The following is a 108,552-nucleotide window of genomic DNA, read 5'->3' as shown; positions in this document are numbered from 1 at the left end:
TGTCCTGCACAGAGCCGTGACCTCAGCCCCCACTCAACAGCTCCGGAATGAACCAGAACATTGACATCAGCGCCCAACCATACTAATGCTGTTATTTTATAGCTGAATGAGTATAAATTCCCACAGACGTACTTCAAAATCCTGTGAGAAGCCTCTCCAGAAGAGCGGCTGCTGTTAGAGCTGATAAAATATCACACAGAGGTCACATCCTGCGTCTCTAGATGGCACCAAACCAACTACGACCCTCATCAGGACAAAGCAGAACAGACCATGAATAAATGAATCCTGCAATAATACTCACAGTGCCAAATCAGAGGGGCATACCCGGCTTCAATCACCATCTATTTGTAAAATAATTCTGGGTACTTTCCGTTTCATTGTACTGGTGTACAACCAGTTTCCAGATCCACTACGAACCTGACCAGCATGAAACCGTAAAAAATATTCGGACACCAAACATCCTGCGTATTCACTCAAGTCTTTTTATTTCAAACAGAATTTAACGTGTCCACATTGTGAAATTCAACAAATCAAATCCTCACTGATTCTGATCATCAGACGTCACACAAACTCAAACAAGTCTTATAAAAAACCCACAAAACTAAACCTTCTATTAAAAAAAATACAAATAAAAAATTTGATGATTCAGGACGCCTCACACTTCTGGTCCTTCACCGCCCGGGATTAACTGCAAAACAAATCATTAATATAATTAACAATTTTTATTAATCAACACATCAATCATCACATTTCTCAGTAAATCACATCGATATTTAGTAGGGATGTAACGATGCACCACAGGACAGTTAAAAATCGATATTCACTTTAAACAGCAGAGGGCGCTGGCGCTATTCACATCGCCTGGTTGACGTCACTACAGGGTTGCCAGGTTCGGAACTTTCCAGCCAAATGTATTTATGTGCGTGTTATTTATATAATGTGGGATTTGTTTCATTTCAGTTTTTATTTTACACAAAGAGGGACATGTGCAGCATTGCTTTTCATAGGTTGTACCTACCTCAGAAATAAAAGGGCATTTATTACTATTACACGGGGAGAACATGCAAACTCCACACAGAAAGGACCCGGGCCGTTCCACCTAGGGATCGAACCCAGGACCTTCTCGCTGTGAGGCGACGGTGCTACCCACCGAGCCACCGTGCCGTCACCGGAGATTTGAGACTCTAACTTGTTAGGATACCTAGTAAAGTCTGCCTTTGCTAATTGGGTTGTGGTTTGATTTTCTAGAAGGACAACAATCCAAAACAGCTTCAAGCCCACAGAGATGGTTGGATGAGCACAAAATCATGTTTGTTTTTAATCACGGTTGTTCCAGTCCAATAACCTGAGCCTTACTGAAAAGCTGATGAGAGAGTGAAACCTTGGAGCCTGGAAGATATAGTAACGATTCGGGATTGAACTGCGTCTCCAATCTCACCAGATATCGTAGGAGAAGACTCTGTTAGGATTGCACAAGTCCAAAATGCAGAAATAACGTTTACTTTCTCACCCTTCTCACTCAGTACTGACCGCGGGACACGAGTTAATAAAGCAGTCTGTGATTTGGGACACAGCCCTTGAGTAACACGTACCATGGTGATGTTGTTTCCATTGAGAAGAATCTGATCCAGTTTGGTTATTCGTCTCCCCTCAGGCGTGATCTCACTGTACAGACACGACAGAATTTAGATCTTCGACTAAAACCTTCAAACTGGTCATGAAGAAAACGATATTAAACGTGTTAAAGTGTACGTACAATTCCGTCACGTCCTCCAGCACCATGTCTGATTACACACGGGTCAAGGGCCTCAAAACATCAACAGTCCAGTCTGACATGTTAAATGAGGGGGTTCTATAGATTTAACGTAAACATATTTCCAACAATATCCAATCTAAATATCTTAAATAGCAAGTGGGTGTTTGGATGTTAACACCATGTTTATCACATATTTGTCTCATTTTATGGCACGGTCGGTATTGTGATCGTCTGCTTATTGTATGTATCTTTATATTTTGGGTCCATTTTATGTTTAAATTTTTATTTTTATGGCTGCGAGGTAGATTAAACTGTTCTAGTGTTATCTTGTGTAGGTTAAGAATTTATTTTATGGTTTCAGGCACGTCCTCATTCAGCTGCAATAGCTCTGAACAGTAACGTTACTGGAGGACGTGTAACTTACTGGAACTTAACTGGAGAAAGAAGCTGTAGCCAAAGTTCCTTCTTTTTTAATGTTGTTCTGAACACAGCCTTAAATGAAGCACTTTCTGTACTGTCTTCAGAGTTCAAAAAATGTGCAAAACTCTTTCTATATGACAGAGATGAAAGCTATTAAGACATTAAAAGAAAAAAAAAAAACATACACTAATGGTTCAGAGTACAAAAATAACCCAGTAGATTAATATACAGTGGTGCCTTATAACTCAATTTCTCCAAAACTAGAAATCTTTGAAACTTGACGCCCTTTGAGAAGAAATTTGTACCCTTAAACTCGACGTGTTCAGCCTTTTTTTTTTTTTTTTTTTTATATTTATTTAATTTGAAATTAACAATGAACAGCCGCTTTGTTCAGCTGAATGGAATACAATATTGCAAGATCAAGCATCTCCACCATTAAGAAGCGTTAGGAAACAATAAAGAAGTGAAGCTAAAGTGCAGCTTTTATTGTATTTTTATTGATTTTTAACTGTTTTTAATTGTATTTCAGTGTGTTTATATTATATTTGTGTTATTTTCAGTGTATAAGTGTCAAAAACAACCTCATTATTTTACTTTAGACTAAAATATCTGCAGCTCCACGGGACCATGGACACATTAACAGGTTTCCCAAACATCCTTATGGGGAAAAAACACCGTCAACTGACGTCCAGTTTCAAGGTACCGCTGTACTGTGTTAAATTCTATGCCTTGTCATGTAAAACTAATCATGAACATGAACTTGAGAAAGATCCACGACAACTGAGAAAAGCATGAACTGTTGATACTCACTCATACCTCAACAGGGAATCAGTTTAATAATTACCCATTAAGCAAAGTAAAGACCAGTGTTATCCTAAACTAAACCATTTCAAACTCAAACTTCACCACATCTATTGTATGTGCGATTGTTCTACTTCAATTCACAAGTAAAAATGTGTGACCTGATAAGCTGTCTAACCACTAGTAAAAGTAAACTGATATTTCCATTTAGTGCTGTAGCGTGGCTGAAAGGATACTGACAAAATCGTCGAAGCCCAGTAACGTTCCCACGATCTCTTTGTCATTTTTCATAACGATGTGAATTCTGGAGCCGATACATTTATCCACCAGCTCTGAAAATGAACACAAGAAAGCAAAGTGAATAATAAACCATAACGATGCAAATACGATGTATAACAACAATGTATATGAGTGGAATGGCAGGATGAGATTGCAGCGTCTGAATGGTCGAGATTGTCATTTCTCTGCCTCTTAAATCATCCACAGACTAGCAACCCCACCCCCCAAACATGTACAACCGTGTGGATTCTCACGAGGAGAATGAGGTTGTAAACGAGTGGTTGAGTAAGCCAATCTTCTCTGTTCCTCTGACCTCTTATCAACATCAACAAGGCGTTTCTGCCCACAGAACTGCCACTCACTGGACGTCTCTGGCAGCATTTTGTGCAAACCCTAGATATCATTGTGACTCTTCCTTCCTTTTTCTGTTACAATAAAAAAACAATCAATTTAATGTTTAGATAGATAGGACGTTATCCCTTATGAGAATTCACCGCTGGCTGGTGTAAAGAGGTCGCTGGTTGCACATGTTTGGGGGGTGGGTTATGGCTTGCGGCCCTCCTTGGCCAGTGTGCAGATGGTTTACATTTGTTGGAGGTTTTATTCCAAGTGTCTTGAGCGGAGGGTTAAGGACCTTGCTCAGGGGCCCTACAGTGGCAGTGGGGCTTAAACCAGCAACCTTCTGTATACTAGTCCAGTACCGAGCTACCACTGCTCAGGTAAACACACTGTAACAGGTAAACACATTCATGTGCTTTACATACTGATCCCACTACCTGGTTTCCCCCATGAGGTTGTAAACGAGTGGTTAGATAAGCCACTGACCTCTTACCAACATCAGCAAGGCGTTTCTGCCCACAGAACTGCCACTTACTGGACGTTTCTGGCAGCAATCTGTGCAAACCCTTGATATTACTGTGCTTAAACAGTTCAGGTGAGCAGTTTTTAAACATACACCTGTCAGTCAGGTACCTACAATCATAGCACAGTAAATCAGATCACACTGTGTTCAACATCAGCTCTAAATAAAGTGGACTGGGGGTTTTGAGCACATACTGGGAACAAAACCTAAATTAAAAAACACACACACACACACACATTACAAATTACATCTGATAAAAAATATAACTCAATATTTAGAAAATAATAACACAGTTAACCCATTTTATTTCACGTTACAGTGGCTCACTTTGGACCGCGCTAGTTTTAAGGCTGTGTTCCAAACAGCACACTAGTGCACTACATAGAGTTTGAGCTTCTAGACAGAAGCGTACTATGTAGGCACACTACAAAGTGTTCAAGTACGCAATTTAAGACACGGCTTCGACATTTTTCGAATTAAAACTGCTCGTTTAAACCAAACTATTAGAAAATAATATTTTTTATATAATTTTAGAAAGATTTGTACACATAAAAGTGCTGGCAGTGTGTGAAAAAATGAATATTAAAATGACAAAAATCTTACCGAGTGGTAATAACTGAGAAGGGTTTGAAGCCGGTGTAGCCGCCATTCTGCTAGCTGAATTGTGAAGCCGAAAATGACATTTCAGTAAATATATTAAGAGCAACGCATTTCAAAATAAAAGTGCCTAAAGGTTGCGTTTTTGAATCCCCCAAACAAGGGATTGTAGTTATATTATTTATTTATTTATTTGTTGAGACAAAAACTCCAACTAGTACTTTTTCTTTGACTAAATGATTTGACTTTTGTTGTTTGAATGTAAAAACTATAAATGAATGTAAACTATTTTACATTATCACTGTCTGACCACTTCTCTGTGACCATATAAACAGTGCTGAATTGACTGGGCACTCCTTCAAAAATAAACTCTCTTGCCAAATAGAAAAAAGGTCGTGCCGCTCAGGTGGCGCAGCGGTAAAAAGTACGCTAGCGCACCAGAGTTTGGGTTCCGAATACATCGTATCGAATCTCAGCTCTGCCTTTCCGACTGGGCTGGGCTGTTGTTCATAGGGGTAGAACGTCGGATCATAGGTGCTCATAACTGGTGCGACTGCGGCTCCTGCTGGCTGACTGATGGCGCCTGCACAGGGCTGAGGAATAATGCTGATGGGGGTGTGGCCCTCCGTACACAGTGCCCGTCGACTTGTGCAGGTGAAAAATGCAGTCTGTACTGCCTGTGCCGGAGGGGGCGTATGTCAGTCGAGAGGCGTCCTCAGTCAGCGGTGAAGGGTCGAATCAGTATAGAGGACGCAATCAGGGTACTTGGACACGACCAGATTAGAGGAGAAAATTGGGGGAGAAAAGAGGGGAAAAATAGAAAATTAAAAAGGTAAAAAAACTGTCCAGATAAGTGGAGCTCCTTATAAGAAAGAGTCGACTTAAATTAACAATGTATTTTAATATTATAAGAGTTCCTGGAGGAATACATGCAAAAATCAGGTCCCTGGGACCTTGGAGCTGAAAACAGTCGTAGGTAGTGTGGGTGGCACACAGCTTTAGAGACCCAGATTGACCTCTGTCTCCAGTAACTACACACAAGCTTATAAAAATGGTATGTATGGTATTTAATACATTTACTAATAAAATCAAACCTTACAGATGGTGAAATGATGTATTTTGTTGATTTCTAAAGTGGAAGGAAGTAAAGAACCTGCAAATTGTTCTACTATGCAGCAAAGTCTTACCTGCAACCTCATCAAAACTTAATGGCTTTGTTGTAGCTCAAGAAACAATGCAAAGATGCACTATACTGCCAAACGTATTCGCTCGTCTGCCTTCACACACATATGAACTTGAGTGACTCCCATTCTTAATCCACAGGGTTTAATATGATGTTGGCCACCCTTTGCAGCTATAACAGCTTCAACTCTTCTGGGAAGGTTTTCCACAAGGTTTAGGAGTGTGTTTATGGAAATTTTTGACCATTCTTCCAGAAGCTCTAATTCATCCCAAATGTGTTCTATCAGGTGCAGGCCAGTCAAGTTCTTCCACACCAAACTGGCTCATCCACGTCTTTATGGAGCTTGTGCTTTGTGCACTGGTGCGCAGGCATGTTGGAACAGGAAGGGGCCATCCCCAAACTGTTCCCACAAAGTTGGGAGCATGAAATTGTCCAAAATCTCTTGGTATGCTGAAGCATTAAGAGTTCCTTTCACTGGAACTAAGGGGCCGAGCCCGACTCCTGAAAAACAACCTCACACCATGATCCCCCCTCCACCACACTTTACACTCGGCACAATACAGTCAGACAGGTACCGTTCTCCTGGCAACCGCCAAACCCAGACTCGTCCATCTGATCGCCAGACGGAGAAGCGTGATTCGTGACTCTAGAGAACACGTCTCCACCGCTCTAGAGTCCAGTGGCGGCGTGCTTTACACCACCGCATCCGACGCTTTGCATTGCGCTTGGTGATGTGAGGCTTGGATGCAGCTGCTCGGCCATGGAAACCCGTTCCATGAAGCCCTACACGCTGTTCCTGAGCTCATCTGAAGGCCACATGAAGGTTGGAGGTCTGTAGTGATCGACTCTGCAGAAAGTTGGTGACCTCTGCGCACTATGTTCCTCAGCATCCGCTGACCCGCTCTGTCATTTTACGTGGTACCACTTGGTGGCTGAGTCGCTGTCGTTCCCAATCGCTTCCACTTTGTTATACCACCACTGACAGTCGACTGTGGAATATTTAGTAGTGAGGAAATTTCACCACTGGACTTGTTACACAGGTGGCATCACGGAACCACGCTGGAATTCACTGAGCTCCTGAGAGCGACCCGTTCTTTCACTAATGTGTGTAGAAGCAGTCTGCATGCCGAGGTGCTCGGTTTTATACACCTGTGGCCATGGAAGTGATTGGAACACCTGAATTCAATGATTTGAATGGGTGAGTGAATACTTTTGGCTATAAAATGTATATCGAGAGGAGGAACTGAAGGGAACAGAACAGAGCTCCGGTCTTTTGCCACAAATACTGTTTTTACTGAATACGCACCTATTTCATAAACAAACTCCAAAACTATGTGGAAAGCCCTTCAAGAAAAGTGAAGGCTGTTATAACTGCAGAGGGGTGAAACTCCACAGTAATGCCCATAGTTCACCTGTTTACCTTACTGCCTTCTGGACACCGTTTCAGGAGCATGAGGGTCCGCACTGCCAGACTGGCGATTGACCTTCTTAATCAGACCTCGGAAACTTCATTACAGCTGACAGTAACACCCTCCATTTACTCACAGGCACCATTATTACATCCTTGCATGCTCATATTATGGATAGTTTGTATAGAGTATGTGAATATAGTGTAATATATACTTAATATCATTCGCTATTGCACATTGCTCACATCGCTCATCTATTGCTGCTGTTTGAGTCGGTCATCTTCTAGACTTTCATCAGTGGTCACAGGACGCTGCCCACGGGGCGCTGTTGGCTGGATGTTTTTGGCTGATTGGTGTATATCATTTCCTAAGTAGAGCAAACTCAATCTCGTCGTACTTGTACAATGACAATACAGGTATTCATGTTCGTATTCGTATGGTTTTGCAATGGGATGTTCAACAACCTTATGGACCTGTGTCCACATACTTTGGCTGTTTGGTGTATAACTTCACACAGATGGGAAGATATATTGGGGGTATTTATTGGAACCAGAATAAAAATAGCATATATTGTTTTATTGTATTTTATTAAATCAAAAACACTGAACACACATCAAAAAGAAAAGCACGAGACAAACAGGACAAAACCAAAAGATCAGAACACAATGATGGGCTGTAAACACACAAAATACTCAAAAAACTAAACAGAAATTTAAACATTTATGGCTCACACAGGTACAGAAACAACCCAGCACACAGATATACAGTCTAGTGCAAAAGTCAACCGAATTCTGCTCATTTTAGTGCATCATTTCTATTTACTTCATTGTTTATTGTTTATTAATTGTTTAATTCTGGACGCATAGGAAATATCACTAACTATAACTAACTACAGCAGACCCTTGACTTACGAATTTAATTGGTTCCAAAGGTCTTAAGGTTCTTTAAAATGTTCGTTAGTTAAACCTATTTTTCCCATAAGAAATAATTTAAACAGAATTAATCTGTGCCAGACCTCCCAAACCCCCCCTTACCCCTAACCTCTCTAATGTCTTAAATGCTCTTTTTTGTTATAAATACAAGTATATTCTCCCTTAATCTTAAATTATAGAATAGACATTACTGTAATAAACAATAATAAACCACAATACACAGTAGTACTGTACATAAACACACACATCACATTTCAGTACAGTACGTGTGCTGTATTATACACCATAATACATTTCCTTCTTTTTATAAAATATATCTACCAGAAACAACAATAACTCTCATATTTCTCTATTATTTCCTTCTTTATTTTAAGTGTTGTATATTGTAGGTGTAACTGCACGAAAGAAAAAATACTTTACTGAGCCGATTTCCCTCTTCTCCCTCACTCACTGTCCCCTCTGTCTGATACACAGTGACACCTACTGGCAGGAGTAATTATACAACAACAAATTTTTTTCATTTCCTCACCACTACGCTTCCTCTGCAGCTTCTTTGTGGACATTTCGGACGTCCGCTGTCCGAATGTTTACTCACTGTATATATACAGTATATAGTATATATACAGTGTATCACAAAAGTGAGTACACCCCTCACATTTCTGCAGATATTTAAGTATATCTTTTCATGGGACAACACTGACAAAATGACACTTTGACACAATGAAAAGTAGTCTATGTGCAGCTTATATAACAGTGTAAATTTATTCTTCCCTCAAAATAACTCAATATACAGCCATTAATGTCTAAACCACTGGCAACAAAAGTGAGTACACCCCTTAGTGAAAGTTCCTGAAGTGTCAATATTTTGTGTGGCCACCATTATTTCCCAGAACTGCCTTAACTCTCCTGGGCATGGAGTTTACCAGAGCTTCACAGGTTGCCACTGGAATGCTTTTCCACTCCTCCATGACGACATCACGGAGCTGGCGGATATTCAAGACTTTGCGCTCCTCCACCTTCCGCTTGAGGATGCCCCAAAGATGTTCTATTGGGTTTAGGTCTGGAGACATGCTTGGCCAGTCCATCACCTTTACCCTCAGCCTCTTCAATAAAGCAGTGGTCGTCTTAGAGGTGTGTTTGGGGTCATTATCATGCTGGAACACTGCCCTGCGACCCAGTTTCCGGAGGGAGGGGATCATGCTCTGCTTCAGTATTTCACAGTACATATTGGAGTTCATGTGTCCCTCAATGAAATGTAACTCCCCAACACCTGCTGCACTCATGCAGCCCCAGACCATGGCATTCCCACCACCATGCTTGACTGTAGGCATGACACACTTATCTTTGTACTCCTCACCTGATTGCCTCCACACATGCTTGAGACCATCTGAACCAAACAAATTAATCTTGGTCTCATCAGACCATAGGACATGGTTCCAGTAATCCATGTCCTTTGTTGACATGTCTTCAGCAAACTGTTTGCGGGCTTTCTTGTGTAGAGACTTCAGAGGAGGCTTCCTTCTGGGGTGACAGCCATGCAGACCAATTTGATGTAGTGTGCGGCGTATGGTCTGAGCACTGACAGGCTGACCCCCCACCTTTTCAATCTCTGCAGCAATGCTGACAGCACTCCTGCGCCTATCTTTCAAAGACAGCAGTTGGATGTGACGCTGAGCACGTGCACTCAGCTTCTTTGGACGACCGACGCGAGGTCTGTTCTGAGTGGACCCTGCTCTTTTAAAACGCTGGATGATCTTGGCCACTGTGCTGCAGCTCAGTTTCAGGGTGTTGGCAATCTTCTTGTAGCCTTGGCCATCTTCATGTAGCGCAACAATTCGTCTTTTAAGATCCTCAGAGAGTTCTTTGCCATGAGGTGCCATGTTGGAACTTTCAGTGACCAGTATGAGAGTGTGAGAGCTGTACTACTAAATTGAACACACCTGCTCCCTATGCACACCTGAGACCTAGTAACACTAACAAATCACATGACATTTTGGAGGGAAAATGACAAGCAGTGCTCAATTTGGACATTTAGGGGTGTAGTCTCTTAGGGGTGTACTCACTTTTGTTGCCGGTGGTTTAGACATTAATGGCTGTATATCGAGTTATTTTGAGGGAAGAATAAATTTACACTGTTATATAAGCTGCACACAGACTACTTTTCATTGTGTCAAAGTGTCATTTTGTCAATGTTGTCCCATGAAAAGATATACTTAAATATCTGCAGAAATGTGAGGGGTGTACTCACTTTTGTGATACACTGTATATATATATATATAGAGAGAGAGAGAGAGAGAGAGAGAGAGAGAGAGAGAGAGAGAGAGAGAGAGACGCTCGGAGTCAACTTGTTCATGACGTCACGTGTTTCGCGAATTTCTGTTTGTAATCCGAAATTTGTTCGTACGTTAAGTTGAAAAAGATCGCTCGTAACCCGAAATGTTCGTATGGTAAACCGTTCGTAACTCAAGGGTCTGCTGTATATATTTACTAAAATACACACATGCATAGTGCATCACACATAGTGGAAAACACATTGAAGATGTTATTGATTAATATTCTAATGAAATAAAATATGCATTTTGCCTACGTGTCCAGACTTTAGGGACATCCCTGTATTTTATTATGTAATTAAACATTACAAGTAAAAAGTAGTTATTTACTGAAATGTCCAGAGGTTTTGTTTACTCTTTAAAATGAATAAAAATGGAAATTGAACGGTGTGTCCAAACTTTTGCACAACACTGTACAAGTCAACAACAAGCCACAGAAATAAATAAAAACAAATGAAACCTGATGTTCATTAAATTGTGTGCAGTCCTATTAAAATGATCCTTCACTGTTTATTTATTTATTTATTTTCACTAAGTGTTTGACCCTGGTCAGGGTGGTGGTGGGTCTGGCACCAGCCACAAACACTGAATAAAAAGCAGAAACACACTATGAACAGGGTGCCGCTCAACCTCAGGACAACACACTTACCCACACCTCACTTACTCATGTTTAGTTGTTTGGTAGTTGGATTTGAAGGTCATGTTTTCCACCTCCATTCATGACAGGACAGGTAGCTACAGGTTATGCCTGGTTCACACTACACGGTTTTTGCCCTGATTTTCGCTCGGCGACTGGTCGGCGCTAGATTTGCCGGCTCGGGAGCGACTCGGTGTTCGCTCAGCGATCGAAACTCGGCTCTCAATCGCTATGTGTGAACTATCCAACAACTCGATCTAAGCGGCTCACCGAGACCGAAGAGAGATATCTAGCTTGTCAGATATCTGGATATGAGTCGCCCAACTGGCAATGAGTGCTATGTCGAACAGCCAGTGAGAACGCAAGAGGGGAAACGCAGGAGAGGAGTGTAAAAAGGTGGTACAGGGGCGTAATATAGTTTATATCAGAATACATCAGCACACACACGCTTTACAGTATTTCTGACCTGATCGTTTTCTACAAAACATAATACCCACGCTGCATTGCAGAAATATTTATTAACCTCCAACTCACTATAGAACAATCCATGCTGTTCACGTTGCCAAATCCACTCGGATTCATTTATTTTTCCTCTTTGTTTTTACGCTGCACATCAGCACACAAACTTTGATCGCTCGCTACTTGTTGACGTGCATTTTTGGACGTGGTATCATTAAACCCCCTCGTCACTTCTCACGTTTGTATTTGTGACAAAACGTAGTTTGGGAGACCAGACAGACTCGTCTACAATTCCAGTTGGTGATAGATGGTGTAGTGTGTGACCCCGTATCACCGATCAGTCGTGTAATGTGAAATACACACCGACTTGAAAGACTCCCGATTACAAGAGATCCAGTCATGTAGTGTGAACTTGGCATTACCCATGATTTATCAGTTCAAGTTCAGTATCAAACACAGTCATGGACAATTTAGTATCTCCGGTTCACCTCACTTGCACGTCTTTGTACTGTGGGAGGAAACCGGAGCGCCTGGAGGAAACCCACGCGGACACACAGAAAGGACCTGAACTGCTTGACCTGGGAATTGTTTAGACAGTGCTTCCCCCTCACTCATGTACACCAAGACAACGACAATTAGATCAGCCAATCCACATACTGCATGTATCTTCGGTGGGTGGGTGGGAGGAAACCAGATCAGAGGTGAGGATCCGACCCTGGTCACCTGGACCCATGTTACTCGTCCCTGGTGGCTCACAGCAACGATAAGACGAACATAGAAGCAACTACTTCAAATGTCTACAGTTTCAATCCACCTAAACTCATTAAGTGTAGTTTGTTTTACCTCTTATATAACAGGGCAGGTGTAGCCCAGTGGTTGAGGTGCTGGACTAGTAATCAAAAGTTCACTAGTTCAAGCCCCACCACTGCCATGTTGTCACTGTTGGGCCCTTGAGCGAGGCTCTTAATCCTCAATCGCTCAGACTGTATACTAGGGATGTAATGACGCACCACAAGACGTGTAACGATTCAGATGAATCAATATTCACTTTAAACAGCAGAGGGCGCTGGCGCTATGCACCTCGCCTGGTTGACGTCACTACAGGGTTGCCAGGTTCCAGCCAAATTTATCTATGTGAGGATACTTTCTTTATTTGTATTATTCATTTATTTATTTAATGTGGGATTTATTTCATTTCAGTTTTTATTTTACACAAAAAGGGAAATGTGCAGCATTGTTCTGCATAGTTTGTAGCTACCTCATAAATAAAAGGACATTCGTTATTTAGATAAATAAAAGACAAGCACAAGTACAATATTTTATTTAAATTAAAAAGAGAAATAATAAAAGGAAACTTTCATAATTTGTCTTCAATTTCATTTTGTTTAAAAAATCGGAAGCCGCTCAGGTGGCGCAGCGGTAAAGTACGCTAGCGCACCAGAGTTGGGGTTTCGAATACATCGTATCGAATCTCAGCTCTGCCTTCCGACTAGGCTGGGCGGCAGCATGAACAACGATTGGCTGTTGTTCAGGGGGTGAAAAGTCGGATCATAGATCCTCATAACTGGTGCGACAGCAGCCCCTGCTGGCTGACTGATGGCGCCTGCACATGGCTGAGGAATAGCACAGTGCCCGTCTGTGTATGAACTCGACTCGTGCGGGTGAAAAATGCAGTCTGTACTGACTGTACGTGCCGGAGGGGGCGTATGTCAGTCGAGAGGCGTCCTCAGTCAGCGGTGAAGGGTGGAATCAGTATAGAGGACGCAATCAGGGTAATTGGACACGACCAGATTAGAGGAGAAAATTGGGGGGAAAAAGTGGAAAAAATGTATTAAAAAAAAAAATAATAAAAAAATTCAGTATCGTGAATTCAGTATCATGAATCGCATTGCATCATGGGTAGAGTGTATCGTCACATCCCTACTGTATACTGTCACAGTACTGTAAGTCACTTTGGATAAAAGCGTCTCCTAAATGCTGAAAATGCAGAAGACCAAGAACTAGAAATCTGAAGGTCTCTGGTTCAAGCCCCACCGCTACCTGGTTGCCACAGTTGACCAAGACACTTAGCCCTCACTTGCTTGGACTGTATATGGTCACAACTGTCTGCTAAATGCCAGAAACGTGAAGACAAAGTGCTGTTTACGCCAAATTCTGACCCTGCCCTTAATCTATGACTAAACGTCTGTTTGTGGACAGGGGATGGAGCTGATTGGCCATGCTGTCTGAGCGGCTGGAACAGAATTTGTGCCCCCAATTAATTATTAATTTGTTTAATTAAGTTCATGTGTGACAAGAATGTGCCATTAATTCCAAATTTCATGTTGTTTCATCCCTAAACTGTTTGTTTTCAGTAAGCTGGCGCCCGTTGTGGCCTCATATTTAAGTTCTTGGCTAAAGCGGTACGACAGAATGTGACCTTCCTCGATCGCTACCCATCTGCCTCAAGGTTTATTAACCAAACAAGGAAATCTGACCTGCAGAACTGCCACTCACTGGATGTTTTATTTTTATTTTGAGAAAACTTCAATTTTTTTTACCACATTATGATGTTTTCTTCTGACCGGTCACATGACCACACACACACACACACCATCAAGGCACTAAGTTCAGCATGTCGATTATAATAAATGGATTAAAATGCAGCATCTAGAAATAAAACATATCGACGTACGAGAGCCAGAAATATACAGACAGACGTGGATCGACAGATTTGAACACTATACGTCCAAAAGTACCAGCAGTCCTAGTAATAAACACTCACTCACTCACTTTCTTAACCCCTTATCCAATCAGGGTTGCTGGAGCCTATCCCAGCTTTTCAATGGGCGCAAGGCACACAGTAACACCCTGGACGGGGCGCCAGTCCATCGCATGGCAGACACACATACACGCACACACTCACCTACAGGGCAATTCAGTGTCTCCAATTAACCTGACTGCATGTTTTTGGACCCTGGGAGGAAACCCACGCAGACACGAGGAGAACATGCAAACTCCACACAGAAAGGACCCAGACCGCCCCGCCTGGGGATCGAACCCAGGACCTTCTTGCTGTGAGGCGGCAGTGATAAACATTTCTTCTAATAATTAGATTGAATTAATTACTTCAGGGGGTTTCAGTCACATCTGTAGCTATCAGGTGTATATAATCAATCATATTTTATGTCTTTAACTGTGTGGTAACACTTTGGGGAAGGGCTTTTCCTGCTCTAGCATGACATGCTCAAGCCACCCACATGTTGTCCATGAACACAACAATGCATCAAAATGAAAATAAACCTAATTAACAAAACCGGTGGCAATCTGGTCCCACTGTGGTTTACAAGGTGTAACGTAAAGCCTCCACAAGCAGGCGTTCATGTCGTTTATGTGCGACCCATTTTCTTGTCTAGACCTAGTCCTAAACCTAGACCCCAATGCAGAACTCTGGGTCTTAGTCTATGATGAGTCTTCACTTCACTAAATGGACACAAATTCCAACAGACATATTACAAAGTCCTGTGGGAAGCCTTGCCGTAACAGTGGAGGCTTATAGTATTAATTGGGGAACTCCAATAGGATGTATAACAAGCTCTCGATAAGGTGTCCAGATACTTTTGATCATATAGTGCATACAGGCGGTTAGAAAGGATGGACAGTCACACTGGACAGCAGAATCATATTTAATATATCTGATATATTTCTATACGTCTATATATTACACAACGAAAGGAAACCGAAGGATGCTGATTTCAGGTGAGCACACCCGGATCGGGGCGGGGCGGGGCGGGGCTGAATGCTGATTGGTCGGAGTGTAAAGTGTGACTCACTCTACACCGGACTGTAGTGTGTGTGTGATCTACAGGTAAGAGGACGATCGCGGACGGGACGACGATCACTGCTCGGCCGCTGTGGACTGAGGGTTGGACACCAGCGCCGGCTGAGAGATGGTAGAGAACCATGATGACATCACCGACTTGGCGCTGTTCAAGGCTCCGCCCACAGACTGACCTGAAACGAGAAGGAGAACGTACACCGGTCAGCCATAACATTAAAACCACCTACACTCACTGTCCATTTTATCAGCTCCACTTACCATATAGAAGCACTTTTAGTTCTACAATTACTGACTGTAGTCCATCTGTTTCTCTGCACGCTTTGTTAGCCCCCTTTCACCCTGTTCTTCAATGGTCAGGACCCCCACAGGACCCCCACAGGACCAGGTATTATTTAGGTGCTGGATCATTCTCAGCACTGCAGTGACACTGACATGGTGGTGGTGTGTTAGTGTGTGTTGTGCTGGTATGATGGAGGTTTTAAACACCTCACCGTCACTGCTGGACTGAGAATCATCCACAGAACAAAAATATCCAGCCGACAGCGCCCCGTGGGCAGCGTCCTGTGACCACTGATGAAGGTCTAGAAGATGACCGACTCAAACAGCAGCAATAGATGAGCGATCGTCTCTGACTTTACATCTACAAGGTGGACCGACTAGGTAGGAGAGTCTAATAGAGTGGACAGTGAGTGGACACGGTGTTTAAAAACTCCAGCAGCGCTGCTGTGTCTGATCCACTCATACCAGCACAACACACACTAACACACCACCACCATGTCAGTGTCACTGCAGTGCTGAGAATGATCCAGCACCTAAATAATACCTGCTCTGTGGGGGTCCTGTGGGGGTCCTGACCATTGAAGAACAGCATGAAAGGAGCTAACAAAGCATGCAGAGAAACAGATGGACTACAGTCAGTAATTGTAGAACTACAAAGTGCTTCTATATGGTAAGTGGAGCTGATAAAATGGACAGTGAGTGTAGAAACAAGGAGGTGGTTTTAATGTTATGGCTGATCAGACTGATACTTACCCACAGCTTTACCAGTCTGTACCACAGTCCTGCTGGTGCTCATCACGGCACTGCCCAGTCTCTTCCCTCTCTCACTGTTCTGCACCGAACTGGACACACAGACATAACAGAAGATGATACACCAAATACCCACCTCTTCACTAAGCTGAGCTTGAGCAGGGCACTTGATGTACATTGGTACAGTTGTACCTTGTAACTCGACGTCCCCTAAACTCAAAATCTCTGAAACTCGACGCCCTTCGTCGAGAAATTTGCTCCCTTAAACTCAACGTGTTCAGTTTGTTTTTTAAACATTTATGTATTTAATTTCAAATTAACAATGAACAGCCGCTTTGTTCAGCGCTCGAATATGAGACGAATCTGCAGTCTGAAGCTCCACGTGTTTCTGTGTTTATCTGGATTCTCCTCCCTGTTTCACTTTTAAACTTGTGTTACAGCTCCAGCTTCTGAGAAATGGTGAGAATCAGAATCAGCTTCTCCCAGAGTCTAAAACGCTTCTGGTTGAAAATAAAGCTTAACGTGGTTTAATGTAGTAAAAGAAGGAGACAGGAGCACTAAACTTCTCTTCATTATTACTGCTCATAAGTTCCTCCACTAATCACATTCCTCACTCGCTGTTTTACTACAATAAGTCGCCCTAAGTTTTGTGCACCGCCGTCACACTTCATAGGAAATAACGGCACAGCAGTCATTTCTCATGTGAATGCGCCGGTACTGAACAGAATACAGTATTCCAACAACAAAGAACTAAAGCTAAAGTGAAGCTTTTATTGTATTTTTATTCATTTTTAACTGTTTTTAATTGTATTTCAGTGTTTTTATATTATATTTGTGTTATTTTCAGTGTATAAGTGTCAAAAACAACCTCATTATTTTACATGAGCCTGAAATATACACCGATCAGGCATAACTTTATGACCACCTTTCTAATATTGTGTTGGTCCCCCTTTTCCTGCTCTGTGTATTCTGACACCTTTCTATCAGAACCAGCATGAACTTCTTCAGTAGTTTGAGAAACAGTAGCTCTTCGGTGCATCAATGAGCCTTGGCCGTCCATGACCCTGTCGCCGGTTTACCACTGTTCCTTCCTTGGACCACTTTTGATAGCTACTGACCACTGCAGACCGGGACACACCCCACAAGAGCTGCAGTTTTGGAGATGCACTGACCCAGTCGTCTAGCCGTCACGATTTGTCGCTCAGATCCTCACGTTCGTCCATTGTTCCTGCTTCCAACATCAACTTTGAGGATAAAATGTTCACTCGCTGCGTAATATACCCCCCCACTAACAGGTGCCGTGATGAAGAGTGTTATTCACTTCACCTGTCAGTGCTCATAATGTTATGCCTGGTCGTTGTCGTAAGTCCACGAGACCATGGAACATTGATACCTGGAAATTGATATAGAACCAATAGATGTTGAGCTACAAGGTACCAGTATACTGTCACAGTACTGTAGGTGGCTTTGGATAAAAGCGTCTGCTCACTGTGTGTTTAAATAAAAGAAAGAGGTCTGAAAGACTCACTGTGAGAGGCGCAGTTTCATGTCCGCTACGCTGTACTGACCCTGGAACGGGTGGCTGCAAAGAAATAAAGATGAATTTGAACTGGTACAGAAATCCAGACTCATTGCGATACGTTCTGTACGGTGATTTGGGACGTGCCCCTCGTTCTCACCCTGGAGTGATCTTGGTCATGGCCTGCTGGTGCGTGCTGGACCACACTCTGTAGTTGTGGGTGATTTTCCAGGCGGAGATGAAGGCGGGGCTGTAATCGGCCAGCAGCTTCTCACTGTCTGTTACATGAAACAAAGCATAACAAACCCCAGAGTCAGTCTGGTCTGATTATTAACACAGATCGTCTACATGTACACGACGTACACGGCCAAACGTATTCGCTCGCATATGAACTTGAGTGACTCCCATTCTTAATCCATAGGGTTTAATATGATGTCGCCACCCTTTGCAGCTATAACAGCTTCAAATCATTTGGGAAGGCTTTCCACAGGGTTTAGGAGTGTGTTTATGGGGATTTCTGACCATTCTTCCAGAAGCGCATTTGTGAGGTCAGATACTGATGTTGGACGAGAAGACCTGGCTCGCAGTCTCCGCTCTAATTCATCCCAAATGTGTTCTATCAGGTGCAGGCCGGTCAAGTTCTTCCACACCAAACTGGCTCATCCACGTCTTTATGGACCTTGTGCTTTGTGCACTGGTGCGCAGTCATGTTGGAACAGGAAGGGGCAATCCCCAAACTGTTCCCACAAAGTCGGGAGCATGAAATTGTCCAAAATCTCTTGGTGTGCTGAAGCATTAAGAGTTCCTTTCACTGGAACTAAGGGGCCGAGCCCGACTCCTGAAAAACACCCCCACACCATGATCCCCCCTCCACCACACTTTACACTCGGCACAATACAGTCAGACAGGTACCGTTCCCCCGGCAACCGCCAAACCCAGACTCGTCCATCGGATCGCCAGGTGGAGAAGCGTGATTCGTCACTCCAGAGAACACGTCTCCACCGCTCTAGAGTCCAGTGGCGGCGTGCTTTACACCACCGCATCCGACGCTTTGCATTGCGCTTGGTGATGTGAGGCTTGGATGCAGCTGCTCGGCCATGGAAACCCGTTCCATGAAGCTCTACACGCTGTTCCTGAGCTCATCTGAAGGCCACATGAAGGTTGGAGGTCTGTAGTGATCGACTCTGCAGAAAGTTGGTGACCTCTGTGCACTATGTTCCTCAGCATCCGCTGACCCGCCCTGTCATTTTACGTGGTAACACTCGGTGGCTGAGTTGCTGTCGTTCCCAATCACTTCAACTTTGTTATACCACCACTGACAGTCGACTGTGGAATATTTAATAGTGAGGAAATTTCACCACTGGACTTGTTGCACAGGTGGCATCACGGTAGAAGCAGTCTGCATGCCGAGGTGCTCGGTTTTATACACCTGTGGCCATGGAAGTGATTGGAACACCTGAATTCAATGATTTCGATGGGTGAGTGAATACTTTCGGCAATATAGTGTACATGGCCAAAAGTATGTGGACACCACCTATAATTATTGGGATCAGATATTTTGGCAAACCTTGTGCACTTAGGACAGTCCATACAGACACGGTCAGTTGTACTGGACTAGTAAGCAGAAGGTTGCTGGTTCAAACCCCACTACTTACAGCTTGACACTGTTGGGCCCTTGAGCAAGGCCCTTAATCCTCAACTGCTTAGACTGGACACTGTCACAGTACTGTAAGTCGCTTTGGATAAAAGCGTCTGCTAAATGCCTTAAATGTCAACGGTCAGACACATGTCAGTGGGATGAATTGGAACATCAACTGCAAGCCAGGTCTTGGTTTTGGAACAGGATGTCCAATAAGCTCATGGTCGGGTGTCCACAAACTTTTGACCATGTCCTGTTGAAACACCCAACCTCATGAGCCCATTTTCTGCAATACATGCTTGGCAGTAGGTACAGTATTGTTGGGTCCAAACGTATGGAAAAGTTCCTGGTCAAATGTCCACAGAACATGATATTTGATATTCACGCGTGTGTGTGTGTGTGTGTGTGTGTGTACCTTCATGCAGTGTCGATGCAAACAGCGTGTGTATGTAGAGGGTGAACTGAGCCCTGATCCACTCGTCCCCCCCCTCCCAGCCGGTCCCGTCCAGGAACACGTCCTCGGTGTTATCAGACACGCTCTTCAACAGGAAGTCGCAGAAACGCAGGTCGGCCGTGGTCAGACTGAGGACGCGTCGTAGCTCTGGGTCAGCAATGTGGATCATGGCGTCCTCCACCTGAACACAGCTGTACAGTAAATGTGCTGCTCTAACAGTCATTTCTGCTTGTGCTTATATTCGTGTAATTACAGTAAATGTCACTCACATCCACAATGGCGTCACTCAGGTGTTTCTGCTGACGAAACAGGATGTTGGTTGCCCCGGCAACAAAGCCCCGAACTCTGACATCACAGAGCAGGTGATGTTGCTGAAGGGCCATATACGGCAAACACAGGTAACCCTAAACACACACGTAGAGCACATACCATGCAGGATTTTACTGATACATGTTTCTTTGTTTAATAAACTGGGATCATGATTAACTATGACTGATTGACTTTTCTTTGGTCGGAATGACACCATAACACCATAATAAATGTCCAAAAGTAATCCCCTACATACATGTTATAAATTAGCTGCAGGAGCAGGGGGGTACTGTATATAGCAAAAAAACTTACAATTAAATTTACAATTAAACCTCTGACACCATGCCAGTGTACTGCTTGCTTGACTGTGGGCAGTGCAATCAGCTGTCCAAAAGCTTATTAATCATAGTTTAGACATAGTTTAGGAGTCCATCCAATCCTAAAACTATGAGCATTAATGTGGAGTTGTTTCTCCTCTGAAGCTATAACAGCCTCCTTCTAGATTTTTTTGAAGGATTCTTTGGGAATCTAAGCAAAGGTGTTCAATATGGTTAGGGTAGGGTTGGTTAAGGTAGGGTTGGGTAGGGTAAGGGTAGGGGTAATATAGGGTTGGGGTAGTGTTGGGGTAGTGTTGGGGGTAAGGTAGGGTAGGGTTAGGTAGTGTTGAGGTAAAGTAAGGTAGGGTAGGGTTAGGTAGTGTTGGGGTAAGATAGGGTTGAGGTAAAGTAAGGTAGGGTAGAGTATGGTAGGGTTAGGTAGGGTAAGAGTTGAGGTAGGGTATGATTGGGGTAGGGGTATGGTAGGGTTAGGTAGGGTTGAGGTAAAGTAAGGTAGGTAAGGTTGAGGTAGGGTATGATTGGGGTAGGGGTAGGGTAGGGTTAGGTAAGGTTGAGGTAAAGTAAGGTAGGGTATGGTAGGGTATGGGTAAGGTTGGGGTAGGGTTAGGTAGGATAAGGGTGGGGTAGGGTTAGGTAGGGTAAGGGTTGAGGTAGGGTATGATTGGGGTAGGGTTAGGTAAGGTTGAGGTAAAGTAAGGTATGGTTAGGTAGGGTAAGGGTTGAGGTAGGGTATGATTGGGGTAGGGTTAGGTAAGGTTGAGGTAAAGTAAGGTATGGTAGGGTATGGTAGGGTTGGGGTAGGGTAGGGTATGGTAGGGTTAGGTAGGGTTGGGGTAGGGTAGGGTATGGTAGGGTTGAGGTAGGGTATGATTGGGGTAGGGTTAGGTAAGGTTGAGGTAAAGTAAGGTAGGGTAGGGTATGGTAGGGTTGGGGTAGGGTAGAGTATGGTAGGGTTAGGTAGGGTTGGGGTAGGGTAGGGTATGGTAGGGTTGAGGTAGGGTATGATTGGGGTAGGGTTAGGTAAGGTTGAGGTAAAGTAAGGTAGGGTAGGGTATGGTAGGGTTGGGGTAGGGTAGAGTATGGTAGGGTTAGGTAGGGTAGGGTATGGTAGGGTTGAGGTAGGGTATGATTGGGGTAGGAGTAGGGTAGAGTATGGTAGGGTTGAGGTAGGGTATGATTGGGGTAGTGTTGGGGTAGGAGTAGGGTAGGGTTAGGTAGTGTTAGGTAAGGTTGGGTGGGTGTCTCCATACTTCTGGCAACATATTGTCAGGATTAAAATCAAACTGAATTGATTTTAAGTCAGTGTGTGTGTGTGTGTGTGTGTGTGTGTGTGTATGTGTGTGTGCGCGCGTGTGTGTACCTTGGTGAAGACGGCGGGCGGCAGGCCGAACTGATCCACCTCCTGCAGGGACGTGTGTGTGTGCGGGTGTGTGCCGTGTGTGTCGCTCTTCGCGTGTGTGTCTGTGTGTGTCTGAGCCGTTGTGGATTTGGGCTGAATGGTGATGGGAGCGCCCTCCTCCTTCGCTCTTCCTCCTCCCTCCTCCTCCTCCTCCTCCTCCAGCACACTCGGGTCCAGACTCTCCCACTCGCTGTCCAGCCAATCAGGAGAGCTCTGGTCGGACTGGGCGAGGCGCCGAGGGTCCGGCGTGGGGTCGGTTTGGGGTCTAGGATCAGCGCTGAAGACTTCGGCGTTCTCCGAGACGTCGGGGCTCTGAATGATGTCCGGGCTATCTGATTGGCTGCTTTTGGGACGGTAGTGGGAGGAGTCAGCCAGGCCGTGCTCGATCATTCCTACATAAAACACATTAAGTGGAGCATTTTGTATCAGGACTATGTACACGATACACCAAAAGTATGTGGACACCACTACTAACAGTTATTTAAAATGCATTATATGCTTCCAGTGGTAGCCTAGTGTATGGAGCTGAGAGTTACCAACTAGAAGGTTGTGGGTTCAAATACCGGCTCTGCCATGCATACTGTTGGGCTGTGACCCTCTTGGCTCCAGAGGTGACAAATATCCACCCTGAATTACCCCTAAATAAAGGGCCGGTTCCTTTTTATACACTGTGCCGCTGTGTATAATGCGACGTCCATAAACATACGGTTTGATAAGTTTGGTGTGGAGCATTTTGAGTAGGGATGCACCGATCCGATATTAAGATCGGACATCGGTCCCGATATTACCAAAATGAGATGGATCGGATATCGGATAATCAGGCCGATCCATGGGTCCGATACGTTCACTTTAGTTCGTTTGCGACGCGTGCTGAGCCCATACAGGACGCGCTGCTGACGTACGGCGTATAACACAAACAAAAAGAGCAACATGGAGCGAGCCGAAGAGTCAGCTGCATGGAGGTATTTCACGCTCGCTATGCTAACAAGTTCGATGGCAACATGTTTATTACTCATGTTTAGCTGCTATATTTTATTTTGAATTACTGTTTGCACTAAATATTTACGGATAAGTTTATTTAAGCTACTACTGTTTTTCTCATTGTCAGCAGCCACATTTTGGGTGTGTTCGAAAACCTAGTGAGCCGCCTCGCTGCCTTACTGCCTACATAAGCGGCTGCCTCAGTAGAGAGGATTCTAATAAGTCATCAACTCATAAATCAGGTTATTCGAACGCGCTACTTCCATCGGGTTTCGCATTTAGCATCTTGCCATTAAAAACAATGAACTGAGGTAGCACAGCGCTAACGCTAACGTCAATATAACATTTCCCTTCATGTACCGATAACGGTTACATTTCCTGACAAGCTCGAACTTGCAAATAAAAACACTCGGTACAAGTTTATACAGGTTAAAAATCTGTAATTTTATTTACGTTTGATAATAACTCCATTCGTTTCTCCAGCCCTTTCAGCTATGTTTAATTTCTGCAATGAATGCTGGGATTGATTTGGTCACCAAGGCAGCGTCGGATGCTCACTCGTTGAGTGACAATAACACTGAAATATTAAGATGCCTGTTTATTATTTTATTGACAGATAAATAGCAGTTCAGTACATTTATATCTGTGTTAATTATATTTTGTTTTGCAAACTTCGCAAACTTCCCACATGATAAAGTATACGGTTTATTAATTCAACAATGGTATCGGATCGGTATCGGGTATCGGCCGATATGCAAAGTATATGTATCGGATCGGTATCGGAACTGAAAAAGTTGGATCGGTGCATCCCTAATTTTGAGCAGCCTGCACCGAGCCCTGACGTCAACCCCACTGAACTTTTCTTTCCCTTATTTAGACACAGCCAGAGCCCATCTGGGCTCACGGCACCACCAAAACCCCGAACCCGAGACTCAAACTCGAGATAGATCGCGAGCCAGGCCTTCTTGTCCAACACCAGAGTCTGATTTGACAAATTCCTTTCTGACACAGACACAGTCTAAAATTTTGTGGAAGTGCTTCCCAGTAAAGTTTACGTATCTGATGGGATGGTGGTTCTCACCGGGGAACAGTGACAGGACGGTCATCAGGGTTCCAACCAATCTGTTGACAGGAGAGGTGTAGAACAGAACCTTCTTCTCCAGCAGGATCAGTTTGAACAGGATCAGAACCTGAAATGCGAAAAAGAACAATGAGTTTATCGCTGCTGGGGACCGAGATCACGTCTGAGACCGAGACTATTTGCCTGACACATGCTTTCTCTGACGCATGCGCAATCCAACGACCCCTTCTGATTCGCCCCTACACAGCATCAAAGACCCCGCCCACTTTTCAGTCCTGTGTTTTCCCACCCAGCAGACTACCGGCCAATTTTGTCTAGGGGGCGCCCAGCCGACCGGTAGCAGAGCTGAGATTCTATTTGCTGAATTAACATCTAAATAAAAATCCACTGTCTACACGTGTATGGTGTGAGGTATGTTTATCTAATGGCAAGACTTGGGATTTCAATGAGTTTTATTTTGCCAAAAGTATGTGGACACTTGCATCCTATTCCACAACCATGGACATTAATATACAGTAAGGTAGCTTCCGTCTTTTGCGGCTATAACAGCCTCCATTCTTCTAGGAAGGCTTTCCACAAGATGTGGAAGTGTGTCTGTGGGAATCTGTGCCCATTCAGTTAAAGGAAATTTCAATTTACCCTAAAAAAAATTCATGCTAAACAGGAATGAGAGTTTACTTCATTTAATTAACTTTTTATTTATTTTAGCAATGGGTGTGGCTAAATCACCCAAACTAAATCACTTTTGGCCTTCTAGTGTAGTTTTAATTTTAATTTTATTTTTTTAATTTTATTTTATTATAAATTTAGCACGTCCAATTTCGTCCCATCTATCATCCTCTCATTAGTGCGGATTCCTGCTCCTGATTGGGGCTGACGAGGCCGTTCCAAGCCTCCTCCGAAACGTGCACAGCCAATCGACCGTCTTATCACCCACACTTGACGAGTGTAGCGTGGCAGAGTACCGTGCACGGAGGATCACACACCAACCAGCCAGCAGAGGGCGCGACCGCCCCGTTCCTGAGAGAGCATCCCCTACGGTCTCGAGTCCCGCCCCCCACCCGGACAACAGGCCAATCGTTGTCCATAGCCGCCCAGCCTCGACCGTGAAGGCAGAGCTGGATTCGAAACGACGCTCCTTCGAAATCCAGCTCTGGTTGCAGCGCGTGTCTTTTACCGCTGCGCCACCTGAGCGGCTCTAGTGTAGTTTTAAACGTAATTTTTAAGACCATCTAAGCAGTAAAACCAGGATAAATAAAATCACTGTAGCAGGACAAACATCACTAACATTTAGACATAATAAAAGCATAATCAGATCGTTACCTTGTGTTTAAAGTGCAGTATTAAATCCCGCGCTGATAATCCTGCAAACATAGACAAAGAACAGAGTGGTTTATGAGTAAATGGCAAAACAGAGGATTAAACCAATATAAGACCTTTTTCAAAACCATGGGCATTTACATGGGTTGCCCCCCGCCTTGATGTTCACATATTTTTAACCATACAGTGTATGCCATGGAAGAGGGATTTACAATTACTTGCCAAGTATGTTTGTAAGTAAAAGGATTAGCTATTTAAACACAACAATGCTGCACCTTCTGTCAGGGATGTCCCGATCACGTTTTCTTGTTCCCGATCCCGATCTTTAATTTTGATCCCGATCCGATACCGATTCTCAAACCGATACTTGTATTTTCTAGATATTGTCTAGATAAGAACTAGATAATACTGTTCACACAGTGCACACTTCAGGTACATTACAGTTATTCAGATTAATCCAGTGTACATGTTTAACACCTGAATAGCTCTGCAGTGCTGTAGGAAAAAAATTGCATCTGCCTGCATCCAAACTATTGCTTAATGTTCTTTTACAAAATAAAAGTAAACAAACCTAGTGCAGCATTGTAGTAAAAATGAAGTGAGATAATTACAGTTTCACTTTGAACTTTATATTCAAAGAACATAATTCTGTTTAATGCAGTGACTAAAAATGAACAAAAATCTCCACTCACAAGTGGTGTAGCAGCTTAACTTGAATATAAAAAAACAAATAAGTTACTTAACAGCATTACAGTAAAACCTGAATACCAAAATAAAATGGAAAGTCACTCTTTTGTTATGAAGGAAAGCCAGTTGTTAAAGTGCTTGTATTGTGACGATGGTTTGATGGACGGGTCTACGCAAAGTGAGTGTGTTTTGACCCTTTGGGGCTTCCATAGTGCATGGGATAGCGTGCTCGGCTCAAGCTGTCCGCTATTCGGAACAGAAGAAGTTAATAAAGTGTTTTGCTCCCGACAATTAGTGAATATAGCGTGTATTTATTTCTTTATTAAGCGAGTGCATCACTACGACGCTCGGTTACATAACTAAGCCAATCGGAGAGCTTGATACTGAGACGTCGTTCAGTCTTGTAACACGTAAACTGGTAAAAGCTGTATGTTATGGTCCTGAAGTTTTCATACTGGGATTAAAAGTGATTGTTTTGTAAACCGGAGTGATCCTCGACTCACACACTCATATAAACAGTAAAATTCTACAGTAATGAACGCAGCTCTGCTCCCACCGCCTCGTGAAACGCTCACACTGCAGACATTACACCGCTGTTGGACTCGTTTCACTTTCCAGTTTAAAGTATTTCCACACAGCGGACATGCTGACGTAAAACAAAAGATCGGGTTATGATCGGCATTAGTAAAGCCGATTTCCGGTCAGTTAAAAATGCCTCGATCGGCCCCGATCCCGATCCCCCGATCCCGATCTGTGAGACCTTCTGTCAATCCTGGTGGTGGTGGTAACAGATTTCGAGGTTGTTTTGCTGTTTGTGGATTTACAAAGATGCTTCGAGCCTCTAAAATGCCATTAGCGGGCAAAAAATGTTGGAACCCCTGCTGTAGATGGAGAAGAGATTAATTTACCCAGATAGAGCTGAGATCCCTCCAGCGTTGTGAATCGTAACGAGCCGTTCATGTGATCGTACAGCTCCTGCACACGGAGAGAAACAATCAGTGACTGCTGCGGTCCTTAATAATAATAATAATAATAATAATAATAATAATAATAATAATTAAGCAATAGAACACGAGAGGGAGTGTGTTATCGCGAATAACATCACGGCCGAAGGCGAGTGCCGTAGATCATTACATCCGTGATGTTATTCGCGATAACACACGACCTCAAGTGTTCTATTGCTTTTATTTTTTTGAACTGATTTTTTTATTATTCATCACAGAACAATACATACAAATTTCCAACATGTATGAGATGCATTCATAATCACAAAGAAGAAAAAACAAAAGTGGTAAAAACATAAATAAAATAAATAAAGAAGAGGTAGTTACAGTTCTTGCATTTCAAGCATTATTGGTAACCATTTTTTGTTAAACGAATCTGATCTTAGCTGTAATCTTGCTGTAATTCTCTCCATAATAAAAACCTTTTTAACCATATCTCTCCACTGTACAATGCTGGGTGGTTGAGGTTTTAACCAACACACTGTAATCGCTTTCTTTGCTACCAGAAGCAAAATTCTTAATAAATATATCATGTCCCCGTCAGTCACATTGTCAGGTGGTATACCTAGTATATATAGTGCAGGGTCTAATGCAAATCTGATTCCTAAAATTTGAATAATCTCTTTTAGAACTCTTTTTCCAAAATTCCGATAATTTAGGGCAGTCCCAAAATGTATGAGTCAAGTCCCCCACTTGTCCACAGTTCCTCCAACATAGCTCAGATGTATTACTATATTTTGATGTAACAGAAGGTGTATTGAAGTATCTCATTTTTATTTTCCAGTCAAATTCCCTCCATGTTGGACTATTAGTTCGTTTATGGCCTGCTATGAATGTTTCCTCCCATTCGTCATCTGTTACTATAATATTTGCCTCTAACTCCCATTTTTCTTTAACCTCTATATTATTATCTTCAGAGTCCGCCTGTAATGCTTTATACAGTTTAAATATTATTCCTTTTTTAGTCTCTTCTTCTGCATATGTCATTAATAATTCCTCTATTTTTGATGATTCTTGGCAAATATTCTCCCATTCCCTGTTTCTGGAGGTAATGTCTTACTTTTTTTTGTCTTAGGTATTTATAAAAGTTGTGAGTTGGTAGTTCAAATTCTTGTCCAAGTTGTTCATATGACTTCATGTTTTGCCCACTGAACAGTTGTGCAATGTATATTAACCCATTGTTTGCCCACATTTTGTATCCTGCATCCATAGTGGATGGTACAAAATCTGGGTTTATTGCTATTTTAGTGGCTCTACAAATGGAATTGGATAATTTTAACTTCTTTCGCACCACTGTCCATATTTTCATTGTTCCCCTGATCCATTCATTTCCTATTTTTAATTTTCTCTGTGTTCTTTCTGTTAAAAATGGAAGTGACTCCAATGGTGTTCTATTGCTTTTATACAACAGTTTTTACAAAATAAAGAAAGAAAATAAATCAAAGACGCCCTGAATTTCATAATAAATATGATTTAATATTGACAATACCTTCCTCCAAAAAGTAGTTCCACAACGAATGAGTTGCTGCTATGCAATGGTAAAAATTCCTACCCTGCCTTAACACAGTAGGCTAAAAAAAACATATAGTTTAACACTACAAAGCAAATCCCAAGTTGCAAAAATTCATTTCAGGGAGGTAAGAAGAACGAGAAGAAAAAGGCAAGAACCTCCGAAGGGAAAAAAAAGAAATAAAAAAACTCTCGCACACAATAAAGGATTATGGGTGATAACAGAACTTTTAGGAGCTGCTAACTGGGCTATTAAGCGTTACAAACACATTAATGTTCCCTACATAGTGCACTAGATTGTGTATCAGATCACGGATTTATGTTCCCTACATAGTGCACTAAATTTCAAAGCTTTATTGTCATATGTACAGTAGGAAACGTGTTTCCCTGTACAATGAAATTCATATTTTGCTGTCCACACATGATGTAACAAAGTACAAAGATAATAATAAAATAAAATCAAATTAAGAAATAAAAGTTAGATATAGTAAAAAAAACACGCTGAGTATAAGTTATGTACATTGTGCAAGAAAAGAGCAGATATATTGCAATCAGACAATATAGTTACATGTGCAAAATGTAAAGACAGTAGTGTAAACATACAGTGTATCACAATAGTGAGTACACCCCTCACATTTCTGTAAATATTTCATTATATCTTTTCATGGGACAACACTATAGAAATGAAACTTGGATATAACTTAGAGTAGTCAGTGTACAGCTTGTATAGCAGTGTAGATTTACTGTCTTCTGAAAATAACTCAACACACAGCCATTAATGTCTAAATAGCTGGCAACATAAGTGAGTACACCCCACAGTGAACATGTCCAAATTGTGCCCAAATGTGTCGTTGTCCCTCCCTGGTGTCATGTGTCAAGGTCCCAGGTGTAAATGGGGAGCAGGGCTGTTAAATTTGGTGTTTTGGGTACAATTCTCTCATACTGGCCACTGGATATTCAACATGGCACCTCATGGCAAAGAACTCTCTGAGGATGTGAAAAATAGAATTGTTGCTCTCCACAAAGATGGCCTGGGCTATAAGAAGATTGCTAACACCCTGAAACTGAGCTACAGCATGGTGGCCAAGGTCATACAGCGGTTTTCCAGGACAGGTTCCACTCGGAACAGGCTTCGCCAGGGTCGACCAAAGAAGTTGAGTCCACGTGTTCGGCGTCATATCCAGAGGTTGGCTTTAAAAAATAGACACATGAGTGCTGCCAGCATTGCTGCAGAGGTTGAAGACGTGGGAGGTCAGCCTGTCAGTGCTCAGACCATACGCCGCACACTGCATCAACTCGGTCTGCATGGTCGTCATCCCAGAAGGAAGCTGACGCACAAAAAAAGCCAGCAAACAGTTTGCTGAAGACAAGCAGTCCAAGAACATGGATTACTGGAATGCCCTGTGGTCTGACGAGACCAAGATAAACTTGTTTGGCTCAGATGGTGTCCAGCATGTGTGGCGGCGCCCTGGTGAGAAGTACCAAGACAACTGTATCTTGCCTACAGTCAAGCATGGTGGTGGTAGCATCATGGTCTTGGGCTGCATGAGTGTTGCTGGCACTGGGGAGCTGCAGTTCATTGAGGGAAACATGAATTCCAACATGTACTGTGACATTCTGAAACAGAGCATGATCCCCTCCCTTCGAAAACTGGGCCTCATGGCAGTTTTCCAACAGGATAACGACCCCAAACACAACCTCCAAGATGACAACTGCCTTGCTGAGGAAGCTGAAGGTAAAGGTGATGGACTAAACCCAATTGAGCACCTGTGGCGCATCCTCAAGTGGAAGGTGGAGGAGTTCAAGGTGTCTAACATCCACCAGCTCCGTGATGTCATCATGGAGGAGTGGAAGAGGATTCCAGTAGCAACCTGTGCAGCTCTGGTGAATTCCATGCCCAGGAGGGTTAAGGCAGTGCTGGATAATAATGGTGGTCTCACAAAATATTGACACTTTGGGCACAATTTGGACATGTTCACTGTGGGGTGTACTCACTTATGTTGCCAGCCATTTAGACATTAATGGCTGTGTGTTGAGTTATTTTCAGAAGACAGTAAATCTACACTGCTATACAAGTTGTACACTGACTACTCTAAGTTATATCCAAGTTTCATGTCTATAGTGTTGTCCCATGAAAAGATATAATAAAATATTTGCAGAAATGTGAGGGGTGTACTCACTTTTGTGATACACTGTACATGTGCAGCTGTATGTAGACCTGTAAACAGTCATATGTGGTATAGTGCAAGTATTGTGTGCAAGTGTGATAGTGTCTATGAATAATCAGCTCAGCTGTTTAAGAGTCTGATAGCTGTGGGAAAGAAAGAGATCTTTAGTCTTGTTGTCCTGCATTTCACACTTCTGTATCTCCGGCCTGAGGGATTCACTAGATAGTGAATCAGACAATTGGCTATGTTCCCTACATAGTGCACTAGATTGTGTATCAGATAATGGATATATGTTCCCTACTTAGTGCACTAGACAGTGAATTAGACAATTGATTTATGTTCCCTACACAGTGCACTAGATTGTATATCAGATAACGGATTTAAAACGCGATCGGGGATAAAGTCTGTCGTTAATGGCAACGCGTCAGCGGAGTAATACAGTTGTGGTGTGAAAAGGCCGTGCTGTTATCACCAATATCAGCACGGTTAGAACGCTTCTCAACCAATCAGATTGTAAGGTCGGAACTAACTGTTGTATAATGGGAATTTAATCCCATTTATCAGTGACTGAGACCTAATTCAGATTCAGGGAGGATGTGTTTACCTTTAGGATGGATATCTGAGAGAAGTCCTTCTCCTCGAAGTAAGCGTGCGTGATCAGCTGCAGCTTTGCCGCGATCAGGCCGTACAGCGGCTAATCACAGAAACAAAATGTAGGGTCATGGGTTGTGTTCCAAACCACACGCTATATTCATACATGTAAACAATATCAACATCAAAGCTTCGTTACAGTATTGCACCGGTGTTACGGTTAGAGGAGCCAAACATTTAATGTCTCAGTAACTGTTCTACTCAATTAGCTTTCTAGTGCGTTCTTACTTTAGACTTAGTTTATATGGGCAGTTGTAGCCTAGTGGTTGTACGGTCACATGAACATACTGATGGTGAGGTCCACAGTCCTTAACCACTAGGTTACAACTTCGACTGCTAGTCCAGTACCTTAACCACTAGGTTAAAACTTCGACTGCTAGTCCAGTACCTTAACCACTAGATTACAACTTCGACTACTAGTCCAGTACCTTAACCATTAGGTTACAACCTCGACTGCTAGTCCAGTACCTTAACCACTAGGTTACAACTTCAACTACTAGTCCAGTATTACAACTTCAACTACTAGCCCAGTACCTTAACCACTGGGTTACAACTACTAGTCCAGTACCTTAACCACTAGGTTACAACTTAAACTACTAGTCCAGTACCTTAACCACTAGGCTACAACTTCGACTACTAGTCCAGTACCTTAACCACTAGGTTACAACTTAAACTACTAGCCCAGTACCTTAACCATTAGGTAACAACTTAAACTACTAGTCCAGTACCTTAACCACTAGGTTACAACTTAAACTACTAGTCCAGTACCTTAACCACTAGGCTACAACTTCGACTACTAGTCCAGTACCTTAACCACTAGGCTACAACTTTGACTGCTAGTTCAGTACCTTAACCACTAGGCTACAACTTCAACTACTAGTCCAGTACCTTAACCACTAGGCTACAACTTCGACTGCTAGTCCAGTACCTTAACCACTAGGTTAAAACTTCGACTGCTAGTCCAGTACCTTAACCACTAGATTACAACTTCGACTACTAGTCCAGTACCTTAACCATTAGGTTACAACCTCGACTGCTAGTCCAGTACCTTAACCACTAGGTTACAACTTCAACTACTAGTCCAGTATTACAACTTCAACTACTAGCCCAGTACCTTAACCACTGGGTTACAACTACTAGTCCAGTACCTTAACCACTAGGTTACAACTTAAACTACTAGTCCAGTACCTTAACCACTAGGCTACAACTTCGACTACTAGTCCAGTACCTTAACCACTAGGTTACAACTTAAACTACTAGCCCAGTACCTTAACCATTAGGTAACAACTTAAACTACTAGTCCAGTACCTTAACCACTAGGTTACAACTTAAACTACTAGTCCAGTACCTTAACCACTAGGCTACAACTTCAACTACTAGTCCAGTACCTTAACCACTAGGCTACAACTTTGACTGCTAGTTCAGTACCTTAACCACTAGGCTACAACTTCAACTACTAGTCCAGTACCTTAACCACTAGGCTACAACGTTGACTACTAGTCCAGTACCTTAACCACTAGGCTACAACTTCGACTACTAGTCCAGTACCTTAACCACTAGGTTACAACTTCGACTGCTAGTCCAGTACCTTAACCACTAGGCTACAACTTCGACTACTGGTCCAGTACCTTAACCACTAGGTTACAACTTCAATTACTAGTCCAGTACCTTAACCACTAGGTTACAACTTCAACTACTAGTCCAGTTCCTTAACCACTAGGTTACAACTTCAATTACTAGTCCAGTACCTTAACCACTAGGTTACAACTTCAATTACTAGTCCAGTTCCTTAACCACTAGGTTACAACTTCAATTACTAGTCCAGTTCCTTAACCACTAGGTTACAACTTCAATTACTAGTCCAGTTCTTTAACCACTAGGTTACAACTTAAACTACTAGTCCAGTACCTTAACCACTAGGTTAAAACTTCGACTACTAGTCCAGTACCTTAACCACTAGGCTACAACTTTGACTGCTAGTCCAGTACCTTAACCACTAGGCTACAACTTCAACTACTAGTCCAGTACCTTAACCACTAGGTTACAACTTAAACTACTAGTCCAGTACCTTAACCACTAGGCTACAACTTAAACTACTAGTCCAGTACCTTAACCACTAGGCTACAACTTCAACTACTAGTCCAGTACCTTAACCACTAGGTTACAACTCAAACTACTAGTCCAGTACCTTAACCACTAGGTTAAAACTTCGACTACTAGTCCAGTACCTTAACCACTAGGCTACAACTTTGACTGCTAGTCCAGTACCTTAACCACTAGGCTACAACTTAAACTACTAGTCCAGTACCTTAACCACTAGGTTACAACTTAAACTACTAGTCCAGTACCTTAACCACTAGGTTACAACTTAAACTACTAGTCCAGTACCTTAACCACTAGGTTACAACTTAAACTACTTGTCCAGTACCTTAACCACTAGGTTAAAACTTCGACTACTAGTCCAGTACCTTAACCACTAGGCTACAACTTTGACTGCTAGTCCAGTACCTTAACCACTAGGCTACAACTTCGACTACTAGTCCAGTACCTTAACCACTAGGCTACAACTTCGACTACTAGTCCAGTACCTTAACCACTAGGCTACAACTTCGACTACTAGTCCATTACCTTAACCACTAGGCTACAACTTCAACTACTAGTCCAGTACCTTAACCACTAGGCTACAACTTCGACTACTAGTCCAGTACCTTAACCACTAGGCTACAACTTCGACTACTAGTCCAGTACCTTAACCACTAGGCTACAACTTTGACTGCTAGTCCAGTACCTTAACCACTAGGCTACAACTTCGACTACTAGTCCAGTACCTTAACCACTAGGCTACAACTTCGACTACTAGTCCAGTACCTTAACCACTAGGCTACAACTTCGACTACTAGTCCAGTACCTTAACCACTAGGCTACAACTTCGACTACTAGTCCATTACCTTAACCACTAGGCTACAACTTCAACTACTAGTCCAGTACCTTAACCACTAGGCTACAACTTCAACTACTAGTCCAGTACCTTAACCACTAGGCTACAACTTCAACTACTAGTCCAGTACCTTAACCACTAGGCTACAACTTCAACTACTAGTCCAGTACCTTAACCACTAGGCTACAACTTCAACTACTAGTCCAGTACCTTAACCACTAGGCTACAACTTCAACTACTAGTCCAGTACCTTAACCACTATAATCCTATACTGACCTGGTCAGAATCCTAAAATAATCCTGTACTGACCTTATATTGGTCTGATACTGACCTGATTAGACCTCACCAACACCTTACAATACAGTTACAATGACGAGGGGTGTGAAGACTTCTGAAATCTGACTTTTATTTGAGATTAGACCGACACTCACCACCCTGCTGAGCACACACACACTCTTCTGCACCGTCTCTCTGGTCACGTCCGCCTGTCTCACCTTCAGGGCCTGAGAAAAGAAGAGACGGGCGTCTACCAGAGAACCGGATCGAAACATTCGAATTCTTTGTTAATAATTGTGACCCCATTTCCTCCCAATTTAGACATCTTTAACTCCCTATTACAATTCCTCTGCTGCTTGCACCACCCCCACATTGCACCCGTCCAAAAACTAATAGGTAATAATAGTTTTTCTCCACATGTTTACAGTTTCTGTATGATATTAGAACCGTGTGTAGTGCGCAGACCTTGGATTCGATCTGTCTGTAACAGGAGACGCCGTACACACACTTCAACTCCTCGCTCAGAGGCGGCAGGTGGAAATAAACCGTGTCTGCAAATACATTAAACAAAAACAATCAAGTTCAGGTGGATCGTTTCTCACCATCGTGAGAGTGACTTTTATCTAAGAAATAAGTCATGCATGAAAAAAATAACAGTATCGGTAATAAGATGAACTACAGCAGGGGACCATGGTCTCACCCCCTCATGGGTTTGGGATGCTTCCGGCTGCACCATAATTCCATGTGGCTAACACTGAAGAACTGTAAAAGATCCTATATTTATACTATAACTAGGGTCCTACTAAATTCACAGGAAAATGTGCTTAATTTCACAGACCTCGTTTTTCACAATTTTTTAAAGAAAAGTGTCACATTTCACGTCGGTCATTAAATTCCACTTATAAATTAAATGATAGAATTAACAGAAGCTACAATACACAATAATAGTTGAAAGACGTCTTTTTCACCACCCCCAGACCCCCCAATTGGTTGGGAGTTTTCCAAACTGAGTTACCCGCTTTACACTTCAACATGTTGGACGTTTTGACTGAAGCGATTGCGAGTGTAACCGAGCGTCTTCAGAGTTGCTGAGTTTATAAAGAAAGAAAGAAACTGTACATAGACAAACTATCGGGAGCAGAAAACTTTACTGGTTTGTTCTTTTGAGGCGCAGCACAGACTACAGAGATGATCACGTGTGTAGAGAAGTACACTTTTACATTGATTATGGAATCCACAAAGGGACAAAATGCCTCAATACCTAAACACATTCGTTTCACGATGCATCGCGATGCAAAAATGTAGCAATGTGCATCGTGGACATCTTCGCGATTGCACGTGCGTTCTGTAATTTATTAGTGATGGGTCGGTCGCAAACAATTCGGCTCTAAGAGTCGGCTCTGTGTAACGACGGGATCCGGCTCCTCATTGGGAGCCGATTCGCGTTTTTTTCCCGGTATTTTTTCTGTTAAAGCCGCACGTGATTTACACTGAGCAGGAGGGGAGGGGTTACAGACGAGAGAGAACTTGATTTACAGAGCGTAGTTTTACACAAAAAAGTTTTACAGAGCGCTTTACATAGCCAGACATTACACGCTGGAGAGGTGAGGAAAATGAGTGACAGGAAACAGTTCAGACCCACTTAGTGGTGGGAGACCAAGTGTTCAGTCTACCCACATCTTATACTGTACATGTCACTGTGTATTGTAGCAACATCTGTCCCCTCAGAGAGAATCTTTTCTAAAACAGGGCAGATCATAACAGAAAGGAGAAACAAGATCAACCCCTTAAAGATGAGCTCCTTGGTTTTTCTGAATGCCAATCTTCACTAAATACTTACAAATACTGTCACCTGGATGCTGCTTTTTGTTTTGCACATTTTCATTCATATTTTGTTGAGTGATGCTTCGTTGATGTTGTGTTGTTCCACTGTAGATGCAAATTTACAAATAATATACACAATCAGACCTTTTTGTCTAATTGAGATGGGTCTTTATTGTATTTTATAATTTATTGTTGTGGCACTCTGTTCCAAGTTAAGTATATAAATAAAGCCATTTAAATAATAAACATTTAATAAAATGTTTTTTACATTAGTATTTCATTATACATGTAATTTGGTAATAAATTAGTTTAAACAACAAAAAAAATCAGTTTAAAGACTCAGCTCAGCTCAGCTCAATGAGCATGTTTGATTACTTTGATTTTCTATTTAAGATGGCGATAAGTAATTTTAAATTTGGTAAACCTGTTAGTAGGTTACAGTAAAGTACTCTGTTCTTGGTAATTACCTTTAAATTGCTTAATTTTTGCTTAAAAATGTACAAGAAAATGTGCATTGTTTTGCACTGTTTACACTTCAGAAAAAATCGTGAGAAAATCGAATCGTGAGCAGAGTGTATCGTTACACCCCTAGTAAACACACACATCAAATATTGTCAGCACACGACACCACAGTCTGTTACACCAACGTAATTACTGTATGATTGCTAGGACGGCTCATATTTCATACGCTACACGAATAAAAAAACGTTAAATCACTAAACACAAACCTTACGTTTTGAATTTTACCGCAGATTGCACATTACACAGGAAACGGCTCATTTCACGGCTGTGACTTAGGTAGGACCTTACGTATACTGATCCTACACTGGTCCTGAACTTGTCTTTTACAAACCTTATCCTATACTGACCTGATATTGGTCTGATACCGACCTGATTAGAATCCTACAACCCCAAATCAGAAAAAGTTGGGACAGCATGGAGTTCCTTACATGAACCTGAGATGTTTATCCGCTCAACTTCATTTCATTTATTAATAAACATCCATTCCTGCATTTCAGGCCTGCAACACATTCCAAACAAAGTTGGGACGGTAAAGCATTTACCGCTTTGTAATGTTGCCGTTCCTTTTCATCACACTTAAAAGAGGTTTTGGCACCGAGGAGACCGAGTGATTTAGTGTTTCAGCTTTTATTTTGTCTCGTTCTTCCTGCAAACACAGCGCGGGGTCGTCGTTGTCACTTTTTTCCTTTCAAAATTCTCTACTGGGGGCAGGTCAGGACTGCAGGCAGGCCAGTCCAGTACCCGTACCCTCTTCAGCCTTTCCTGCATGCTGCTTTTGTACCAAACCATGATTACAATCGCCTGTTTGGAATCACATCATTATTTAGTTTTTTCACCTCATTACTAGCCCCGTCCCAACTTTTTTTGGAATGTGTCGCAGGTCTGAAATGCAGGAATGGATGTTTATTAATAAATGAAATGAAGTTGAGCAGATAAAAGATGAAATATCTCAGATTCATCCTGTCTGACATCAAATAAAAGTCAAAGTAAATGTAAGAAAAAATGTGTTTTTATTTAATCTGCATTTCCCATACTGTCCCAACTTTTTCTGATTCCGGGTTGTAAAATGATCCTATACTGGCCAGGATACTAATCTTACATCGATTCTAATTCTGACTCACTGATTATTTTCATTTCATTGCTAACGATGGGTAGAAAGATGAGACTCATCACAGCATTCTCTTACGTAAGTAAAGCTGACAAAAGTATGGACTACAGACCCCCCCCCCCCCCCCCCCCCCCCCCGCTCCCCCCATCCCATTTTTTTAAACTAGAAGCACTTTGTAAGTCCCTGCTTTCATCCAAATCATTTTAACCACTTAAACGTTTTCTTTTTGAGTTTTGGAGCAGTTAAGAGTAGAGAATGAATAATTAATAACGTTATATATGATTATTAATCTACAGTAGAGCGTGGATTTGTGTTTTACCTTCCTGATAATTGTGCGCTCCGTCTGGTAAAGCGAGGAACGGCAGGTACTTCCACTCATGAGGTAACACATTACTGTCATGGCCTTCATCACTGATAGGAGGGTAAGAGAACTCCACCTACACACACACACACACACACACACACACACACACACACACACACACACACACACAGAAGTACACTCTTATTACAGCGGACCTTCTGAATTATTTAATAAGCATTAAACATGTAGCGGTTTGTGAATAAGCATTTTCGGACCCTTAACATGAGCTTGTTCCACATTCCAGTCCAAAACCTTAAGACATCTGTAAAGCCCCTCCCTTTGCAGCTACAACAGCCTCCACTCTTTTGGAAGTGTGTGTCTGTGGTCGTTTGTTGTTATTCAGTCAAAAGAGCATCTGTAAGGTAAAGCCAGGATGTTGGGTGACGACGTTTTAATTGATACGGAACTGGATGTAGTTGACTGTATAGAATCAGTCTGGTAAACCTGTTAGCAACTGGTGTGGCTTGTGATCAACTGTGAGTGTCAGCTGATCCTGACAGCAAGCTAATACTGGCCTGCTAACCTGCTGACCCTCAGCAAGCAAATTCTATCATGCCAAACATCTTAATTGTGGGCATTTTCCAAAATCGTTACCCAAGATCTGGCCATCAACAGAGCGCGTGTCTGCGTGGGTTTCCTCCGGAAGCTCCGGTTTCCTCCCACAGTCCAAAGACGTTCAAGTGAGATGAACTGGAGATACAAAATCGTCCGTGACTACCGGTCCTGTCATGAATGTAACCAAAGTGTGTAAAACATGACGTTAAAACCCTAATAAATAATAGTAAATAGTAATATTGACCAAATACAATACAAGCAAATGAGGGCATCCATGTTGGGCAGTAGTAGCTCAGTGTTTAAGGTAATGGGATATTTATTGGAAGGTCACTGGTTCGACTCCCAACACTGCCAAAATTCCACTGTTGGACCCTTAAACAAGGTTCTTAACCATCCATTGCTTAAAATATATTTTGTCACTTTGGATAAAAGCTCTAACTTCTTATTGGGAGGTTCTTGGATTATATCTGATCTTAGAACCCAGAATTGAGGGTTAAGGGCCTTGTTTAAGGGCCCAACAGTGACAACCTGACAGCGGTGGGGCTTGAACCAGCGACCTTTCAATTACTAGTCCAGTATCTTAACCACTAGGCTACAACTGCCCTTGAAAAGACAAGTAATGGAATATTTATTGAAAGGTCACTGGTTCTAACCCCACCAATGGCAGAATTCCACAGTTGGACCCTTAAACAAGGCTGTTTAATGAGAAAATGTTCTAACTTCTAACTGGGTGGTTCTTGGACTATATCTGATCTTAGAACCCAAGGTTCTAAGGTTCTTGTTTTTTTCTGAATTAAGCTCCCTAAACTTTCCAAGTCCAGAGAACAGAGAAGTCACCAACACTAATCCTGATCAATAAGGAAATGAGGAAGCTATTGCACATAGTTTAGTGACATTATAGTACTTTATACACCACTAATGAATTATTTAATTTATAAAACATGACGTTAAACACTAATAAATAATATTAAATAGTAATATTGTCCAAATATAATACAAGCAAGTGAGGGTAAACCTTTCTGTACCGTGTTTAGTGCATCCATGTTGGGCAGTAGTAGTTCAGTGTTTTAGGTAATGAAATATTAATTGGAAGGTCACTGGTTCGAACCCCAACACTGCCAAAATTCCACTGTTTGACCCTTAAACAAGGTTCTCAACCATCCATTGCTTAAAATATATTTAGTCACTTTGGATAAAAGTTCTAACTTCTTATGGGAGGTTCTTGGATTATATCTGATCTTAGAACCCAATTTATTACATTTTTGGCATTTAAGAGACACTTTTACCCAAAGTGACCTACAGTACTGTGACAGTATAGTGTCTAAGCAATTGAGGGTTAAGGGCCTTGTTTAAGGGCCCAACAGTGACAACCTGACAGCGGTGGGGCTTGAACCAGCGACCTTTCAATTACTAGTCCAGTATCTTAACTACTAGGCTACAACTACCCTAGAAAAGACAAGTAATGGAATATTAATTGGAAGGTCACTGGTTCTAACCCCAACACTGCCAGAATTCCACAGCTGGACCCTTAAACAAGGTTCTTAACCATCCATTGCTTAAAATATATTTAGTCACTTTGGATAAAAGTTCTAACTTCTTATGGGAGGTTCTTGGATTATATCTGATCTTAGAACCCAATTTATTACATTTTTGGCATTTAAGAGACACTTTTACCCAAAGTGACCTACAGTACTGTGACAGTATAGTGTCTAAGCAATTGAGGGTTAAGGGCCTTGTTTAAGGGCCCAACAGTGACAACCTGACAGCGGTGGGGCTTGAACCAGCGACCTTTCAATTACTAGTCCAGTATCTTAACTACTAGGCTACAACTACCCTAGAAAAGACAAGTAATGGAATATTAATTGGAAGGTCACTGGTTCTAACCCCAACACTGCCAGAATTCCACAGCTGGACCCTTAAACAAGGTTCTTAACCATCCATTGCTTAAAATATATCTAGTCACTTTGGATAAAAGTTCTAACTTCTTATTGGAAGGTTCTTGAATTATATCTGATCTTAGAACCCACATTTTTACATTTACATTTTTGGCATTTAGCAGACAGTAGTGTAACAGTATCAGTGCGCTGCATATCCCGAGCTAATAACATCATCAGTGACCCCTCACATCCTCACTGTGGACTGTTTTCCCTGCTGGCCTCTGGAAAAAGGTTCCGGAGCATTCGGTGCAGGACCACCAGGTTCTGTAACAGTCTTTTCCCCCTGGCCATCAGACTGCTGAACTCGTTACACTTTTGGACAATTTCAAGGTTAAATACTGGACACCATGCCATTCTGTGGATTCATTTATCTACCTCTACAATAGATATGAACAATTTTTAACTCTACAGGTGCACTTATATTCATATGCCTTTACATTTTATTCCATGCTATTTTATGTACATATATATATATATATATATACCTTTAGATTTAATTCCGGCTACTTTTATTTTAATTCTGTGCTGCCACTTACATCACATACTTTATAGTTAAAATCTGTGCTGCTGTATATTTCATTTGATATACTTTCACATCTTAATCCTGTGATACTATGCATCAACGCTTTTTGTCGCCTACTTTTTAAAATTCCGTGCCAGCCAATTGCAACGAAACTTCTGCGTTCTGCGTACACTTGTGTATAATGAATGACAATAAAGTTCGTCTGAGTCTAAGCAATTGAGAAGTTAGTTAAGGGCCTTGTTTAAGGGCCCAACAGTGACAACCTGACAGTGGTGGGGGTTTTGAACCAGCGACCTTTCAATTACTAGTCCAGTATCTTAACCACTAGGCTACAACTGCCCTTGAAAAGACAAGTAATGGAATATTAATTGGAAGGTCACTGGTTCTAACCCCAACACTGCCAGAATTCCACAGCTGGACCCTTAAACAAGGTTCTTAACCATCCATTGCTTAAAATATATTTAGTCACTTTGGATAAAAGTTCTAACTTCTTATTTGAAGGTTCTTGGATTACATCTGATCTTTAGAACCCACGGTTTTTGGGAGGAGGAATGAATAATTGCTTGTTTTATCATCTGTACAGAGCTTCCTAGACTTTCCAGCTGAGTGAAGAGAACAGAGAAGTCACCAGCACTAATCCTGATCAATAAGGAAATGAGGAAGCAATAGCACATAGTTAATATTATAGACATTATAGTTCTTTATACACCATGTTCTGTTGATATTTAAAGCATATATAGTTTACAATGTTACACCTCCAGCTGTTGTTTATGTTCTGTACAGCAAGTTAGCATGTTAGCATTAGCTCACCTGACAGCCTCTCTTATGATGGAAAGCGACCACCACGATGTGCAGCACCGCTCCTTTACACCCCTCCTTACCCTCGATCTCCATTCTAAATACTCTAGTTTATCCTCTGATTACTAAAACACAACAAAATAAAACGATGCGTTCAGTTTAGATCATCTGCTACTGACACATTTACACACAAACTTCCGCTTTCGCCTGCCACATCGTGACGTCACTAAACGTCCCCGTCATTTCAACACGGTTTCCAATAGCAACAAAATATAAAAATCGGATTCATTGGAGCATCTTTCATCGTTTATCACTTTATCCTGGTCAGAACTGTCGTGGCTCCAGGAATAAACCACCACCGCGGACTTTTTCACTTCCTCTCTTACTTCCCAACATGAGATGGGGATCGAAACTGGGTCACTGGAGCTGAAGGGCATGAGAATACCAACCATCATACCATCACTCTTGTACACCTGGGGCAGTTAAGTACCCAAGTACCCAACACCTACAGGTGAAACCCAAGCAAACACAGATACAGCTCAGCAAACTACACCGATCAGTCATAACATTAAAAGCACCTCACTGTCCATTTTATCATCTCAACTTACCGTATAGATAGAAGCACTTTGTAGTTCTACAATTACTGACTGTAGTCCATCTGTTTCTCTGCATGCTTTGTTACCCCCTTTCACCCTGTTCTTCGATGGTCAGGACCCCCAAAGGACCACCACAGAGCAGGTATTATTTAGGTGGTAAATGATTCTCAGTGTTGGTGTGTGTTGTGCTGGTATGAGTGGATCAGACACAGCAGCGCTGCTGGAGTTTTTAAACACCGTGTCCACTCACTGTCCACTCTATTAGGCACTCCTACCTAGTCGGTCCACCTTGTAGATGTAACGTCAGAGACGATCGCTCATCTGTTGCTGCTGTTTCAGTCGGTCATCTTCTAGACCTTCATCGGTGGTCACAGGACGCTCCGCACGGGGCGCTGTCGGCTGGATATTTTTGGTTGGTGGACGATTCTCAGTCCAGCAGTGACAGTGAGCTGCTGTGTCTGATCCACTCATACCAGCACAACACACACTAACACACCACCACCATGTCAGTGTCACTGCAGTGCTGAGAATGATCCACCACCTAAATAATACCTGCTCTGTGGTGGTCCTGTGGGGGTCCTGACCATTGAAGAACAGCATGAAAGGGGGTAACAAAGCATGCAGAGAAACAGATGGACTACAGTCAGTAATTGTAGAACTACAAAGTGCTCCTATATGGTAAGTGGAGCTGATAAAATGGACAGTGATTGTAGAAACAAGGAGGTGGGATTGAGTCTGGGTCACTTTTATTCCTTGCACGTTTCCCCTTGGGGAAATCAACTTTTGGGGAAATTAACTTGGCGTATAAAGTACTATAATGTCATTTAACTATGTGCAATGGCTTCCTCATTTACCGCCCCAAACCAGGACACCATGTTTCACCGAACTCATTCTTCCATCTCTGTTCCAACTCTTACGGCCTTTCCCAAACCGTTCCCTCCTCACCAACACTCCACTACAGAGTCACACTCCATATGAAGTCACACTCTGTGCTGTGAAGGGTGCTTCAGATTAAGGGGAGGGTCTAAACTCAGGAGTCAACTCTGGGACGCCCTCTTTGCTTTCGAGCGGAAGAAGGAAGCTGTCGTCACCATGGCTACAGATAGATGCTTTTCTCACCTTGCTGTCATGTCTTGCGCTCCGTTATCATTTCAGCATCTCTAAGCAGGAATCTCCAAGCACCTGCTATTTTGTAACTAGTACAAATGTATAGTTACGTTTTAATTCTCCAAAAATGGTGTTAAATATGATAATAATGTTAGTGATAGTATTGTTGGGGTGAAATAATTTGGCCATTTATGAAGTTTAAGTTCACCAATCACATATTCTATTACTTTCTTTAAAAAGACTTATGAGGAAACCTAATATCATATTTTACTGAAAATGATGTCGGACCCTACATTTGTAAGCTGTTTCCTCCGTTCACCTTTCCTAGCTGCACTTCCGTGGAGTGTGGTGGTTGAGTGTGCTCTGGTGTACACTCGCTGTTGGAGGGGTGTATAGTGCACTCCCCCTCCGTCCTAATTACTTTGGGACGGCCCTTAATGTGGCGAGCACTCCACGTGAACGCGCAAACGGAGGCGGAGTGAGAAGGGAGCGGATTGGGATTGGGGGTCTTTCTCCCATATTGTAGACCCAAAAATTTTAAACTTGTATTTGTCACTTCATAATACTCTTTTCCACTGATCCCCATTCCAGTCTTTGAGATTCAGCATATCTTTGCCTTCTCACTCCGTTTCCCTTCCACAGAAGTGGTTTCTTGGCTGCTCTCCTCACAATAAACCAGTCCTGATCGAGCTTCTTTGGACTGTAGAAGGGTCTTGGCATCCTGATGAAGCTGTCAGATACTGAGCCAAGTTCTTGCTGGACTTTTAAAGTCTGACGAGAAGTTTTCTTGACCTCTCCTGATAATTCTTTTTTTTTTTAAATATCAGCTCCAATACCACATTTTGAGTACCCAGTGTGTGAGCCAACTTCCTCTCGAGAGCGGCCTTGCTGATGCAAAATTACGATTTTATGTCAAATTCTCAAATCTTTTGGCGTTTTGACTGAAATAATGTGGTTAAAAGTTGGTCTCATACATAAGAACTATCAATGAACAGCTTACACGAACCTGTAACAGACCTTTTTCACAGCAGTCATGCTGACATGAAATAGTAGAGCAAACACAGGAGCTAGCAATGACATGAATTAGAGTTTCCATTCCATTAATGTTTAGGAGAGTCAGTACAGTGTAGGTGGAGCCACTTTGTCTGCATTGTCACTTTAAATGTCTAGGTTTTTAATTTTGGGACCTCTATTTTTCAAGTGTTATATTTTAGTGCTATATTTTTCATACTTCTTGTGTATATATATTTGCACTTTAGTGTGTTTATTCTATTTTTATATTCTTCATATATTCTAGGTTTATGTTTTAATTAATGTTTAATGTTGCACCATGGGTCAGAGAGTAACGTCATTTCAATCCTCTGTATGTCCTGTACATATTGCAGTATTGACAATAAAGCAACTTTGACCCGACTTCTGCGCTCCTCCACTGCTGTGCAAGCGCCCTAGACAGCCAGGTTCCATTCACAGCCCCACCCCTCTGTTAAATCCGGTCATTTCCCACCCTAGCAGACCGGAGGCCGATTTGTCTGCTTAAGGTGTTAGCCAACTATACCTGCTAGAGGGCAGCTGACCGGTAGCAGAGCCGAGACTCGAACCTGGGAGTTCAGAATCTCGGCACCGGTGTGCTAGCGACTCATCACGCTGCACCACCTGAGTCTGTCTAAGCAATTGAGGGTTAAGAGTGGCGGCGGTGAGACTTTTGATTACTAGTCCAGGACCTTAACCGCTAGGCTCTAACTGCTCTAGGTCAATCTTGGGATTGTGAACTTGCACAAACATTGTACAAAAGATTGGACCCTGGATTTGCATGACTGAAAATACCTGTGGGTGTTGAGTAAACAAATGAGGCAGATTGAGTTCAAGTCTCACTAGATAATGTGACACAAAACCGAAATCTCATTGGGTGGGAAGGAGGTCATTGGTGTTTCTAAGCCGTAGGCCGACTGCTGTTTTCCTCGCTCCGTAAAACTCTTGCTACTAAAACAGGCAATGCAAATAAAGTTTGGGTTGACCAATCACGATCAGGTTTGTCCCCAGAAGGAAATTGCTCTTTGCTTTTGTTTGAAGTTGGAATTCCTATTTTTAGGGCAGGTCGCTGGCTGTAGTTATCACTTCCAAACACAATGTACTGTAGTACCGTCATGCTACATAGAAGCATTTTTAAATTCTTGATGCCACGGTGGCTCGGTGGGTAGCACTGTCGCCTCACAGCGAGGAGGTCCTGGGTTCGATCCCCAGGCGGGGCGGTCCGGGTCCTTTCTGTGTGGAGTTTGCACGTTCTCCCCGTGTCCGCGTGGGTTTCCTCCCACAGTCTAAAGACGTGCAAGTGAGGTGAACTGGAGACACTAAATTGTCCATGACTGTGTTCGATATAAACTTGTGAACTGATGAATCTTGTGTGATGAGTAACGACCGTTCCTGTCATGAATGTAAGTAAGTGTCAAACATGACGTTAAAATCCTAATAAACAAACAATTCTTGATGCAGCAGCATTTGCCTTTAAAACCTAACAAATAACCCTTAATTTATATGTCTAATAAATGTATATGCACAAATAATGTCTATAAACTGCATCTTTACTACTAGCATATAGTATCCACGAAAGACAATCCACCCTGCAAATAGTACTATTTGATTTGCAGATTTGCACATGGTGCTGTTTTATATGCACAGCTTATAATTGCAGAAATAATGTCTATAACTGCACCTTTTAGGCTCACCCCCTTTAGTTTTTTATCTTATTTTCGCATTACATTACTTTTAATGTATTTTTTAAAGCGTTTTCTGGCATTTTCTCCCGATTTTTTTACCCAATTGGTCATGCTTCCTCTCTACTGGAGCTGATCCCCACCCCTGATTGAGGAGAGCGAGACTAACCCACGCCCCCTCCGACACGTGGGCAGCAGCCGACTGCATCTTATCACCTACACTTTGTCTAGTGCAATGCGGACCAGCACTGTGTACGGAGAGACACACCCTGACAGCACTCTTTTCCCATCTCTGTGCAGGCGCCATCAATCAGCCAGCAGAGGTCGTAATTGCGTCAGTCATGAGAGAGAGACCCCGTCCGGCTTAGTCCCGCCCATATCTGAACAACAGGCCAATCGTTGTTCATGTGGCCGCTCAGCCTTAGCCGGCAGGCAGAGCTGAGACTCGATACCATGTATTTGAGATCCCAGCTCCGGTTCCAGCGCGTGTTTTAATTAGATTTTTCCCTGTACTACGCTGATATGTCGTTGTGTGATGCTTGTGATAATTGTGAACTGCTGCTGTTACACTGCAATTTCCCTTCGGGTATCAATAAAAAAAATCAATCAATCAATAAATCAATAAAAAGCAGTTGATGGAAAAGACAGTATGGTAGAAAAAAAGTATTTAGTTTGACACAGAGACAAATTACAGCGATGTTGGTGTGTGAATTCTTGTTTCAATGTGGTATAATCAGAGCTGACAGTTTAACTTAAAACAAATAATAATAATAATAATAATAATAATAATACAATGACCGAACCTGCAGTCACACTCGGCTTCTAAAAAAACAAGAACGAGCAGAAAGACGCCCCTGGCTCACCCGAAGTCGAGCTCCTGCACGCGCAGCCATGCTGTAAATCTAAACACAAGTGCATTACGATATTTATCATCAAGCCTTACATGAAACACTGAAAACCGCTACACAGAACGAAACACCGGAGACGGTACGGACGTCCGCCGAGGCTTAGCGATGCTTTACTTTACTTTTATTTCACACACAAGTCTGAGGGAAACAGGACCGGAGATGCAGGATCTTCATGTGTCCAGGGTAAAATCTTCAAGTTCTAATGGGAATCAGGTCGATGGAAATAAGAAAGCAAGCGATTTTACACAGTTCCTGGACGTTTCATTTCTACCGAAGGGTTCGACACAAAGGCTTTAAGTCTTAAGGTCTGATTTGGTATAAATCATGGGCATCTTTACCGGCTCTCGGTTCGTTTTATCCCTTTTCGCGACAAAGTCCAAAGTTTGCACGACCTTTTTTCATTCTGTTAAAAACAACATATACAGTAAAAGTCGAAATGGTTATTTTTATTCATTTTTTTTTCCTATTTCTGTTCGATCTTCAGTCCCTACTTGACATGAAGACAGACGTACAACTGGATAAACGAAACAAAAAAGACTAGAGACGGTTTACAAGCAGAAGAAAGCGCACGATTCAACATCGGATCCAGACCGAGCGGACGAGGGTCCCGTAAATGTCAATATAACATGAAACCGGCGATTACCGGTGTAAACCACATTTAACCACGTGAACTCTGGCGGATGGTTTAAACAGGCTGATATTTTACATATTTTTAAGGTGCCTGTTAAATGTCTTTTGGACACAGGAAGCTACTAATACGGGTAAAAAAAATAAATAAATAAATACAAACCTAACAGGGACGTTCGGGTTCAGCGGCACGGGCGGTGGAGGAATACGGAGAGCATAGTGGGTTCCTCCTTGCCATATTTGTGCATGCAACAGAGGATTGCGCAAAAAGAATAACAATGCAATACTAATCACCGATCAGCCATAACATTAAAACCACCTCTGTTTCTACACACAATCACCGACTGTAGTCCATCTGTTTCTCCGCATGCTTTGTTAGCCCCCTTTCACCCTGTTCTTCAATGGCAGGTATTATTTAGGTGGTGGATGATTCTCAGCACTGCAGTGACGCTGACATGGTGGTGGTGTGTTAGTGTGTGTTGTGCTGGTACGAGTGGATCAGACACAGCAGCGCTGCTCACTGCTGGACTGAGAATAGTCCACCAACCAAAAACATCCAACCAGCAGCAATAGATGAGCGCTCGTCTCTGACTTTACATCTACAAGGTGGACACGGTGACTGATCCACTCATACCAGCACAACACACACTAACACACCACCACCATGTCAGTGTCACTGCAGTGCTGAGAATCATCCACCACCTAAATAATACCTGCTCTGTGGGGGTCCTGACCATTGAAGAACAGCATGAAAGGGGGCTAACAAAGCATGTAGAGAAACAGATGGACTACAGTCAGTAATTGTAGAACTACAAAGGAGCTGATAAAGAAACAAGGAGGTGGTTTTAATGTTATGGCTGATCGGTGTATATCTGAATTGGCAGAGACGGTTTATGTAAACATTTGACCGCGTTAGCTCCGTGTATGATATGAAACATCCTTCAATGTCAGATTTTTCAGTTTATTAAGTACTTATATTTCAGTGCCTTATCTCTAGCTAACCGTCGTCTTCATTTAATAACCGCCAACTATCTTCCACTGGTTACACCCGTATGGAGCGCACGGTCCTCTAAAGGTCCGGCAGCTCTATAGGATCCGCGTCGGCGCTGAACACGTCCTCGTCGTCGGGGGGGAACGGGCACGCCGGCGGCTTCCACGGCGACTCGTCCAGACAGGACGGGTAGAGCTTGGCGACGGCGATGCGGCAGGAGTTGCCGAGGCGGCCGAGGGCGCGGTGCGGCACAGGCTGGGGTTGCTGCCAGCGCTCCCGCGGCGCGTCGTACCGTATTAACGCGTAGCCGCCGTGACTCTCGCGGGCCAACACGCAAACCGCGTCGAGCGACACGACCGCCCGGACGCACGCCTCCGAGGCGGACGCGGCGTCGCCGTCGGAGACCGGCAACGCCCCGGCGACGCGCCACTCGTCGCGCACGGCGTCGTAGATCTCCACGATTCCGCCGCCTTCCGCGTAGAAAATGAGGTCGCCCAGGACGGCGGCGGACGAGGAGCCGGAGAAGAACGACGCCGAGTCCGAACAGCTCCGACGTCTCGGGGTCAATATCTGCGTCCAGACGTCGTTGCGCGACGAGTAGCAAAACGTGGCGTCGTGGCTGATGACGTAAACGCGGTCGTTCACGGCGACCGCCGCCATGCTGTTCTGGCTCAGGGAGCTATTCGGGGGCATGGGGCACGCCGCGCTCCATTCGTCCCTTCTACGGTCGTAGCGCTCCATGGTGATGTCCTCGTCGTGCGCCGCGCCCACGCCGTCGTGCCCGCCCCCTCCTATGGCGTAAACGCACTCGTTGCAGTAGACGAGTAAAGGGCGCGCGCGTGCGCTCGACATGTCCGCCTTGGCGGTCCACGCGTTCTGCTGAGCGTCCAGCCAGTAGAAATTCGTGACCGCCTTGCATTTGTCGTCTTTGGCGGGATGTTCACCTCCGGCGACGAACACGTCGTTATCGGGCGTGACCAGGATGCCGAACCTCTGCAGGTCGTCCGGAGGGCTGGTGAGCTTGTAGACCTTTTCGGCTTGAGGGCTGTAGCACAGAATCGACCGAAGCGTTTCGTCGTTACTGCCGAGCAGGTGATTCAAATGTAAACCGTCGTCGTTGTTATTGCTAGGCGCGTGGCGCGAGTGCAGACTGTTCTGCTCGCCGGCGGCATCGGTGTCGACGAAAATGAGCATCTCCTCCTTCGTCATGCCCAGGCGCGGTTTGAAGAACTTGGGCATGGATTTGTACAGCCCCTGTATGACGATGGATTTGTGATTCTGGGGCAGGCCGCGGAACCAGGCCCGCTGCGTGATCTCGGCCAGCGCGTCGACGCGCACCAGGCCCAGGACCGCCGACAGGTGGCGCTCGCGGTGCGCCGCGTCGTGCTCCAGCCACAGCGCCGCCGCCTGACGCACCGTCTCCTCCCGCTCCACGTCCAGCGCGTCGCTGCCCAGGAGCTCCAGCAGCAGCGTGTGAGGGAGCTGCAGGAAGGCCTCGTCCCGACACACGTGCCGGAAGTTCAGCTCCACCAGGCGCTGGGCGCCGCGCTTCAGCTCGGCGCAGCCGAAGGCGTCGGCCAGGCTCAGCAGCCGCACGCAGTTCTCCACCGACAGGGAGCGCAGTAAGAAGTCGCGACAGGCGCACATGACACCGTCCACCTGAGAGACGGGAAACACAGACGATTAGAACCTAAATATATTGTTTATTATTTATTTATTAGGGTTTTAACGTCACGTTTTACACTTAGGTTACATTCACGACGGAACAGGGAGTTACTGATCACACAAGATTCATCAGATCAGGTTTAATATCAAACACACTCATGGACAATTTAGTATCTCCAATTCACCTCACTTGCACGTCTTTGGACTGTGGGAGGAAACCGGAGCACCCGGAGGAAACCCGGGGAGATTCTTGTTTGTTTGTTTTATTGTTTAATGTTAACACATTGGTTACATTCATGGCAAGAATTGACGTTTTTTTATTTATTTTTCCAAGTCATGGTCTTTCTTGTTTCATTTGTTTTGTTTATCTTCGTATGCGAGTCCTCAGTTTCATATTGGCGAATGGTTGACTGAGGGGTTTAACACCATGTCTACATGACGGTAATAATCGTGGCCGAGAGGTAATTCGTTAGATCTTATTTCTCTTATAATGTTTAGAGTTGAAAACTTCTATTATATTATTTGCGATTCCTAATCGTTTCCTTATTGTACTGTATTTGTGACATTCAATAATGACGTGTTTTATTGTTATGATGCTATGATATCACATGTTGGTGAGAGTCCTCCTCTCAATAGGTGTAAATTAAAGCAATAAGCCACGAGAGGCCGTGCGTTACTGTGATTTTAGCACGGGGACGACGTTTTTGACGCCTAAAACTTCTTTCCCCGTGCTAAAATCATAACAGTAACGTACGGTCTCCAGTGGCTTATTGCTTTTATAAAACGGCGGTCAACATAAAATATAATAAATACAACAATGTTTAATTCATAAATGTATTTATTGTGTATAAACTTACAATAAAGCGTTCTTCCGCGACGCAAAATAGTTCGATTAACGGTGTTGCTAGGCAACATGAGGGCGAAAATAACATTAACTTTTCCTATTCAGTGGCGTATTAATATTTACATTTTACATTTACATTTTCAGCATTTAGCAGACGCTTTTATCCAAAGCGACTTACAGGGCCTTGCTCAGGCAACTTGGTGGTGGCGGGGCTTGAACCGGCAACCTTCTGTTTACTAGTCCAGCACCTTAACCACTGAGCTATCACTGGCCCATAATATGGAATGATGTGAGGTGGTCCTAGGTGTGCGTTTATCGGGGATTTTACAACGGCTTCGAACGCGGCTCAGCCAATCAGATTTTAGGACCGGAACTATCCGTTTTATAAGAGTCAATTTGGTGTGTCCGATGCGGCATCTGGTCCATAACAGCTTGCTCCATTCTGTTTGTTGGCGTAGGTTTGTGGTGTGTGTTGATATTGGGGTAAATTTCATGAAGTTTATTATTGTGTTGCGATTCCCATTCAAGTTGCCATTTGTTTCTGACGAATTTTGATGATCTGTGGTCCGATATCCGATATTAATAGCCTATCTTTTGCTTGTTGCATGGTTGGAGGTTCACGTGCCAGCCTGTCCGCCTCGTCGTTTCCTCGGACGCCGACGTGCCCTGGGATCCAGCAAAATTCCATTTCATTTCAGTCAGTCTTTGGGTTTGATCTCAAATTGTATTTATCGTTGGATGGTCTTGAGAGAGAGTTTCCAGGGCTTGAAGACAAGATCTCGAATCTGTGTAGAGACACTGGAAAACATGCAAACTCTACTTCTACTCTGAGGCCACAGTGCTACCCACCCGTTGTCCAAAAATGCACCTCAGCAAGAAGCGAGAGATCAGAGTTGTTTGTGCGCTGATGTTGATGATGAGTTGGAGGTTAATGAAAATGTTTTGCAATGCAGCATGGGCGTTATGGTCTGGCATGGATGATAAGGTCACGGATACTGTAAGGCGCGTGTGTGTGTGTGTGCTGATGTATTCTGATAGAGACTATATTACGCCCCTGTCCCACGTTTTTACCCTCCTCCCCTGGGTTTCCCCTCACCCCGTGTCCTGCGTTCTCATTGGCTGTAGTTCGACGTAGCACTCGCAACACCTTTCGCACTAAAGGATTCTGAGTCGGCGGCTGGTCCAGATATTTGACATGCTAGATATTACAAATAGCTTACAAATACGATCGGCACATTACACTGGAAACACTGGCGGGACCTCGGTCATAACCTGCGCGTGCTTTACCTGTAAGAAGCAGGCCGTCTCATACAGCAGCTCCACCGTACTGTGGGTGATGTCCAGGATACCGGTGTAAGCGTACGCGATGATGGTCTGCAGCGTGACAGCATCCACATTCCTCAAGTGGACATGAGACTGCCTACTCTCGCTCAGTCCGCTCATAAACATCGCCCTACAACACACACACACCGATCAGCCATAACATTAAAACCACCTCCTTGTTTCTACACTCACTGTCCATTTTATCAGCTCCACTTACCATATAGAAGCACTTTGTAGTTCTACAATTACTGACTGTAGTACATCTGTTTCTCTACATGCTTTGTTACCCCCCTTTCATGCTGTTCTTCAATGGTCAGGACCCCCACAGAGCAGGTATTATTTAGGTGGTGGATCATTCTCAGCACTGCAGTGACACTGACATGGTGGTGCTGGTGTGTTAGTGTGTGTTGTGCTGGAGCGCTGATGGAGTTTTTAAACACCTCACTGTCACTGCTGGACTGAGAATAGTCCACCAACCAATAATATCCAGCCAACAGCGTCCCGTGACCACTGATGAAGGTCTAGAAGACGACCGACTCAAACAGCAGCAATAGATGAGCGATCGTCTCTGACTTTACATCTACAAGGTGGACCGACTAGGTAGGAGCGTCTAATAGAGTGGACAGTGAGTGGACACGGTGTTTAAAACCTCCAGCACAACACACACTAACACACCACCACCATGTCAGTGTCACTGCAGAGCTGAGAATCAGTCCTGACCATTGAAGAACAGCATGAAAGGGGGGTAACAAAGCATGCAGAGAAACAGATGGACTACAGTCAGTAATTGTAGAACTACAAAGTGCTCCTATATGGTAAGTGGAGCTGATAAAATGAACATTGAATTAAGACCGTACCTGAAGTACGAGCTGCAGGTAGCCAGGATAATTTTATGGCAGTGGAACTCGTGGTCCTCCACCAGCAGCGTGATGTCGGTTAACAGCTTCTCTTCATAAAACACTTTCAGCTGATCGAGAACAGAAACGGCAAACTGAGAGTTCACCGGGTGGCCTTCTCCTTCCTCCGACATCCTCGCATCCCGTCAGCCACAATCTCATTCGATAAAAGTAAGGACTGAAGCCTGGGAGTCTTGAGGGAGTCAGATTATCATGCTTTATAACAATTCTGATGTAAGAATGAGGGAATGAGGTTGCTCCTGAGTCTTCAGTAGATGAACGTAATTCGGCTGCAGAAGATAAAGCAGGTGGGTGAGGTAGAGGTGAGGCACTCGCTTACATCAGTGCTGTGTGAGGGCCAACGTATCTGTAAATAATATAAACACACGTACGGATTAATGTAATGAAAAGTAAATGATGTAAATACAAGTTACTTCAGCGGTACCATGCGTCTGTCCAAACCAAGTACGAGTAAAAAAAAAAAAAAGAAAAGTGGATCTCGAGCATATGAAATTTAACCCTGAATGGACATACAGGTATTTTTTTTATTAAACGGGCCATGGCGTTCTCTCATGTCTGCAGTGCTTGCGACCACATTGATCAGTTGGTGTCAGAAAGACGCTGCAGTATCTCCCACTGACCAGGGCTGAAACGATTCCTCGAGTAAATCGATTACTAAAAATCATCGATTCGGATTTTTTGCATCGAGGAATCGTTTAATCCGCACAACCATATACAGCTCGCGGTGTTTCACACGGACGACGTGAAGAATCTGAGGGCTGCGTCCCAAATCTCTCAAACATAAACAGAACTTAACAGGACTCGATCCGGGTTCTTTTTGCGGACAGTTTAATGAACACCGCGTATCTGGACACGTCCGCCGCTCCTGCGGACTGAACGTATCGGTTTAGGACGCGGCCGAGATTTGATAGCGCGGACTGCAAGATATAGGGAGAAAATAGCGAACAGGAGGAGACTGGACAGAGAAAACCACAGAAAGTTTGAGATCATTTTAAGCTGATGAAACTAAAACTCAGTAGAACATCCACACCATCAGAGCGTCGTGTTTACTTTACTCATGTTTACTGACTTTACTTCGTTTCAACCACCACAGGCTTTTATGAAGATTTAGGCAAACACACACACACACACACACACACACACACACACACACACCAGATCTACCTCATCTAGAGACACAATCCTGACAGATTTTTATCCCCCTACAAACACCACAAAACCTCCCAACAAAATATTAAAGCTTTATGTTCTGCGTGAGCTGTAGCTGAAACTTTGAGTTTTGAAAGTTGCACAAATTACAGGCTTATGTTCATGTATTTTTGTTTATTATTATTTATGACTTGATGACCTGATGTTTCAGGTTGCCTGTTTACATTTTAAAAGTAAATTGATTGATTTATTTTTGCATTTAAAAATTTTTAAACTGTGCTGTATGCAAGGAATACAAATGTACAGTTTGGTTTAAGAAACACGTCTTATTTAATCTAATATGTATTTGTTTTTGCTCTTTGTTAAAGCAAAAGTATTTCTTATCCGATGACTCGATTAATCGCTGGAATAATCGATAGAATACTCGATTACAAAAATAATCGATAGTTGCAGCCCTACCACTGACCAACACATTTCTTCTAACTACCTGATTTCATGTAACTGTATTTAGGGCTGGGCGATTTTCAAGATTAATTCTGTTAGTTAGAATGAACGTTTTCACATGATGTTAGAAATGTGACATACTTTATATTTTAATTAAAATGCCAACATGTCACGAGGCAGAAACTGAGCAGACGCTCGCGGAATATAAATCAGGGAAAGTTTAATATAAAATGGGCAAAAACAGGGTACAAAACCAGGTAGAGTCCAAAACCAGAGGATAAACAGACAGGCAGCAAACGGAAGACAACAAGGGTCATACACGGTACGCAAACACGATCGGCAAAACTTCACAACGAGACTCAAACAGAAGAGTTTAATTAAGATGCGCATGGAACCGAACACAACTGAAGTGAATCAGAACTCCGGAGACGGTGAGCGCGATCAGGATTGTAGTTGTAGTCCACACGGTTAGAAGCAGAACGTGCCCCCTCCATCCACCCCCCAGTCACAAGAGGACAAAATCAAAGCTGAGTGATTCCCCCCCCCAGAGTAGATACTGATACAGACTCACTTATATGGTGGAAACAGTAAACAGGCTCGAGTTCCTTTTAAAAAACCTGTAAAGAACTGTTTGTGGTTTTGCACTTTTCTTCTGCTGCACGTTATTTAAAGTGAGTTGTTTGTGAGTTTTTTTATATAAAGGATATAGCTAATTAAGATTTCGATTTTGTTTAAATTATTGTTCATTATTATTATATTGTTATGGTTATAAAGTTTGAGTTCCTTGAAAGGATAATTATCGGTGGTGCTGTTACTATTTTTGCACTAAAAAAAAATTCAAATCGTGACTCGATAATACATTTGAAAATAATCGAGATTATTATTTTTTTTTTCCAATATCACCCAGCCTGAACTGTATTACAAATTCACGTGGACAGGTCTGTAAAAATGAAATGTGTGGCCCTCTGTTTTAGGTGTTTATGTGAAATCGGCCCTTGGTAAAAAGAAGTTGTGCACCCCTGATATAAGCGTTCATATGATTCCCTCAGCACTACTCGCTGTGTGCAGGACCTCAGTCGTATCTGGTCCGGTCGCTGGTTGGCTGCATTAAGCGCAGTCTTAAAAAAACACCGTCTGCAGCCGTCAGAGGACGATTGTAGAGCTTTCAAATAAAAGCTCAAAGTTTTCCACGACCCAAATCATCCAAAGTTTGGTGATACTTTAAACTGGTACGAAACTAAAAGCTGGTTTGTTCTCTGTGCAGAGCTTTGATGGTACCACAGCAGCACCGGCGCCGTGTCGCACGTCTATATTGTTTCATTACGCTTCTTAATCGTGGCGATATTGGAATACCGTATTCCTTAGCGAGTTCAGTTAGACCGCCGCGCACTTTACTGAACTTTACTGAACCCGAACACTCACCACCGTGTTTACATGGTTTAGAATGTGCAGTAAGTGTTGAGTGAATGTGGAGGTTAGGATCGGGGCTCGTTCTGTCGTTACTGTACGCTGGACTTAATGAGACGTGGCTACATCTAACTTTTATTTCTGCTATAAGTTGAAGCACGTTGCTGTGTGTACAGAACAGCATGAACACGAGCTGCACTCTGTTTAATATGGAGCACTTGAGAATGTGATAATATGAACATAAACCCTGTTTATATTTAGTTCTGGGTTAGATTAATATGCCGTACAGTTTAGTGTTCAAATAAAGAAGTGTAAATAAGATTCTGAATTACATTTTTTTTGAGAAAAATGTATCGTTTAGATTAATCGACTAATCGATAGAAAAATAGTCATTAGTGGCCGCACTTTACACAGGATAGCCAAAAATATATGTACACCCACAGCCACACACAAAGCAAAGTCCATCAAGATATCGATTCATGAGTCTGATGTGAAGGACCTCCAGTGACTGTGGGCCAGGCCTTCGCATCCAACATCAGCGACTGACCTTCCAAATGTGGGTGGAGCTTTGGGCTATCAAGTGAACGATCTGCTACGCAGCCACTGTTGGCGCCGTATAATGGCTGACCCTGCACAGTATATACTGATCAGCCATAACATTAAAACCACCTCCTTGTTTCTACACGCACTGTCCATGTTATCAGCTCCACTTACCATATAGAAGCACTTTGTAGTTCTACAATTACTGACTGTAGTCCATCTGTTTCTCTACATGCTTTCACCCTGTTCTTCAATGGTCAGGACCCCCACAGAGCAGGTATTATTTAGGTGGTGGATGATTCTCAGCATTGCAGTGACACTGACATGGTGGTGGTGTGTTAGTGTGTGTTGTGCTGGTACGAGTGGATCCATGAGCGTGAGAATGAGAATTGTCCACCAACCAAAAATATCCACCCAACAGCGCCCCGTGGGCAGCATCCTGTGACCACTGATGAAGGTCTAGAAGATGACCGACTCAAACAGCAGCAATAGATGAGCGATCGTCTCTGACTTTACATCTACGAGGTGGACCGACTAGGTAGGAGTGTCTAAGAGTGGACAGTGAGTGGACACGGTATTTAAAAACTCCAGCAGCGCTGCTGTGTCTGATCCACTCATACCAGCACAACACACACTAACACACCACCACCATGTCAGTGTCACTGCAGTGCTGAGAATCATCCACCACCTAAATAATACCTGCTCTGTGGGGGTCCTGTGGGGGTCCTGACCATTGAAGAACAGCATGGAAGGGGGTAACATTAAAGCATGTAGAGAAACAGATGGACTACAGTCAGTAATTGTAGAACTACAAAGTGCTTCTATATGGTAAGTGGAGCTGATAACATGGACAGTGAGTGTAGAAACAAGGAGGTGGTTTTAATGTTATGGCTGATCAGTGTATATGACAAATAAAGGGGTGGCACGGTGGGTAGCGCTGTCGCCTCACAGCAAGAAGGTCCTGGGTTCGATTCCCAGCCGGAGCGCTCTGCGTGCTTTCCGTGTGCATGTTCTCCCCGTGTCTGTGTGGGTTTCCTCCGGGTGCTCCGGTTTCCTCCCACAGTCCAAAGACGTGCAAGTGACGTGAACTGGAGGTACAAAATTACCAGTAACTACCGTTCCTGTCATGAATGTAACCAAAGTGTAAAACATGACGTTATAATTCTAATAAATAAATAAATCAATAATATGTGCAGGACATTTACAACATTTATAACCACACATAGGAAAGAAAACATACCAATAGACCTAAATGTAAATAGAACTTCTTAATAAATATCAATATTTATCCACATGCCATTTAGATTTGTTATTATTATTAACTTTAACAAATATTAATGGGTCATATTGACTTGGGTTAGCAGGTGTTACCAGCTTGCATTTATTTAATAAGCCGGTTAGCTCTTAGATAGCAAAAAAACAAAGTATATCTTGTACAAAATAAACACAACAAAATTGCATAGCATAATAAATATGAATTATACTTCCAATAACAGTTTTTAATCTCATCTAGACGATTTAACAGTCGTAATAAATATAAGCGGGCTATTTCAGCGGTTAGCTTAGCATAGTTCAAACACAAATATAGAGATAAAAAGGTCAGCTTACCTTATTAAACTTATATTATTCCACACACGTCCAGATCAATGAAATAAAACTACTTTTATAAGCTAAACAAATACGTGAACTGAGCTGATCTGACTAGAACAGCTAACGCTAAGCCGTTAGCCTGTTAGCACTACGCGAACGCCTAACCGTTAAATGCTAACTACACACACACGGCAGCGCTATATGAGTCTGACCTAATACTAACAGTAATAATGTACATATATTCATATTGATAAACAGTAATTTATTCACACGAATGAAGCATATTTTATAAATGTGTTAATATCCTATCAGGAAGTGCTAGCACTAGCCGTGTGGCTAACAAACTCCCAAAACATGTAACCCAGAAGTCGATTCCTCTGTATTTATTAATTCCCGTCGCTACTAATTCTATTTGTATTCTAACATCACGAATAGTAGAAGATCTATTAATGAGCTACATTAATAAAAACAACAACACCGATAATAATTATAATAATAATAATAATTTTGAGCTACAGCCGAGGTGACTCGCTGAGTCAACTATCGTTCGAGCAAAACGAATCGATTCCTGTACTGTACTGTAGTAGCGCGCATGCGCGAACATTTTGTTGCGTTGTGACGTCACACTTTCGCTCCTTTCTAAAACGAGAACTGAACGTTCTAGGAACAAAACTCACATCAGGATGCAGACGGAGTTTCAGCCTGAATTCATCAATGCAGGGTTTAAACAATGAATAATAGCATTCAATGAAGATTAAGATGAAGAATTTACCCATTAATATTGCTTTTCTGTTTTTAATTTTTACGAGAGACTCTATCTATAGATAGATAGACATAGAGACAGACAGACAGACAGACAGACAGACAGACAGATAGATCCTTCTCACCCTCTCAATTAGGAACTATGGCGGCTGGGCAGTTCTTTCTTATTTTATTCAACTCTATTTTATTTACTCTATTTACTGTACTTACACTGTACTGGAGACTCAGATGTTCAGACTGACAGAGGAAGTTCATTCCACCATTTGTGTGCAGGTACAGAGAAGAGCCTTGATGCTCGTCTTCCTTTAGTCCTGGGTGGAGGATGAAGTCGGGCGAGACTGGTGGCTCGGAGGTTGCGTGGTACAGAGCGGGGTTTGATTAGACCACGAAGGTAGCTTGGGCAGCCCCGGTTCTGGACCGCTTTGCTTGGGGGGGCAGTAAAACCCAGGTGCGTCGTAGTGGGGGGCAAAGTGGGATAGAGTCACCAGGGCCCCAAATCGGGGGAGGGTCCTAGAGGGCACAATGAGAAAAGAAACGTAGAAATAGAGCACCCGATGTGGATCGGCAGTCCGGCAGACGCACCTGGTACATGCAACCGAGCGCAGGCTCACCAAGGGGAGGGGGGGCGTGGCGGAAGACGCGCGTGGCAAACGCGACCGAGCGCTGGTTCACCAAGAGCGGCCGCGGTTCGAAGGGGGCCCACGGCCACTTCTTGTGCATAAGGCCCAGAATTTGGTGCTACGCCCCTGCTTGGGGGGGCAAAGACACAATTTGGGGGGGCAAAGACACAATTTGGGGGGGCAATGCCCCCCTCAGCCCCCCCCCCCCCCCCTCCCCCTAGCGCCGGCCCTGAGCTTGGGGTCCATTTTTGGCTTTGTAGGCGAGCATCAGTGTTTTAAACTGAATGCGGGCAGCTACAGGAAGGCAGTGAAGAGAACGCAGCAGTGGGGTGATGATGTAGCAGCAGTGGGGTGATGATGTAGCAGCAGTGGGGTGATGTACAGCAGTGGGGTGATGATGTTGCAGCAGTGGGGTGATGATGTAGCAGCAGTGGGGTGATGATGTAGCAGCAGTGGGGTGATGATGTAGCAGCAGTGGGGTGATAATGTGGCAGCAGTGGGGTGATGTAGCAGCAGTGGGGTGATGTAGCAGCAGTGGGGTGATAATGTGGCAGCAGTGGGGTGATAATGTGGCAGCAGTGGGGTGATGTGCCATGATGTGGCAGCAGTGGGGTGATGTGGCAGCAGTGGGGTGATGATGTGGCAGCAGTGGGGTGATAATGTGGCAGCAGTGGGGTGATTATGTGGCAGCAGTGGGGTGATTATGTGGCAGCAGTGGGGTGATTATGTGGCAGCAGTGGGGTGATTATGTGGCAGCAGTGGGGTGATTATGTGGCAGCAGTGGGGTGATAATGTGGCAGCAGTGGGGTGATGTGGCAGCAGTAGGGTGATGATGTAGCAGCAGTGGGGTGATGATGTGGCAGCAGTGGGGTGATGATGTGGCAGCAGTGGAGTGATGATGTGGCAGCAGTGGGGTGATGATGTAGCAGCAGTGGGGTGATGATGTAGCAGCAGTGGGGTGATGATGTGGCAGCAGTGGGGTGATGATGTGGCAGCAGTTGGGTGATGATGTAGCAGCAGTTGGGTGATGATGTGGCAGCAGTGGGGTGATGATGTGGCAGCAGTGGGGTGATGATGTAGCAGCAGTGGGGTGATGATGTGGCAGCAGTGGGGTGATGTAGCAGCAGTGGGGTGATGATGTGGCAGCAGTGGGGTGATGATGTGGCAGCAGTGGGGTGATGTAGCAGCAGTGGGGTGATGATGTAGCAGCAGTGGGGTGATGATGTAGCAGCAGTGGGGTGATGATGTGGCAGCAGTGGGGTGATGATGTAGCAGCAGTGGGGTGATGATGTGGCAGCAGTGGGGTGATGATGTGGCAGCAGTGGGGTGATGATGTAGCAGCAGTGGGGTGATGATGTAGCAGCAGTGGGGTGATGATGTAGCAGCAGTGGGGTGATGATGTGGCAGCAGTGGGGTGATGATGTAGCAGCAGTGGGGTGATGATGTGGCAGCAGTGGGGTGATGATGTAGCAGCAGTGGGGTGATGATGTGGCAGCAGTGGGGTGATGTAGCAGCAGTGGGGTGATGTAGCAGCAGTGGGGTGATGATGTAGCAGCAGTGGGGTGATGATGTAGCAGCAGTGGGGTGATGATGTGGCAGCAGTGGGGTGATGTAGCAGCAGTGGGGTGATGATGTGGCAGCAGTGGGGTGATGATGTAGCAGCAGTGGGGTGATGATGTAGCAGCAGTGGGGTGATGATGTGGCAGCAGTGGGGTGATGATGTAGCAGCAGTTGGGTGATGATGTGGCAGCAGTGGGGTGATGATGTGGCAGCAGTGGGGTGATGATGTGGCAGCAGTGGGGTGATGATGTGGCAGCAGTGGGGTGATGTGGCAGCAGTGGGGTGATGAGTGGGGTGATGATGTGGCAGCAGTGGGGTGATGATGTGGCGATGATGTAGCAGCAGTGGGGTGATGATGTAGCAGCAGTTGGGTGATGATGTAGCAGCAGTGGGGTGATGATGTAGCAGCAGTGGGGTGATGATGTAGCAGCAGTGGGGTGATGTGGCAGCAGTGGGGTGATGATGTGGCAGCAGTAGGGTGATGATGTAGCAGCAGTTGGGTGATGATGTGGCAGCAGTGGGGTGATGATGTGGCAGCAGTCGGGTGATGTGGCAGCAGTGGGGTGATGATGTGGCAGCAGTGGGGTGATGATGTGGCAGCAGTAGGGTGATGTAGCAGCAGTTGGGTGATGATGTGGCAGCAGTGGGGTGATGTGGCAGCAGTGGGGTGATGTAGCAGCAGTGGGGTGATGAGGCAGCTGTGGGGTGATGAGGCAGCCGTGGGGTGATGATGTGGCAGCAGTGGGGTGATGATGTGGCAGCAGCAGTGGGGTGATGATGTAGCTGCAGTGGGGTGATGATGTGGCAGCAGTGGGGTGATGATGAGGCAGCCGTGGGGTGATGATGTGGCTGCAGTGGGGTGATGATGTGGCAGCAGTGGGGTGATGAGGTAGCCGTGGGGTGATGATGAGGCAGCAGTGGGGTAATGATGTGGCAGCAGTGGGGTGATGAGGCAGCTGTGGGGTGATGTGGCAGCAGTGGGGTGATGAGGCAGCCGTGGGGTGATGATGAGGCAGCAGTAGGGCGATGATGTAGCAGCAGTGGGGTGATGATGTAGCAGCAGTGGGTTGATGATGTGGCAGCAGTGGGGTGATGAGGCAGCCGTGGGTTGATGATGTGGCTGCAGTGGGGTGATGATGTGGCAGCAGTGGGGTGATGTGGCTGCAGTGGGGTGATGATGTGGCAGCAGTGGGGTGATGATGTACAGCAGTGGGGTGATGATGTAGCAGCAGTGGGGTGATGATGTGGCAGCAGTGGGGTGATGTAGCAGCAGTGGGGTGATGATGTAGCAGCAGTGGGGTGATGATGTAGCAGCAGTGGGGTGATGATGTGGCAGCAGTGGGGTGATGTAGCAGCAGTGGGGTGATGATGTGGCAGCAGTGGGGTGATGATGTAGCAGCAGTGGGGTGATGATGTAGCAGCAGTGGGGTGATGATGTAGCAGCAGTGTGGTGATGATGTGGCAGCAGTGGGGTGATGATGTAGCAGCAGTTGGGTGATGATGTGGCAGCAGTGGGGTGATGATGTGGCAGCAGTGGGGTGATGTGGCAGCAGTGGGGTGATGAGTGGGGTGATGATGTGGCAGCAGTGGGGTGATGATGTGGCGATGATGTAGCAGCAGTGGGGTGATGATGTAGCAGCAGTTGGGTGATGATGTAGCAGCAGTGGGGTGATGATGTAGCAGCAGTGGGGTGATGTGGCAGCAGTGGGGTGATGATGTGGCAGCAGTAGGGTGATGATGTAGCAGCAGTTGGGTGATGATGTGGCAGCAGTGGGGTGATGATGTGGCAGCAGTCGGGTGATGTGGCAGCAGTGGGGTGATGATGTGGCAGCAGTGGGGTGATGATGTGGCAGCAGTAGGGTGATGTAGCAGCAGTTGGGTGATGATGTGGCAGCAGTGGGGTGATGTGGCAGCAGTGGGGTGATGAGGCAGCTGTGGGGTGATGAGGCAGCCGTGGGGTGATGATGTGGCAGCAGTGGGGTGATGATGTGGCAGCAGCAGTGGGGTGATGATGTAGCTGCAGTGGGGTGATGATGTGGCAGCAGTGGGGTGATGATGAGGCAGCCGTGGGGTGATGATGTGGCTGCAGTGGGGTGATGATGTGGCAGCAGTGGGGTGATGAGGTAGCCGTGGGGTGATGATGAGGCAGCAGTGGGGTAATGATGTGGCAGCAGTGGGGTGATGAGGCAGCTGTGGGGTGATGTGGCAGCAGTGGGGTGATGAGGCAGCCGTGGGGTGATGATGAGGCAGCAGTAGGGCGATGATGTAGCAGCAGTGGGGTGATGATGTAGCAGCAGTGGGTTGATGATGTGGCAGCAGTGGGGTGATGAGGCAGCCGTGGGTTGATGATGTGGCTGCAGTGGGGTGATGATGTGGCAGCAGTGGGGTGATGTGGCTGCAGTGGGGTGATGATGTGGCAGCAGTGGGGTGATGATGTACAGCAGTGGGGTGATGATGTAGCAGCAGTGGGGTGATGATGTGGCAGCAGTGGGGTGATGATGTGGCAGCAGTGGGGTGATGATGTACAGCAGTGGGGTGATGATGTACAGCAGTGGGGTGATGTGGCAGCAGTAGGGTGATGATGTGGCAGCAGTAGGGTGATGTAGCAGCAGTTGGGTGATGAGGCAGCAGTGGGGTGATGTGGCAGCAGTGGGGTGATGATGTACAGCAGTGGGGTGATGATGTACAGCAGTGGGGTGATGATGTGGCAGCAGTGGGGTGATGATGTGGCAGCAGTGGGGTGATGATGTGGCAGCAGTGGGGTGATGTACAGCAGTGGGGTGATGATGTACAGCAGTGGGGTGATGATGTGGCAGCAGTGGGGTGATGTACAGCAGTGGGGTGATGATGTACAGCAGTGGGGTGATGATGTACAGCAGTGGGGTGATGATGTGGCAGCAGTGGGGTGATGTACAGCAGTGGGGTGATGATGTACAGCAGTGGGGTGATGATGTGGCAGCAGTGGGGTGATGATGTGGCAGCAGTGGGGTGATGATGTGGCAGCAGTGGGGTGATGATGTACAGCAGTGGGGTGATGATGTAGCAGCAGTGGGGTGATGATGTAGCAGCAGTGGGGTGATGATGTAGCAGCAGTGGGTTGATGATGTGGCAGCAGTGGGGTGATGAGGCAGCCGTGGGTTGATGATGTGGCTGCAGTGGGGTGATGATGTGGCAGCAGTGGGGTGATGTGGCTGCAGTGGGGTGATGATGTGGCAGCAGTGGGGTGATGATGTACAGCAGTGGGGTGATGATGTAGCAGCAGTGGGGTGATGATGTGGCAGCAGTGGGGTGATGTAGCAGCAGTGGGGTGATGTAGCAGCAGTGGGGTGATGATGTAGCAGCAGTGGGGTGATGATGTAGCAGCAGTGGGGTGATGATGTGGCAGCAGTGGGGTGATGTAGCAGCAGTGGGGTGATGATGTGGCAGCAGTGGGGTGATGATGTAGCAGCAGTGGGGTGATGATGTAGCAGCAGTGGGGTGATGATGTAGCAGCAGTGTGGTGATGATGTGGCAGCAGTGGGGTGATGATGTAGCAGCAGTTGGGTGATGATGTGGCAGCAGTGGGGTGATGATGTGGCAGCAGTGGGGTGATGTGGCAGCAGTGGGGTGATGAGTGGGGTGATGATGTGGCAGCAGTGGGGTGATGATGTGGCGATGATGTAGCAGCAGTGGGGTGATGATGTAGCAGCAGTTGGGTGATGATGTAGCAGCAGTGGGGTGATGATGTAGCAGCAGTGGGGTGATGTGGCAGCAGTGGGGTGATGATGTGGCAGCAGTAGGGTGATGATGTAGCAGCAGTTGGGTGATGATGTGGCAGCAGTGGGGTGATGATGTGGCAGCAGTCGGGTGATGTGGCAGCAGTGGGGTGATGATGTGGCAGCAGTGGGGTGATGATGTGGCAGCAGTAGGGTGATGTAGCAGCAGTTGGGTGATGATGTGGCAGCAGTGGGGTGATGTGGCAGCAGTGGGGTGATGAGGCAGCTGTGGGGTGATGAGGCAGCCGTGGGGTGATGATGTGGCAGCAGTGGGGTGATGATGTGGCAGCAGCAGTGGGGTGATGATGTAGCTGCAGTGGGGTGATGATGTGGCAGCAGTGGGGTGATGATGAGGCAGCCGTGGGGTGATGATGTGGCTGCAGTGGGGTGATGATGTGGCAGCAGTGGGGTGATGAGGTAGCCGTGGGGTGATGATGAGGCAGCAGTGGGGTAATGATGTGGCAGCAGTGGGGTGATGAGGCAGCTGTGGGGTGATGTGGCAGCAGTGGGGTGATGAGGCAGCCGTGGGGTGATGATGAGGCAGCAGTAGGGCGATGATGTAGCAGCAGTGGGGTGATGATGTAGCAGCAGTGGGTTGATGATGTGGCAGCAGTGGGGTGATGAGGCAGCCGTGGGTTGATGATGTGGCTGCAGTGGGGTGATGATGTGGCAGCAGTGGGGTGATGTGGCTGCAGTGGGGTGATGATGTGGCAGCAGTGGGGTGATGATGTACAGCAGTGGGGTGATGATGTAGCAGCAGTGGGGTGATGATGTGGCAGCAGTGGGGTGATGATGTGGCAGCAGTGGGGTGATGATGTACAGCAGTGGGGTGATGATGTACAGCAGTGGGGTGATGTGGCAGCAGTAGGGTGATGATGTGGCAGCAGTAGGGTGATGTAGCAGCAGTTGGGTGATGAGGCAGCAGTGGGGTGATGTGGCAGCAGTGGGGTGATGATGTACAGCAGTGGGGTGATGATGTACAGCAGTGGGGTGATGTGGCAGCAGTGGGGTGATGATGTGGCAGCAGTGGGGTGATGATGTGGCAGCAGTGGGGTGATGTACAGCAGTGGGGTGATGATGTACAGCAGTGGGGTGATGATGTGGCAGCAGTGGGGTGATGTACAGCAGTGGGGTGATGATGTACAGCAGTGGGGTGATGATGTACAGCAGTGGGGTGATGTGGCAGCAGTGGGGTGATGTACAGCAGTGGGGTGATGATGTACAGCAGTGGGGTGATGATGTGGCAGCAGTGGGGTGATGATGTGGCAGCAGTGGGGTGATGATGTGGCAGCAGTGGGGTGATGATGTACAGCAGTGGGGTGATGATGTAGCAGCAGTGGGGTGATGATGTAGCAGCAGTGGGGTGATGATGTGGCAGCAGTGGGGTGATGATGTGGCAGCAGTGGGGTGATGATGTACAGCAGTGGGGTGATGATGTGGCAGCAGTGGGGTGATGATGTGGCAGCAGTGGGGTGATGATGTACAGCAGTGGGGTGATGATGTGGCAGCAGTGGGGTGATGATGTGGCAGCAGTAGGGTGATGTAGCAGCAGTTGGGTGATGAGGCAGCAGTGGGGTGATGATGTGGCAGCAGTGGGGTGATGTGGCAGTGTTTAGGTTGGTTAAAAACCAGACGAACAGCTGCATTTTGAATGAGCTGTAAGGGTTTAATAGTGGACATAGGAGCTCCTATATAGACCTAATCTATATGGTTTAAATCTGCTCTCAAGTGCAATAACGATTTAAAATATGTGCAATACATTGTAAAACTGTTTTACTGTAAAATTTGTTTAACATTTTCTAAAAACATTATTTATATATCTTTATAAATAAATAAATATAAAATAAATATAAAATTTATCTCATCTCATCTCAGGCCAACAGAGGACGCCACCATCATGTGTTTTTACTACAACGTGTTGAAAGGCTTACTGATTTATTTTAAAATTCCCCATCAGTACAAAATATACCCAACTAAAGTTACATAGCTTATCAAACTCAGAACTATTGGCCACTAGGTTGTTTTATCTGTTCTGCTTAGTTCATTCAAACATCCATGTAGCGTTCTAATTCAACCCGAATCCGTTTCAATGCGCCGAATCGACTCCACAGTTTTAGGAATCGACTCCGAAATGAAGTCGTTTAATCGGTATACACGACAGCCAATTTAAGGATGTGAGTTAAATACAATTAAATAAACTTTGCACGTTGAACATTTATTTAATAACAGCAGATTGATAATGCCAAATTGGAATATCACATTATGTGTGATTAATCGACTCCACTTTCAGTTTGCTGTTCGTGGAATCGGTAAATTGAGTCATTTTGGAACCGACTCATCACCCTTCGACTCTGTACACATGTGAACCAAACCGAGGTTGGCTATAATTTAGTCAAATTAAAATAAAATTGGGATAGTATTTATTTCAGCTTCTTCTCTGGAGGACTGATAACAAAGTAGAACTATTTACAAGCTAGTTAATTTAAAATGTAGTGCCAGTATGACTTTGTTAATGAGAAATCTAGTTCTCAGTAGCTCGTTTAAGTTTAAACACAGTGAATATGCACACTAATGTGTATTCTATTTAATTTCAAGAACATTTCAATATATATGTTAAAACAATGCCCTCTATGATACAGATTGTGCAGCTTGTTTATGTAGTTCAGATAAATGACTATTAATTACCTGTAGCAGGTGGAAACCATGAAGTCCTCACCCAGTTCAGACTGGTTACTTTAGGACTGGTTTGCACCACATTTAGCTGTTTAATCTCACTTTTTTTTTTGGCAGGTTGGAAACATTGTGTTTGTATGAAGCAGCTGGATGAGAATCGAGCAGAAATGGAAGGTAAAATATCAACTACATTGTTGTTTCCATATGATTAGTAACTTGCGTCTATCTGCATACGTGTTAACAAACCTTTTACATTTTAAATGTATGTTGCAGTGAATGTTTTTCCATCTTCTCACATTCCTTGGTGTTCCAGTAAAGCTTTTTCTACATCCCAGTGCTTGGAAATTAATATGCTGTATTTATTTATGATTTTTGTAAACAAGTATGACAAGTATGTAGCTGTTCATTTAAAGAGCCACCTCTATTGCTAACAGATATACAATCAGTTACAGAAAAATTGTTTCCAAAACGGTTGTTTAATGATTTAACAAATACTTTTTTAGTCTCTTTTAAAAGTGTATACACCAGAGGTGGCAGAAGTACACAAGTTCCTTACTTAAGTAAAAATACTAGTAATCTGGTAGAAAATTACTCAAGTAAAAGTTGAGGGCGGCGCGGTGGCTAAGTGGGTATCACTGTCGCCTCACAGCAAGAAGGTCCTGGGTTTGATCCCCAGGTGGGGCGGTCCGGGTCCTTTCTGTGTGGAGTTTGCATGTTCTCCCCGTGTCCGCAGGGGTTTCCTCCGGGAGCTCCGGTTTCCTCCCACAGTCCAAAGACGTGCAAGTGAGGTAAATTGGAGACACTTAATTGTCCATGACTGTGTTCGATATAACCTTGTGTGAGCTGATGAATCTTGTGTGATGAGTAACTACCGTTCCTGTCATGAATGTAACGAGTGTAAAAACATGACGTTAAAATCCTAATAAACAAACAAGCTGGTTCTCAAAGTTCTGTGAATCCAAGCATGCTCTTAAAATAAATAAATAAATAAAATTAAAAATGTGATTCACTTTCGTAAATCGTAAGCGGTTCTTGCTTTTGATGAAGACGTTACTTCACGGAGCCAAGCAGAGGCAATACAGTAGGATTCTGATTTGCACTTCATTAGGTGCCTGAACAGAACTACCTGATAAAAAAAAATATGTAAATAAATACATAAAGAGATAAAATAAACCAATAAATTCATTTATTTAGTTAAATGTATACATTAAATGTAGTGAGTAAAAAGTATTAAGTGACAGAAATACTCAAAGTACAGATACCTAAAAAAAAACTACTTAAGTACATTACTTACCACCTCTGGTATACATAGTACTTTAATGTAATAATGGGTGTGTTCGAAAACCTAGTGAGCTGCCTTGCTGTCTTACTGTCTACACAGGCAGCTGCCTCAGTGGAGAGGATTCTAATAAGTCGTTGACTTATAAGGCAGGCTATTCGAACGCGCTACTTAGACAGCGATAACATCGGGTTTCGCTTACTAAGCTAGCTTAGCAGTTAGCATCTTGCCATTCAAACCAATGGGATGGGGTGGCACAGCGCGCTAGCATGTCAACTAACATCTCCCTCTGTGTACCGAAAACGGTTAAATTCGCTGACAAGCCCGAACTTGCAAATAAAGAGGAGAGAGGAGCTGCCGCACTGAATGCTGGGATTGTCTTGATTACTAAGGACGCTCCCGATGCTCACTCGTTCTTGAGTCAAAATAACATTGAAATTTTAAGATACCTTAGTAGGGAGCTTATTAAGGCATCTAGGATTTCAAACAGCCTCCTTCTCGGGAGCGCACGTAGGATGACGTAAAATGCGTCTATGTAGAGAGCGCTCTAGCTTTTCGAACACATCCTATATTGTTTCCTAAAATCACTGATTGCTCATTTGTATAAACCTTTTTCCTACAGAACCAAACAAAGCTTCACACTCCGTGGGAGGTGATCGTTCGGTCAATCATCCCAAACCATTCTTCTATGTTCAACCACCAGCACAGCCATTTTATGCATACCAGTGGCACATGAATCACCCGTACAGCCATCACAACTTCCCTGGATATGGTAAATCTCAAAATTGTTTTTAAATGTTAAGAAGAAATAGGTAACTACACCGATCAGCCATAACATTAAAACCACCTTCTTGTTTCTACACTCACTGTCCATTTTATCAGCTCCACTTACCATATAGAAGCACTTTGTAGTTCTACAATTACTGACTGTAGTCCATCTGTTTCTCTACATGCTTTGTTACCCCCCTTTCATGCTGTTCTTCAATGGTCAGGACCCCCACAGGACCACCACAGAGCAGGTATTTTTTAGGTGGTGGATCATTCTCAGCACTGCAGTGACACTGACATGGTGGTGGTGTGTTAGTGTGTGTTGTGCTGGTATGAGTGGATCACACACAGCAGTGCTGCTGGAGTTTTTAAATACTGTGTCCACTCACTGTCCACTCTATTAGACACTCCTACCTAGTCGGTCCACCTTGTAGATGTGAAGTCAGAGACGATCGCTCATCTATTGCTGCTGTTTGAATCGGTCATCTTCTAGACCTTCATCAGTGGTCACAGGACGCTGCACACGGGGCGCTGTTGGCTGGATAATTTTGGTTGGTGGACGATTCTCAGTCCAGCAGTGACAAGTGAGGTGTTTAAAACCTCCAGCAGCGCTGCTGTGTCTGATCCGCTCATACCAGCACAACACACACTAACACACCACCACCATGTCAGTGTCACTGCAGTGCTGAGAATTATCCACCACCTAAATAATACCTGCTCTGTGGGGGTCCTGTGGGGTAACCTTTAAAATGTTCTTGTTATATTATGTTTCAGGCTTCCATTATGGCCGTCCATACATGGTCCCATACTCCTACCTGCAGTATCCAGGGTACGTCATGCCTCACGCCATGCATCCTGTGGATTACCGCCGAATATACGAGCGAAACTTTCCACATTCCGCCACTTGTGAGGTCACTCTTCGACAGCAACAACAACAGCAGGGCAACGTGACTCAAAAAGAGACGACGTGTGCCGGAGCACAGACGGAGCCTTGCGACGCCCTGAATAAACTCATCGAATGTCTGGATCAGTTGCATGCCGCAGACAGTTCCCAGACGTCCGGAAGTGTGTCGCCAATGACCGGGGATGCAAAGTATGTGGGAGAAACCCTGGAGAGAAAGCCGGATAGCGAAGAAGAGTCAAGTTCTAGTCCTGTAGAGCACTTCATTCAAGAGGAGAACCAGTGTCTGTGTGAGGAGATGGGGAAGGATGAGGTTCACCACCATGATTGCCACTCGGACTCCTCTCGAATCCAATCATCAAGTGGTATTGGTCAAGGAAGACAAGATGATCTAATACAGGACAGAGAAGGTGCAGATACAGATGAGGGAATGGAGTGGAATGGATATAATGCCAGCCGGCCTTCGTCCCATTCCTCACCAGCTCGATGTTCCTCAAGAAGAAGAGAGAATCAGGATCTCAAGAACGTTCAGCAGCGAGATGTTTCAGACGACCACTCGTGCTGCATTCTCCACTTACCCTTTGAAAAGGTCTTATCTTCCAGTGTTTTAGGCCACAGTGTTACTTCCTCATCACTCGGATCTCCGTTAAGTTATACCTACCATCCTCCTAAGCTGGCTCACGAGCGCCTTAGCGTCCTGAGTCCTTCTTTGGACGAGCTCTCATCCCACGATGAGGTTCTTTCCACCGATTTGGATGAAATCGACCTGTTTCCCACTCGGATTTACACCAGAGGAAAACTGTCCGAAGTCGCGTCCAGGAAAGGTCACGCTTCCGAACTGTGTTTCCTCTACCCCAACAGACTGACGTGCACCACGTGTGGGTCACACTCCTTCAGAGAGCTGAACAGGAGTAAGACGTACCGCTACAAAGACTTTAAAGATTCAGGCAAGGTCGAGGGTGGAAGCTGTGAGATGGGCAGGACGTGCGAGCATTGCTTACAGAGCGTGCCGTCAAAAAGTCACGTAACCAAGAAAGTGCATCCGCACATCAAACAGAGAACAAACACGGCACAGCACAGGGATACGGATGTGCATGAAATGTCTCATTCGGAGCATTTTTACTGCGAGAAATGCATGAGTTCACCAGAGAAGAGCACCAGTCATGCATTCAGAGCAGCTCGTCCAGGTAAATCCAGTCATGGATTAGTAAGATTTTTTGTTATTAAGGGTCATTGCAGAGAACAGATCAAGAGATCAAGAGTTTATTTGCACTTGTAAAGAATAGAAGTCTTGGGATTTTAATGATTTGTTTAAGTGTTCTTCTATACAGAGGTCTAAACTGGAAAGAGGTCTGCAACACATTCCAAACTAAGTCGAGACGGGGGGGGGGGGGGGGCGGCAATTTAGGGCTAGTAACGAGGTGAAAAAAATAAATAATGATGTTATTCCAAACAGGTGACTGTAATCATGGTTTGGTACAAAAGCAGCATCCAGGAAAGGCTGAGAGTCTTTGATGAGTAAAGATGATCAGAGGATCCAGTTTGTCCACAAATGTGTGAGAAAATTATTGAAATGTTTAAAAACAATGAACCTCAAAGAAAGATCGAAAGGGATTTGCATGTTCTCCCTCTACAGTGCAGAATATCATTAAACCATTCAAGGAATCAGGAGGAATTTCAGTGTGTGAAGGCCGAGGACACGAGCTTAATCTGAACGCTCGTGATCTTCCATCCCTCAGACGGCGCCGCATCAAGAACCTCCACTCAACACTAGCTGATATAACCACATTGGTGAGGGATTAGTTTATCAAACCTTTATCAAGCTCTACAATACAGAGTTACTGCACACATGATACTTAAAACTTTACCGTGCAAAAAGAAGCCTTATGTTAACCATGTCCAGAAGCGGCGTCGACTGATCTGGGCTCGGAGGCATCTAGGATGAATCAGCGTTCCAGGTCTTTTTTGGAAAAAAAAGAGCTTAAGACGTGTTTGCAAGAAGAACGAGACAAAATAAAAGCTGAAACACTAAATCACTTGGTCTCCTCGGTGCCAAAACCTCTTTTAAGTGGTGAAAAGGAACGGCAACATTACAAAGTGGTAAACGCTTTACTGTCCCAACTTTTTTTTGGAATGTGTTGCAGGCCTGAAATGCAGAAATGGATGTTTATTAATAAATGAAATGAAGTTGAGCAGATAAAACATGAAATATCTCAGGTTCATCCTGTCTGACATCAAATAAAAGTCAAAGTCAATGTAAGAAACTCATTTTCCATGCTGTCCCAACTATTTCTGATTTGGGGTTGTAAATACTGTGAGGACATTTGGCGTGTTTGTGTAAACTGTGGTGAGTTGTTTCATCGTTTGCAGAGAGACGGTCCAGACTGACCTCCGATCAGCTCGTCTGGGAGCACGTCAGTGGAAACACCAGACTGAAATCCTGTAGAGCTCAACCCCTCCCTCAAAGACCACGTAAAATACCTTCTGTTTTATAAAGATATCAGTTCTTACTTTAACTTTTACCAGGTTTAAGACTTAAAAAATACTATGAAAAATGTTTGTTTTATTTGTTTTAAGACTTATAAAACATTACCAGTCGTCTAACTAATTAATAAATGATAAATTAATTGAAAGATTTGTTTTTGATTAAAAATATGATACAGAATGCAAAGACCTAAAATCAAATAACCAAAGTACAGCGGTACCTTGTAACTCAACGTCCCCTAAACTCAAAATCTTTCAAACTCAATGGCCTTTGTTGAGAAATTTGTACCTTTAAACTCAATGTGTTCAGTTTGTCTTTTAAAATTTGATGTATTTAATTTCAAATAATAGTAAACAGCCGCTTTGTTCTGCGCTTGGCTTGAGTGGTGCGGTAATATGTCCTCAAAGTGTGAATCTGAGCTGAATCTGCATTAGTGTGGAATAAGCGTCAGATCCAGGGTTACAGTTTCACATGTTTATCTGGATTTTCCTCCCTGTTTCACTTTTACACTCATGTTACAACTCAAGCTTCTGAGAAATTGTAAGAATCAGCTTTTTATTTCAGTGTTTTTATATTATATTTGTGTTATTTTCAGTGTATAAGTGTATCATTTTACATGAGCCTAAAATATCTGCAGCTCCACGGGACCATGGACGCATTAACAGGTTTCCCAAACATCCTTATGGGAAAAAATACCTTGAAACTCAACGTCTTTAAAACCAGAACCAGCTGACGTCGAGTTTCAAGGTACCGCTGTATTCAACTTGGAATGTCCAAACATTTTTATGAGACTAAAATTTCAACTAAACGTACACATTATTTGTTCCCTAAATGTTGCTTACAAAATGAAAAATATGGATATAAATTACAATAGAGTGGCACTTTGGCGTGTAAGGAAGAGCGTCTCGGACCTCTGGATTGGAACCTCTCTTTGGATTAGTTTACGTGAGGAGTTTGGCATGTCCTTCTAGTGGTTTCTTCTGATTACTGCAGGTGCCAAAAAAGAAAAATATTACTAATGCAACACTAATGCAGCCCCCTTTTATTGAATGGGCTTGTTTCAGTAGCAATAAGTGCTCAGAAAACAGAAGTATTTATTACATTCTTGCTCTGTGTGTTTGTACAGAACGACAGACAAAATCTCGCTTTAAACCTCACGTGTGTCCGGGATCCAGAAATAATGATGATGATGCTGAAGAGGAGGTGGAAGATGAGGAAGGACAGGAGATGATTCAGTACCACAGGGGAAAAGGTGACTTTAGGTTTTATGATTATACGTATAACAAGACCAAGTCAACATTATAAAGGCTACAGAGAAAGTGAACGTTCAGGAGTGGCCGTCGTAGTCTCCTGACCTCAGTATCATTTAGGCACGTTGGGGAGATCTCAAACATGCAGTTTATGCAAATTAGCCCAAGAACTTACCATATTTGGAGTTTTTTTTGCCACAACTATCATAAAAGACTGCATGCCTTTATTGATGCCAAAGGAAGCACCACACCGAAAGCGCCAACAATGGGCACGTGAGCTTCGGAACTGGTCCACGGAGCGATGGAAGAAGGTGGTCTGGTCTGATGAATAAGGTTTCTTTTATATCACGTGGATGGCCGGGTGCGTGAGCATCGCTTACCTGGGGAACACACGGCACCAGGATGCACTTTGGGCGACGTTCTGCTGGGAAACCTCGGGTCCTGCCATTCATGTGGATGTTACTTTGACACGTAGCACCTACCTGAGCATCGTTGCAGACCATGTTCACCCTTTCATGGAGACGGTATTCCCTGATGGCTGTGGCTTCTTTCAGCAGGATGATGGTTCAGGAACGGTTTGAGGAGCACAACAACCAGTTTGAGGTGTCGACTCGGCCTCTAAATTCCCCAGATCTCGAGCCAATCGAGCATCTGTGGAACGTGCTGGACAAACAAGTCCGATCCATGGAGGCCCCACCTTACAACTTACAGGAGTTAAAGGATCTGCTGCTGACATCCTGGTGCCAGATACCACAGCACAGCTTCAGGGGTCTTGTGGAGTCCATGCCTTGATGGGTCCGGGCTGTTTTGGCAGCAAAAGGGGGGCCAACACAATATTAGGATAGGTGTATCATAGATTGTTATTCTTTTTATGCGATTTCTTTATTTAATTAAACCCCGTTTTCTGTTTTACAGGAACCACAAAACGAGGAGGTGCTCCCTGCTAAAGTTCACCACAGTGCACATCATCAGCGTTGGTTTTTTTGGGTTTGGAATTATAACGAGTGTGTTTTTGGGTTGCAAATGGGTTACTGTTGATGTTCACTGCACTTTAATTTCACGACACTCACGGCGTCTTTCATGAAATTATGTTAATGTTAATGGCTTAACTTTTTTATTCCGGCACTTTCCCTGCATACATAAATGGATGTAAAAAAATAAATGTAATTAATAACTGTGCTTTCTGAACATCTTCGCTATTAGAGTTTAAATAAAGAAGTTGGAGACTGAATATGAACTGTTTTGGATATTTCAGTAATCACTATGAAGTGTGTAGCACTGTCACCGGTCCGGGTCCTTTCTCTGTGGAGTTTGCATGTTCTCACCGTGTCTGCGTGGGTTTCCTCCGGGTTCTCCGGTTTCCTCCCACAGTGCAAAAACATGCCGCCAGGCTAATTGGAGACACTGAATTGTCCTATAGGTACCTGGCCGCTAGATGCACAAACCAGTGCATTGTAGTGCCGGTCCCAAGCCCGGATAAATAGGGAGGGTCGTGTCAGGAAGGGCATCCAGTGTAAAAACTGTGCCAAATCAATAATGCGGATCACGATCTGCCGGCGACCCCCAGCGGGAGCAGCCGAGCAAATAGAGATAGAGTAATCACTAAGAATACACTTTAAAAGAATTGACCCTATAATTAAGTTAATAAGGACATTTATTTTTTAAACGGACATACTGTATATTTCAGGAGTTATTCAGTAGGGGTCAGGTAACATGCACAGCTACGGACAGTGGAAATAAAATAAGTGTTCCTAATTTAAGGAACCCTCTATCTTACATTTTCATGATACTAAATTGAAGGTAATATAATAACACTACTGTTTAGAAGGTCTAAGTCCTTAAATCATACCTTAACAAAGATTATTGTCATATGAGCTTAAAATGAAGTTTGGAGAGGCACTTTCTAGGAATGGGTTTAAGCCAAACTGGGACGATTGGTTCAGGGCTGCTTTGATGCTTTAGGGCAGGGGTGTCGAACCCATTTTCACCAAGCATCATCATCTGCATCAGCCCCGGTTCTGGACTGCTTTGCTTGGGGGGGCAGTAAAACCTAATGAGGGGGCATGTTGATAGTCATGTTTTTGAAGCCAGAAATATATTCAAGGCTTGATTTGTGCATGAATGATGACAGCCAAGCTATTGATACTGGCTTAAAGTGATGTATGAGGTAAAGAAATAAAAATGCATGTTTTCGAACTTAAACTTAAAACCCAATGATTAAAAAATACATGTTGATTATGTAAATGGAGAAAAAAGATGATCTAATTGTATTTCATTTTAATACGCCCCCTTAATTAAATTGCCATTACTAATAGAACAACTCTATTTCTTGAAAGGCTTTAATACAAATTTAAGTCAAAGCTGACAAATGTACCTACACACAGACTGAGAATATTCAAACGTGGAAATAGGAATGAGTGAGAATATTTATATTATTGGGAAATTAAAATATAAAGAAAACAAAAGAATACTAATTCTGTAAAAAAAAAGTGTTTACCAGTATACCTGCCTCTCGCTCACACTAACAGAACATATACTGCCGAACTGAACTGTTTGGGGCAGTCTGCCGATTTTTATATGACTCAAAGAGCCAATCAGGAATAAGCAAGGAAATATCTTCACACTGTAAAACAAAATGCATTTTTGTGATTGGTTCAGAGATAATTTTAAAAATAGCCGTTGCTTGCATTGTGCTTGGGGGGGCAAAGACACAATTTGGGGGGGCAATGCCCCCCTCAGCCCCCCCCTAGCGCCGGCCCTGATCTGCATCATGGTGGCCCTCAAAGGGCCGATTGTAACGTATCCTGCTGTGATTGCAGTCGGCCTTTCAAGTCTTGGAAGCTAAATTCTGTGTTTGGAGACTTATCCTGTATATTTATAACGTATATCTACATTTATATTGTCCTCCTTTACCACAGACACAGCCTCATAACACAAGAGACGCACCGGTTTCTCGTCTTGAAGCACAAACTTGTTTTCACTTTCTCATCTTTCATAAAATTTTCTCCTTCTGCTTAAATTTTTGCTTCTTGTACATTTTGGGATTATTTGTAAATATTTGTCATCATCACTTGTTGGAAAACTGCCTCAGTTGAACGCTGATGTAGAAATGCTGCCATCTAGTTGTGGGAATCAAACAAAATCTGCAGGTTATGTACAATTTTACAGTGTATTTTTTATATAGTCAGTCTGTTTTTGGCTGCTGGTGGATCCCTGATTGCAGTCGAGGTGGGTATATTGCCACTCATGCCTCCTCTGACCTGCACGCAGCCCTTAGCCTGAACCCTTTTTCACCCATGCATTCTGCACAGGCGCCTCTATCCGCCAATTACGGTCCTTACACAGTGTTTAAGACCACGCCCACATATTCCGGTCACACCTCCCTGCAGGCACTGCCAATTATGCCCGCTAGATGGCGGCCAGCCGACCGCGGAGTTCAGAATCTCGGCGCTGGTGTGCTAGCGGAATATCCCGGTGTGCTAGCGGAATATTCTGCTGCGCCACCTGGGTGCCTTAAGTCTTTTAAGCTGTCGCGGGCCACATAAAATGACTGGCGGGCCGGGAGTTTGACACGTGTGATTTAGGGTCTGGACAGTTTGCAGATCTTGAGGAAACGATGACTTTAATAAACAAAACACAATGGGTAAAGGAAAAGAAAATATTGTTTTTTAATGGTCAAATCAGAGTCCGTTAACTAACTGACCTAGACAGATAGATACTTTATTTATCCTTATACTTTTAATAATAGAAGCAGTAATGTATCTATTCTTATAAACAATATATACAGATATTTAAGTATAAATATAGAAATAAAGATATTGTTATAGTTATAAATATATAGATGATATCGGTTATGGGTATATTTATAGACAATATGACCAATAATATACATTGTCTAATCTACATTGTTTTATATATGTAGATAATAATAATATAGATTATAACCGATATATATATATACATATAGGTATGAATACAAGAATTAAAGTATCAAGGAGGAATATGTAGGCTTGGAAATGGAGGTACAAATGTGTGTTTTAGTTTGAGTTTGTTGATTCAGTTTAATGTCCCCGTCGTGGAGTGGTGCACTATGCCTGATTTGCAGCTCAGAACTGTGACAGATCACACCACTACTTAATAAGAAAAGATCATTTCTTATCAATTAGGGGTTCACAAACTTTTTCCAACTGTTTAAAAACATAAATTTGCACTAGATTTTCAATCCTGTTGGTTAGCAATGCAAAATTTTTATAACACTAGACTTCATTGTTGCTGCACATTAATAAGGAATAACCTTTCTGATTGGCTGTTGTATGGCTGGATTGATTCATGGAATTGGCCAATCACAGAGCTCAGATGAAGCCCGTTGGCTGTGATGTAAACTCGTTAATTTAAGGTCAGGTGGTGCTGCTTGCTTGGGCTTTTCTTTGTTCGTGTTGAACTGTTTGAGTGAGTTAGATGAAGTATTTCTCAGCTTTACTTGGTTATTAGTGGTGTTATTTATATTAGCAAGCTTGCTACACACATGGTGCTAACAATTCTTCACCTATTTTTCTCAGTTTCCTCCTTCTAGCTAGAAAGCTGAAAGTATGGTTGTTGCAGCTCCTCACAACCCATCTGGAGGTGTACCCTACGCCCAGGCCTTTCCTCCTGGACCGACAATGACTCAGGGGATACGGCATCCTGGGCCTGGGCCTGGGCCTGGGCCTGGGCCTGGGCCTGGATTTGGACCTGGTTCCTGCAGAGGACCGAACCCAACCCAACCAGAGCGTCAACAGCAACCCAACATGCCTTTCTTTTACGTTCAGCCTCCACAGCCTTACTTGCCATACCAGTGGCCTATGCCAATGCCTTACTCTCCATATGGTGGCTTTCCAGGGTTTGGTAAGTTGCTTGAGTTAAAGTTTGGCTATTATTTAACTGATTTCCATTTGCTTGATCCTTATTAAACGTTTATTTTATTTATGTATTTTTTTAAGGTTATGGTATGGTGTTGCCACCATTTCCTCCTGCTTCTTATGTAGAAGCTCCTGGCTACATCGTTCCCCACACACAGATGCACATGGTGGATTACAGGCGCATGATGACCCCTCATATGGCTCCCACGATGGCATATCAAGCCCGTCGTTTTCGGTACCAGCACACCACACCCTCGGGCAGAGTCATGGTCAGCTCAGAGGTCCAAACTGAACTCGTCGGTACTGATTCCCAACGCAACAGTACCGTAAGTTCCCAGAATACGTCCGAATCTGGGAGGAGTTCCGCCTCTGGTAGCGTCCTCTTATCACCGAAACTCGACGAGAACCAGTTACCGACTTGCCCTGAACAGGAAGCCATCAAGTCTTCCACTAAAACGGCAGCAGAAATGAGCGGCACTGCCACCTCGTCTGCTGTTCCGAACGGTGGTATTCTGTTTCAGGCTGAAGAGGTGCGTATCGAGTGTAGCGGGTCACCTTCTGCGCTTAAGATCGTCCATTCTCAGGAGACCGGCGAGCTAGCCAGGAATGCAAGTGGTGAGCTCTTGCAGTGCAGCATGGAATCTGCGGAGGATGTGGTTATGAGGTGTTTTCAGTCTGTGCAGTTTGGGGAAAACGATCAGAAGAAGTGTTTGGAAGATCTGGGCCACTTGGATGAGCAGTATTTGCCACCTTGCCCAGATATTCTCCTGATGAGATCTTGTCCCACTGATGGTGCCACTTTGGAAGGATCAGATGAACCAGCCAGCAGTACGTTACTCGGTCAAGGAGATTCCAGCTTGGTAAAGAGTGCTGAAGATACCTGTGGTAACCCCAAAAATATTCACTTCAAAATCCTGCGACTGCCGCTTGAGTTGCAGTGCTTGGATGAGCTACACAGGATGGAAGCCTCGGTTTGGTCAGTAGAGTCTCTAATGCCTTACGTCCCGTCTAATGAGTGGATGATGCAGAATGGTCTGATGACTCCACAGAAACAATCCCTGCCGACAGTGATGGAGGTTCCTGCTGAGGTTCTACTAGAGTCAAACTCGTCCAAACAAACAAGTGCACAAACGTCACTGGAGAAACATGATGGAATGGTGGTTGAACTTGACGGCCAAGACTCGGTGGTATCTCCTGAATCGATTCCACCCTGCCTTCCTTCAGCAGGTTGGCTGGCAGACTTTGGCAACGTGTATCCCAATAAAACACCTAATGATGATCATCAGCAAGTTAAAAACCAGAGTAACTGGCCGGAAGGGCCACAGCAGACTGAGGTCAATCAGAACGCCGATGTTCAATCAGTAAGTCCGAACTCTGCTCCTGAGAAGTCGCAAGAGATGATCGTTCAGAGAGTGAAGACGTCTGGGGTGGTAAGCTTGTCTGACGTGGAAGGCTACTCGCGTTCATGTCCTGATGTACGCGGCAAACACAAAGTGCGGCTCTGTAAAAACTGTTTATCAAGACGTAAGACGGGCGTCGCAGCTGATGATCTAAGCCCCAAGACTTGTGGCATGAAGCGGCACAAGGTCGCTCATTCTCATCTGATGGGGGATAAAGGCAAGTTGTGCGGCATGTGTAGGCATGATCCTGGAAAGAAGGCGAGGTACAAAGCAAGCAGTTCTGGCTCTGGTTCTGGCTCTGTAAACCAGTACCGTAAAAGCCAGGAAGTCTCGGAAAATGCCGTGTACCCATTAGAGGCGCCAAAAAAGTGCTCAAACGGGTCGTTTAATGCCCAAACTTCACCTTCAGCCAGGCATGCAGAGAAATGCCCAACGTCTCACCAGTCCAAGCTCAGAGAGCAGAATTGCTCGTGTGATCATCTCAAAGTGCCTCGGACCAATCCAGCGTGGAGCGGTGACGGATACGGTCACTGTAGTGACGTCACTCGGGAGAGGAACGAGGAGAACTTGGCTTTTTCTGCAAAAGATAGATGGAGGGATGCTGAGCAGAAACACATACTGCATCAACAGAGTGGTAGGATTTTTATATCGTTATTATTTACACAGATCAGCCATAAGATTAAAACCACCTCCTTGTTTCTACACTCACTGTCCATTTTATCAGCTCCACTTACCATATAGAAGCACTTTGTAGTTCTACAATTACTGACTGTAGTCCATCTGTTTCTCTACATGCTTTGTTAGCCCCCTTTTCACCCTGTTCTTCAATGGTCAGGACCCCCACAGGACCACCACAGAGCAGGTATTATTTAGGCGGTGGATCATTCTCAGCACTGCAGTGACACTGACATGGTGGTGGTGTGTTAGTGTGTGTTGTGCTGGTACGAAAGGATCAGACACAGCAGCACTGCTGGAGTTTTTAAACACCTCACCGTCACTGCTGGACTGAGAATCGTCCACCAACCAAATATATCCAGCCAACAGCGCCCCGTGGGCAGCGTCCTGTGACCACTGATGAAGGTCTAGAAGATGACCGACTCGAACAGCAGCAATAGATGAGCGATCGTCTCTGACTTCACATCTACAAGGTGGACCAACTAGGTAGGAGTGTCTAATAGAGTGGACAGTGAGTGGACACGGTATTTAAAAACTCAACCAGCACAACACACTAACACACCACCACCATGTCAGTGTCACTGCAGTGCTGAGAATCATCCACCACCTAAATAATACCTGCTCTGTGGGGGGGTCCTGTGGGGGTCCTGACCATTGAAGAACAGCATGAAAGGGGGCTAACAAAGCATGCAGAGTAACAGATGGACTACAGTCAGTAATTGTAGAACTACAAAGTGCTTCTATATGGTAAGTGGAGCTGATAAAATGGACAGTGAGTGTAGAAACAAGGAGGTGGTTTTAATCTTATGGCTGATCAGTGTATCTTGTCCATTGTAAATGAGTGGGTTTTGTGACTGGTATTATTATTATTTTTGTTCAAGATAAGTCATGGAAGGGAGGTATGCAAGTGTCGGATACTGAAAGCACCAAAAGTGGAGGAAAGACGAGGACCCATAAACAAAAACAATGTGCACAAACACCAGGTAAGTGATGCTGAGTAATGTGAATTTTTCAAGCCATCCTTAATCTGGCGAGCATTTATTTTATTAGAAACTAAGGTCCAACCCAAGGTACAGTCATGGATTAGTAGAATGTGCTTAATGTAAAGCCATTTGATTCCTTAAGGTTAAATTTGTCAAGAACAAGCAGCTTGATGTTGGTTTTCTGGTCTTTAACTTCATGATGGATAGTGACTTCTATTTTCCAACAGCATTTAGTTCATAGAGAACCGTTTTTGGACTTAGTTGTTTGACTAGACAGATTTACTCTCAGCATTGTGTGGCCAAGATTCTTTTGTGACCTTGGCAAAGACCGATGTTTCATTTACTTTGTAATGTGTGCAGACACACACGGGTGTAAAAGGTCACTGCAGAGGAAACGGGCCATTCCTCAGACATTATGGGTGTGTTCGAAAAGCTAGTGCGCTCTTTACAGAGACGCATTTTACTTCATCGTCCATGGCGGCACGGTGGCTTAGTGGGTAGCACTTGCCTCACAGCAAGAAGGTCCTGGGTTTGATCCCCAGGTGGGGCGGTCCGGGTCCCTTCTGTGTGGTTTGCATGTTCTCCCCGTGTCTGTGTGGGTTTCCTCCGGGAGCTCCGGTTTCCTCCCACAGTACAAAGACCTGAAGTGAGGTGAACTGGAGATACTAAATTGTCCATGACTGTGTTTGATATAACCTTGTGAACTGATGAATCTTGTGTAATGAGTAACTACCGTTCCTGTCATGAATGTAACCAAAGTGTAAAACATGACGTTAAAATACTAATAAATAATAAATACATGAGTTTGGTGTGGAACCCCAGTGACCTGAACCCTATAGCCCTAAACCTCAGCTTGGGGGTAAATCAGATTGTGGATCACAACTATTCCTGACCCAACAAATGCTTGTTAGTTTGAACTGACACTTCCACAACCTTTCCATGAGAGTGGAGGCTGTTAGAAATGCAAAGGTTGTAAACGTCATTGTCCATAGTGTTGAAGTGATGCATACAACAAACTTCATGCAGTGCAGTTTAATGGGGTTTAGAAACGAGTACCTGAATGATGTAGTTAATTCTATTGAAGAATTATAATTCAGTTCTTACTAATAATGTCATTTTATCCCCACAGAAATTCACAGAAGAGACACAAGATGCTAATGTCACGATCACACAAAAAACTAAACCAATAAGGGCACGTTTTAATATCACGTTTTAAATGTCACGTCATGATTTTTCTATTTAATTTATAACCGATCACAACTCACAATTTTATACAGTGATTCAATAAAGCACTTTTGATTCAAGTTCCGGTGTTTTGTGTAACTTACTTGTGAAACTAAACCTCTTTGTGCAAATAAATATGATAAAAATAAATGAATTCATCAGAATCGTTCTGTGTTCAACTTGTTTTTACGTTTTAATGACCATTGCAGTATTTACACCGATCAGCCATAACATTAAAACCATCAACCAGATATTATTTAGGTGGTGGATCATTCTCAGCACTGCAGTGACACTGACATGGTGGTGGTGTGTTGGTGTGTTGGTGTGTTGGTGTGTTGGTGTGTTGGTGTGTTGGTGTGTTGGTGTGTTGGTGTGTTGGTGTGTGTTGTGCTGGTATGAGTGGATCAGACACAGCAGCGCTGCTGGAGTTTTTAAATACCGTGTCCACTCACTGTCCATTTCTACCTAGTTGTTCCACCTTGTAGATGTAAAGTCAGAGACGATCGCTCATCTATTGCTGCTGTTTGAGTCGGTCATCTTCTAGACCTTCATCAGTGGTCACAGGACGTTGCCCACGGGGCGCTGTTGGTTGGATATTTTAGGTTGGTGGACTATTCTCAGTCCAGCAGTGACGGTGAGGAGTTTAAAAACTCCAGCAGTGCTGCTGTGTCTGATCCACTCATACCAGCACAACACACACTAACACACCACCACCATGTCAGTGTCACTGCAGTGCTGAGAATGCTCCACCACCTAAATAATACCTGCTCTGTGGGGGTCCTGACCATTGAAGAACAGGGTGAAAGGGGGTAACAAAGCATGTAGAGAAACAGATGGACTACAGTCAGTAATTGTAGAACTACAAAGTGCTTTTATATGGTAAGTGGAGCTGATAAAATGGACAGTGAGTGTAGGAACAAGGAGGTGGTTTTAATGTTATGGCCACCTTGATCATTACATGGATTTTGCTGACTTTGTAATTAAAGACGCTCATATAAACCCTGCGCAGAGCAAATTAAACTTTCTATATGCACAAATTTTAACTGGAAATGTTTAAACAATATTATGGATATAAAAGAAGCACCCAGGATTCCTTCATGACCGAGGAAAAGTCAAAGACTCACAGATTTCAGGTGTGAAAAGTCTTTTTATTTATAAAACATACAAAAATACATGTACTTTACAATCTATGTGTACCGCATGCGTGTGTGTGTTGACATTTTTATTCACGCTAACCTGAGACTATGGAGCTAATTCACACAAACGGCACCCAAACTGTACAAAAAACAAACAAGTTCATACATTGAATATCAACCACTCGCTTTACAGAATATCTGTATGTCTTATTACACACTTAAGCTTTAAAAATATTTTACAGTTTAAAACTGAAAGAATTATTTAATAAAAGATAAATAACCACACAAAACAATTTTATAAATACAATATTTTAAGAATGCACAATTATTCCAAAATCTGGGTCTATATTATAATCCCTATAATGACATTTGGTTTTGATTTTGTATTTATTTATTTTTTATTTTAGAATGAATTTCTACATAAGTACTCAAATACTCATAATTGATGTTAAAAAAGGGCAGTAAGAATCTAGTTTATGATTTGCCAAACAAATCTTTAACTGAATAATTTTGTGATTTGGTAAATGATTCCCATAAGAATCACATTGAGTTAAATCCCCGTAAGATTTGGTTTATTGTGGAGTCACACAGTTTATATTTTATAAGTCGATTTACTAGAAATTAAGTTAAAAAGAATCAGATTGTGGCGGCACAGTGTTGCAGTGGTTAGCATGGTCACCACACAGCAAGAAGATCCAGGGTTCGATGCCTCTGCCAGACGGCCAGGATCCTCTCTGTGTGGTTTGTATATTTTCCCAGTGCTTAAATGGGTTTTCTTCCGGGTGCTATGCTTTCCTCCCACAGGCCAGTTAAGGATACTAAATACTGCCTTAATGTGTATGTGTTTGTTAGAATCAAATTAGTTTGAGATGTAAATCAAATGAAGTTTGATGCTCAATTCACAAATAATAAATAATAAGTAAAATCAAGTCATGTTGCAATATGTTAAATTGTACCCTGAAGAATCACAATCAAATCATTTTTATAATAATTTCTAAAATAGTGGTAATATTTATGTATGATTATTTAAATAAATTAAAGTTCAAAATTTTTACAATGCACCAAATTGTAGGAATTGAATCACTGTAATATTCTGAGATTTTATGATTAATTTCATTCATTTCATGTCTTTCTAAAGAACTGGGTTGGAATCAAAGAAAGGGCTTGGCAGATACTGAAGTTTAAGCTTTTATAAAATACTGAATTCATTCTAAGAGGGTCGCGGTGCTCTGAAATACGGTACGTTCATGTTTAAGACTGCATGATTCACTGAATCATTTATAAACGAATCGGATCAAGCACATGTACTTTACAATCTTTGTGTGTGGATGTTTTTATTCATGCTAATTTGAGACTGTGGAGCAAAATCTTCGAAACATTACAACAACACACAAACTGTACAAAAACAGTTCATATATTAAACATCAATCACTTGTTTACGATTGTATGATTCACTGAATCATATATAAACGACTCAGATAAAGAACATGTACTTTACAATCGATGTACCTCATGTGTGTGGACTTTTTTATTCATGCTAACCTGTGACTATGGAGTAAAATCTCTAAAACTTGACAACAACACACAAACTGCTCAAAAACAGGTCATATATTGAATATTAATCACTTGTTTTCGATTGTATGATTCACTGAATCGTTTATAAACGAATCAGATCAAATACATGTACTTTACTTTACAATCTTTGTGCGTGTGGATGTTTTTATTTATACTAACCTGAGACTATGGAGCAAAAACTCTGAAATTCTCTGAAACTTTACGACAACACACAAACTGTACAAAAACAGTTCATATATTGTGTATTATTCACTTGTTTACGATCGTAGGATTCATTTATAAAGGCATCAGATAAAATGCGTGTACTTTACAATCTTTTTGTAAAGTGTGGATGTTTTTATTCATGCTAACCTGAGACTATGGAGTAAAATATCTGAAACTTTACAACAACACACAAACTGTACAAAAACAGTTCATATATTGTGTATTAATCACTTGTTTACGAACGTATGATTCACTGAATCGTTTATAAATGAATCAGATCATGTCGCATTGAATCATGTTGACGTTTGAGATTTTGTGATTTCTAGCGATCGAATTATTATGAGTTTTATGATTTTAAACAATTATGGTCAGGCTTAAGATTGTTCCAGAAGAATCTAGTTAAATGAAAATCATGCTGAAGTTGAACTACATGTTTGTATAATAAGCATTTGCAGGTTATCCTTAATGAAGTGCATATTTTATTATGTAAACAGAATCCTCATTTTTTCAGTTTTCTTTAAATTTCGCTCTTTTATTTGACATATTTCTAAACCCACTGGGCAATTTGTGTGTTCATGCTAACTATAACTCTGATTTGTACCATATAACTCTGCTAGTTTATGAAACCTCGGCCCCCACTCGTCTAAATAATCGTAATCGTGACTGTTATCGTCGTCGGACTGCAGCGAGCTGAGAGAATCCGCGACTGATCCCTCGCCTTCGTACGCGAACGTCCGGAGCGAGTCGTGTGGAGCCACTTCCACGTGCATATCCGCCTCGCAGAGCTTAGCTAGCATGTAGCTGTATATATTAGCGCTGTTAGGATCGGCGCCGTGTGTTTTAGCGTCCATCTGTGAAACGTACCGTGACAGACTCTTGATCTCTGGCCGCTCCTGTCGTGGCTTAGCGTTGTTGAGCGGTGGCTTAGCGTCCAGATTTAGTTTAGGGCCGCTCTGTGCTAGTTCTGCGTAGCTTAGTGGCTCTGCGTGCGTCTTCCACAGGGCCGTGATGTCGAAAGCTTCTGTGTCTTCCTCCCCGCCGCCTTCATCATCGTAGCGTACGATGTTTTCGTGCACGTTTTCCTCCTCGTCATTCGGGAAAGGTTTCTTAGTGTTGCCACGCAGGAGGAGCATGAGCGTGATCATCACTGCAGCAGAGAAACAGATTTAATATTCATTATTATTGCATTTAATAACTTATATTTTTAATTAAATTCCTTGACACACAACTAGGCGTCTTTCTTCTGTATTTTTTTAATTATTATTTTCTTTATTTTGTTTTAGTTTTTTATTCTTTATATAACCAGTAATTTGTTGTTTTTTCTCTGCTGTTCTTTGTTTTATTTCTTCACATTTTCTCTTTTGTTTATTATTTTCTCTTTCTATTCATTTGTTTTCCTAATATGATTCCTTAATTATTTTCCTTCCTTCTTTCTTTCTTTTCCTTCCTTTTCCTTCCTTCTGCCCCTTCCTTTCTTTCTTTTATACTTTTGCTCCTTCCTTCCTATCTTCCTTTCTTCCTTACTTCTTTTTCTTCTCTTCCTTCCTTCCCTCTTCCTTCCTTCCTTCCTTCCTTGTTTTTCTTCTCTTCCTTCCTTCCCTCACTTCCTTCCTTGTTTTTCTTCTCTTCCTTCCTTCCCTCACTTCCTTCCTTCTCTTCCTTCCTTCCTTCTTTCCTATCCTCCCTCCTATCTTCCTTTCTTCCTTACTTCTTTTTCTTCTCTTCCTTCCTTCCCTCTTCCTTCCTTCCTTGTTTTTCTTCTCTTCCTTCCTTCCCTCACTTCCTTCCTTCTCTTCCTTCCTTCCTTCTTTCCTATCCTCCCTCCTATCTTCCTTCTTTCCTATCTTCCTTCCTTCATATCTTCCTTCCTATCTTCCTTTCTTCCTCCCTTACAATCTTCCTTCCTATCTTTCCTCACTCTTTTCTTTATTTCCTTCCTTTTCCTTCTTTCCTTTTCTTTCTTTTGTTTTCCTTCCCTCCTCTTCCTCACATGTTACTGACTCTGTACTGGTATTACCGATGAGGCTGGAGGTGCAGATGAGGATGGTGATGAATGCTGTTCTGCTCAGGTTGGGTGGAAGTGTGTATGGTTCAGCTTTTTCACAGGTTAGAACCTCTCCGTCTCCGCCACACCTACACACCCGGATCGTGAGAGTGTGAGTGCTGGACTGAACCGGCTCGCCTCCATCAGACACCGATATGGGGAGATAGTAAACTCTCTGAGACGAAGACGGCCAGTTATCGTGTCGAGTCAGGATCCACGCCGAGTTATCTACACACACACACACACACCACAGTTCCAGGTCTTATTAGAATTCTCTCTACTGAGACAGCTGATCAGGTTTTCAGACAGACCCACAGAGTGTAAAACTACAGTGGCTTTAGTACCTTGATTGTCTCTGATGGTAAAGTTGGGATTATTTCGTGCTTCAGGTGCGAGTGCGTAACGGAAACGCTGCCCTCCGATTGGCTCATCTGGATCTTCAGCTCTGATTGATTGGATCAGCTGAGAGACACAGAAAAAAAAGTTTTGGATATTAATGATAAAAAACAACAATATTATTGTGTTTCCATAGTAAGAAAACTGCTGCAGGATAAACCGAAAGCAGCAGGAATAGCAGTTACACACACACACACACACATATGTATATATATATATATATATATATATATATATATATATATATATGACAATAAAGCATTATTTCAAGCTATAATTCAGGCAGCAAGGGCAGCATGGTGTCACCTCACAGCAAGAAGGATCTGGGTTCGATTCCCCAGCCAGGGTCCTTTCTGTGTGGAGTTTGCATGTTCTCCCTATGTCCACGTATGTCCCTATGTTCTCCGGGAGCTCCGGTTTCCTCCCACAGTCCAAAGACGTGCAGTCAGGTTAATTAAAGACACTAAACATTACTTTAAGTGTAAATGCGTGTGAACATCAAATGTAACAGAGCCACCTTGACCCTGACCAGGATAAAGTGGTGGTAAGACAGACAATAAATGAATGAATGTTTAGACAAAGAAGAGGTGCATGTATGATCCCGAGAACACCAAACCCACAGTGAAGTATGATGGTGGAAGCATCGTTATGGGGGGCGGCGTCTTGGTGAACATTAACAGCGTGAAAGAACCAAATAAATGTGGACATGAGCAGTAACACAAGACTGGAGGACCCGGGAACCTGGGTTTGATCCTTGTGTATATTCAGTGTTTGCACATGGGTCTACTTAAAGTACTACTTGGAGTACTCGCCTCCACAAACATGCTGGAGGTGGATTGACTGCTATAATACTGTACCTATACCTACAGCGACCCTGGTCAGGATGAAGTGGTTCACTGAGATGAATGAATGAACAGATTAGTGTAGAATGTGGATAAATACCTGTCCTGCTTTGGCGCTGTCACACAGGAACGTTTCGTAATACTGCGCCAGCAATGGTGGGTTATCGTTCACGTCCAGAACTCTTATAGCCACCGAAACACTGGACGCCTGCGCTGGATTATCTACAAGATATAAAACATTTACACTCAAGGTCTCGTCATATTCCCATTTCAGATCAAAAGTATACGGACATGCCTTTTAATTATGACGTTCAGGTACTTTAGGCACACTGCAAATAAAAAATATATCATTTATATGAACTTAATATGCTTCCAGCAGTTAAACATCTTTGGGATGAATTGAAATGTCAGTTGCGAGTCAGGCACAGATCCTCTTAGGCAAGCTATAAAATCTTGATGCCCTTATAAACAGAGCGGTTTCATTGAGGATATTACAAAGTACGTGGAACAGTGGTCTATCGTAAAGGTCAGGAGGAAAGCTGAAGCCATGGGTGACACTGTCCACAGCCAGACAGGCTTTATGCCAGTCGTAGAATCGAGGCAGGTTTTGTAGAGACAGTTTAGGTTTCCCCCCCCGACCTTAGTTAGGGGCAAAATATTTGGCGTACTTACTCGTCTCAATGGCAACGACAGTGAGATTGTGCCAGTCTCTCTTCTCTCTGTCCAGTGGCCGGACGCTCATCAGAGAACCTCTCATCACGTCCAGGTAGAAATATTTATCAGGGTCACTCGTCTCTTCTATCGCATATCTGGACACAGAGAGAGAGAGACGTATTTGATTAAGAGTCCACTGTGTGGTCAAACCTGGGGAGGTCTGGACCTTCCCTAAACTGTTGCCAAAAACCATGAAAGCATATAATACACTTCATAGACTAGATTTCAGACGCCCTTTTAGAAAAGGGCGTGGCTCAAGCACCTGACCTCTATATGTAGCAGATTTGGTGTATTTCATTACTTCATTCATTACTAAGCACTTTATTAAACTCTCAACAGATTCAATGATTCGACTCACTTACTCGACTCACTCACTTAACTATTTCTCTCGACTCACTCACTGGACTTGCTCACCCGACTCACTTACCTGACTTACTCGACTCATTCACTCTTACACCTACTTGATTCACTCACCTGACTCGCTCACCCGACTCACTTACTCAACTCACTCACTCGACTCACTCACAATCCATCTTTGGGAGGTAGAAGGATTCTGCTCACCGTATGGATTTATCCGCTGCGTCGGGGTCTCTGGCTGAGAAGACTTTAATCACGGTGCCGATTTCAGCGTCTTCGGGCACCTCGGCGTAAAACGTCGTAGCATCGAACTCCGGCGGCTCGTCCACGTCCTCCACGTTCACGTGAACCACGGTGACGTCACTGAACGGACCGCTGGCTTTAAACCGAGCGTCAACGTGAGTGTTCGAACCCTGGATCTTCAGACTGTAGCTGCGCTTGGTCTCAAAGTCCAGATGCTGAAACAGAGACGCACAGTTAAGAGTCTGCGTATGCTACATGGCCAATAGTATGTGGACACGCCTCTTAAGCATGACTGTACCTATGTGCACAAAGCAACTATTCACTCAACCCACTCAACCCTGACTCACTTATCCACTCACTCGACTCATTCACTCAACTCACTCAACTTACTCACCCGACTTACTCACCTGACTCCCTCACTCGATTTACTCGCTTGACTCACTTAACTGACATATTCACTCAACTCACTAAACCAGACTCACCCAGCTCACTTAATTGACTCACTGACTCAACTCACTTAATTGACTCATTCACCCAACTCACTATCCACTCACTCGACTCATTCACTTGACTCACTCACTCAACTTACTTAGTTGACTCACTCACTCGACTTACACACTCAACTCACTCACTCACTCGACTCACTAAACTGACTCATTAACTCAACTTACTAACCCAACTCACTCAGCATACTCACCTGACTTATTCACTTGACTCACTCATTCGGCTCACTCACCAGACTCCTTCACTGGATTCACTTAAATTATTCACCCGAATCACTCACCCGACTCACTTATCCACTCACTCACTCATTTCACTTTACACAATTGACTTACTCACTCGACTCACTCACTTGATTGACTCACTCAACTCACTTAATTGACTCACTCACTCGACTCATTCACTCCACGCACTTACTCGACTCACTCACTAATGGTCAGGTGCCAATATACTTTGGACAATATGGTTCATTATAGCCGTAGCCTAGTGGTTAAGGTGTGCTGAGAAGTGAGCTGAGGTGTGCCATTGCCATGGTGATGGTGGACGCTGGCGCATTTGGCTGCCGCTACCGTTACCGTATTTTACCGTATTTTACCGTATTTTATTGTATTTTTATCGTTTTTCGTTTTCATCTTTTTACACACCTTGTGGATCTATTTCTTTTATGTTACTTTTGATACTTTTATTTGTGCTTTTGATACTTTTTGTTCTTTCTACTGTACATCGCGTCTGCGGCCGGTGGTGAACGGTGGATGAGTTTTCCTGGGATCGGCACGATGTTGAACTATTCCGTTGACCAGCTGAGGAAGTTCAACAACTGCACTACTCCATCGTGTATTTCAGTCATCAAACAGCTTGGACTCCTTCGCCGGCCTCGTTATATTCACAGGGGCTCCCGGAGAAAGCTTGTTTATCTTCGAAACGGTAACGCTATTCCATCCTTCTGGTCAGCCGTGCGCACTGTCGCTCCGCAAACACGTCATCAGAGCGCTGCTGCCTTGCACACCAGTAGCGGTGTAGTCTCCATGACAACGCTGTCCACGGAGTGGGATGGGAAACGCGGAGTGGACTTAGCAAATCTCCGTTCTCTTCCTCGTTCCTCACAGCCAACTACACAACAATACCACTTGAAAATGGCATTGCTTAATGTTCGTTCACTCAACACAAAAAGTACTGTACTCAGTGAATTTATATCTGACAGTGAACTAGACTTTTTCTGTCTCACTGAAACTTGGCATAAACCCTTGGATTATTTTATGTTAAATCAGACCACGCCAATGGGATACTCGTATATTGATGAACCTCGTATGGAAGGGCGAGGTGGTGGTGTTGCTGCAGTCTATAGGGATGATATTAAAATAACCACTTTGTCTTTTCCTGCTGCTCTTTCTTTTGAACACCTGGCTTTCAAGTTGTCAGGGCCTACTCCTCTGGTCACTGCTGTAGTTTATCGTCCGCCAAAGCCAAACGCTTCCTTTCTCTCTGATTTTTCAGATTTTTTAACCCAGCTTAGTGCCCTCTCATCCTCTGTACTGCTTATGGGTGATTTTAACATCCATATTGATGACAACAACTGTAAATTTGCCAGGGAATTTTTGGAATTGTTACAGTGTTTTAATTTCACACAACATATACATTTTCCAACTCATAAAAAAGGTCATACTCTTGACCTTGTCTGCTCTACTGGTGTCCTAGTTCATCAGCCGTCCAGCCATGACCTTACTGTCTCTGATCATTTGACAATCATCATGGACATTGAGGTCACTAGGCCCATCACTAGAGCTAAACGTAAAATATCCTTCAGGAATCTTCAATATATCTCTCCCTCTGCTTTCTCAGATTCTCTTGTTAAAAAGATGTCTGTCTGTCCTGTACTGTCTAGTAATTCATCTGACCTTGTCGATTACTATAATGACATACTCGCCTCATGTCTTGATGAGCTGGCTCCTTTGAGAACCAAATTTGTTTCATTTAGTCATTCCGCACCATGGTACACAATTGAGCTTCACCAAATGAAATCCCGTAAACGCCAGCTTGAAAGACTTTATAAGAAAACCGGTCTAACAGTACATTATCAGATTTATTCTGATTATCTTCAACATTACAAAGACGCTCTTACGGCAGCCCGATCCACTTACTATTCCGAACTCATACATGCTGGATCAACAAATCCTAAGACTCTCTTTTCCACAATAAATAAACTTCTCAAACCAATTGACAATACTACCAATTCCTTTACAGTTGACAAGTGTAACTCTTACCTCTCATTTTTTCAAACAAAAGTTGAGAATATCCACAATTTTCTGACAGTTTCCCCTGTCATCTCTGTTTCTCCGCCTATCTCATCTCAATTTATTACCCAGCCTCTGTCTCAGTTCTCACCTGTGTCTCTTTTGGACCTATCTGAGATCTTAACAGGGATGCGAAGCTCCACTTGTGTTTTGGATCCTGCTCCATCAAAACTTGTTAAGGGTTGTTTTCCAGTTATCTCATCACTTATCACAGAGATAATCAATTCCTCTCTTAGTTCTGGCTCAGTCCCTCAATCACTCAAATTGGCTGCTGTTACTCCCATACTTAAAAAACCTGGACTTGACTCTAACATTATGAGTAACTTTCGGCCCATTTCCAATCTTCCATTTCTGTCGAAAATACTGGAACGTGTTGTTGCCTCACAGCTCAAAGATCACCTAAATTCCAATAATCTATTTGAATCATTTCAGTCTGGTTTCCGCCCCCAGCACAGCACTGAGTCAGCCCTCCTCAAAGTCACAAATGACCTTCTTCTTTCCTCAGACTCTGGACAAATTAATATTCTCGTCCTCCTTGATCTTACTGCAGCTTTTGACACCATTAATCACTCCATTCTTCTGTCCCGCCTTGAATCCTCTGTCAACATCACTGGTACTGCCCTTTTGTGGTTAAGGTCATATCTCATAAACAGACAACAGTTTGTTAATATCAACAATTGTAGTTCTGCCATTGCTCCACTGTCCCAAGGCGTTCCCCAAGGCTCAGTGTTAGGTCCCCTTTTGTTTATTCTTTATATGCTCCCCCTTGGTGACATCATACGTCGGCATGGTTTACATTTCCACTGCTATGCTGATGATATTCAGCTTTACATCTCCTCCAAATCCATTAATACTGAACTTCACTCCACTCTGACAAATTGCATCACTGAAATGAAATTGTGGATGAAAGCTAATTTCCTCAAATTAAACTGTGAAAAATCAGATATGATCATCGTAGGTCCTACAACCCTGGCAAAAACCACAAAAAATTTTCAAATTACCATTGATAATGACACTTTGTCTCCGTCTTCTAACATCCGAAATCTTGGTGTAATTTTTGATAGCAACCTCTCTTTTGACCGCCATGTAAATCACATCACCAAAACTGCTTTCTTTCATCTAAAAAACATAGCACGTCTACGTCCATCACTCTCCTTTTCTGCCGCCGAAACCTTGATTCATGCTTTTATTACATCCAGAATTGATTATTGCAATAGCATCCTTTATGGTACATCTAACAAAATCCTAAAAAAACTTCAGTATATCCAGAATTCAGCTGCTCGCCTCCTTACTCATACTCGCTCCCGTGATCATATTACACCTGTTCTACAAAAACTTCATTGGCTTCCCGTTGCTCAACGCATTCAATTCAAAATTCTTCTATTCACTCACAAAGCTCTCCATAATCAGGCCCCATCCTACCTCACCGACCTGCTCCATCAGCACATTCCCTCCCGTAGCCTTCGCTCTTCTGAGGCTAACCTACTGTCCATACCCTCTAGGACCAAGCACCGGACCTGGGGTGACAGGGCCTTTTCCATAGCTGCTCCATCTTTATGGAATGCTCTCCCCAAACACCTACGAGATTGTCCTGACCTGTCCAAATTCAAGTCACTTCTCAAAACTCATCTATTCAGAGTGGCATTTAACTTGTAACAACACAAAATAAATGCTTTTATTTTTGCTATTCTTTTTAATAGTTTTTATACTTAGATCACGACAGAAATGTGAAGTCCTAGATCCTAAAACTTGTAAAGTTTTCAGTTTCCTGATTGCATGTAAATCTGTCCTGTTTCTGTCTAATTTTAAGAAATTGTTCTATATTTGTTGTTCTCTCTCATAATTTAGCTAATTTTTAATGAACTGTCTTATGCTGCTCTCTTTGTTTTTATCTTAATTATTCTTGATGTTGATGTACTATTTTGATTTTGTACTATGATTTGTATGGTGTATGTACGTATTTGTTTTGATTATTTGTCTTATGTAAAGCGTCTTTGAGTATCTTGAAAAGCGCTATATAAATAAAATGTATTATTATTATTATTATTAAGGTACTGTATTAGTAATCAGAAGGTTGCTGGTTCAAGCCCCAACACTGCCAGATTGCTCCTGTTGGGCCCTTGAGCAAGGCCCTTAACCCTCAATTGCTTCTGTGTTTGGTACAAAACCAGTCGATTTAGTAAAAATAAGCTACACTTCTGATACCTGTTTAACGGTGACGACCCCGTACACGTGGTCCGAATCGGCGCTGACTTCGAACACATCGCGTCCGTCTCCGTCGACGATGCTGTAGCGCATCTCTCTGTAGATTCCTAAATCCAGATCTTTAACCTCGACCTGACCCACTACAGAACCGACCGGTCCAGATTCAGGAACGCTCATCTGGTAAATCTCTGAAAACAAAAACACAGATAGAGTTAAAGGTTAGCCATGTACCGATGTACTCCTGTAGAAAGCCCTTCAAGGAGAGTGGAGACTGTTACAGCAGTCTTGGGATTCTTACTCTGAGTAAACCGCGGCGGATTGTCGTTGACGTCGCTCAGCGTGATGTCGATGGTCGTGGTTCCAGCTAAACCGCCGAGCTGACCGCCCATGTCTTTAGCCTGAATGACCACCTGATACTGAGCTCTGACCTCTCGGTCCATATCAGCCAACGACACACGAACGTCGCCTGAAAAGAGAACCGAGTGTTTAACGTTGCTGTAATTAGCTAAGCAATCGTAAATATTAATACAATAATTTGGATTATTGATGGTGTGAATGTTCGTACCTGTTTGTGAATCCACAGAGAAATACGGCTGCCCCTCCACCACGCTGTACTGGACTCGAGCGCTGTTACCGTACGAGGGGTCGTCAGCGTCGGTCGCCGTCACTCGAATCACGAGCGTACCTGGCATTAGCCAACATGAAGAAATGAAAACTATTAACTATAAATTATTATTATATTCTATTATTTTTGTGCCAGCCCACCACTGCAGGGGGCGTGAGTTCAAGTCTCAGAGGTACCACTGGCCTGGTTGGCTTCTCTACAGGTACAACTGGTGGATTCAGATGCAGAATCACGTCCTCATCACTCCGACGGTCATCTATAGATGTTATGGCTCTACGGAAGGGTCACCTGACTCACTCACTTGATTCACTAACCCGAATCACTCATTCGACTCACTCACATGACTCACTCACACGACTCGCTCGACTCACTCAACTCACTTACCTGCCTGACTCACTCACTAGACTCGCTCATTTGACTCACTTACCTGACTCATTTACTTGACTCACTCACTCGACTCACTCACCCAACTCACTCACTCACTCCACTCACTCATTTGACTCACCCGAATCACTCACTCGACTTACTCACTCGACTGAGTCACACAACTCACTCATTTGACTCACTTACTCATTAGACTCACTCACCCGACTCATTTACTCGACTCACTCACTCACTCGCTCGCCCGACTCATTTACCTACCTAACTCACTTACCCAACCTACTCACCCGATTCACTCACCCACCTGACTAATTTACTCGACTCACTCATTCAACTTATTCGCCCAACTCACTCAATCGACCCATTCACTCACCAGAATCACTTACTTGACTCACTAATCCAAATCACTCTCCCATCTGACTCAGTCACCTGACTCACTCACCCGACTCCTTCACTTGACTCACCCATTCAACTCACTCGCCCAAATCACTCACTCAACTCACTTAGCTCACTAACTCACTTGACTCACTCACCCACCTCATTTAGACTCAGCTCACTCACCCGAATCACTCACTTGACTCACTAACCCAAATCACTCACTCGACTGACTCACACAGCTCACTCATTTCACTCACTAAGTTTACTTACTTATTTGACTCAATCACCCGACTTATTTACTCAACTCACTCTACCCACTAGACTCACCAAGTCAACTCACTAACCTGAATCACTTACTTGACTCAATTCACTAACTCACTCGATTCACCCACCCAACTCATTTAGACTCACTCACTCAGCTCACTCACCCGAATCACTCACTTGACTCACTAACCCAAATCACGTCCTTATCACTGCAACAGTAAAGTGAAGAAATACAGAGAGCACAGTGTCGTCCATAGATGTAATGGCTCTACGGAAGAATCACCTGACTCACTCACTCGACTCACTCACCTGACTCACTCACTCACTTGACTGACTCACACAACTCACTCTTTTGACTAACTCACTTCACTTACTCATTTGACTCACTCACTTGAATCAATCACTCGACTCACTTACCTGAATTACTCCACTCATTCATTCCACTCACCCACTCGACTTATTTACTTGACTTACTCAATCAACTCACTCACTCATTCAACCCACTCACCTGACTCACCTACCCGACTCACTTACTCCATTCACTCACTCCACCCACTAGACTCACCAACTCAACTCACCAACTCAACTCACTAACCTGAATCACTTACTTGACTCAACTCATTCAGCTGAATCACTCACTCATCTGACTCACTCACTCAATCAACTCACTCACTCCACTCACTCATTTGACTCACTCACTTTACTTACTTATTTGACTCACTCACCCGACTTATTTACTCGAGCCACTCCACCCACTTCACTAATCTGAATCACGAACTTAACTCATTTACTCAATTCACTTAGCTCACTAACTCACTCGACTCACCCACCCAATTCATTTAGACTCACTCACTCAGCTCAATAACCCGAATCACTTACTCATCTGACTCACTCACTCAATCAACTCACTCACTCATTTGACTCACTCACCCGACTCATTTACTTGACTCACCCATTTAATTCACTCGCCCGAATTACTCACTCAACTGACTCACACAGCTCACTAACTTGACTCACTCATTTTACTTACTTATTTGACTCACTCACCCGACTTATTTACTCGAGTCACTCCACCCACTAGACTCACCAACTCAACTCACTAACCTGAATCACTTACTTGACTCACTTACTCAACTCACTCAGCTCTATGGAAGAATCCGATGTAAAGAAGCGATAGACAGGCTTGTCCTTACCGACTGGAGACATCTCTGGTACGGTGGCTCGGTAGGGTCCATCCAGGAACCTGGGCTCGTTGTCGTTTATGTCCTGGATCTTAACGATGAACTGGGACTCGGGTTCCAGAGCGAGACCCGTACCGCGATGAGTGGCTTGGGCTCGCAGAACGTACTGCGCCTTCACCTCCCGATCCAGACGCTGTATGGCGTGGATATCACCTGGTAACAGGATCATCATCATTATTATCATTATCATCATCATTATTATTATTATTATTTTTATACAATTATTGTAGTTATATTGTTAATATATTTAACAATAAGTGCATAACATACCAGTGCTGTCATCCAGAGTAAATGTGCTTCCTGCTCCTTCTCCTGATAAAATATACTTCACAGATCCATCACCTTTATCCATATCAGAGTGAAGCTGGAACACACAGACGTCAGAAACTCTTTATAATCACGGTTTAGGTCTCAAATACATAAAAATACTGTATATATCTGTATATCAGCCAGAACATTAAAACCACCTCCTTGTTTCTACACTCACTGTCCATTTTATCAGCTCCACTTACCATATAGAAGCCCTTTGTAGTTCTACAATTACTGACTGTAGTCCATCTGTTTCTCTGCATGCTTTGTTAGCCTCCTTTCACCCTGTTCTTCAATGGTCAGCACCCCCACAGAGCAGGTATTATTTAGGTGGTGGATCATTCTCAGCACTGCAGTGACACTGACATGGTGGTGGTGTGTTATTGCGTGTTGTGCTGGTATGAGTGGATCAGACACAGCAGCTCACTGTCAGTGCTGGACTGAGAATAGTCCACCAACCAAATATATCCAGCCAACAGTGCCCTGTGGGCAGCGTCCTGTGACCACTGATGAAGATCCAGAAGATGAAAACAGCAGCAATAGATGAGCGATCGTCTCTGACTTTACATCTACAAGGTGGACCAACTAGGTAGGAGTGTCTAATAGAGTGGACAGTGGGTGGACACGGTATTTAAAAACTCCAGCAGCGCTGCTGTGTCTGATCCACTCATACCAGCACAACACACACTAACACACCACCACCATGTCAGTGTCACTGCAGTGCTGAGAATGATCCACCACCTAAATAATACCTGCTCTGTGGGGGTCCTGACCATTGAAGAACAGGGTGAAAGGGGGCTAACAAAGCATGTAGAGAAACAGATGGACTACAGTCAGTAATTGTAGAACTACAAAGTGCTTCTATATGGTAAGTGGAGCTGATAAAATAGACAGTGAGTGTAGAAACAAGGAGGTGGTTTTAATGTTATGGCTGATCGGTGGGCAAATCAAATGTACATTTTTTGGCATTTAGCAAACGCTTTTATCCAAAGCGACTTACAGTACTGTGACAGTGACTGTACTGTATACTAGTACAGTATGAGTACAGACCTTGCCGACGTAGAGAGGTTTCTCCTCAGCGTACTCCTCCAAAACGAAGAACTGGTTCCACACCCATCCTCTCTTCTCCCTCCTCAGGGGTCTCACATTCGTCCCTTCGTCCACTCCGCCCCCGATAGTGGGTGTCACTAAGGTCAGGGCGGCGAGTATCATGCTGAAGTACGCACATCGTGCCATGGTGGTGAGGACGATTACTTATTTATTTGCTTCACGTTTCTCCTGTAAAAAAAACACAAAGAAGCTCAACAGTGACCATCAGCAAAGCAGATTCAGTCTCGGCTGTGTTTCAATAACATATTAAATCAATTAGTCTTAAAATGTTGCAGAGGGTGGATTCGCTAATTTACGACCCTAAATCAGAAAGAGTTGGAACACAGTGTGGAAAATAGAACCCTTGGAATTCTACCTGCAAACACGTCTTAAAGTGTGAAACAGTACAGAGTTTCAAATTCTCCACACATTCTGTTTCATGCTGAATTCATGCTGCTTTTGTACCAAACCATGATTACAATCACATCATTATTTATTTTTTTCACCTGATTACTAGCCCTAAATTGCCCCTGTCCCAACCTTCTTTGGAATGTGTTGCAGGCCTGAAATGCAGGAATGGATGTTTATTAATAAATGAAATGAAGTTGAGCAGATAAAACATGAAATATCTCAGATTCATCCTGTCTGACATCAAATAAAAGGTTTTTTTAATTGCATTTTTCATACTGTCCCAACTTTTTTTGATTTGGGGTTGTAAATAACACCTAGGTGTGATGATGTGACTGAATTGATGGATTAGCCGGCCTCAGTCTCAGGGTTTTTGGGTCTCTCTGATTTGTCGTCACCCTGATGTGGATGAAGCGGTTACTGGTGTGGCGTTCATAACCCTCCTCGAGCAGACCCAAACCATCTGCTTGTTCGAGAGTTAACACTCCACACTGTGTGTGTGTGTGTCTGTGTGTGAGCGTTAAAAAGAGCACTAAACAAAAGATCGATCTCCGCCCTCGGCTCATTCATCCGTTCACTGCAGGTTCTCGCACTCCATCAGACTTTAAATGCGCACTTCATCTTCACTCCGGAGTGAATAGCCGCCCTCTCACACAGTCCAGAGCTTCTATTCAGCTCCGGCTGACTCTTTAACCCTTCGTAGGTGTCCCGCCGAGACTCCGCACTTAAGTATTCCACGCAGGCGACGCCTGGAACGGTTATTCCGGTGGCCAATTAAATAAAAAAGTTGCTATGGGATGATAATTAATGCCAAGTGGTGGACCAGCGGTCGTCCAAGGAACAAAACGAATAACGTCAAGGGGGGTTTGAACGCGTCAGGGTTCTCATCATAAACAGGCAGTTGTAGCCTGGTGGGTAAAGTTCAAGCTTCAACACTGCCAGGTTGCCACTGTTGGGCCCTTGAGCAAGGCCCTTAACCCACAATTGCTTAGACAGTATACTGTCACACTAAAGATCGTCTGAAAGTCCCTGAACAGTCCTCTGTGCTCGGTACAGCCTACGGTGAAGAAATGACCGTGTTAGACTTAGAGGCTTGAACCCACAACCTTCTGAGTACCTGGCTTGTTGTTCCCTTCAAGAAAAAGTAACTTGAAGGCACATGGTGAAAAAATGATGAAAATAGACCACACTGCCTAGGTCAGATCAGCTCTCCAAACACGGTCAATACACAAGAACACTTGTTCGAGTTAGAGGCTTGAACCCACAACCTTCTGATTACCTGGCTCGGTGTTCCCTTTAAGAAAATGGAACTTGGAAGACAACCTGTTAAAGTGAAACCTTCTCCCAGCAGAAGGAAATTAATTTTAAATTTTCATTCCTGGCATTAAGACCACTGTTCCACGTGTTCTGTATTGGTTGCAATCAAACTCACCCTATTTAATTTACATTTACATTTTCAGCATTTAGCAGACGCTTTTATCCAAAGTGACTTACAGTATACAGTCTGAGCAATTGAGGCTTAAGGGCCTTGCTCAAGGGCCCAACAGCAGCAACCTGACAGGGGTGGGGCTTGAACCCACAACCTTCTGATTACTTGTCCAGTACCTTAACCACTGAGCTACCACTGTAAACTAGAACACTTGTTTTCAGCATTTATCCAAAGCGACTTACAGTACTGTAATAGTATACAGTCTAAGCAATTGAGGGTTAAGGGCCTTGCTCAAGGGCCCAACGGCAGGAACCTAACAGTGGTGGGGCTTAAACCTGCAACCTTCTGATTACTAGTCCAGTACCGTAACCACTGAGCTACTACTGTAAACTAGAACACTTGTTTTCAGCATTTAGCAGACGCCTGCATACAAAGCAACTTACAGTACTGTGACAGTATACAGTCTAAGCAATTGAGGGTTAAGGGCCTTGCCCAAGGGCCCAACAGTGGCAACCTGGCAGGGGTGGGGCTTGAACCGGCATCCCTCTGAATACTAGTCCAGTTCCCTTCAGGAAAGAATCCCCTTGAAAAATGTGACCTGGAGGACGACCTGTTTAAGTGGAACTTAAGTTCAACATAATTTACACTGTAAAGTATGGTGGTGGTAGCATCGAGGTACAAACATGCATTTCAGCAGCCAGATTTCAATCCGGAGAAGCGTGTGGTCCATGTGTATTCCCAGAATTTAACAAATCTTCTTATGATGGGTCCCTGCCTCCCTTTCACGGATCCTCCTGCCATTGTGAAGCTGAACGGGGCCCCGGGGGGTCGAAGGCCAAACCTCAACAGCCCCCCGCCCACCCCCCGGCCCTCAGCATTTTGTCCCGGCTAATGAACCGACACGCTGCGTTATTGTGTCGGATAATACGGTCTTTTGGCGCCGAACGCTCACACATGCAGGACTCGAGAGGAATTAAGGTTTTGTAAGGATGTGAAGAGACGGAGATGGAGAAGCTCTGAATAATACGCCGATCTGAGCCGCAGCTGGACGTTTGGCATCGTGATTTCATCAGTTAATCGAATTTCTGGTCATGCTGTACACAGTCGGATGAGCTTTACGCCGACACTGATGCTGTTTTGTCCGGGACAACAGCAACAAACTCTGGTCGAATTTTGAACAAGGCGCTTGTGTTTTTGCATGGCTCTTTATAATCCCTCAAAAATAGAAAGCTTGCTTGACTGTGGACAGTTCCATGTTTTTCAGCAGATCTGTTCTTTGGATAACATCTGACGTTCCAGGCATTGAGACCACTGTTCCACATACTCTGTATTGGTTGCAATTAAACTCACTTACTCACTCACTGTCTTAACCGCTTATCCAATCAGGGTCTCGGGGGGTGCTGGAGCCTATTCCAGCTTTTCAATGGGCGCAAGGCACACAGTAACACCCTGGACGGGGCGCCAGTCCATCGCAGGACACAGACACACATTCACCTATAGGGCAATTCAGTGTCTCCAATTAACCTGACTGCATGTCTTTGGACTGTGGGAGGAAACCGGAGCTCCCGGAGGAAACCCACGCAGACACGGGGAGAACATGCAAATTCCCGGACTGGGGATAGAACCCAGGACCTTCTTGCTGTGAGGCGACAGTGCTACCCACTGAACCACTGTGCCGCCCGCAATCAAACTCACCCTATTTAATTTATTTGGGCAAAAAAAAAGTGTTGGTGTTGATCTTTCTAACCTTCCTCCGGGAGCCTTGAAGGCACCAGACCAGTTTCTCATGGGGTTTCAAGGAAGCTTCAGGCTTTTAATGCCAGAGCGGCTGTACATACGTTCTTAAAATTAACAACTGTGGATTGGTGTAAAGCACACCACCACTGGACTCTGGAGCAGCTGAAATAGTCTCTGGATCAAATAACTGTTGTTTAACAGCTGGAAATATAGAATGCACATTGCCAGCTGTAAAGTCTGGTGAAGGAAGCATAATGGTCTCACTGAAGAGAATGTGGTATCAGTATGGGGAATGACCTTCAGGTGTCGACCCTATGAACAAAGCTTAGACAATAATAGACGGTTCGCAGACTTGCCGTGAACAAAACCCCATCTGAAACCTTCAGGATAAATTGGAACGCCGACTGCAAGCCTGTGCTTACTGCTTACCATCACCACCCAGTCCCAGTCCCTAAAATGCCGGAGGAGGCCGTGTGGGGTTCCCACGCCAAGCCCACACAGACTGCGCGTCATGGCTAATTTGTTAGCGCTGAATCGATTTGCATGCTGTGGAGTTTCACCAGTTCAGCACTTTGACCTGCGTTGAGTCACAGGACCCCCCAGTTCAGACTCAGACACAGAATGAACGCTAATCAGACTGGTAACCAGTTTTGTGAGTTACAGAATATTTCAGAGTTACACTGTGATGCTGACGAGGTTTAATCCTGACAATGATGATTCTCTACGCCAGCGCTTCTCAACCTTTTTTGGACCCCTTTAGGACCCCCTTTAGGACCCCCTTTAGGACCCCCTTGACACTTTCAGCCAGGATGACAAAAGGTTTATAGACTACAGACAGAGGAGCAGAACTTGGGGGTTCTTGGTCATAGACACTTGTGGTGATCAGAGATGTTGGGTTGCTGTCAATCTGCCTCTCTTGTCCGATCACTCAGGTTTGATGGCGGTGGGTGAGGTGGACGCTGATGTCCTGTGAAAGCCTTCATGACCTTGTTACCTGCTCGCTCTCAACTTGGACTCGGACTCAGCTCGTGACTCGCAAAAAATGATTTGTATACAACAAAAGTCAGCAACATTAGTTACATGTGACAATTATATATATATATACTGTGTATATATATATATATATATATATATATATATATATATATATATATATGATCCGACATCATTCTGATCATTCATGATCTGTCATTTTCTGCTCTCTAATAATAATAACGCTCCGGCCGTCTTAACCCACAGCGCACGCAATGAGTAAATGTTACAGCCAGCTTCCGGCGTAGTGATGAAGCGTCACTCCCTACTTAAAATGGTGGAATACCCTACGTAGTGCACTTCACAGTAACAGATAATGTGAATGGAACGCTCCTACAGAATTGGCGCTAATGATTTTAAGAACCGCTTTCTGAACCAATCAGACCTCCTGATTGTAATTGTTAGTAAGAAATGCTGTTATTTGCATTTATTCAGTTTGCGTCACACAGATGACGTGGTAATGAAACGCTCGATCGGCTTTCTAACGACTTCCTGTTTTACTTCACAACCGGGAAAAGTTTGGAGGTTTTTATTTATAAGCACATTTACAAAATAACGGATTCTATTCCTAATGGGACGCACGCTTATAAATGTAATAGCATCTGGAAGAACAGAAGCTAAGGTAAGCAGCGGTTATGATTGTTTTTGCTGCGTTTGGGATTTTTGCCGCTGTGCCGTGATTTATCGAGCGCTTTTGTTCTGTAATGAAAACAAAACGTATCAGTTGAAGCTTTTAACTGGAACCTTCTTGTTACAGAAATTACATTCATTTACACAATGAGGAGGAAAGTAAAGACACGAAGTAAAACGGCTAAATACACTCGCTAATCTGTTGTTGTTTTTATCTGAACTTACAGATTATTTGTTTATTTCTACGCTACATTAACAATATATGTTTTGTGTAGATTATATTGACTCGGACTCGTATTTTGTGACTTGTAACTACCGTTCCTGTCATAAATGTAACCAAAGTGTTAAACATGAAGGTATAATCCTAAATTAATAAATAAATAACATTATCACAAAACAGTCACAAAAGTTGTTTTGTTTTGTATTTTGCAGTCTTTTTCACCTTTAGTTTGTTTGTTTATTTATTTATTAGGATTTTAACGTCATGTTTTACACTTTGGTTACATTAATGACAGTAAACGATAGTTACTCATTACACAAGATTCATCAGTTCACAAGTTTAATATCAAACACAGTCATGGACAATTTAGTGTCTCTGATTCACCTCACTTGCACGTCTTTGGACTGTGGAAAGAAAACCCACACAGACACAGGGAGAACATGCAAACTCCACACAGAAAGGACCCTGACCGCCCCATCTGCGGATCGAACCCAGGACCTTCCTGCTGTGAGGTGATCTTATAATAATATACAAATATTAAAAGTAAAAGTACAAGATGAGATAAAATAGGAGCCTTACTTTGCTACAGTACAGCAGCTTTAAAAGTACAGAGATATAAAAGTGTTAATACATGTATTAAACAATAGGAATGTAAAAATAGATAAAAGATATATAGCTAAACAAATATTGCACTGTTTTACCAGGTCTTGCACATGGTTCAGGTTTATATTAAATAAGTGCAGATATAAAAGCATATAAATGACTGTGATGGTGAAGATGTGTAGAAATAATCTGATTCTCACCTCTGTGGTCTGCGGTTTGTTCTTCTCTCCTGTGGCTCCGGTTCTGATGTTAGAACATTTTCCTCTGTCGGTTCAGAACCTGCTGCTTCGTCCCAAACACAAACACTTGACTGCATCACTTCACTTCCACTCGGTCCCAATGTAGAGACTCACAGAGAACCTGAGAGCCAATCAGAGGAGAGAGAGAGCGAGAGAGAGAGAGAGAGAGAGAGAGAGAATTCTGGCTGCATAATGAGATTTGCATTTCAATAAATCAAGTGGATTGTTTGACTGTGTGTGTGTGTGTGTGTGTGTTAAGTTTGTGTGTGTGTTAAGTGAAGGCATTTTGCCTAAGGCAACATGTATAAAACTGTGTTCGGTGTACCTGCCAGCTGATTTCCTAAATCGGTGTACTTCGGAAAACAATCAGCACGACATCACGCGATCGTGATCCGTCACACTCACAATTACGCGTTAAATTGAGAAATCTGCCATGACGGAGGGGGAGTGTGAGGTTACGTCTCATTTAAAAACGTGCGTAGCAACCATTCATTCATTTCACGTCTGTTTTGCCACGACTTTATCCTGGTCAGGGCCGCGGTGGGTGCAGTTCACTGGGCGAAAGGCAGGAAACACCCCGGACAGGTCGGCAGTCCATCACAGAGCAAACACACACACACACTTCAGGTCTTTGTACTGCGGGAGGAAACCTACACACACATGGGGAGAACATGCAAACTCTACACAGAAAGGAATCAAACCCATGACCTTCTTGCTGTGAGACGACAGCGCTACCCACCGAGTGACCGTGCCGCCCAGCAACAAATCATATTTATTTTTATTAATAACTAGGGTAGCACTGTCGCATCACAGCGAGAAGGTCATGGGTTCGATCCCCAGGTGAGGTGGAGTTTGCATGTCCTCCCACAGTCCAAAAACATGCAGTCAGGTGAATTGGAGACACTGAATTGCTCTATAGGTGAATGCGTGTGTGTGTGTGTGTGTGTGTGTCTGCCCTGCGATGGACTGGCGCCCCGTCCAGAGTGTAA

At 43.7% G+C, this 108,552-nt stretch overlaps 7 protein-coding genes across 8 annotated transcripts; 3 read left to right on the top strand and 4 right to left on the bottom strand.

Annotated features, from left to right (window-relative positions):
• Window positions 1-462: 462 nt before the first annotated feature.
• On the bottom strand, window positions 463-4,770 carry lsm5 (LSM5 homolog, U6 small nuclear RNA and mRNA degradation associated). The gene is made up of 5 exons (XM_063004016.1): window positions 4,722-4,770; window positions 3,214-3,309; window positions 1,757-1,784; window positions 1,593-1,665; window positions 463-688 (listed from the first exon to the last, which is right to left on the bottom strand). The coding sequence occupies exons 1-5, from the start codon at window positions 4,765-4,767 to the stop codon at window positions 656-658; spliced, it is 276 nt and encodes a 91-aa protein (XP_062860086.1). The 5' UTR covers window positions 4,768-4,770; the 3' UTR covers window positions 463-655.
• A 10,539-nt stretch (window positions 4,771-15,309) lies between these two features.
• On the bottom strand, window positions 15,310-42,613 carry avl9 (AVL9 homolog (S. cerevisiase)). The gene is made up of 15 exons (XM_063004015.1): window positions 42,431-42,613; window positions 38,561-38,678; window positions 35,253-35,338; window positions 34,943-35,014; window positions 31,527-31,616; window positions 27,150-27,216; window positions 25,558-25,598; window positions 24,235-24,343; window positions 22,134-22,564; window positions 20,396-20,530; window positions 20,088-20,307; window positions 18,194-18,311; window positions 18,043-18,096; window positions 16,518-16,606; window positions 15,310-15,658 (listed from the first exon to the last, which is right to left on the bottom strand). The coding sequence occupies exons 1-15, from the start codon at window positions 42,512-42,514 to the stop codon at window positions 15,543-15,545; spliced, it is 1,830 nt and encodes a 609-aa protein (XP_062860085.1). The 5' UTR covers window positions 42,515-42,613; the 3' UTR covers window positions 15,310-15,542.
• Window positions 42,614-42,905: 292 nt separating this feature from the next.
• Window positions 42,906-76,508, top strand: LOC134322143 (bucky ball-like). 2 transcript variants are annotated; one of them, XM_063004013.1, is made up of 7 exons: window positions 42,906-42,929; window positions 68,725-68,781; window positions 70,509-70,658; window positions 71,429-72,742; window positions 73,926-74,027; window positions 75,167-75,292; window positions 76,206-76,508. In XM_063004013.1, exons 2-7 carry the CDS (start codon window positions 68,745-68,747, stop codon window positions 76,235-76,237), a joined length of 1,761 nt encoding a protein of 586 aa, XP_062860083.1. In that variant the 5' UTR covers window positions 42,906-42,929; window positions 68,725-68,744; the 3' UTR covers window positions 76,238-76,508. The 2 variants fall into 2 exon arrangements, with proteins under 2 accessions (XP_062860083.1, XP_062860084.1); XM_063004014.1 differs by lacking the exon at window positions 42,906-42,929 and adding an exon at window positions 60,248-60,272.
• Window positions 49,313-59,460, bottom strand: kbtbd2 (kelch repeat and BTB (POZ) domain containing 2). The gene is made up of 4 exons (XM_063004012.1): window positions 59,256-59,460; window positions 54,048-54,453; window positions 53,155-53,320; window positions 49,313-51,017 (listed from the first exon to the last, which is right to left on the bottom strand). Exons 2-4 carry the CDS (start codon window positions 54,218-54,220, stop codon window positions 49,437-49,439), a joined length of 1,920 nt encoding a protein of 639 aa, XP_062860082.1. The 5' UTR covers window positions 54,221-54,453; window positions 59,256-59,460; the 3' UTR covers window positions 49,313-49,436.
• Window positions 76,509-79,986: 3,478 nt separating the features above from the next.
• Window positions 79,987-81,137, top strand: buc2l (bucky ball 2-like). Its single transcript, XM_063003998.1, has 3 exons — window positions 79,987-80,174; window positions 80,270-81,073; window positions 81,127-81,137. The coding sequence occupies exons 1-3, from the start codon at window positions 80,078-80,080 to the stop codon at window positions 81,135-81,137; spliced, it is 912 nt and encodes a 303-aa protein (XP_062860068.1). The 5' UTR covers window positions 79,987-80,077.
• Window positions 81,138-81,221: 84 nt separating this feature from the next.
• LOC134322141 (uncharacterized) lies at window positions 81,222-84,530 on the top strand. Its single transcript, XM_063004011.1, has 3 exons — window positions 81,222-82,222; window positions 83,145-83,246; window positions 84,376-84,530. Exons 1-3 carry the CDS (start codon window positions 81,226-81,228, stop codon window positions 84,402-84,404), a joined length of 1,128 nt encoding a protein of 375 aa, XP_062860081.1. The 5' UTR covers window positions 81,222-81,225; the 3' UTR covers window positions 84,405-84,530.
• A 3,433-nt stretch (window positions 84,531-87,963) lies between these two features.
• On the bottom strand, window positions 87,964-101,412 carry LOC134322127 (cadherin-20-like). The gene is made up of 12 exons (XM_063003997.1): window positions 101,227-101,412; window positions 100,138-100,231; window positions 99,820-100,020; window positions 97,544-97,663; window positions 97,277-97,444; window positions 96,979-97,166; window positions 91,943-92,196; window positions 91,340-91,476; window positions 90,768-90,889; window positions 89,774-89,891; window positions 89,403-89,657; window positions 87,964-88,532 (listed from the first exon to the last, which is right to left on the bottom strand). The coding sequence occupies exons 1-12, from the start codon at window positions 101,410-101,412 to the stop codon at window positions 87,964-87,966; spliced, it is 2,412 nt and encodes an 803-aa protein (XP_062860067.1).
• Between the last annotated feature and the right edge of the window lie 7,140 nt (window positions 101,413-108,552).

This window comes from Trichomycterus rosablanca, chromosome 10, assembly GCF_030014385.1.
Source record: "Trichomycterus rosablanca isolate fTriRos1 chromosome 10, fTriRos1.hap1, whole genome shotgun sequence".
In the NCBI taxonomy this organism is placed as follows: domain Eukaryota; kingdom Metazoa; phylum Chordata; class Actinopteri; order Siluriformes; family Trichomycteridae; genus Trichomycterus; species Trichomycterus rosablanca.
The sequence above is the reverse complement of the archived record's forward strand: the minus strand, read 5'-3'. Positions and strand labels throughout refer to the sequence as shown.

Excerpts from the sequence above, each read along its gene's own strand:
- lsm5 (XM_063004016.1), bottom strand. The coding sequence starts at position 4,767 with ATGGCGGCTACACCGGCTTCAAACCCTTCTCAGTTATTACCACTCG. Across the intron at positions 1,785-3,213 it reads GGGCTTCGACGATTTTGTCA|ACATGGTGCTGGAGGACGTG; the intron begins GTATCCTTTCAG and ends GTGTGTAATCAG. Across the intron at positions 1,666-1,756 it reads CTGGAGGACGTGACGGAATT|TGAGATCACGCCTGAGGGGA; the intron begins GTACGTACACTT and ends GTGTCTGTACAG.
- avl9 (XM_063004015.1), bottom strand. The coding sequence starts at position 42,514 with ATGGAGATCGAGGGTAAGGAGGGGTGTAAAGGAGCGGTGCTGCACATC. Across the intron at positions 27,217-31,526 it reads CTCAGATATCCATCCTAAAG|GAGCTGTACGATCACATGAA; the intron begins GTAAACACATCC and ends CTCCGTGTGCAG. Across the intron at positions 20,531-22,133 it reads CGCCCGCCGTCTTCACCAAG|GGTTACCTGTGTTTGCCGTA; the intron begins GTACACACACGC and ends GTGTGTGTTTAG.
- kbtbd2 (XM_063004012.1), bottom strand. The coding sequence starts at position 54,220 with ATGTCGGAGGAAGGAGAAGGCCACCCGGTGAACTCTCAGTTTGCCGTT. Across the intron at positions 53,321-54,047 it reads ACCTGCAGCTCGTACTTCAG|GGCGATGTTTATGAGCGGAC; the intron begins GTACGGTCTTAA and ends TGTGTGTTGTAG. Across the intron at positions 51,018-53,154 it reads AGACGGCCTGCTTCTTACAG|GTGGACGGTGTCATGTGCGC; the intron begins GTAAAGCACGCG and ends CCCGTCTCTCAG.
- LOC134322143 (XM_063004013.1), top strand. The coding sequence starts at position 68,745 with ATGAAGCAGCTGGATGAGAATCGAGCAGAAATGGAAG. Across the intron at positions 74,028-75,166 it reads ACCCCTCCCTCAAAGACCAC|AACGACAGACAAAATCTCGC; the intron begins GTAAAATACCTT and ends GTGTTTGTACAG. Across the intron at positions 75,293-76,205 it reads TCAGTACCACAGGGGAAAAG|GAACCACAAAACGAGGAGGT; the intron begins GTGACTTTAGGT and ends TCTGTTTTACAG.
- buc2l (XM_063003998.1), top strand. The coding sequence starts at position 80,078 with ATGCCTTTCTTTTACGTTCAGCCTCCACAGCCTTACTTGCCATACCAG. Across the intron at positions 80,175-80,269 it reads TGGTGGCTTTCCAGGGTTTG|GTTATGGTATGGTGTTGCCA; the intron begins GTAAGTTGCTTG and ends TATTTTTTTAAG.
- LOC134322141 (XM_063004011.1), top strand. The coding sequence starts at position 81,226 with ATGACTCCACAGAAACAATCCCTGCCGACAGTGATGGAGGTTCCTGCT. Across the intron at positions 82,223-83,144 it reads CATACTGCATCAACAGAGTG|ATAAGTCATGGAAGGGAGGT; the intron begins GTAGGATTTTTA and ends TTTTTGTTCAAG. Across the intron at positions 83,247-84,375 it reads ACAATGTGCACAAACACCAG|AAATTCACAGAAGAGACACA; the intron begins GTAAGTGATGCT and ends TTATCCCCACAG.
- LOC134322127 (XM_063003997.1), bottom strand. The coding sequence starts at position 101,412 with ATGGCACGATGTGCGTACTTCAGCATGATACTCGCCGCCCTGACCTTA. Across the intron at positions 97,445-97,543 it reads CTCTGTGGATTCACAAACAG|GCGACGTTCGTGTGTCGTTG; the intron begins GTACGAACATTC and ends TTCTCTTTTCAG. Across the intron at positions 97,167-97,276 it reads TCCGCCGCGGTTTACTCAGA|AGATTTACCAGATGAGCGTT; the intron begins GTAAGAATCCCA and ends TTTTGTTTTCAG.